Below are 125,535 nucleotides of genomic sequence, written 5' to 3'. Positions count from 1 at the left end.
GCCGAAGGGCCTTGAGCACTTTCTGATCTGGGCGCGGGGTCGGCAAGCCCCCCCTCCCCCCGTGTCCCCAGGTGTGAGGAACCGGCCCGCGTGCTCCTGAGTCAGACTGCGGGGGTTGTTCGGGGCCTGTCTGTCTGTCCGCTCCCAGGTTTGCCCACCTCTGGGCTTCCGGCGCCCTGAGTCCCAGCTGCAGGGCACCCGTGGGACGAGGGGACATGCGCCAGGGACGGAAGGCGCTCCCCTTCCGGTCCTCCTCCCCGCCGCCGGCCGGCGTGTGTTCTTCACGGCCCTCGTCCGGCTGCCCCGAGGACTCGGGGCTTGATCCCCCCGTTCAGCTGGGGTGGGGGGGGGCACGCCTGCTCCATCTGCCCCGGAACCGGAGCCCGACGCCCCCTGCCCACGGCACCCCCCAAGGGCCGCCTGCTGGTTTCCAGAGGGGCTTCCCCTGGGGGAGGGCAAGGAGCATCGGGGCCCCTCCCCCTCACCTGCTTGTCTGTCTCCCCGCAGTGAGGGGTCACAGACCCTCCATTCTCGGAGGGATTAGGCCTGACCGCCACGCCGAGGGGTCACCCCCATGTGGACAAGGCCAGCAGAGCGGCGCCCTGCACTGCCAGGAGCGTGGGGAGCCAGTCACCAAGAGCAGAGTGGGCGTGTCCGTGGGCTGGGTGTTCCCTGAAGGGTCTGTACCCGGCCCTGCCCTGGCCCCCACACTCCCTCTGCCCTCGCTGACCCCGCTCCCCGGGCCCCTGCTCCGCCTGGGGGATGGCGGGCTGCTCTGTCCCTGCCATCATTGCCTGTGCGGGCCTCCCGGGGGGACCCAGGCCAGTGATCCAGGGCCACCTGCCCCCTTCTCCTGGGACAGGGGTGGTGGGCTGTGATGGCCAGGACCTCCCGGGACACAGCATCTCATTTCCCCAAACTCCTTGCGGCTGGCACAGCCCTGACCTCGTCCAGGAGACACAGGGCACCAGGCAGCCCTTTCGTGTGCCAAACCGCCCCACATCCACGGCGCCTCCTGCTTCGCAGAGTTCCTCACAGCTGGATCGGATGGGGCCCTTGACTCAGAGCCTGTTCAAACAGAAGGAATTGGCAGCTCCATAAATTCCTGGCAGGGCCTGCTTCAGGTCCAGGTGGATCCAGGCGGTCACTTGATGCTGCAAACGCCCCACCTTACTCTCCAGCTCCTACCTGTGGTGCAGAAACTGGTGGCCCCAGGCCTCCAAGGCCAGAGGCAGAAAAGTCTGGAGGTGGACTGGTCAGGGCGAGCACAGGGAAGGGGGCCCGTGCAGGAGCGGGTCCCCGAGGAGGGGCTCAGCCTGGAGGCAGGCTCAGGCGGAGGTCCGCCTGCTGGGAGTGTGTGGGGCATGCGGACGGGGCAGCTCCTGCCGGGGGTTAGGGGCCAGACGGCGGGGCTGCATCGTCCCAGCAGCCTCAGCGGCCCCACGGGAGCTGGGGTGGCCCTGCAGGGCCGGCCCAGCCTGGGGCAAGGGGTTCCAGCACATGTCTCCCAGTCCCGGCTGTGGACTGCCCCTCGGGTGGGGGGTGCTCTCCCCAGGGCCGGTCCCACGGGTGGAGCCAGCGGGGAGCAGGGCGCCGAGGCCGGGAGGGGAATCTGGGGATCCCGTGGGAGCTACTGCAAGTGCCACTGGGGGGGGGGGGGGGGGCGCAGGTGTGGCGACCAAGCACCCAGGTGGCTCCCAGGTGAGGAGGCGGCTCCGGGACGGCTGCAGCGCCTCCTGCAGGCCACGGCGTGAGCGCCGGTAGGGAGGTGCGGGGAGGCGGTGGGATCCTGAGGAGGACGGGGCTGGGGGGGCACATGCACAGGGTCCCTGGCCTCCGCCCAGCCCCGCCTCAGCAGCTCACGAAGCACTCCCAGGAGCCCTGGGACGTGGGGGGGACCCAGACTGTGGGGCGCTTGGTGGGGAACGTTCAGGTACGGACCAGTCCCCGGGCAGACCTTGAGCGGGGGCCTGCTGGGGTTTCCGGAGACGTAGCAGCTGGGAATGCAGGCTGAAGCTGACCCTGGTCCCAGGCTGGGCCCTGACCCCGGTCACACACTGAGCCTGGACCTCCCCGGACATCCCCCTGGCAAGGCTTTGGCTGCAGGGAAGCCTGGGAAGGAGACGCAGAGGGCGGTGGGGGGGAACCCCACTCCTGGATCCGAGAGGGAGGGCAGAGCGCCCACACTGCGAAGCACTCACTGACTCACGCGGCTCCTCCTCACTTTATTTTTATCCCCATCAAGCCCTGTAAATACAGCGCCGATCACCAAATACAGTCACCGTGCCCGATGCCTCCTGCCCCTGGCGCCTCCTGCCCCCGGCGCCGGCTCACTGTCACCAGGAGAGGCCGGTGAGCAGCACACCCACACGGCGGGGTACCCAGGGCACTCGGGCAGGGCAGCCGATCCCCAGCCCAGACCCCGGGGACGGACCCCACGCCCCTCCCGACTGAGTCAGCCGGCACCCCCTACCTTGTTCTCGCGTATGGTGCAAATTCAACAGTGCTCCTCCCACACTGGAGCCCTGGGCTTGTTTTCCGCCGGAGGAGCGGCTGAGGGCCGGGCGGTGGCTCAGTGCGGTCCGTCTCCCCACCCTGAGGCCTGCGGCGGGACGGGGCAGGGTCTTGCTGGCTCTGCCACTGCTGCCCCAGTGCTTGGGTCAAGATAACCTGGGGGTGGGTGGGCGGGCGACGTGAGGTGATGGCTGGAAAGCGGGCAACAGCGGCGGGGCGGGTGACGCCACAGTACTTTATCATCATGCTTCTGTCACCAACGAGGAGCTGAAGCCCCGAGAGGCGGGGTGGCCTGCTCAGGGTCACACAGCAAGGACTCAGGGTCACACAGCAAGGAGGAGGGAGAGCTGGATTGGACCAGCACAAATGCCCCAAGGTTCCTGGGAGACCTTGCCAACATCTCAGAATGATGAACTGTACCCCCATGACCCAGCATGTTGCCTGACATTGGAAGAAGGGATTGTTGAATGAATACGTGATGGCGAACAGGGTGAGATTAGGTTTGGCAAGACAGGGGAAGGGGCCCGCTGCTAGGCAGTAAGCTCCAGGGTGGGTGTGAGCCCGACAGACTGTGGTCCTTGGGGCGAGCAGCTGCTCTGCCTCCTTTGGGGACAAGGACGAGCAGGCTCTGCCACTTCCCAGGCCGGCGGCACACCCCTTCGCGGGGGACGTGCTGAGCAAAGACAGACAGCCCTGCGCGCTCCTGCCGAGGGCTCCTGTTACTTTTTTTTTCACTCCCGCTTGGCGTTAAACACCTCGGGAGGCTGTTACAAGTCTCATGCCGCACGTATTTTCCAAGAGCCTGGTGCTGTGACGGTTGGTCTCCAATGGTTGGGGGCCAGGCGCCTGCCTGGGTGGGACCCCGCGGTGTGCTGGCCCGGAGCCAGCCCCGACGCAGCACGCATCCCCCCCCCCGTGACGTCACCCCGGCGTGCTGACCAGGCAACGGGCGCCGCCCTCCCGCGCAGCCCTCACCACGCTCGGGCTCGGGCAGTCTCGGTGGACGCCCCCGTGAACGCCTTGGAGAACACGCCCAGAAGAGCGTGTCACTGGTCCGCGTCACACAGCCGAATGGGCAGGTTTGCTGTGGGAACACAGACGCAGTTCCATGGGGAAACCACGTGAAAAATAAGCCCACGCGTGCAGCTCACCCGCTCATGCACTCCCCCCTCCCCCGCTCCTGAGCCACACGGCGTGCAGGCACCCCACAGATGCCAGGGAGTGAACGCGCGCTGCCAGGGACCCACACGTCACGGCCATGGTGCGGGGACGTGCACCGGGGCTCGGATTCACGGGGAACGGAGGGGCCTGTCTCCCCTGGGATGAGGAGTCTGGGGTGCAGTTGGCCCCAGCGGCAGGGAGGCCGGCGGGCTCAGCCTCTCCACGGACGTGGTTTGGTGGGTGGTGACAATGCCACTCTGTCCTCTGGGCCTGCCCCTCGGGGAGCTCAGCAGGCCTCTGCCCAGAGTAGCCCCAGTTAGGAGAAGGCCAACTTCGCGCTGGCGCGGGAGGGTGAGAAAGGGTATGGAAGGGATGAAGGGGACCCATGTCATGCGTGGGCCCCCCTCCTGCCCAGGTGTGGCTCTTGGTTCACCTGCGGGGACACAGGCTCAAAGAGATGACCTTGCGGGGTGTGGGCCCGAGGGCACACACGCACTGGCCTCGGGATCCTTCCTGGGTTCCCAGGTCCCCTCGGACGGTGTGTCGCCAGGAGGGCCAAGCGCGCAGTCGTTCGGGAGGAGGGTGGCCCTGGGCTAGCAGCCCGGTGCCCGCAGGCAGGACGGCCCCGGAGGGTGCAGGGTGCGGCTGCGCGGGGAAGGGGCCGCTAGAGGTGCGACTTGGGCACCTCCGGCTCGGACCCTCCGGGGCCGGGATCGGGCCGGGCAGGAGCCCGTTCCTGGGGAGCCTGTGAGGCCTGGCCCTGCGCGCTCCTTGTTTAACTTCCCCTTCACCGTCACCCCGTCTACTGATGGGGAGAGACCGGGGTTCCAGTGCGAGAGTGAGGAGCAGCCTTCCAGGGCCGGGGAAGACGCGCGAGCGCTGGTGGGAGGGGCCTCTGTGGCCCTTTTGGCCCCAGTCCCAGGCCGCTTCCGGCCGCCCGCGCGGGACACTCTGGGACTTGTAGTCCGGGGAGCACACCGCCCACGGCGCGGCCGCAGCTCGGGCAGCCCATTGGCTGACGCCTGGCGTGGGGACCGAGGGTGCCGGGCTACACGGCGCTCAGCCGGCATGGGAGGGGCCCTCGCGTGATGCTCGGGTGCCGGCTCCGCCCCTCGCACCGCCCCTCGGGCTGAGAGCGCAGGGAGCACGCCTGCGAGAGACCCAGGCCCAGGTGAGGCCCGGCGGAGGGCGGCGACGTCGGCGGGCCGGGGCAGGTCAGCGAAGACCAGGCAGGCAGGCCCGGAGGGCGCGAGGCCCGAGGCCGGGGAGGCCCGGGGTGGATCGGAGGGGGCCCAAGGGGTCCGCGGGGTGGGGCGAGCCAGCAGGGGCGGGGCCTCCGTGGGAGGGGGCGGGGCCGCCCGGTCCCGCCTCCCCCAGGGCAACGCTGCGGGGACCCGGCCGTGGGAATTTTCGATCTCCGCGGTTGTGAGCACTCGCGGTACCCAGGCGGTGGGCGTGCGCTCTCTCTGAGGCCCCGGTGTCCACCTGTTGGGCGCGAGGGTCGGTTCCCAGCTCCCAGCGGCTGGGAGCCCGCCTTACAGGGAGAGCCGGACCCTGTGCGCTTCCCTCTGTGCTTTACTGTTTTTTTTTCCAAGTTTGGCTTGCATGGTGTCTCCGGGTACTGGGGGTTGGGGCCTCGCGGCCGAGGATCTTCCAGGTGGCTGTGATTTGTGCCTCCTCCCCGACGCCCGCCAGGGTCTCCTGTTGGTAGACCCGTGTCACACTCGGAGTGGTGGCCACTGCCTGCCCTGGGGTGGGTCCCCCCATGTACGCCCCCGGCCACAGCCCCGCGTGCTGGCCTCGCCTTTCCGCGCTGCGCCGGTGCAGTCCGTGTCTGCCCCCCACCAGGCTGGGTGCGGGGGCGGCCCTCTCGGTTGCCCTTGTGTCTGGGCCCCCAGCCCGGCGTCTGGAGCCTGGTGGGCATCCAGCAGGTCCTCACAAGAGGACTGGACACAAGAGCTGGCAAAGAGGACGTGGTGACACCCACGCCCATGGCGAGGGGCCTCTTCGGCACGTGGGAAGCATGAGGCTGGGTGACGGGACCTCCCCTCTATTTGCAGAGAGGAGACTCAGACCGGTGAGAGTCCGCTGAGCCATTGGCGATGGGGACCAGGGGCGCGCTGCAGGGTCCCGGGGACGGCTTTCCCCGGGCGTGGGATCTGAGCCCGGCTGGGCAGCAGGGCAGTGTGGTCTGCCGCAGAGAGGGGGTGCACACTCTGGGGGCAATGGTGCTGGCAGACCTGCACGCTCACACAGCTGTCTGGGTGCCAGGCCCTGTCCTGAGCAATTAGGGTCAGTAACTCTGGCCACTCAGACCGTGGCCCCGGGGGAGGGCCTGTCAGCACCGTATCGCAGCAGGAGCTGAGGCTGGGGGAGTGAGCCCGCCCGGGTCCCCTAACCGGGAAGCTCTGAGATGCCGTCTGCTCCACCCCCGACACTCCGGGGCGTCGCAGGAGGCCGGGCTGTTGCCACACTGGCTGGTGTCGAGACACCTGACCAGGCGGCCAGGGCTTGTTCTGTCTCTCGTCCTGCGCACAGGCCTGCCTGGGGCTGCAGGGTTCTCTCTGATTGTGTTATTTGCTTCCGGTGGCATTTCCCGTGGGGCTCAGTCCTCGGTCATTCATCACGTTGTTCTCTCGGGGCTGCTCCGCGTTACCCGGAGGACGGCCTCACGGGTGCTCTGAAGTGTCGAGCGTCTGTTCCCACCCCACACCGCCCAGCGCTGCCCGGCTCCCGAGTGTGTGCTGGGCCTGTGCGGGGGGCTAGTGAGGAGGCCAGAGGGGAGGGAGTGAGCAGAACTGAGGGGGCACGGGGGCGCTGCCTGCGGCCCTCACCATGGAGTCTTGCGGGCGTGTCTGCGCTCTGCCCGGAATGTCCTTGTCCCGTTTGGGTGTGCGGAGGCCGGCCAGGGGCTGCTAAGGCGCTGGTCCCACTGCTCAGGCGAGGAGGGGCTTTGGGGCCTGGAGACGGCTCCCCCCTGAGCCCCAGGCTGGGGCTCCAGGGCACTGCCGCAGCTGCCCCTGCCCTGTCTGCCCCCCGCCCGCTCGGGGCTGCGTCACGCCCAGCTGTGGCCGGGCCCAAATGGTGAGTGTCCATTGCCTGTTCGTCGAAGCCAGGGGGCTGTGACAGGGCTGGCCCAAAGCGGTGTTCCTGCCGTCACGCTTCCTGTTAGCCTTGCCCCTGCAGCCGGTGGAACTTTCCGTAGGCAGGGTGTCGCCTGGGCCTGAGTCCTGGAGGACATGACTGGACAGTCCTTGGTCCAGGTCGGGAAGTGTGACGATCGTCACTGAGACGGGAGGGCGGCCCTGGTGAGGCCGGACGACAGGTGGGTAGAAGGAGCCGCCTGGGGCCGTGCCGGCTCTCCCCGACCTGGGCGATGCGTCTGGTCTCTCTGGAGGACAGGGTGGCCCGGAGAGGCCGTGACCTGCCTGGGCCTCGCCACCGCCAGTCCGCTGCTCCCCACTCCCCAGGTCTTGTTCAGGGAGCCAGCGTGGCGGGCGCCAGGCAGGTGGGGCGCGGGGGTGCTGCAGGGAACCTGGTGGGAATTCCGGTTCTTTTCTATCTTTGCCGGCCACAGAGTGAAGAGCTTTATTCCTGCACCGTTCGGTAGAGGGGCTGCCCCTCTTCTGCCGGCCCAGCCCCCTCTTTCCCAGGGAGGAGCACCTCGGGCAGGCCCACTGCAGGGCAGCCTTGGCCGCCCGAGGCAGATGCCCACGGTGGGCCCCCCCGAGCTCTGCAGGGTGTTCGAAGCACCCAGAATGAGCCTATGGCCCCTCGGGGCTGGGGGGCAGGGGCTCATGGTGTTTTGGGGACTTGCCGCGGGCCAGGTGCCCCAGGCCCCGTCCCTGTCTGGTACGGGGTGGTCCAGCTGCAGCAGCCTGACGGGGTGAGCTGCCGGGACTCCCCGGGGCACAACCGAGAGGACAGGGTGCCGGCAGCCGTGGGCTGGGCCTCGCTCCTGTGTCCAGCCTTCCTGGGACTCAATGACCTTCATCCTGGGTTTCCAAGGTGCCGCCCCCAAGGTCACTTTCCTGTGGCTGAAGCATTTTGGTGGCCACAGGGGTGGCTGACAGCAGAGGGAACTCGGGGTCCCCACGGCCTCTGTCCAGCTGGAGGGATTCTGAGCGGCCGACTCCCTGTGTTGTGCCCCTGGGGGGTGGGCGGGCCTGAGCCTCACTGTGGTCCCCTCCCCCCTCCCCTCCCTCCCTGGAGCAGCACTGCCCAGGGCCTCCTGCCCCCCTGCAGCCTCCCCTCACCATGGCGCCCTGTGGCCTGGCCGCAGGGGCCTGGCCGCCGGAGGGGGTGAGCTCAGCCGAGTCAGTGCCCCAGTCCCTGAGGGTGGGGGCCTGGGGCCGGAGCCTGCCCCCCCCCACCCCGGGCCCTGTCCAGCCCCAACACGGGGCCTGGAGCCGAGGCCACTGCGTCCTGCCTGGCTGGTCCGTTGCTCCCCGTCCTGGGGCCTCGTCCCGGGGGAGGGCTTCCCTGGCACCGGCACTTCCTCCGCGGCCCCAGACCGGACCCGGGCAGAGCAGCACAGACGCTCCCTCGGGCCGAGGGGGTGGCGCCCTGGCAAGAGCCAGGCGCCAGCCTGGGGCGGGAGGCCGGAGGAGGCGGGCGGCCCGGCGGGCGGCCTCGGAAGCGGCTCAGTGGGGGGTTTCCTTGGGAGCGGACGCTGTTCCTGTGGCCGCAGCCCGGCAGCCCGGGGCCGTGTGGGGCTGTTCCGGGCGCCACCGCCCCTCAGCATCCGCCCAGCCCTCTGGCCTGGCTGCCAGCGCTCCTGCAGCCTTTGTCCGGCCACCCCTCCCTCTTCCTCGCCGGCTCCTTGGTGGCCCCAGCCCGCCCTGGGGGGGGGACCTTGTGGGTGAGAAGTGAGGGCACAGCCGGGCTGCAGGCGGATGTGCTGGAGCAGCGGGGTGGAGGCGGGGGCACAGCCCGGGGGTCACAGGGCCCGGGGAGCCCGGGGTCTGGTTGGCAGCTGAGTGCCCCCGGGGGTCTCCTGGTGGCTGGGGACGGGCGGGGGACTCCAGCGTGGCTGGCCAGGAGGGGCACCGGGCAGCAGGAGGGGGCTCATGCTGGCGTTTCCCGTCCCCGCAGCGCCCTCCGCTGGGCTGTGCAGGCCAGGGGCAGGCCCCCGCGCTCCAGGCACAGAGAGGCGGGATGGCAGGTCAGAGGGTGGCGTGCTGGGACCCTGCACTCCGCCTGCACTCCGGCCGTGGCTGTGCCCGCTCTGCCTTTGCCCCTGCGCCTCCCAGCTGCCCCGCCTACGGCCAGGCGCACTGCGGGCTTCTCGGGCCAAGGGGTCCCTGGTTTTGCCCACCTAGCTGCTGCCACTCCCTGCAGCTGGCCCCGGCCCCTCCTTCGCCCCTGCTGCCCCTCCCGTCTTCCTGGGGCTGCCGCGGCCCTCTGCCCCCAGACCCGGCCCGCTGCCTCCCCTTGCTGCTGCCCGGGTCCCTCGGCTTCCTCCGGGGCTCCCGCCACACCCGCAGGCCTCTGCAAGCACGCCCCGGTCGGAGCCCTTGTCCCGCGTCCCCCGGCTGACTCCGGACAACGTGCGGGTCCCCTCAGCCAGGGCCGGGCCCACCTGGTCCACACTGGCCACAGCCCGGCGCACAGTGGGTGTGCGGGCCATGTCTGTGGGATTGGGCCCCGTCTGCCCGGGCTCCTTCCCCTGCCGGGGGTCCCCCTGACCCCTGGAGGATGCTGGCGGCCCTCCAGGCCTTCTGGAGAGTCGAGGGTGCTGCCGGGCCCCCACAGGGAGATGTCGCCTGCGTGAGGACACGCTGGCCACGGCCACTTGGCTTCCACCCGGACCTTTCCAGATGGCGGCTTCCCTGGAGTTTACAAATGACCTCCCACCATTTAAAGTTACAGGTGTAGCGCGTTCAGAAAGAGAGCAAATGAGTTCCACGTGACTAATCAAGAAGAAGCGGTCATTCTTGCTGCCCTGCATCAGAACACACCTCACACGCACACGCACGCAGACACACACGTCACGTACAGGCACACGTGTGCTCATGCCCACGGGCACCCCGCACAGGCGGTGGCACGCTGGGGGGCGTGGCTTCCCGTCACAGCCCCGCACCTTGCTGGGGGCGGGGCCGGGAGCTGCGTTCTTTCCCGTGCGCCACGCTTCCCGTGTGCCGTGTTTCCCGTGCGCCGCCCTTCACGGGAGCCCCAGCAGTGCCGCCCGCAGCCCTTCGCTGGCACCGTCTTACCTCCTTCACATCGAGGGCCTGTCGTGTCACCTTCCTCAGCAGGCGTCTCTAGAACCTTCTGCCGGCCCCGCTCTGCTGCTTGTCCTCCTGGCCTGGGCGGAGCCTCTGCCCCGGTCCTTCGCCTGCCCCCTGCCTCGGGAGGTCTTGTCTGCCGCGCCCTAGGTGGGCCCCTCGGGGGGCGTGTCCTGAGCGCGCTCCTGGGAGGGGTGCTGAGGGACCATTCTGTGTGGCGCTGCCCTGCCCTGCCCTGCCCAGCGCAGCGGTGTCCTCGGGCGCTGTCCGCATCCTGGGGTCCTGAAGTTGTGTTGGCTCTAGACCCGGCCATGCCCGCCGCCCACCCGCGGCCGTGAGTTCCCCGGCTCCCGTTGAGCTCGGGGTGTCCAGTGCTGGGTGTTCCCCGCGAATCCCGTCGCTGGATGCAGGAGCCTGGCCGAACCTGGGTATCCCCGCTGTTCCCTCTCCGTCTGCTTCCTGGGGCGCCTCTCACACCTACCCTCCGCCGTAGCCCTGGGCTCCGCCCCCCGCCCCGAGGGTGAGTTCCTCCGCCCTCTTCCCTGTTCTCCCAGAGGCCCTTCCTGGAGACCCCATCAGCTTCTCCACGCGCATGCGCTCTGAGGACCCCCGGGGTCCCCGAGCCCTGACTGGGCCAGCTCCCCGCGGTGGGGGCCTGTCTCCCCCGAGGCTCTGCCCCAGACCTGCGCGTGGGAGGCAGGGTGGAGAAGGCAGTCCGTCTGCGCGGCTGGCCTGGAGACTGACCAGCCGGGAAACGCTGGCTGTCCCCGCTGCGTGGCTGGCGTGCGGAAATGGAGGTCTGCTTTGTGGAGAGGCGTTACCCGTGTTAACAGGTGGTGGGCGCACACGGTTATTTTTTAAATGGTTGAGCGTTCTTTACAAACTTCGTTTTGATTGCTGGCGCAGCAGGCAGTAGTGGCCATGATCTGCCCAAGCTGCAGCTCTCTGGGCTCCTTGGTATGTCCTAGCCAGGGACTTGGACGTCGAGGTCCTGGCCTGGGGGACCAGGCGGCCCGGGGGCTGAGCGGTGGCTGCCGAGTGCTGGGAGCCTAGCCCAGCCTGTGCCCAGCCCTGCCAGCCCCGACGAGGTCGCCAGCACGTGGCAGATTGGACTGGTGCCTGGAAGGCCTCCGTGCACAAGGTCATGGGCCCGGGGTCCCTGGGGCGTGGTCACAGGCACACCAAGAATGCTGGTGACCCGGGAGGGCCCCAGCCCCTCCACTGGCCTCCTGGCCCCTCACGGACAGAGGGGCCGAGGCCCAGAGAGGGCCAGGGCTGGTCCAGGCTGCACAGGTCGTGCCCCTCCCTCGCCCACCTGCTGTCCCGGGTGGCACTGGAGGCTGGAGCTGGAGATGGAGGGTCGGCAGGTGGCGTGAGCCCGTGGTTCCCAGCCTGGTGTGGTGCTCAGCTCCGGCAGCGCTGTGGGGGCCGGCGTGGATGGGGGCCCCAGGGGTCCCAGGAGCCTGGTGGGCGGGTGGGCTTGCTCAGGGGAGAGCAGGGGGCTGGGGCTGCGTCTGGGACCACCGTGGCCTTTGCCAGAGGGCTGTTCCCAGGGTCTCCACACAGGACGTTGGACAGGGAGACCACATGGCCGGGGCTCGCTGGGCTGAGGCTTGGCCCGGGCCTCGGGGGCGAGGGGGCGGCAGAGGTGGGCTGGGCCCTGCGCACTGACCGCTGCCCCGTTTCTGTGTCCCTGCAGCTCCGCAGGACGGCGGCCCCGCCCTCCGAGAGAAGATGTCCTACGGGTCCATCGCCGGCAGTGGCAGGCTGGGGAGCCGAGGCCCTTTTGGGGGACCCTCCAGACAAGGCTACCAGCCACTGGGTAAGGACAGCGGCCGGCATGTGGGTGTGGGTGGGGGCAGGGCGGCAGCGGGCGGGTCTCTGCTGTGTCGTGTTGCGTCGGTGGCTTTTGTCCCTTCTAACGCTGCTGCCCGTGACCGGGGTGGCACTGTCCCGGCTGGGGTGGGTGGGGACGTGCGCCCAGCACCCGCCCTCCGCTCCTGCCCATGTCAGTGCCGTGGCGTGGCAGCGTGGGCGTGGGCATGGGGGACGTTTGCCCCGGTTAAAGCTCTGGCAGCTGATGAGACGGACCGGTGTCTGCTGTTTGTGGGGTGCGTGGGCCCCTCCCCGTGTCAGCTCTGTGGTTCCCCGAGTCCCTCCGGTTCTCGGTGACTTGCCCGGTGTCCCGAGCGTCTGGCGGTGAGGGCTGCGTCCGACGGCCCTAAATGTCTCCCTGGGTCCTCGGAGCCGCTCAGGCGTCGCCGCTGCCTCTGGTCGTCTGTGTGCTGCCGGTTGCACGCAGCCCCAGGGGGCTGATCTGTGTCCCCGCCGCTCTCCCCGACCAGTCCGCCTGTGAGCCTGTCCATTCTATCGATTGTGTCAAAAACCCACATTTGATTTCATTACTTTCGTCCTGTCTCCTGTCGATGTGATTGATTTCTGCTCATCTGACGAGACTCACTCGCGGCGCCCCCTCGGGGTGAACCTGCTCTCGCCAGAGCGCCGACCGCGGCCCTGCTCCCGGCGCGCCTGTGGCTGCAGACTCCTCCGCGCCCGCTCGGCCCGCGCAGGCGCGCACGCGCGCGGTGTCTTCGCCCGGTTGAACCCGTGTGCAGCTTTGCTGTTTCCTCTGCTGCTTGCGGTTGTTCGGAAATACGTTGTTTGAGTTGCAAATAACTGTACTTTCCAGAGAAGTAGCTTTCTCTCCCTGATGGCTGGGTCCAGCCCGTCGTGGTCCGAGGGGGTCTTCTGTGTGTCTTCCGCTGTCACGTGGACGGGGGAGCAGGCTTTAGGTCCGAGCCCCCCTCACCCCCATGGCTGCGGTCCTCGTGCCCTGGGAGGGGCGTGCTCCTGCTGGTGGGCGGGGTGTCCTATGGACCCCGGTTGGCGAGCCAGCGGGCGCTGCTGTCAGCCGCACACCCTCACCGACGGCCCACCTGCTCCACCGATGACCGCGAGACGACAGCCGGGGACTGGGGGTCTGTCCGCTTTCCTCTCGGCTCTGTCCTGCTTCTCGCTTTCACTCTGAGGTCTGAGGGGTGTGCGCGTTCAGGGGCGTTTGGTCGCCCTGACCCGGCCACCCCGTTAGCGCAGTGACGGCGCCCCCTCCCCCCGCCGTCCCGGGCGTGGTTCGCGTTCTCGCTCTGACGCCGGCGTGGCCGCCCCGCTGCCTCCTGTTCCGGTGCCGTGATGCGTTTCCCGGACCTTCACTGATGGGTGCTGTCTGGTTTCATACGCGAAGTGGGCTTCCCGTGTTCCCCGTGTGATGGGGTTTGCTTCTGGTCACACCTGACCTTCTCTGCTCTGGGTCTGAAAGGTCACGGTCGCCTGCCCGCCGGGACTCGGGGACGGTGGAGACGGTCTGCAGCCTGCGCCCGGCGCTGGTGCCCCTGGCTGCCTGTGGATGGTGTTGGGCGACTCGCTCTTAGCTCGTCGACCCTGAGGGTGAAGGCCCCTGTCTCCAGGTTCCAGCCTCCTGCCCCGACGTTTGCTCTCCGAGCTTCCCTGCGCTCCCCTCCCGCTCCTGGCGTCCCTGCGTGCTGTTCGCTCCCCCTCGCCTCTGCTGTGTGTGGCGTCCCCAGCCCTCCCCAGCCTGCCCGCGGACGGGTCGTGACGGCTCCGGTTGCCCACACGCTCAGCTGACCCTCGGGTCCCTGGGTCGGTCGGGAAGGAGACAGAGGTCACTGCTGTGACCACGGCGCAGGGTCCCGGCCCAGTGTCTGGCTCTCTCGCCGCGCTTTACGGAGGCGGCGCCACGCCGCCGTCGCTCGGAGGGGCTCTGACGTCGCTCTGACGTCACTCTGCGGGGAAGTGTGCTGTCCCCTGGGCCCCTCACAGTTCCTTTGTGTCCCAGGTTCTGCAGGTCCGACCCAAACGTGCCCCTGGCGCTTTCCTTCCAGCGTGGGTGCGCCGGGTCCTACTGGAATTCTGGGAACGCTCGGCGTGTGGTCACGTGACACCCGGGTGCTCGGCCCCGCCTCGGCGGCGCCCAGCCCGTGCGACTGGGCTGCCGGGTGCCCGGGGCCCGCGGCGCTGCCGCCCCTGCCCTCTCGCCCTCTGTTTCCCTCCGTCTGGCGCCTGGGCCCGTCCTTCGGTCCTCCGCGCTTCCCGCTCGGAGCCCAGGCTGCCTGCCGCCCACCCCGCACCCTCGGGCCCCCTGCCCGCGCCCTCCTCGCCGTCCCAGCTGCTCTGCGGGCTGGCGCCCCGCGACCTCGCTGGGCGGGCGAGTCCCTCTCTGCGTGCTGTGGCCTCGGCTCCGTGACCTCCGCAAACGCCCCCGCTCCCCGCGGGCTCCGTCCTCTCTCCGTCCTTGCCGGGCCGGGTTTCCTGTCGATCGATTTTTCTCGTGGTTGTGGTTAGGGGTCACTTTCCCTGCTTCTTCATGTGCTCGGTGCGTTGTAAATGTGAGTTTTGTAGTGTTCGTGCCTGGTTTGGTTGCTTGCCCTTGCAGAGAATTGGACTTTGTTCCAGAGGCAGTTGAGGTCCTTGCGGGGGACCTCTGACCTTCTCGACTCGAGGATTGAAGACTCCTTAGGGCACCTCCACAGGAGCCTCGGCCCCGGGCTCCGATGTGGCCGCGAAGGGGTGGCCCTCCGTGGCCACGCCTGAGGCCCTGGGTGCTTGGTGGTCTGCAGGCTGCGTCCAGGGCCCTGCCCCGGAGGCTCCGCCGGTGCCTGCTGGCCGGGGACAGCCCGACGTCGCCTCCCCAGAGGGGCGCCCCTGCAGCCCCTGACGGCACCGCTGCTCGGGGTCTGGGCCGATGCATTTCTGAGGCTCCGTCGCGCCGTCAGTGCTGGCTCCTCGGTGGCACGCACCTCGGCGTCGCTGAGGGCGGGGGCCGTCTCCACTTTGGGACGGGTGGGCGCTCCTGGCCGGCGACCTGGGCGCTCGTGTCTCTCGAGCAGCCCTGCGTGTGCTTGCCCGGGTGCCCAGCCCCCGCCGCCGGGCCTCCTGAGGGGCCGCCCTCCTCTCTGCTCCCCGAGGTGTCCGAGGGCTGTGCGTGCAGGGGCCGTCCCCCCCGTGACGCTCTGCCCCCCCAGGGACCAGCTGGGGAGGGGCGGCTGTGGCCTCCCAGCTTGGGGACCGCCCCACGGACACGCGGCGACCGTGGCCGCCCCTCCCTGTCTCCCTGCAGCCACCCAGGTGGACCCGAGGGACCTGCAGGAGCTGTTCCAGGAGACGTCGGCCAACGTGTTCCACATCAACTCCAGCGGTGAGTCCGAGCCTGAGCCCCGCCCCACCCTGACCCGGCTGCCCCCGGTCACCGAGGTGCCGGTCGGGGTCGACGTGACTCGGTGGTGGTGGTGCCCGTGGCCTCCCCCACCGACCACACTGCCCGGAGGCCCAGGCTCAGGCGTCTCAGGCCGGGAGCGGCAGGTCAGCGAGTCGGGGGCTGCCCCACCCAAGTGCTGCCCCAGCTCCTGCAGCACTGGCTTCCCTGGGCTCCGCCCCCTCGGCTCTGCCCCTCACCCCGCCTCCATCCGGCTGGTGTGGGCTGGATGAGGCCCCCCTGGGAGGGAGAGGGTCAGGGCCTTTCTCGGGCTGGCAGGGCCGGCAGCTCATTGGTCACTGAGGCTGGGACCAGGGTGAGCGTCCCAGTCCCCCAGGTCAGCTCCTGCAGACGTGGGACGTGTGGGCAAGGGGCGCTGACCGCGCCCCGTGGGTGAGGGCGCGTGTTTGCCCCAGAGCCCCGAGGTCGGTCGGGGCAGTGAGAGTGCTGGCCGGAAGACGGGGAGGGAGGCGAAGGTCCCCCAGGTGGGGTGCAGGGCCGCGGGGGCGGGAGCCCCTGGGCCCCGTGTGGCGGAGCGAGCATGGGGCCGTGCTGTGCCCTGAGGACCACGCAGACGGGCCCCGGCCTGCCCCTGCTGGGCGCGGGCACGCACCCTGCGTCTGGGCACCGCCGGGCAGAGGGGCCGCCGCTCCTGATGCCTGCTCCCTTCTCTCCGCAGTGGCCTCCTTGGAGCAGGGCCTCCGGTCCCTGGGGACGTCGAGTGACACCCAGGAGCTGCGGGACGGCCTGTGAGTGCACGCCCGTGTGCAGTGCTCGAGGCGGCGTGCACGAGCCCTCCGCCCGCCTGCGCGCCGCCTGCCCACCCCCATCTGGCAGCCACCGCGACTGCGCGCCCCCGACGCAGGAGCCGGCGGTGTCTGCCGTGCCCACCTAGATGCCCCCTTGCCGGCGTAAGCTCACGTGGCCAGCCATGTGTCCACACGCACACTCTTTCCCCACCAGCTGTCCCCACGAACTGCCCCCAGCGTGTGCACCCCGCACCAGCACCTCTGGCGGGGTCCGCGCCCTCTCGAGCAGGCCTGGGGGTGCGCGGTGGGAGCCATGTGTCCCCTTCGCTCGGCAGGAGAGGCTGGGTGGGGCGGGGCTTTGGGGCTGACTCCGCCCCTCCCTGGGGGCCTGCCCCTGGGCGTTCCCTTAGAGCTCCCCAGAGGCCGCCCTGGGTCGAGCCGGGGAGGCCGTGGGTCAGAGGGTTGGCCGCCGGCAGAGAGGCGCCCGAGTCCCGGGCGGAGAAGGGGGACCTCTGCAGGGAGCCCTGCTCCCTGGCTGGCGAGGGGCAGGGACAGCGCCGTGTTCTGGCCGCCCTGGGCCTGAGACAGGGCCTGAGGCTGCATCTAGGCCCCGTCCCCTCGGCCACCTCCTAGCCAGGGGGGGTCCTGGCTGCCCATGTTGCTTCTCAGAGGGGGATATGTGTGGGAGGTGGGGGTTGGGGGACCAGGCGCGCTCTGAAGGGCTGGGGCAGTGGCCAGGACCCGTGCGTCCCGTCCTGGTGCCAACGTCTGTTAGGGAGGCCGAGGCCACTCTCCCAGGCAGCCCCTGTCCCAGGCCTGACCAGCCTGGGGGAGGCTCTGTGCCACTGGGTTCTGGGCAGGGTGGGTGAGCTCGGGCTGAGCTGGGCCCGGTGCGCGGTGCGGGGTTGCCGTGAGCGGGATGCCTGGACCCCAGGCCCTTGCCCATCTCCTCCACTGTCGCCCAGCCTCGCCTCCCCCCCACCCCCCAGGTGTCCCTGGGGGGAGGAGGCCCTGCAGCACGTGGCAAAGGGGTCTGCCAGGCCCACCCCAACCCCCCCTGCCCCGGCCTTTGCTGTGGGAAACGGAGCTGTTGGTGGCCCCCGGCCCCCCTGTGGGTAACAAGCATCTGACGGCCCCCCCACCCCGTTGCGGAAAAGTAACTCACACACAGGGAGATGGTGAAAACACGACTCTTTATTCCGCACGCGGGCTCAGAGGAGAGGGCCTCCAAATTCTGAGCCCGGAACTCTGAACTCCCGGGGTTTAAACAGCCCCGGACTTCCTGCCCACGCGGCGCAGCGAGGTGACAGAAACGAAACTCGGAAGTTAGGGCTGGCCGCCTTGTGTGGGAGACAGAGGAGCAAAGCACAGGGGCTCCACAGGGCGGTTGCCGCCACGTTCCCCCCTTCGATGCCATAAGGTGCTTCTACCCCTTCAGCATCGCTGTACACCTGGCTACAAGGCTGAGGTGCTGGGGCGGGTTGCAACTGCTGATACTGGCGTTGGTACCGCTGGGGCTAGCACTGGGGCGGCTGCCCTACAAGTCACTGTGGCCCCAGGTGCTGGACCAAGGTCCGGAGGATGCAGGGTCCCATATGCCTGACACCTCCGGGTCTGGTATCCTGTGGTCCTGGATGTCACTCCAGTCCGGTGTACCTTCCCTCCCCAAGTGCAGAGGGATTGCTGTGACTGAACGCAACCCGATGGCATGTCAGTGCAGGAGCTGAAAGCTGACCCTGGGAGATAGTAAGAGACCACTCTACCGCTGAGCTTAATCCTGTGCCTGGGGGTGTTACATTTGCAGGCTGGGGCTGGGACAGGGGCCGCATTTGTTCAGCGAAGCATGCAATAAACCCACATGCAGAGACCAGACAGAGATAAACTATTCCTAACATGATCCGCTCTGCGGGATTCCATTCCTCAGGGGTCACAGTCACTAGTCCAACTCCCAATGCCCCTGCGAAGGTGCCAGTCAAAGTCAGGTGCCCTGCGGAACAATGGTCCATCCCTCGGTGTCTTCTTTACTGGCTGGCGTCCTCCGGAGCCTCAGCGGGGGTATTCTAGGTGCAGGCCTAGTCCTTGGGTCCTCGGGATCTGCTGCTGTCCTGGCCCCGCTGTAGTGGATCCAAGGGGTGACTCCTGCAACCTAGGCCATGCTAGCGGCAGCAAGTCTGTCCAGGGCAGCCCAGTTTCCTGGTAGAATTTAGCTAAGGTTCCATTTTCCGTCCGCGTCTGATCACACCGTGAGCACTAACAACAAGCGTGGCTGCTGAGCGCTGCTCCTGGCGACACTGCCGGAGCCCCCCCGAGGGAGCCTGCAGGCCACTGGGGCAGACGAACCCCACGGAGCACCGTGAAGGGCCATGACAGAGGACCACGCGGACGGCTGTGGGGGCACTTCAGACGCACAGCGCGTGCCCTCTGCAGCTCGACGTGAAGAGCAGGCGTGTGTTCAGGATGGGCCTCTGGTGTGCTTCCTTAATCCAGCCAGGCGCTTCCGCAGCCTGTGCGTTCCCTCCCGGCACCGTTCCTGGGAGGGGCCGCCAGGAGGAGGTCGTCTGTTTACTGCGGAATCGTCAGGTCCGACCACCCCCCCCTTAGCGAGGGGCTTCAGGTCTCCTGCTAGGGCTTCCCCAAATAGGGTTGGGGAGTTCTTAAACCCCTGGGGCAGTCTAGTCCAGGTCAACTGAGTCTTGACCGCTGTGTGCAGATCTTTTTCATTCAAAGGCAAAAAGGGGTTGGCTGGAGGGTGCCACAGGGATGCAGGAGGAGGTATCCTTCAGATCAAGGCAGGTGAACCACGTTGCTGTTGGGGGAAGCTGGCTCGGGAGGGTGTACGGGTTCGGGACGCCTGGTGGAGGGTGACGGCTGCTTTGTTGATGGCCCACAGATCCTGGACAGGCCAGTACCTGCTCCCGTCCGGCTGCCATCAGGGGTCTGGGCAGGTGTGGCCCCATGTTATGGAGCCAATCTTCGCCAAGCTCCCACGCAGGCGCTGTAACTCGGGGGACCTGCCTCCCAGTCACATCTTGGGCGGGGGAGTTTTTCTTTATCTCCCTGCACCAGAGCATGGCCACAGCTACTCAGCATATCTAAGTGACCAGCCGAAGGCTATAGGTATGTCAAATGACTATGCCATGGATTAGCTGTAAAGCTGTTGCTGTACAAAGCGGCCCTGCATGTTCTTGCTCTGTGTGTCCCTCCCCCAACTCACACCTGTGGGGGAAGGAGTGAAGACATCTTAAAATCTCCTGGATGCCTTGAGTCCTGGACCCCATTTCAAATGCCCATTTGGGGTCCCCTCTTTGGGCATACACTGTAATAATTTCTCATTTTAGATTTACACCCACTTTAAATTCTTTTAACGGACAATGGACGAAGGTCTCATCTTCTTGTAACTGCTTCCAGCTGGAAATGGACGTTGTTTTACCCACCCGTGGGTCAGGGGTGCCCTGAAGGGGGAGGTGCAGCATGGACGGAGTCCTTCCTGTAAGGGGAAGGACCTTACAGAATCCTGGTCAGTTGGCTGTCACCAGGAAGTTGCAGGCTTGGTGTCCAAAGGCTGGCATTACTGGACTGTTGGTATCCTGGTCATATTCTGGAGGTGACAGATTTGGAGAGTGGTTAAATCATAACCACTAAATGACAAAGGCAGGGGCTTAGGTAAAGAATGGCTTATCTGGAGGAAGGTGTACAAGGCACGCTACACCTATCCAAAACCCCTGTGGCCCACTCTACTTCACTCGGGCCGAGGGGAATATGTATTAGGATTCTCCTCCTTCCAGACATCTGAACCCTTCCTGTCCAAGCCATCAAGACAGAAAAGGGAAAATCAGTTCTAAAGTGAAGCCCACAGATCGCCCAAACCCTTCACCAACACAACCACTCAGTTCAGCCAAACCATTGAGCTCCAGGGGCCGATGATGAAAAATGGGCTCCTTAAGTGAGGCCTACATTGCAACCAAGCACTCAGGTAATGAGGTCATAGGCATACGCCCTAAGAAAACAGAAGAACACACAGGTTAATTCACACAACAATCCCCAAACCAGTCTCTGTGCCTGTGAGACTGTCTTTTGGGAAGGCATTCAGTTGCGAGGTCTTTCCTGCAATGACATTTAACAATGGTAATTTGACAGGTCCTTTATACCTGTAAATTGTATATCTTTGATGATATTACAAAACCAGTTTCAACTTACAAATGAAAACTAACTTTCAAAACAGTTAGCTGCGCCATTCTGATGTCCAATACTGAGCACTGTGATTTTCCTTGAACCACAATTTTTCTCCTTAAGATCACCCTCATTGTTATTAAAGGGACTACTTTGAGTTCTGTTTTTATTTTGACTGTTCATTTGCATAAACACACCAAGAGCAGCCTGGATTACTTATGATCCTTGATTCCACTTTGCTGGAACTCACACAGGGAGCCTTTAGATTGACTTCTCTGTCTGCCCCCACCTTGGGGCACAGAATTAGAGCCACACACCTGCCATCTGGCTTCGCCTGTACCAGTTGTTTCACTCACATCCTGGAGGCTTCCATTGTGCCTACAGGTTCCTTTTGGCCATCTTTCAGGAAAGCAACCTTCGTTCCTTCCCTGGAAAGACTGCCACGAACCACACAACCAACCAAAGTGCCAGGCTTTCTTCGTGGGCTTACGATAGCTTTGCAAGTCAATCCCAGTTCCTCAGGGCTTTCTGGTGACGACCAGAACCCACACATGCCTCCTTCAGGCGTGACATTCCAGTCAAAGTCTTGGTTAACAAAACCACTATTAATGACTGGTCTTACTGGTTTTATACAAAGAAACCTTATGTCTTCACTCATCCCTTCAGAATGCCAAATTCTGGAGGGATCAGGTAGGGAGAAAAATACAAAGCGTGAAGGGAAACCCTTTCCCTTCTGATATCCACCAGGCTTCCCTTTCCATGCCTTATACCTTCAAGTACTAACACCACATAATTCCTTTCTAAAACTTTCACTTTTCCATTTATCTTTACAGTTTCCCATTTATTTTCCTAGAGTGTGAAGTTTCAACCTTCCCTGGAATCCTCAATTTCCTTTTCAGAGCAGATACAGAGCAAATCCAAAACGCAGAGTTCCAGAACAATACACAGGTAGGGGCATTCTCTTGCACCAATGCGTCCACTGGTGCCTCACAGAGACATGCTCCTTCAGGTCCGGTCTCTTGGCAGAGGCATGCCCCCTTTGCCTCTGGCTGAAGCACTCGTCAGCACCGAGTGACCCTTCCTGGGTCCCGAGCGGCAAAAGCATCCTCCCCAACCGGTTACAGGCGACCTTTCCTAGGTCTTACAATACAGAAGGTTTCTGATCAGAGACAAAACCAATGTGTGAAATTTGCTTTTTTCCCACGAAACCAGAAAACAAGGAGTTCAGGTTTCTTCTACTCCAGGTTTAAAACTTTCACATCCTTTACACATAATTTTACTCATCCAGATTTAACCATCAATCTCTTTTAACCCTGCTCCTTTCCCACTCTGGGAAGGACTGTACTCAAACTCAGCACTTAAACTCAGCACGTGGCAGCTGAAAGGTCCCCAGCACTACAGGTCCCTTCCACTAAAAGTCCCCAAATTCGCAGGGACATCCTGCAGCTTTCTGAAGCTCCAACCTTGCAAACACCCTATAGGTCAGATGGTCTCCCTTGGACCTCAGTTCATGACCTTCAGAACCAGAGTCGTCCCTATCAGAACCAGTTACACAGAGAACCTGACTGGTGCAGTGCCCACATGGCAGCAGCACGCAGCCCATAATGTGAAGAGAGCCCTTAGCCACCACCTGGTCCAGTTCCAAGATGGCGGCGCCCACGCATGCTGAATCATCCAAGATGGCGGTGCCCATGCACGCTGAATCACCCAAGATGGTGGCGCCCATGCACGCTGAATCATCCAAGATGGTGGCGCCCATGCACCCTCAGTCCTCCATGGCGGGAGCACTCCCGTGGCTCATCCTCCATTTTACCCAAAATGGCGGCGCACCCACGCGGCTAGCTGTCCGAGCCCCAACACACATGCAACACAGCACTGTGCCAGAACCCCGCCACCCCATGTGAATTCTCCCGCCGGTGCAGACAGACACAGGAAAAGGGGACCTTCCGCTCGCACGCCCGCCTGGCCCGCCCCCCACGGGGTCGTGAGCCGCTCTTAGCTCGAGGCTGCCCGGGCAGTCGCCCCGGTGGACCCCAGCCGCCGCCGGCCGTGCGACCTGGCGCAGGAGCCGCAGGTCGGGGCCCAGGCAGACTCCGTGGGCCCGGGGACCCGGGCAGCTGCGAAGACACTCACACTCACGCTCACAGTCGCACCGAGGTCGTTGCGCTTTCCTCCCCTGAGCAGGAGTCCGAGGGTCCGGGCTCCCGCCCAGGCTCCCGAGTTTTCCGGTGGGGGGGGGGGGGCGATCAGCCTCTCTCTGCTCTCGGGTCCCGTCCCCGGGGCACTCACCGATTCCGACTGGCGCCTCCGACAGTTCGCGGTCCGTCTCCCCCTCCGCCCGGGTCTTAGAGCGGTCGGGGGCGCGGCACGGGGGCCTCCGCCCCGGGGAGCCCGGCACAACCGGGGCACGTGCCCCTCCCCCTGCTCAGGGCTCCCCCGCCGACCCCCCCCACCCCCCCCCCCCCCCGGTCGCCTTCACCGCGGCAACATGCCTGCTCGCGGGAGTCGTTTCCCGGCCAGGGGACCAAGATGTTGCGGAAAAGTCGCTCACACGCGGGGAGATGGCGGAAACACGACTCTTTGTTTATTCCGCGCGCGGGCTCAGAGGAGAGGGCCTCCCAATTCTGAGCCCGGAACTCTGAAGAACTCCCGGGGTTTAAACAGCCCCGGGCTTCCCGCCCACGCGGCGCAGCGAGGCGACCGAGGCTGAACGCGGAAGTTAGGGCTGGCCGCCTTGTGTGGGAGACAGAGGAGCAAAGCACAGGGGCTCCGCAGGGCGGTTGCCCGTGACACCCCCACGGGCGGGAGCCCCCAGGGGACCAGCGCTGGCCCACGTGGGTCTGCGCCCGGCCCCTCGTCCCGCCAGGTCTCAGCAGACGCCTGACTGCCGTGGCCCCCGACCGGCCCTGTGTCCACGCCGGCGCCTGGCTGGACCCCCAGCAGGAGCCTTGTGGTCTGGGCAGTGCCGGGAGCCCTGCTGCACTGACCCTGGGCCGGGCGTTCCTGGGCCTGTGTCTCCCCCGGTGATCCCTCGGGCTCTGGAGGCTGAGGTTCCAGCAGCGTCCTGCCCCCGGCTTCCCTGTTGGGGCCCCGCCCCGCCCTCAGCCCCGCCCTCAGCCCCTCTGGTCCTGCCAGGGACCTGGAGGGGGCAGGTAGTATCATTCCCTTCAAGGTGCAAACGCTGAGGCTCCAAGAGTCGTTGGGTGTGTGGCTAAGGCTACAGCTCTGTGCACGGACAGGCTGACCCATCCTCCCACCCACCCACTCATCCACCCACCCACTCATCCATCTACCCACCTACCCACCCACCCATCCACATACCCTTCCACTCATCCACCCACCCACCCACCTACCCATCCATCCACCCCTGTGTCCACCCACCCATCTCCCCACCGTCCCACGACCCTCCCTCCCCGCCCCCCCCCCAGGCTGGCTGGGACCAGTGCTGCCGAGTCTGGGGGCAGAGTTTGGGGCAGCAGGGGGCCTTTTGCAGGTTCCGTGTGCAGTTTCGTTTTTCATTTTTGCTTCCTTCTCTCGAAGCGCATGTTGTTTTCTGGCTGTGAAAGCAGCGCGCTCGTCACGACGGCGTTGGGACGCACAGGTGTCCAGGTGTCCGGGTGTCCCGGCAGCCTCTCCTCCACGCCCCGTGCGCTTTGCAGACTGGGGCTTAAGTGGGTGCCGTGCCGGCCCCTCAGCACGCGCGGGAGTTGCGGCCCCGGAGGTGGGGGTGCGGGTGGGGCTGCCCGACCCCGGGCCGAGGGCAGGTGGGGTTCTCCGAGCCGGTGCTGAGCACGGAGCCCCTGGGGCCGCTGCCCGTGTCTGGGCCAGGCCGGGGGAGCCGAGTCCCGGGGGTCAGGCAGGCGACATGGTCAGGCCCTGGCCCTCGCGGGTCCCCTGGGCCGCTTTGTCTGGCTGGCGGAAGGATGGCGTCACCGACTCGGGTCTGGGCAGCAGATCTGGCCCCTGGGTGGCCCCCGGCATGGGCTCGGCCTGCAGGGACCCAGTGTCCCCAAGGCAGCACCCCCCCAGCCCCACTCCCACCTGCCTCAACCTGCAGGTCCAGAGACTCCCCCGGAAGCGCCTTCCTGCGCCCCATCTGTGCCCCGCCCCCGAGGGGCGGCCCCTGGCCCGTGCGCCGTGGCTCCCAGTGCCGCTGCCCTTCCCTGGGCTGCCACTTCCTCCTCGGGGCAGGGAGGGGCGGCCCGGCCCCAGGTGAGGACCGGGGCCTTTCCAGGTGGAGCCTTCGGTCCTCCTCCTCCTCCTCCTCGTGCGGCAGCTGGTGGGCTGGGTTAGCCCCGTCAACGCTGCCCGGGGACCGGCCTGGCCCCCTGCACAGGCACCCAGCCTGGCCCAGGTTGCTGGGTTGGCAGTCTCTCCCCAGCCGGGCCCCGTGGCAGCTGTTGGACTGCGTGTCTGGGTCCTGGGGTGCTGGCCACATGCTGCCGGGGGTCAGGAGCCCAGGAGCCCCTGTGGGCGGTCACCTGTGGGCTGGGCCCCGTGTCCTCAGTGCTGCTGTGGTGCTGCCAGCAGCCCTGCTCAGGGGTCTGCGGGGCCCCACCCCCGGGCACAGCAGCGGTGCTGGGTCCCGGCGGCGGCTGGGCCTTGGGCTCCCGTCAGGCAGCCCTGGTGGCGGGCAGGGCTGACTGAGAGGGCGCCCTGCGCTGGCCCGCGGGTGCCCAGCCCCTGTGCTTGGAGCGGCCCCGGCCCTTCCAGCAGGTGTCCCGGGCCCCACCGTGCCCCTCAGCACCCGGGAGCCCCTGGGACCGTCAGACCGCCACGGCACCCAGAGCGTGGCTGACGTGGAGGGGCTGGCAGGGACCTGGCCGCAGCGTCCGTCCAGGCCGAGGTCTGTGCCACCTGGGCCTCTGTGGACCCCGCTCCCTGCACGTTTCTCTGCTGGTGGGGACCCCACCTGCCTCCTCGGCTGTGGGGGTCTTCGTTGCCAGGGAATTGGCGTCAGAGCTGAGCGTGGTACTTCCTGGTACCCCAAAGGGCAGCTACCCCAGCGGGGGGTGGGGGCTGTGTGCATCTCCCAGCCCTGCACCCTCCCACGGTGTGCCCTCTGCCTGGGCTTCGCCCTGCACCGTCCCTCCCTTCTTTCCCCCACCCTTGCCTCACCCTGTCTCCCCGCCCCCCGTTGCCCCCCATGCCGCTATGTCTCACCCACGCCGCCCCTCACGGAGGAGGGGCCTCAGGTCCTCTTAGCCGCGCTGCCCCAGGGGCTCCCGGGAGCCGAGTGGTTGATGGGCCTGGCCTCGCCCGCCTCCGTCTCAGGCCAGCTCGGGCCCCCTGCCCCCTTGCCTCCCTGCCTGTGTCCCCCCACGGCGAGCCCCCCCGTGTGCCCTGCTCATGTGCCTGGACTTGGGTGTGGTGGCCCTGAGGGGCGCCAGCCTCACCGGCCGCGTGCTCCGAGTGGGGGTGCGGAGTGGGGTGCCGGGCTGCAGCCGGTGGGGTCAGGGAGGCTCTCTGGCGTCTGCCGGTGCTTTTCCCTTGCCCGGTGCGCCAGCAGGAGGCCTGAGGGCAGGGCTGGACCCTGGCACGGCTCCGTCTAAGGGGTCGCGGTCAGCCGCAGGCGGGCGAGGGGCTGGCCCCCCCAGACCCCTTCAGGTCCCGAGGAGTCCTGCACCGAGTGTCTGGGAGCGAGGCCCCGCCTCACCCACCGCTCTGCCGCCGCAGGCACACGGCGCAGCAGGAGACCAACCGCACCGTGGCCGCCAGCACCGGCGCCGTGAAGCAGATGTCGGAGCTGCTGCGGGGCTGCTCCCGGGTACGTCGTCCCCCGGGCCGCGTGGGGGCGGGGCGGGGGGGTGGAGACCGGCGATGGCGGGGGGGGGGGGGGGGGGAGTTTTGGGGCCTGATGCGCCTGAGCTTGGTGCTCCGACGGGCCTGGGCCGCACGTGGTATCGAGGACGAGGTCTCGCCCGGGCTCTGAGCCTGGCTACCCACGCGCAGCCGCAGCGGGACCGACCGGCTGGGCCAGGTTGTAGTGGCGCTGGCTGGGTCCGCGGTCGGTCAGGGTGGGGGACGTGTGTGGGTGGGGTGGCGGCGGTGGCAGGTGGGGGGTGAGCCTGATTCTGACAGTGGTGGCGGGAGGCGGGACGGGCCTGGCGCAGGCGCTGCCGCGGGGGGGGGGGCACGGGGGTGGGGGCCGGGGCCCTGGGGGTGGGGCGCAGCAGCGCAGGCGCGGCCCGGCCGGTTCCAGCTGCCCCCCCCCCCCCCCCCCCCCCCCGCAGCAGGAGCGCCTGCAGCTGGACCGCCTGAGGACCCAGCTCTCCGAGGCCGTCCAGCGCTACGGGGCCGTGCAGAAGGTGAGGCCCCGCGGGGGGGCGGGGGGGCGGGCTCCCTCGGGCACCCACTCTGGTGCCTCCCCCTGGGTCGGGCCGGCGCTGCCCCATCCCCCACAGCTGAGGGAGGGCCGGCCTCGTGGGTGCAGGACGGCGCCTGCGGCTGGCGTGACCACAGGGAGTGTGCGGGGGAGGGTAGTGGCCTCTGGCGCCACCCAGAGGACGCTGGCAGGTCAGCCGCAGAGGAGGGGGGAGCCGGGGTCACGCCCTCTGATCACTCGGGGTCACGCGGGGAGACAGACCCAGGGACGTCGGCGCCGGGACGGGACTGCCCCGCGGAGGGTCAGCAGGGCCCAGCTGGGCGCCCGATGTTCCCGGGGCCCCGGGTGCTGCGCTCCCCAGGGGCGGGAGGGGGGGGGCGTGGGTGAGCGCCGATTTCCTTTCGAGTGACCGTCCCTCCTCCGCCTCCTGCCGCTCTGTGCCGGTGCCGACAGAAACTCGCGGAAAGGTCCCGAGCCCTGCTTCCCGTGGCGCAGCGGGGCGGCAGACCGCAGGTGCGTATGGGGGCTCCCCGTGGGTGGTGCATGGGGTGGGGGGGCAGCCCAGAGTCCCCCGCCCCCCCGGCGGCCCCAGGGACCAGCAGGAGGGGCTGCAGCAGGGCCTTGGGCGGGACGTCGGCTTAGACGGGGGGCCTTTCAAAGAGGGGGCACCGGCCCTGGGCCTCTGGAGGTGGCGCCGGGTGGCTGCCGAGCACCAGGCTGGCCCCTGCGAGCACAACTCCCCACGAGCGGAGGCTGGTGGACCGCCCAGAGGAGAGTCCGGCTGCAGCCCTGGGGGGGACGAGGGTCGGGGGTCGGCCGGAAGCCACTGGAGGCGGCGGTGGCTGAGAGTCCCCAACACCGGCCCCGGCCTCGAGGCCCGAGGGAAGGACCTTTGTGACCGGTAGGGAGGGCGCACTCACCCCGTCTCCTAAAACCGCCTCCACTCACATCATCACGGCGTTTCGGGTGAGAAGGGCGGAGATGAAATCCTCAGAGCTGCCTGAAGCCGGAGGAGAACCTCACGTGATCCCAGAAGGAGCAGTGAGGCGCGATCTGACGTCCCCCGAGACCCCGGGCCGCGGCGGGCGGCAGGCGGGCGCCCGTGACGCCGCAGAGAAGGTGGCAGCCGCCCGCACGTGCGCGGTGCGCCAGCGCTGCCGCCCGCGTGCGCGAGAGCGTCCCGGCCGCGGAGCAGGGCTGGGGAGCCGACTCTGCGCCCCCCGCCGGCGCCCCCCGAGGGGGTGGGGAGCGGCCCGCGGAGCAGGGCTGGGGAGCCGACTCTGCGCCCCCCGCCGGCGCCCCCCGAGGGGGTGGGGAGCGGCCCGCGGAGCAGGCGCAGACAAGGGGTCGCCCAGCACGCGCCTCGGAAGGACCTGGGGCCGCCGTGCATGCGCGGGCGTCTCTCACAAACCGAGAAGAAAGAGGCCGACGGCGGAACTCGAAGCCTGTGAAGGGCGAACGCCGGGGTCGGCGGGAGGGGCCGCTCGGTGGCTTGCGGCACATAGGCACGCCCCCCGCTCTGCCGTCCGGAGACGGCGCTGCGGACCTCCGCACACCCCTCGCAGCCACCGAGGCGCGGAGCGTGGGAAAGCCCCGTGTGGATGCGGGAGGGGCGCGCCGCCGGGGAGCCGGAGCGACCGCCGCCCGGGGCTAACGTGGCACCGGGCCTCCCCATGGCTTGCAGTCCCGCCCAAGCGCAGCCCCAGGGGAGGCCCTCAGTTCTTTACGGCCGCGCCCCACCCCCGGACCCGCACGTCAGCGCGGCGCCCCCTGGACCGCGGAGGCTGTGTGTGCGGAGGACGCACTACTTTTTAAAGAAGACGGCGGTGGGCAGCACCTGGGAGAAACCACGGAAGGTCGGATGGTCCCAAAGGGTCACGCAGGCTGTGAACAACCTCGGGGCTACCGCCCCGTTCCGAGTAGGGGCCGCGGCTGCGCTGAGACCCCACCCGAGGCTGCCGTCTGCGGGGTGGGGTCCTGGCGGGAGCAGCAGCCCCTGCCCCTGTCCTCTGAGCCCGTGCTGGGTGGCCGGGAGCCACCCGCCTGTCTGGAGTGGGCCGTCTTGGCCGTGGTGGGTGCAGCCTTGGCTGGGTCCTTGTGCGCCTGGGCTGGCTGCTGTCCAGTGCTCGGGTGCCGGGGTGAAGAGGCACCTCATCCTGGGGCGCAGGGGTGAAGAGGCATTTGGGCAGCTGGAAGTTTCCTGCCTCCCCGCCCCTGCCCCCCACTCGGGAGAGCTGCCCCTCGCTCCTGCGCCCAGCTCCTCTCCCTTACGGGGGCGGGGCACGGCCGCGGCCACGGCCATGCCAGTTCTGGCTGCCTGGGCTCTGACGCAGCTCCAGAGACTCCCATCAGATGGCAGGCGGAGTCACGGCTGCTGGGAGAAGCGGGGGACCAGCCTCGGCTGCTCAACAGAGGCTGTTTCTCCAGTGCGTGGCTGGCCCGTGCCCTGACCCCTGCCCTCCGCCCTCCGCCCCGGGGTCGTGGGTGCTCCCCGGGGGAAGCCCGGGGTTGGAGCGCTGGGGGACGTGGCCTGCTTCCTGGAGCCCCTGCTCCCCGCCGCCCTGGGGTGGGGGTGTCGTCCCAGGCTCCGGGGGTGACCCCCGGGTCACCGTCTTTCTCACGGGAAAGCGGTCCCCGCCGGCCCCTCTGCCGAGTCACGCTGGGCCGCGGGCTTCTCCCCTGCGTGTCGGGATGGGGCCGCGCACCCGGCCCGGAGGGAGGAGAAAGCGCCTTTGTGGGCCCCTGGTCGGAGCTGGAAAGGCTTCACAGGCGGCCCCTCCGCCGGCCCCAGCGCGGTGCCAGCAGACCGCCGGGGGCAGACCCAGACTGGGCCTTTGTGAGCGGGATAAAGGGGCGCTGTCTGGCGCTCCGGGAGGAAGGGCTGCGGCCCGGCCGGGCGGCCCAGCCGCCTCCTCCTGCCCCGTCCCTCGTCCGGGGCCGTCAAGGAGGGCGGCCCGGCGGTACCTGCTCGGGGCAGGTGCGAGGGGCCCCGTCATCCCGCGTCTGCACCACGGCTGCAGCCTCGGCCTTGGGGGACGGGTCACGGACCCCGGCCTACAGGTGAGGACGCCGAGGCCTGGGGGTTGGGCCCGGAGCCGCCGGTGGGCCGGGCTGCAGCTCTGGAGGGCCTGGGAGCTGCCGCCCCTCCAGCACCCACCCACGGGGCCCTCAGCGCACTTCCGCCCGCCCACGCCGGGGGGTGCTGATCGCCGCTCCTGCCGAGGCGAGCTCGTCAAGGGGTGTGGCGGATCTTTCGTTTCACACGCGTCTATTTACGGCCTTGTTTATTTAAAGGCCCCGCGGGCGGGGGAGGCGGCTGCTCCCACGGTGGGCGCCGTGTGCGCGGGGAGGAGGGTCCAGGCCAGTGCGGCTTCTCCGTCCTCACCCGCCCCCGGGCCCGTCAGCCACCGTCGCTGGCCGTGGGCGGCGTGACCACCCGTGTAGCCGTGGGCATGGTCACGGAAGGCGCTGCCTGCGTCACGCCTTGTCACCGCCCCGGTGCTGGGCTGCCGTTGCCGCCGCGGCCTCCTGCAGGGGCTGCTGGGACGTGCCGGTGTTCTCCCGAGGGCCCCCAAGTGCCCACCTGCGGGTTCCTTGTCTCTGTGCCCAGCTCAGTGCGTCCCCGCTCTTTCCCCACCCCCGGCACAGGGCAGGCCGTCATGGCCCCCACACACGTGCTGGGGAGGACTCCAGCCTTTAAACTGTGTTCTCATGGGGGGGGGCCTGTGGCCGTGGCCCTGGCTATGGCCTGACCCACAGGGGTGGGGCCTGCCAGAGCACAGGTGTGGCCCCGGGACTGCCACTCACCAGACACGTGCTCGCGGGCTCTGTGGGGCCCCGGAGTCCCCTGGAGTTACCTCCCTGGAGGGCTGGGGACGTGGACCTGTGGGGCCTCCCATGCGGCCCTGGCTGCAGCTGGGCTGTGGATCCCGCCGCGCCCCCCACAGCCAGGCCTGGGGGAACTCCCCTGGCCTCCCGCCCCGAACCCTGCCCACCGTCCCCGGCGGAGAGGTCCCCTGAGCCGCAGGCCCGCCACCCCCGTGGCTGCAGAGCCCCAGCTGGGCCTGCTCTCCCCTGGCCAGGGGGCGGGCGGGGTGGGGGTGGGGAGCACACACAGACACTGGGGGCTGCTGGCACCTTGAGCTGACGCCGGCCTCCAGGTGGGGCCGCGGGCCGCTGGACTGGGCAGGAGACGCGGCCAGGCCCGGGGGCCGTGCGGCGCAGCGGGGCAGCCGCCTGTCTGTCGTCAGCAGAGCCCTGGGGCCCCTCTGGCGGAGCTGGCGAACGAGGAGAACCCCTGCCCCGGGGACGGCGGCGCGTGGCAGGGCCAGGAGCAGGCGCTGCACCCCGAGGTCACCGAGGAGGACTGGGAGGCCATGCGGCTGCACGAGGAGGCCATCCTGCAGATCGAGGTGAGCGCCCGGCGTGCACGCGTGTGTGTGCGTGTGCACGCATGTGTGCGTGTGCTCCCAGCCCCCCTGGTGTGGCGACCCAGCCCTCCAGGGCCAGCTGGGCCAGCGCTGTGCTGGGGACGCCCGCCCTGCGGCCAGCAGATGAGGCCGCCTCCTGCTGAGCCTGGCTGGTGCTGACGGCCTGCGCGGGGCCCTCTGGGGGATCCGGAGCCCCAGGAGCCCCCCAGCACGCGCCCTGCGTCTCCCCGGGTTTCCCCAGCAGGGCACAGCCCTCCAGCCGGGGCGGGGGCCGCCCTGGGGAGCTGCGGCCCAGTCCCTGGGGCCCTCCCTCCCTTTCAGCCTTTCCGCGGGCTGCACCTGCAATTCCAGGGTGCTGCCAGCAGGTGGCAGTGTGAGCGGGGGGCTGTCCTTTGGCTGCTGCAGCTCAGCCCCGTGGACGTGGTTTGCCCACGTGCCTGTGGCCACGGATCACCTGCAGCCCCCGCCCAGGGCCCGGGGTCCCTGATGAGTGTGCCAGAGGGAGGGCCCCGTCTCTCCGTGCTGGAAGTGCAGGTGGAGCGCAGCTCTGGGGCGCCCCTGTGTGTGGCGCCGGCCTGGGCGCGGCCCCCCACTCTGCGCCTCCGTCCCCTTCTCCGCGGCGGGAGGGGCCGGAGCACCTGCTCTCTGAGGGCCTGCTCCCTGGCAGGCGCCCCACTCAGTACCTGGTGCCCTGTCTGCCAGGAACGGGGCCTACACTCTGGCGGGGGTCTGGCCTGGTGCTGCGCCGGCCCGCCTCCGGCCACGCCCCGTGAGCTCCACCCCTCAAGCCCCGCCCCCACACCCCATTCTGCCCAGGCGGGAGACAGGCCGCCCCTCCTGCTGGCGGAGCTGACGCTGGGAGTGGGTGCAGGACACGAGGGACCGATGGGGCGCGAGGAGGTGTCTGGCCCCCCCCCATGAAGTCATGTCCAGGGGCTGCTCACACGGCCCACCGCGGGCCAGTGGGCGGCCGGGCAGCGGCAGCTCCGTCCTCCGGCCTCTGTGCTGCCCCTGAGCGGGGAGGAGTGCCGCCACGGCAGCCGGGCTGGAGCCGGGCCCTCCCCTGCCTGGGGCCTGGCCTGCAGGTGGCGTTCCCAGAGTCTGTCCCGGTGGCTGTGTGTCCTCCGTCCTGTGTCCTCTGCAGCCGAGCACGCGGGGCCGGGAGAGGCCCGGGGCCACGCAGCAGGCATTCGGCCCTTCAGAAGCCCGTGGAGACAGGGTTCGCCTGTCACGGCTGTGTTCCCGGCACCTGAGGCTCTGTCCTGCGTGGGCTCGGCTGTGCCCAGGGCCAGGCTGCCTGATGCTCCGGCAGGGCTGGCCTGGCGGCAGTGCTCCGACGCCTGCCCCTCGGCCGGCCTCTGTCCCGGCTGGTGAGGGTGTAGGAGGTCACTGAGGTCACCACGCGGCGGTGGCAGAGCCAGCTCTGTCCTCACGGCGCTGTCTTCACCTGGCTGAGGGTGAGGCGGCTCTCACGATGGGCAGGGCAGGCCGGGGGGCCCGTCTCCCTGGGGCAGGAGAGGGCGGCCACGTCGCCAGCTTGCCGGCCACCGGTCTGGCCCGTGGAGCTGGGCCCAGAGTCAGCTGTCCACCCCGAGCTGGGTCTGCACTCAGCTGCTCCCGCCCGTCTCACCTGACCTCCACTCCAGGTGCAGAGCTCAGAGCACCGGCTGCTGTTGCCATGGCGACCTGGCAGGCCTTGGAGGGAGGACGCTGGGGCTGACCTCTCCTGTAGGCGGTGGTGGGCAGCCCCTGTGCCCGACGGTGGGTCTGGCTCGTGTCTCCCTGTGGACACGGAGTCAACCGACACACCAGTGTGGCTGTGCGGGGACCGGAACCAATGCCTCGGCGGGTGGGTGGGTGGCTGCGAGATCCTGGGATGAGGAGCAGCTTCACGGCAGGGGAAACGGTGGTATTTTCAGACCCCCTCCTTTGTCACGTCCCTTGAGAGGCCGGCCTTCCTCGGTGCCCAAGAAGGAAGGCCGAGCAGGTACTGGGGGGCTCTCGGCGAGCCCCGGTGTCGCAGGCCGGCAGGAGAGCGACCGTGTGGTTCTGGCGGCGTGCGCTGAGGGGAGGTGCCTCTCGGTCTCGCCCCCGCCCTCCCTCCCCTCGCCCTGGGCCCACGCCCGGCACGTGGCTCCCGGGCAGCCTGGGTTCCCACCCTAGTCCCGGCGGGATCCAGACCTCTGCCGCCCCCCCAGGAGGCCCCACCTGCCCTCGGTGGCCTCCGTCAGGAGCCGAGGCCCGGCCCCCAGGCGCCCGGAGGTGACCCGAGGGACACTTGTCCAGGCTGACACCTGGGCCCAGATGCTCCCACTTTGTGCAGCCCCTGACAGTGACCCAGCCAGGCTGTGCCCCTTCCTGGGGCCCCCCTTCTGCCGGCCTGCCCCTCGCTGCTTGTCCCAGACCCGTCCTGCTGGGGGGCCGGGGGCTGGGGGCCAGGGGCTGGGGGGTGGGGAACCGGGTGCTGCCACCAGCGAGTCTGCAGCTGTTTGGAAGGTCACCTTGGCCCCTGAGGGGGCCTCTCCTGAGGACCAGGACAGGAGCCAGGCTGAGGCCCTGAGCTGCGTCCAGGGGCCCCCGGTCACTGGGTCAGCGCTGCGCTGGACAGCAGACCCCCAGGGCGCTGGCTGAGTGTTGGTGCTGAGGCCCGGCCTCTGGGCAGGCTGCAGTGCCCTAGGTGGGCCGGACCCTGCCTGGGCCCTGCCACGTGCCCTCCCAGGAGCGGCCCCCGCAGGTGACCCGGAGGGGCAGGCTCTGGCGGCCATGATCTGAGTCAGGTGTGTCAGCCTCGGGTGTGAGCGCTGCGTGTCCTCAGGAGAGCCCCTCGGCTGTCTGCCTGGGCGCCCCATCTGCGCACCCCACCTGTGGGCTGCGGTGCCGGCCGGCGTGCTCGCCCACGGTGAGGGCAAGCAGAGGCCGCCCGGCAGGCTGTGCACTCCCTCCCTCACCCACCTGCTGCAGCCCCAGGGCCTGCGCCCGGGGCCCCACCCTGGCCACCGCCCTCCCGGCTGCGGTCCCCCCAGAGCGGAGCCCAGTAATTGAATTACAATTGATAGCGTGTGTCAGTGTAAGATCACGCTAATTGCTTCATTTCCCAGAACACTCCTAAAAAGAAAATGAATTTCCCCGTAACACTTCGAGTGGGGTGAAGTGACCCTTGTGGAAATGAGTCCAGACTGCGGAGTGAGCCGCCGAGCCGGCGAGGGGGCCGGGGCCGGGCTGGCCGGCGGGAGGGACACGGCCGAGTTTCTCGCGGGCATTGGTGCCGCTCTGCCGGCAGATGGGGGGAGACGCCAGGGGCCAGCGCGGCAGGCGGGGTGGGGGTGCCCCAGAACCCCCTGCTCCAGGCTCACTCCTTACGCTTCACCAGCTGATCCACGGGGCCACCCGGTGTCGGGACAGCAGTGGGGCTACTGCCCGGCACCCATCCACCCACCCACCCACCCGTCCACTCACCCTCTCTGCCCCCAGGACTTCCTGGGCGGCACCTGGCGGTGGCCTGTGCGTGGGGCTGGGGAAATGGGGGGGGAGGGCTAGGACTCCCCGTCAGGGGGCTGCAGTTGAGGACGGGCAGGGGGCATCTTTGGGGCAAGACTGTGACCCTCCGGGGGTCGACCCCGGGTCCTCCGTACCCAGGGGGAAGCTCGCGGCCCCAGGGTCCGTGGAGAGTTTGGGGTTGGGTTGGGGTCAGGAGACAGGATGCAGATCCCAGCCCTGTCTCTGACTCGCGGGGTGACCCTGGGCACGACCGCAGACTATCCCGGAGGTTGGCTCTGGGCACCCCTGATGGCCACGCCCTTGGCCCAGCCCCCACAGCCCCCACACCCCAGGCACCTGAGGGCCGCCGTCTTTTCCCTGCAGAGCGACGTGCTGGACGTGAACCAGATCGTCAAGGACTTGGCCTCCGTGGTGTCGGAGCAAGGAGAGGTCGTCGGTGGGTACCCACACCCCTGCGCCCCTGCTCCCCGCCCTCTGGCCCTCTCCCTGGGGGAGGGCAGGACCCAGGGCAGGTTCCAGGAGCTGGAAGGCAAGGTTGCAGGGAGGAAACTTTGGGGATGGAGCCGGAAGCGGGACCAGCTCCCCCTGGAGGGCTGCGGAGGGGCAGCAGAGCTCGGCCTCACGGGGGCTCGCAGGCGCTGCGCACGCCTCTGGCAGGGACGCAGAGCTTCGGGTGGGCGGGCCGGCACAGAGCGCCCGGAGCAGTGGCGGGGTGCTTGTGCACCATGGGCGTCGGTGATGGGGCGGGACCCTCTGTGGGCGGAGCCAGAGCCAGCGTTGGGGTGCTGCAGGGTGGGGTGGCATCCTGGGGGCCCAGGAGGGGCTGGCACTGGCCTGTGCCCAGACTGGGCTGCATGGGGGGGTCCATGTCCCGCAGAGCTGCCCCGGCCGACCTGGGGCCCTGTAGAGGCCCGAGGGCAGTGGCCTGGGGCTGGTGAGGCACCAGTTACGGGCCCCGCCGGCGCTGCACCTGCCTACCTGGCAGCCCCTCGGGCTCGGGAGCAGGGAGCCGGGAGCTGGCCTGCAGGGCGGGGCTCTGTCTGTCTGGGGAGGGGGCACTGTGCGGGCTGAGACCTCCCAGGGTGCAGCACCTGACCGGCGGCCAGGGCACTCACCCCCACTCGGCGCCTGGACGCCCCCACTCGGTGCCTGGATGCCCTGGGTCCGTGTGGAGCGTGTTCCAGACCAGCTGTGGTGGCCCCATCGAGACACTCAGGACGGGGCTGCCCCGTTTCAGGGGCCAAGGCCCGGCCAGCAGAACCCTAACTGCTGGTCCTCCACCCTTTCCTGAGTGGGCCACCCTGCCCCGGGGGCCACCACCGGGCCCTCGTCCTGGCGGCTGGAACCCCCTGGCCCGTCTCTGCAGCCTCGGACTCTTGGGGGGCAGGACTCCTCACCTGGACCTCAGTGGCTTGGAAGGGGGGGACGCCGGCCACTCGCCCCCTGCAGCCCGTCCTCAGCTGCACCCAGTAACCGCTCTTGTCATCTCGGTTTGCAGACAGCATCGAAGCCAGTCTCGAGGCTGCGTCCTCCCACACGGAGGCTGCCAGCGAGCTCCTGGCTGGGGCCGGCCGGCACCAAGTAAGTAAGTTGGTGACAGGGGTGGGCGAGGGCAGCCTGTGGCCCCTGGCCCCCCTTGTGCCCTGTCCCCAGAAGGTCCAGGCCCTGGTCTCTCCCGAGAGGGGCACACCCCAGGGCCCGTTCTCAGCCCGGAAGGTCTGGTGTGGGGGAGCGGGAGGAAGAGGCGGCTGGGTCTTCGCCTCCAGGGTGGTCGCTCCGCCTCCTCCGAGTGCACCTGCCCGGCGAGCCCCCCGCCCAGCTGGCCCGGCGGGCGCTGCAGGGAGAGGGGTGCACAGCCTGCAGAGCGGCCTCCGCCTGGGGGCAGGTCTCCCTGTGGGGTGCCAGCAGGGCCAGGCTGGGCCCCCACAGGGAGTCTGCCTCTTCCCACGGCCGAGCGGTGTCCCGCCGCACGCGCGCACGGCTCTGTTCTGCCCGCTGGTCTGGCGACGGGCGCTTCGGCTGCTTCTGCGTCTGGGCCCCGCGCTCCACGCTGCGGTGGGCGGGGGCGCGCGCCTTTCGGAATGAGCGTTCGGGGTTTCTCCGGAGGGACGGACACCCGGGCGGGGACTGCTGGGCTCTTTGTCCCCTTATCGCTTTCAAGTCCGTCTTTGTCTGGTGTTGGTATCAGCGCGGCAGCTCTGTAAAACTCCGCATTTTCACGGGACATTCTTTCCCGTCTGCTCGCGTGCAGGCTCCGCGGCCCCGTGGGAAGCGAGCCGCGCCCCCGTCTCGGGGCCGGCCTGTGTAAAGGGCTGGTGTCCTTGCCCGTCCGGCCGCTGAATATCCCCTGATTGGGTCCTTTGTTCCAGTGACACTTCGAGTAATTGTCGATAGGGGTGCAGTCATTGCCATTCTATTATTTGTATTTGTTATTTCTTCTTGTTCTTCAAGTGGCCCCTTTAACAGTCTTTTGTGACGCTGGTTTGGTGGTGGCGGACTCCTTCAGCCGTTTCTTGTCTGGGAAGGGTATTTACAAAGTTTGATTGCGACTCGGGTCGTCACGCCAGTGTCACGGGCGTTCAGAGCTTCAGAGAATGGGGGACGCAGGGAACAATGTGGGTAGAAAAATGTGGCCACGAGACACCAGCAGCAGAAAAGTAAAAAGCGCCTCGCACGTCTGGGAACTCAAGCCCAGCCCCAGAGAGTTCAGAGGTCACGGAAGGGGGTGTTGCCGGCGTGAACAGGACCGAGGGGAAGCACAGTGAAGACTCCACCCTCCCATCCGTGGGTCCTGGGGAGGAAATCACAGTCTCGCGCCGCCGTGCGAGAAGGGAGAGAGCCTGGAAGTGAGTGCCTTGAGATGGTACAGAGACGACAGTAAGGCGCCGTAGAGTCAGCCCGGGGGAAGCAGCCAGAAGACCCGGGAGACGGAGCAGAACTCGGCGGCTGTGACGGCCTCCGCGAAGCCGACAGCTGCTGCTCCGGGACGACCCTGCACACGGACCGCCGCCCGGGGTCTGACCCAGGAGGAAACGAGCAGAAAGCCCAGAAGTGACGCGAGTTCCAGGGACAGTTTTATGCCAGCGGAGTGGGACACTGGGGGACGAGGCAGATGGGCTCCTGGGAAAGTGCAGCCCCCGGGCGGGGACGCGGAACCTTCGTGAGGGTCGGTGGTCCCCGGTGTCAGAGAGGTGGCGTCCGCGGGGAGCGCTCTGTCCGGCGGGCGTGGGAGCCCGAGGGAGACCCCAGGGTCCTGGGGTGCGGCCTGCCCGCTGGCGGGCAGAGGGCCGGTCTGGCTCCAGCTTCTCTAGAGAGCAGGAGGAGGGGGGGTGCCCACGTGTGTGATCCGGGGTGCAATGGGAGGTGCCGCTGGTCTCACCCCGAATAAAACGCTAGTGAGCTGTCGGGTCACATGACCGGCCTCTTCGGAGCTTGTGGTTTAGCAGGGAGACCAGACGGTACCCGCCCCCGCGCCCCCTGTCCCCCGGCCGGGCACCAGACGGACTGGGACGGTGTTGGCTGTGGTCCGGGCCCTGTCCGCATACGGACAGGCGTGGGCGCCTGCACACGACTCAGGGGAGACTCGTGGTTGTGTGTGCGTGCACCCAGTTGTGCAGCACGTCCCGTGCAGGTGTGTTTATTGTGTGTGCGCATCGCGTGCACTCGCGTGTTTGCAGGTCAGGAGCTGGGTGCTCGCTCACCTGCCGGCAGTGTTGGGGGCACAGCCAGGGGTGGGGGGCAGCCAAGAGCATAAGAGGGCTTTTCAGGGCTGAAAATGAGCCCTAAGGGGGTGGCTGGGCTGCAGGAAGTGAGAGGGGCTGAGAGGAGAGTGGGGGCTGGGTGTGGGGGCAGGGGGAAGCAGCAGCACCCCAGACCAGGCCTCCGGCCCTGAGCTGAGCCTGGCAGCCGGGAGGAAGGGGTGTCGGGACACCCCCCCAGTCACTGCCCAGACAGGCCCCTCCTCCTGGGTGTCTTCGGAGGCCCAGACCCTGCCCGCAGGTGCCCGTGGGTTCTCTCTCACCTGGCGGGGGCAGGCTCTGGGCTCCTGCTGGGCTGCAGCCTCCGTCCCAGACGGGGCGTCTGAGCTCTGTGCCTGCAGGGGGCCTGTCCAGCGCCCCTGAGCCTGGACACAGGGTGCCTGTGGGGTGCGGGGCAGGGGTCCCGCAGGGGCTCAGCTGGTGGGCAGCCATGGAGCAGCGCCTGTGTGTGGGCCTGGCCCAGGTGCTGAGCCTGGCCAGGCCGGCTGTGCAAGGGCCCCGGCTCCCGGTGAGCGCCCGCCCAGCGTGCGCCCTGCTCCCTGCTCTGCTGCCCGTGACCCTGGCCGCTCGCTGCAGAGGCGGCGTGGGGGCTGGGCTGGGCTGGGAGGGGGGTTGCCTCCTCCGGGGAGAGGTGACGAGGGGACACCGCCCACGGCAGGGTGATCCGGGGATGGGTGTGTGCGTGGGAAGGTCGCTTTCAGGCGGAAACAATGCCGCTTCAAAGCAGAGGGGAGCCGGGCTCATTTTCAGCAGCTGTATGCAAATCGCATGCAAATGAGGCTGTTTTCCTCTGAGTTCAGAGAGACAGTGTTCGCCAGCCGGCGCCTCGTCCGCCGTCCCCGGCGTGCCCTCCCCTCCGCTCAGCGCAGGACCCCGCCCTGAGGCAGAGGGCCTGGGTCCGGCCCCGCCCCGCTGGGGACCCCGGACCCCTCACCCCTCGGGGCGACTCTGAGGTCCTCGTTTCCTCGCCAGGGCCCCGTCCAGCAGGCTCCGACGAGGGGGCTGCCCCCCAAAGTCATGATGAGGCTGGGGGCAGGCAGTGCCCGCCTGATCTGTGGGTGGGGAGGGAGTGGGGGCCCCCTCCCGCCTGAGCACTGACCGCCAGCCCCCCCCAGCCCCCAGTCCCCGTCTGTGAGGAGGAGGAGAGGCCCAGAGAGGCGCAGCGACCTGCCTGGGTCGCACAGCCAGTGGGGGCAGAGCCTCCCCGCCCCCGGCGGCCCGTGACTTAGTCGTCCGGCCGCCTCGGGAGACAGAACGGCGTGTCTGTTCACCTCCTGACCGCAGGGCAGGAGAACAGCAAAACTAAACGCAACAGAGCGCCCGGGGGTCGGACGGGCTCGCTCTTGAAGCCTGTGCTCCGCAGACCGACCGAAGGGCGCGGTGGCCGGCCAGTGGCGGCGCCCACTCCTCTGAGGGGCCGCTGGCCCTTCTCCTGGGCCGGGCTCTCTCGGGGGCTGCTGTGTGCTGCTGGAAGGCGGGGTGTGGGGCGGCGCTGCCTGGGATGGACAGGTTCGCACGCCCTGATCGGGGATCTACGGCCCCTGGAGCGGCCCGCACCTGTTTGCAGGTGCGCGGGATGCAGGCGGGAGGGCGTGGGCGGGAGGAGCCACCCTCAGCCGCTTCCCAGCCTCCCTGTCCCTCAGAGTCCCTTTCTGTCCCTTCCTGACTGCGGTTTTGGGGGACTTGGTTTCTCCTTCGGAGCCCTGGCCACAGGGCACGCCCAGCTGTCTCAGAGTCGCGGGCGGGTGCCCTTGTGCGAGGCCTCTGGGACAGGCTCGGCCTGTGAACGGCAGCAGGCTGACCGTGGACGGGGGTGGGGAGTCTGGACGCCATTCCAGTCAGCCACCTGGGCGTGCCTGTCGCTCCCCTCCCGGTGGCCCTGGCCTCAGCCGGCCACCAGGGCACCCCGGTCCCCGCACAGTCCGGGCTTGAGCTTCAGCACCAGGGACAGCCCCCAGCCAGCTGGGTCCAGGCCGAGGCCCCCGGAGCTCTGGGCCACCCTGGTCTCCCTGCAGGGGTGTGGGAAGAGGGGGCGGTCCCTGAGGGTGGTCTCTGGGGGGCCTGTCCACTCGGCTCCCACCAAAGCCCCCTGAGGTGCCTGCCCACTGAGGAGGCGGGAGCAGTGACCGGCCTGTGGCCGTGCGGCGTGGCTTTGCCCCCCTGACCCACGTGCAGGTTCCCGGCCCCTGGTACTCAGCCACTGCGGCGGGGACAGCCCGAGAGGGCTCGCCCGGCGCTGTCGGCAGGAGTGATGGGGGTTCTGCAGGAAAGCACAGCGAAGGGGACGTGCGTGACCTGGGAGTGTGACTAAACCGCCCCAGACGCCGTCACCACGGAGCCAGGCTCCCGCCGTGCCCACCAGGCCTGGGACGTCAGTGGCTGTTCCCCTGTGCCGTGGGCCAGCTGAGTGGGCCCGGGGGCCGTGCTGGCCGCCCGGGGTGCAGCTCAGGGCCGGCAGAAGTGCTTGGGGAGGGGCGTGTCGGGCCCCCGGAAGGTGGGGGGACTGTGTGCTTTTGATTCGGAATTGACCAGCTTCTGCCATGTGCAGATGCCGTCCCACCCAATCCTGGGCGAGCCCCAGGCACGGCCCAGTGCCGCCTGGGACCCAGTCTCCTTGACCCTGGCGGAGGGCCGGGCTGCCTGTCTCCTCAGAGGATGAGCGAAGGGCCAGAGGGGCCGGGGGAGCTCGGGGGGTGAGAGGTCACCAGGGAGGTGACGGTCCCGGCTTGGAAGGGGGCTCTCGGCTCTAGCTCGGGGGGCTGACGTAGCTGGAGTGGGTGCCTGGACTGTGAAGCTTGTGGGGGCCCGTGTGGGAGCCCGGCCCTGTAGTCTTGGGAGGGGTCACGTCATGGGGGGGGTGGTGAGCTGTGTGTGGTCGAGGCACGGCTCGTCCTCGGTGGCCGGCAAGCATGGTCCCCGGGCGGCCCTGACTGGCGAGTGGGCGGGGGACGGGAACCTGGGGGTGAGGCATGTCTGAATCTTACCCTGGACCTGGTCACGCGGCTCATCGTGGGGGGCTGGTGGGGGGACCGGGAAGCATTTGGCGTCGGCGGGCCACACCTCAGAGCAGGGCAGCGCTCGGGCTGCGCCGCGTGGGGTAAAGGACTCGTGTCCACAGAGCCCTCGCCAGCCCCAAACCGGCGTTTCTGGGCTTGTTTCCTGGCCCAGCGTCTGATTCTGGCACAGGCCCCGCAGGCCGACCCCGTGCCCCAGGAAGTGTGACGAGGGGACCTCCGTCACGTCAGCCTCCTCCGGGCCCGGCAGGACCACCGGCGTTCTCGGCGCCGACCCCGTGGGACTCGCCTGGGGGCGCTCCTCCCCGAAGGTCGCGTCTGTGGTCGCCGCCTGCCTGTCAGGACGCTCAGAGCAGCCGGTGCCGCTCCGTCCGAGCCCGAGGGCAGAGCGTGTGGGTTGTCAGTGTGGTGTGGGGTTGTGCTCGTGTCAGCGCCCTGCACGGGGCCTCGCTGTGTGCGCTCTTCCGGGACTCGCCCCTCCTCCTCCCGAGACCCCCCGAGTGCTCGTGCAGAGCCGTGGCTCCCGCCTTCCACGGGCCCACAGGTCCACTCTCCTCTCACGGGACAGAGTGTTCCCAACTCGTCGGTGCCAGAACTCACTGCCGTGGGTGCTGTCCTCTGTGGGTGCTGTCCTCTGTGGGCGCTGTCTGCCTCAGAGCAGGGGGAGGGTCCTCCTCTGTGAGCTGCATTTAGCACCCGGGCCGCTGGGTCGGGCGTGTGGACGGTCCCCTCCCTCAGCTGGCCCTGGGTGACCCCAAAGTGGCTGAGTCGTCGCGTCCGCACCGTCAGCACCTGAGTGCTGCTTCCCAGAAGTTCTGCCGGCAGAGCCCGTAATTTTCGCCAACTGGTGGGTGTAAAGTAGTACCTCACTGTGGTCTTCTTTGCGTTGCCCTGGTTACGATTGCAGCGGAATCTTTCCTGCGTTTGCACGGGTTTTCTTTGCTGTGAGAAGTCTGTTCGGGCCTTGTGCCCGCTCTTATAGTCAGCCTGTCTGTTCCCTCCTGTGGCCCGGAGGACACACATGCTCGCACACACGTGGGCGTGTCCTCTGGGTGCCGACGCCCGGTTGGGGTAGGGGGTTGCAGACCTCACCCTGCCCGTGCGTTCCCTGGGCCTCCCTCGGGGGGCCTCGGGGGGGCCGAGGGGGGTTTGTGTGAACAAACCGTGAGCCCCCACACCCCTGGTCTGAAGGACTCCGGCTCCCCTTTCCGTTCCCGGCGGGGCGGTCGGTGCCCTGCACGGCTGGGGAGCCGCTGCCCCATTCCAGTGCCGCCGGCCCTGTCCGAGCTCGGCCCCCACACGCAGCTCTCCGGCCGGCCTCTGCCCCTTGCCACGTGGGTCCCTCACTGTCCCCGCCACCTGGCTTTGCGCTAGGTGACCCCATCTGGTGGGTGGACTCCGTCACCCCCCTTTCCGAGTTGCCTGGACGGTGGCTGGCCCTTTTGCCTGCCTGTGGGCCCCCACGTCACACACCGAGTTGGCATTTTTTTTCCTGTGCGATTGGCACATGCCCTCCTGTGCCAGCAGGCGTGGGGCCCCTGACCTGTGTGGGGCCGGTGTGGGTGCTGCCAGGAAGGGGCGAGGCTGACGAGGCAGGAGCCCTGGTGCCGGAGAGAGACCACGGGGCTCCCATCCCCCTCCCCGGGAAGAGGTGGTGGGGGCGGGGGAGCCTGTGCCATGAAGGAGATGTTGTCAGGTCCTCATGTCCTGGGGCGGGATGCATGGGCTTCCGCTGGCAGGGAGGGGCCGGGCCCTGCCACTCTTGGTGAGACGGGGAGGGGGGGCCAGGCAGAGGACACGACCGGAGAGGGGGACGAGAGGGCAGGTGACCGTCTCAGGGAGACCAGCCCTCCGCCCAGCTCTGACGCTCGCCCCGAGGGAGGCCCTGGCGCTGCCGCCGGAGAGGGGTGTCTGCGGAAGCCCGTCCGGGCGCAGCGCCCTCTCCTGTCCCCGCCCGGGAGGGACCCCCTCTGCGTGCGCCCTCCCCCCCACCCAGTGTGGACGTCCCCGGGGACCCCAGGGACCCCGGGCGTCCCCCCCTGACTCCGAGAGACCCGACCATCAGCGTGACTCGTGTGGGAGGACGCCCAGGCGCGGGGACTGGCCACCAGCTGGTGCTCGGGGGGCGCCCGTGTGTCCGTCCTCCGGGCCACGCAGACGGGGCGGCTGCAGCCACACCCGTGACCCTCCCCACGTGCTGGTGCCGGCTCATGGCGCCCCCAGAAGGCCCCCTTGTCCTGACCAAAGAGGGCGGGTCCTGTCCCTTCGGGCGGGACCTGGCTGGGGGAAGATGGCGCGGGAGCATTCAGGCAGCCCCTGGGGCGCAGGCCCCGGGTTTTTCGCCAGACGCTGGGGCCCAGCCAGGCCGTCAGGGACCCGGGGTCACCCCACAGAGTGCTCCGCCGCCCGGTGCCCTGTCCCCAGGGCCCAGGGTCCCTAAGCCAGCCCGGCACTGTGAGCCCTGTCCCCGGGACCCGGAGTCAGCCCTAAGCCAGCCCGGCACTGGGACTTCCGGCAGCAGGGCGTCTGCCCCGACAACCCCGGCCTTGGTGAGCCGCTCCGAAAACACGGAGTTTCTGAGGCAAACGCTTAAGAAACAATCTTTTTTTCCACGCCCAGCTGCCCAAATGCTCCGATTTGAATAATTCTTTTGAAACGGAGTCTAAATATATACAAATAGATATTTCTGAAATGCCATGTATTCTGAATACATTTGCATGAGAAGCAGGTTCGGAGGAAGGGGGTGGGGCCGGAGGCTTCTGAGGGGTGGCAAGGGCCCCCCCAGTGGGGCGGAGGGGCGGGTCCCGCACCCATGAGCCCACCCCGCCCCACCCCCTGGGAGGCCCGGGTGGGGGTCACTGACCTTCTCTGAGCTGCTGGGACCTGGCCTGGGTGCTGGGGGGCGGCCCTGCGGATGGTGGGGCGGGAGCCTCACTGCACCTCCCTGGCAGCCTGCGCCCCGTCCCCTCTCTCTGCTCCCCATCCCGATTCTCCCTCGGAGCCCCTGCTGCTGGGGACAGGCCCCGGGGTTGCCGTGTGTCCATTTCCCGGCCTCAGTGAGACGGCGCCTGAGCCCCCCACGGCGGTGCTCACGGTTTGGGCCGGGGCCGGGGCCGAAGGGCCGGCAGGAGAGTGTGCTCTGGTCCCCGGCCGCGAGGCAGGTGGGCCTGGGGTTGCTGCCCCACCACGACTCTCGGTGACGCCTCTGGGACCACAGCCTCGGTCCCCAGGGGAGGGAGGCACCGCCCCCCGGGGCTGTGCCCGGCACCCTGCACCCTCATCTCAGTAGAAGGGGTCCAGGTGGAGGGGCCCCAGTGAGAGAGGGTGTCTCTCTCCCATGGCCCGATCCAGAGTGTCACTCTGGTTGCACACGGAGCTGTGTGTTCTGTCCACGAGGCCCTGACAACGGGCCCAGGGCTGGCTGCGTGAGTAACGGCCACGACGGCACGCAGGAGGAACACGAGGAGTATCTGGTGACGATGGCACCTTTGGGATTTGCTGGGCCCCAGACTGTGCACGCCCCACACACACCACTTTAGTTAAGGATCCCAGAGGCCCCTCTGCCATCTGTGGAATCACCCTGTGCCCACAGAGCACCCACGGCACTGGGAAGGGCTGTGATAAGACCCCCAGCCTGACCTGACTGAGAACCACAGCGGCTGGCTGCCTCTGGAGCCGGGCCAGCCCCTCCCTGCGGCCTGGCCCAGGGCTGTGCTCCGGCAAGCGTGTGCGCCAGCCCAGGGTGGGCCCAGTCGCCCGCGAGCCATAGTCCCCGGCAGGCACGAGCCGAGTAGGCCCCCAGGATGGGAGGCTGGGGCTGAGACACGACAACAGCCCCCTTCTCTCTTCCAGCTCCAGAGACGCAAGGTCAAGTGCTACTTCCTGTCCGCCGGGGTCACCGTTCTGCTGGTCATCGTCCTCATCATTGCCACCTCTGTCCGAAAGTGACGCTGCCATGGTGAGGGCCCACCTGCCCCCACATCGCCCAGCCCTCTGTCACTGACTCATCCGTCTTCCCACCCATCCTCGTTTCATCCCTGCACCCACCCCTCCTTGATGTGTCACCCACCCTTCCATCCATCCACCCATTCTCCGTCCATCCACGCATCATCCACCCATCATCCATCATCCACCCATCCATCCTCCATCCATCCTCCATCCATCATCCACCCATCATCCATCCATCATCCATCCTCCATCCATCCATCCTCCATCCATCCATCATCCATCATCCACCCATCATCCACCCATCATCCATCCATCCACCCATCCTCCATCCATCCATCCATCCATCCTCCATCCATCCATCATCCATCATCCACCCATCATCCACCCATCATCCATCCATCCACCCATCCTCCATCCATCCATCCATCCTCCATCCATCATCCATCCATCATCCATCATCCACCCATCATCCATCCATCATCCATCCTCCATCCATCCATCCTCCATCCATCCATCATCCATCATCCACCCATCATCCACCCATCATCCATCCATCCACCCATCCTCCATCCATTCTCCATCCATCCACCATCCACCCATCATCCATCCTCCATCCATCATCCATCCATCCCCCATCCATCCATCCTCCATCCATCCACCATCCACCCATCATCCACCCATCATCCACCCATCCATCATCCATCCCTCATCCATCCATCATCCATCATCCATCCTCCATCATCCATCCACCCATCATCCACCCATCATCCACCCATCCATCATCCATCCATCATCCATCTTCCATCCATCCATCATCCATCCATCCATCCATCCACCCATCCATCCACCCATCCTCCATCCATCATCCATCCATCATGCATCCATCATCCATTATCCACCCATCATCCACCCACCCATCCATCATTCATCCATCATCCATCATCCATCCATTCATCCATCCATCTATCCCTCATCCACCATCCACCCTCCATCCATCCATCCATCCATCCACCGACCCTTCCTCCTCTATGTCAGGTGACTCAGCAGTGACCAGGGTCAGGGCCCAATGTGTGACCGGGGCTGGGGCTCAGAGTGCCTGGGGTCTAGACTGAGCCTGTGTCAGCCCCCTTGGTCCTGGTGGCATCTGGGACAATACAGGACAAGCCAGCCGCCCCTGGTCTCCATGCTGGGCCCCCCTTCCCCACTCAGGGAAGGCCAGCTGTTTCCAGAAGCACCTCAGGCCACTCGCATGGTGGGGAGGTTGCAGGTGGAGGTCTCAGGTCAGGCTCAGCACTCGGGACAGGGAGAGGAGTCCCGTGATTCTGCGTCCCCCCCGCACTACCCACGCCTCCTGTGGGTCCGGGGAAGGACAGAGCCCCACCCCGTCTGCATGGCCCCGAGCCTCAGGGTGGAATCCGGCCTCGTGTCCCTGGCCAGGGCGGCCGGCTCCCAGCCGCGGGCTGTGTGGACCGGGCAGGCAGGCGGGCTGCAGCACCAGCGCCCGGGTGAGTCCCGGCTCTTTTGGGAAGGAGGTGGCGGCACCTTGCAGAAGGAGGGAGTGCTTGGGATGCGGGGCCCCCACCCCACCGTCCCGGGCGCACGGCTGCGGCGTCCGTGCCCTCACGACCTCTCTCCACATTGGACATGGTGGCCTTGGACCTGTCTGCGGGCCCTGCGGGACGTGGGCTCCCGGTGGTCACTGAGCACAGCACAGGGCGCGGGGAGTGAGCGGGAGCCGGCCCGGGACCCTGCTCCCTGCCGGCGTCACAGGCTGGGCCTCTGGGGAGAGGTGAACAGGGTCCCGGTGGGGGTCAGGGGCGCTTTTCCTGCACACAGAGATGTGAGGGGCCCGTGTCTCCTGAGAGCCGGGGGGCGTCGGCCTCTGGGTCTCCGGGCCCCCGGCCTCCCTCTGGGGAGCCTCCTCCCTGCATGTCTGCCCGTGCGTGTCTGTGTGTGCACATGTCTGCGTGTCTACACGTGTGTGTACATCCACACGTGTGCCTGCAGCTGCACGTGTGTCCATGTCCATGTGACTGCACGGGCATGCACACAGGGGCGGGAGGGACAGAGCCTCGGTTACGGCCCCTCCCCCTGGAACAGGACGAAGGGCCGGGGGCAGCTGTGGTCCACGGGTGTGTCTTCCGTCCACCGAGCGCTCGGTGGAGGCTTTTCACGTGGGGGCCGCCTCGCTCAGCCGCCCCGCCGCCCCCAGGGAGGTGCGGCTGAGGGCCGGCGGGCGGATGGTGCAGGCGCTGGCTCGGAGGAGGGCTGCGTGGGCGGTCGTCCTTCCGCAGTTGGGGCGGTCAGGGCAACGCTGCCCTGCCCTCAGGGCCCGCCTGAGATGCAGGGGCCTGGCCCCACCTGGGGCGCGGACACGGAGGGGGCAGACACGGAGGGGCTCGGACACGGAGTGGGGGGGCGCGTCCCCCGCCGGTCCTGGCAGAGAGAAGGGGTTTGCTGGGAAGCAGGGGGTGGGGCGGAGCCCCCGAGGCAGAGCCCGCCCCACAGGCATCTGAGAATCGGGGCGCACTCGGCCAGAGCCCCGCCGGTGCTCTCCCCACCCAGAGCAAGCAGTTTGGCTTCCGGGTGCTTCTCGGTAATTGCGATAACAAATTGAATAATTAAGCTAAGTCCACAGAAGAGAATTAAATATTAATTTCCAATAAGCTATGTAGAGCGTGTCGCCCCGCGAACGCCAGCAGAACGTGTGTGCCCTGGGCGCTCCCCCGTCCGGCCCCCGGAGCCGCCCGGGACCCTCCCCGCTGGACTGACCTGCTTGCAGCCCCGTCTGGGGCGCGGCGGTCCCGGAGTCCGCTGGGGTCTCCCCAGCCGCTGAGCTTCCCGTCGGGGGAGGGCCCCCGCGCCACTTGGCAGAGTGAAGGGAGGAGGGGAAAGTGACAGTGTGAGGGACACTGACGGCAATGGGAGGGGTGGGCGATGCCCCCCCAGGGCCCGGGTGGGTCAGGCCGAGGCAGGACTGTGGGGCGGGGGCGGGCTGGGCGGGGCCGGGGAGCAGGGCGGGGGCCGGGGGCAGCGAGGCCTGGCGGGAACTGACCAGGGCCGGGAGAGCCCACGCGGGCACCGTTGGCCACAGGACCTGCCCTGTGCTCTGTGACGGGGCCCACCCCCCCCCCCAGGGCCCACCCCAAGTTGGCCCGCGGGAAGGGCAGCAAGGGTGGGCCTGCTGCCTTCTGGCCCCAGCCTTGCCCCCCGCCACGGGAGAGCAGGGGCCGCTCTGGCGCCCCGCCCCTGCCTCCCGGGAAGGCTCTCGGCTGTCGGCTCCGGCGCAGGGCGGCAGGCGGAAAAGGGTCAGGTCCCTGCGGGCCCGAGGCCCCCTCCTCAGCAGAGCGGCCGGACTGATGGGGCCCTTGTTTTGCAGGTCGACGCTGCCGCCGGGCCCGCGCAGACCCGGGAGAGCCCTGCGCCTGCCGTCCCCGCCCCGGCCCGCCGCCTCCGCAACGGCCCCCGGCTGAGCCGCCCTAATAAACTGCCTCCGCGTGACTGTGTCCGTCCGTGGCTGGGAGGCCTCTCTCGGGCTCTGGGGGGCGGGGGCGGGGTGTGTGTGAGTGTGAGTGTGGGTGCGTGTGCGCTGGGTGAGGTGGGACTCGGGTGTGAACTGGAGGTGGGGACGGTAGGGGCCGTAACCTGCTGCGGGGCCGGCCCGCATGGGGCCCCGCCCCCCACCCCCTCCAGGGAGACCCAGCCCCTCCCCTGGAGACCTGGGCGGGGCAACTCCGAGGCCCCTGCAGCCTCTGAGGTCCCGTGTTCTCTGCCTCCTGCTGCCCAGCCGGGGTGCGCCAGGAGTAAGGGGGTCCTGGCAGAGGGAGCCCCTGGCCTGGGCTGCCCCAGGCTCCCGGTCCTGCAGCGGTGAAGGGGTCATCGAGGAGACACCCCTAAACAGGAGAAAGGCGGGGGAGCCCCTGTGGGCCTACCGGGCAGGAGGAAGCCTCTCTCGGTGGGGGAGGGGCTGCTCAGCAGGCAGACTGGGGTTCCCACGAGTGTGGCGCTGGGGGGGGGGGGTCACCATCTTTCATCTCAGGTCCCCCAGAGCTCCGGGCCTCACTGGGGGAGGGAGGTGAGTCCACCTGGGGCCCGAGTTCCAGAAGCATCTGCGGGGTGCTGCTTCCTGCTCAGCGGTGGGCGGGAGCAGACGGCCCCTCCCCCCCGCAGCCGCCCGGACCCCCAGCCCTCCGCGGGGGAGGGCATGTGCAGTGTTCGGACCAGGCTGTTTTGTCCCCAGGACTGCTTCAGGGTTTCAGAGATTCTGCGAAGCTCTTCTTCCCCAGGGGCTGCCGAGGTGTGGGCAGCGCAGCCTCGGGGGGAGGGGTGTGGGGGTGGCTCCCCCCACTGTTGCCGCTGCACTGGCTGCCGGGCCAGGGCCGTCTGGAGCAGGTGCCGGGAGCAAATTGGATTCCGCACCTCCGCGGCAGGTGTGAGGGGCGGCGAGGAGCCGTGGCTGCTGCTGCTGCTGCTGGTGTCTGAGCCCAGGGGCCGGCTCCGAGGGGGGGGCTGTGCAGAGGCAGGGCTGGCCCTGGACTCGGGGGTAGGACCGGTCCTCTCCCCTCGCTGGGAGGCCCACGCGGGGCGGTGGAGGCGCCGGGCTGGGGTCCCGGTGAGGCCCGCGAACGGGGGCCGCAGCCCCCACTTCCTGGAGGAGGAGGAGGCAGAGCCCAGGGAGAAGGGGCTGCCGGCGGGGACGCTGCCCAGCAGGACTCGGGCCGGCACTGCCCCTTCCTCCCGCAGCCGTGTGACCTTGGAGAGGGTGGGGGGCTGGCCAGCCCCCTGCCGTGGCACGTGGGGCTCCGAGCGCCCCGCAGGCCCGCCTGTCAGCGCTTCCCAGAGGCCCGGGCCAGAGCAGCTGTCCGGGTGAGGAGTTCAGGCTGGCGGCCGAGGGCAGCGTGGGGCCAGCAGGTGGGCGCTCGGGACGGAGCTGATGTCAGCGGCAGCTGCCACTGCCGGGCGGCCTCGGCCTCCCCACCCCAGAGCGAGGTGTCCGGGCGACCTTCAGAGCCACTGTGTGGCCGGCAGCAAGGCCGAGAGCCACGTGGAGCAGAGGCCTGCCCGGCGGGGCCACCAGTGCGGGCACAAGACAGGACAGGTTGACAGGACCAGCTGTAACCGAGCGTCCCCTCCGGGCAGGAGCACGAGCAGGGCTGGCGGAAGGACCCCCACCCCTCCCTCTCCTGGGAAGGCCCAGGAGACACCAGCAGGCTCCGTCCCTGAGCCTCACCCCCACCCTCAGGCCTCGGGCCTCTATAGTCGGGCCCAGCACCCAGCTCCTGACTCCACACCCCCTTGCCTGTCAGCTCAGTGGCCCAGACAGATGGCTGTCGCAGCCCTCGCTGCCGCAGAGCCGGGACTGACCGCCAGGGGCAATGCCCCTGCCTTGGGAGGCCCCGGGGGCAAGATGGTGACTTGGGGGAGGACCCAGCTTTGGGGGGCCCCACCCCCGCCGCTCACCCTGGGCGACACAGCGGCGAGGTTCGCAGGAACAGAGGCGGCGTGGAGCGGGCGGCCACGTGCCCCGGCCGGCGTCCAGGCGGCCTCCGAGCTGTGGGCAGGGCAGGGATGGGCGGCCTCCTTCCGGCCCAGAACCCCGGGCAGCCCTGCGGTGCCGGAGGGCGCCAGCCCGCATGTGGCTGGAAGTGCCCGGGGCTCCCTCAGCCCAAGCCCGCTCCCTGCCCCTGGCGGGTCCCCAGTTCAAACACCCACGTTGTTTACGGGCTGAGATCGTGCGACAAGGGACCATCTTGTGTTTGTGATTCAATTGACTATGATGCACGGTATTACAATTACAGCTCGAATGGATTTCTTTTTAATTTATTTTTCTCTTAACGCTCTCCTCCGTGGTAATTCCGAGACTAATTGTTCTCGCGATCACCCTTGGCGGCGAGAAGGATCATGAATTGCCGCGTTTCACAGAGGCCTCGGCCGCCGCTGCTGGGCCTCCGGGGCTCTGCCCCACCTCCCCTCGCCCTCCCCCCCTCCAGCCCCCCACTCCCTGTGATCTGAAGTCCCCACAGAACGCACCCCCAAGGGGCTCCTCCCTGTGCCCTCGGTTCCCACGGGCAGGGCCTGTGCCTCCGTGCTGGGTTCTTGAACGCACCTCTCTCCACGCTGGGCCTCAGTCTCCCCATCTGTGAGGTGGGCCTGAGGGTCTCAGGGCCCCTGCAGCTGTGACCTCTGTGAGTCTGTGTACAGTTCGGGGTGGCGTCTGTGTCCTTCCTGCCAGGCCCCATCTCGAGGCTGGGCTGTGGCTTCCTGGGGCCTCTGTCCCCTCCCCGTCCTGCCTTCGGTGTCATGCCCGGGAGCCCTTCCTGTCCTGAGCCACAGCCGCCCCGTGATGTGCGTCTGCTGGTCCCCACCCCACCTTCGCCTCCAGCGGGGTCTGCTGGGGGCCACCTGGGTGTGCAGGAGCTGTGTCCTCACCAGCCCCCTTTCCGGGCGGGACACCGAGGTGGTGAGGTGCCAGGGCTGTAGCCCTGCCCAGTGCTGGGCCGTGCTAGAGCCGGGCTGGGTCCCCGAGCTGGCGGCTGTGCGGGCTTGGCCCCACCGCCACCGAGCACCTGGAGAGCGCCTGCTTCCGAGTCCCTGGGGCCTGCTGGTGGCCTGGCGGGGGGTTGGGGGGGCAGGGAGAGACTTCCAGAGCCCCTCGCCCCAGCTCGTGGGTCTGGCTTGGCCTGAACAGCCCACCCAGACAGCTGCCTGTGACCCCTGCAGGCGGGGCCGTCAGAGCAGAGGGGCTGTGACCCACAGTGACCCCTCCCGTGTGCAAGTGTGCACACGTGTGTGTGTGTGTGTGTGTGAGACGAGGTCCGTTCTCAGGGCTGCGGCCGCCCCACACCCAGCAGGCCGGGGGCAGTTCACGTCCGGGTCCGGCCTCGGTTTCTAACGTGCGGTGTGGGGGTGGACGAGGGACAGCAGTGTGGCTTTTACCGGGGACCAGACACCTGACCCTAAGACAAGCGTGGGGCGGGGGGTCACTCACCATCTGTGGCAGACAGGGAAACTGCGGGTCGGGACCCGGTCACCCTGGCCCGGACCCAGGGTCCGTGCCCCGGTGCTGCCTGGCCCCTCCCGTCCTGGGCTCCGGGGGCGAGTGGCCTCCCGGGGCCTCCGAGCGGGTTTGTCCGGCGTCCCCGGACGGGATGCATCCGCGCGCCGGGCGCCTGCGCACACGCAGCCCGCAGCCGCCTCCTGCCCTCCCCCCGCCTGCACAGCTCTGGCACCGCGGGGGCTGCCCTGCTGTGTGCGGACGCCGACCCTCCAGGAAGCCGGGCTGCTGTTCCATCACCGGCCGCGCCGGCGGAAGAAAGAGGAACCGGTAGTGGATGTGCCAGAGAGGGGTGTGGCCGAGCGAGGGGAGCCCCGAGCCGCTCCCGGCCCTGCGAGGTCAGCCCGCGGGCTTCCAGAAAGGTCCAGCCTGGGGGGAAATGTCCAGCCTGCCGCCCCTGGCCTCACGGCAGCTGCCACAGGTGAGGCCGGCTGGGCCATTGGGGCCCCGGGGCTGGGAAACACGCTGACCCCAAGGGCAGAGGAGGCCAGAGCCCCGTGAGGGCGTGGTCACAGCGGGCTGGGGGCGGGGCCTGTCCAAGGACTTGGTGTCCCTCCGCCACCTGCCCTGCTGGCCACAGGGAGATAGCACAGGTTGCATGACCTCGCAGTCTGGCTTTGCTGATGTCCACCTGGGCCCTCGGCCTGCTGACCACCCGTGGCAGATGGTCAGGGGCTGCCCGGTGCGGGCCCGCGCGCTGCATGCTGCAGCCAGGACACACCTTCTTTGCGCCTCTGCTCCCGGGTGGGGCCGTGAGCCAGGAGATGCCGGGGAGCCGGGATTCGATGACGCACCAGGTGTTATGTGTGGGGCATGCCGGGAACCATCGATCCCTCGGGGAGACAGATCGGCTGAGAATCCGGTCATAGACCGGCTTGTAAATGAGATATATTGGATCGTGCGGGCAGCCTGGCTGGGCGTCGGCGTGAGGGGATGGGGCAGGTGTACGAGCGGGAAAGACTTCTTTCAGGCGGGGTGGAGGGGCAGGCATCCAGCACCTGGGCCCCGGGGGAAGCCGGGGAACCCTGCTTCAGGGGGGCTGGGTGTTCCAGGGACTGGCCGCAGCCTTAGCTGGGTCCCCTCACAGCCAGGAGACTGATGACCAGGGTTGGGGCTCAGAGCACAGCCCTGACAATCACACAGTGACGATGCCCCGGACCCCGTGTGATCCCGTTCCTCATCTCCTTGGCCCTTTGCTCCGTTTCGTAGCCGAACACTTGACGAAGAATCCCGCCAGTGCACAGGAACCCTGGACCCACCCAGGCCCCCGGGAGACGAGAGCTGTCGGGCCCGCCTGTGCCCGCCCAGGGTCTCTGTCCCCGGGGGAGGCCCCTGGGCACCACCGATGAGCCCCTTCGGTGGGCACCCACCGTGTCTGCCCCGGCTCCCCTTCCGCCGCGTCCCGGGGCTCGGTGACGGGATATTCGGTCAGAATGATGAGCTCAGTGGCTGTTAGCGTTCTGTGCTGCAGTCCCCGCATGAAATATTTTTGACGTTCAGCATAAAACTCCCTGTCGCTGCCGGCAATGCAGCCACCAGGACCTTGCCGGGAGCCTCGCCGGCCCATGGTTACGATTCAGTGCCCCCAGATGAGCCACGGTGGCCACCCCCGCGGTGGCCGGGACACACCACAGCTGGGCAGCTGCCATGGAGATGGACGTCAGGAAGGCCCGCAGAGGGACGGGCCCACCACGGGTCCCAAGGGCCTGCTGCTGGGGCGTCCCCAAGCACGTGGGGAGTGACACCCTCTGCGTGAGAAACGCCTGGGGCTGCCTTCCCCCTGGGCTGGCGGGAGGCCCCGGGCTCCCTGCCGTGGGCTGGGGGCACTGCCCTTTCCCTGTGCCCGGTACCCAGCCCCGTCCTGTCACCCCTGCAGCCCCGGAGTGACCCCGGGATGGACATCAGGAACCGTACCTCCTCATCCAGGCCTGGGCAGGCTCTGGCCCCCACCTGACACCCCCACACGCCACACCCTGTCACCCCGGAACTCTCCTGCAGCCCCTCCTCTCCTGCTCCTGGCCTTGCATGCTCACTGTCCCTTTGGTGTGCAATTCCCTCGCCCCCTTCCCATGGACAAACCTTTGTTCATGCTCCAAGATGTAGGTCTGGTGTCCCCTCTTCCAGGAAGACCTCTCTGATTTCACCTGCCCTCTGCAGCTCCTGTTACCCACTGCGTGCTCCCTGGGAGCTACAGCCCTTGCCCATGACTGTCCCCCTGCCCAGGGCAGCTGCCTGGCCTTTCCCTAGGCGGGGGGGGGTGGGGGGGGGGAGCTTCCCGGCACAATGTGGGGTTGCAGGCCCACAGCCTCCTGCTTGCTCGGCCCCATTACCCCGAGTGTCACTGGTGCTTCCCCTCGCTCTCCCAATCTTCTTGGAACAACTGCAGGGTTTGCAGAACCTGGGAAGAAAGGGGAGAGCGCACCCTGCACCCGGCACAGACCTGTGGTTCTGGCGGTTTGTTAAATAATGGGGTGGTTTGGTCATGTCGTGCAACAAGGCTCCAGGGGGAGGCAGGGGCTGGGCTGGAGCCGCAGGAGGAGCCCGGCCCTTCCAGGGTCGCCCCTGGGGGCTCCTTGAAGCCGAGGGAGCGGTGGGCTCACACCCACGCCTCCCACCCTGTGGCGGGATGCCGTGAACGATGGCTGAAGGGCTGGTGTCTCCCTCGCTCCCTTCCCGAGCTGCACGGGCAGCCGAGCTCGTGGCCTGGAGTCGCTGAGGGTGCTGGGAAGCCCGGGGGAAACAGAGCCTGCCTCGGGGAAGGGGCCGGGGGAGCAGAGGGGGAGGAGAGGCCGAGGGGAGAGCGAGGGGGGGGGACGAACGGAGTTTTACGGAGCAGAGCTGGGCTGCCCGAGGGCCCAGCGGGACAGGGCTGCCCCGGCTCCTCAGCAGGGAGCCTGGCTGCGTCCAGATGGGGCGGGCCCGCCACGGGGGATGCTGGCGCCGGGGCGACCACGGCGAGCCAGGAGCGCAGGGTGGGCAGCCCACGACGCCCCTGTGCCCTGGGGGGTGAGGTCCCAGCCAGCCCACGGGGTCTGTGGGTGGTGCACGCCGCAGTCCACTGAATCACAGCCAGAAACAGAGCGGAGCCAGGGTCCAAGAAACGTGATCCGCCCGTGGCTCTGACCACGGCCGTCCTCAGCGTCCGGGGGGCGGGCTGTGTGCGGTGCCGGTTGGGCCAGTGCAGGGAGTCGGCCTCCGGGGCCACGTGCCATCTGCCTCCTCCAGGCCCAGCTCTGACTGGCGTGCTCACCGCCCCCGCCCCCGGCAGCCGGGGGGAAGGCGCACTCTGCGCTTGAGGTTGCAGCGGGCTGGCAGCTGACCCCTGACCCCTGACGTGCTGGAGCACCCGGGACACACAGGCTGTGCAGAGCCCGGGCCCGTGCAGCAGAGACCCCTGGAGAAGGCCGCCCCCCGCGCTGCTCCCTCCCCCAGGCTTTCCTCTCTAAATAGACCGAAAACTCAGCGACGTTGCGAACGAGCCAGGCCATGCATTATGCATGTCTGCGTCCCTAAGCCGACAAAGTGACTTTGAGTCTATAAATGGCGCCACAAACACGCATTCCATTAATTGTGCCCCCGGATGGCCCTCTCGTCCGCCGTCGCCTCTGGACGGCCCCGGCTGGGCCCGGCCTTCACCTCGGCCGGGGACGGGCCCACCCATCACCCCATCCCGGGGCGGGGGCCAGAGGGTCCGGGAGAGGCGGGGCCAGCCCCGACTCCGGCCTTCCCCAGGCCCACGGACGGACGCCCCTCTGATGTGTGCGCGCCGGTGTGCCCGGACCCGCAGAGGTCTGGCCCCCTCCCACCCCGACTCTCTTGCTGACCCCTCTCCCCTCCCCCAGATATTCTGCACCCCGGTGTCTTACTCAGAACGCTCTCACTCATCCTCCGATCTGCTGGTGGACTCCTACACAGCCTTCAAAACCCAGCGCAGATGCCCCTTGTCTGGGAAAACTCCCGTCAGTGTACTGACGAGCGCCCACGTTAGCCAGACCTCCCCTCCCCCTCAAAGCCAGAAGACAGCTTGGACTGCTCGACTGGCAGCAGCTCAGAGCTGGCAGGACACAAGGGGGGCTGGGAGGGATCGGGGTCTGCTGAGGAGGGTCCGCATGAGGCGATGTGGCAGGAGAGACTGCGGCCTGGGGGGAGGGGCCGCCGTGTTGAGGTGTACACGTGTGTGTGCACGTGTGAGTGAGCCTGGGTGTTGTGAGAGCATGTGGTTGCCCGTGCCCGGCACCCTCACTGCCTGGGGCAGCACCCCTGCCCCCTGTGTTGGGGTCCCAGTGAGCGTCCAGCTTCCTTTACAGCCGCCTCTACCCACAGCGATTGCTCAGGGGGGTGGGGGGCCCTGTGACCCGGCGAGGGGCAGTCGGCACTCACAGGGTGGGGGGACGGGAGCCTCATGCGGCCCGAGCACCTGCTGGCCCTGCTCTGGGCCCCCGAGGGAGGTGGGGGCGTGTCTCAAAGCTGGCCAGACGGCTCGGGGGCCACCGAGAGCCCAGGAGCCGCTCTGCTCCCCGCCTGCAGGGCCCGGCCACCAGGCCGGGCGGCACCTGCCTCACACCCGCCTCGCGCCCCTGTTTCCTCCTGAGGTGGCTCTCACTCACACAGACCCTTGTGGGTCCTGGCCACTCCCCCAGGTCCAGCGGACGGAAGCTCTACTCTGGGAGGGGTCCCCGGGTCCCCAGCCCTGCTGGACCCTTCCTTCCTCTCCTCTGCCGGGCACGGCCGGGTCCCTGAGGGGACAGCGTGTCTTCTCCAGGTGGCTTGTCCACCCCCCACCCCCGCCTGTGTCACAAAGGCCCAGGGTGCGGACACTTTCTGGGGGGCACTGGGCCTGGCTGCCTTTCTGGGGGGCACCGGGCCTGGCTATCTGTGGCCCCTGGGTCTCCGTGCCCACTGCAATGGTTTTCCTCTATCAGTGACATTATTTCCTTGCTAAAAACGGTCCTCCTCCCCCACCCCCACCCCGCTGCGGGAGGCTCTGGTAAACCAGCCGCCCACACCTCCCAACAAAAGGCGGAGGCCCAGCGGCCGGGCTCAGCAGTGGGCCTGAGCCGGTCCCCAGGGAGCCTTCCGCAGCCGGAAAGGGAGGCATACACGGAGGCCGGGGCCAGGCAGGGGCTGCGAGCCTGGGCCCAGCCGGCAGGAGGACCCAGGCTGTGTGAGCTCAGCAGCGGCCTTGGGTGGACCCCAGGGGAGGGCAGGGCTGTGGAGGAGGCTGCAGTCCTGCTCCAGGGCCCAGCCCAGTGGAGTGAGCTCCCATGGAGAAGGGGAGCGCCAGGAGCAGGCTGCCCGCTGAGCCAGTGCCGTGGCGCCACCACGCACGCCGAAGCCCCTCAAGGACTCTGCTGTCCAGGGAGGACAGGGCCGCAGGGGCACCCTGCCCTGGCCGGTGGTCCCCTGAGCGTAACAGCCTCGCGGTCCTCGGATGCAGCCCCTGCCCCGTTCCCGGGACACAGGGGAGCCTGGCTCCACCCCCAGCAGACCCTGCCCTCTGGCCGCTCGCCCCTCTCCAGTGCCCCGTGCCCACGGTGGCGTGCCGGTCTGGCTCAGCCGGGGACCCTGCCCCTGCGGCAGCCGCCTCGCCTGGTGCCCGCTCCCCGGCAGCTGGGCCCTGAGCTGTCTCGGGTCCTGGGGTCGGAGGCACTGGGGCGTCTGAGCAGTTCCGAGTCTCCCGGGACACACGGCTTGTGGGCGGTGGGCGGCGAGCAGGGGGTCACAGCCCGGGGCCCAGGGCGCCCCAGAAGCTCCTCACCCTGCACCCCAGGCACGATGGCCCGCCCCTGCCTCTGGGAGGCGTCTCTGACCAGGATGGGCTCACCCTGGCCGAAGGGTGGGGACGTGACAGTGTGTGGGTGGCCCCAGGCTCTGCCGACACTTGGTCCCTGCTCCTTCCCCTCCAGGCAGGAAAGGGTTGGGGGGCTGAGCCTCCAGCCTCACTTGTCCATTCACTCGGCCATCCATGCAGGCTGTGGGGGCGGGCTCACTCGGACCCCTGGACTGATGGTGGTGATGGTGGTCGTGATGGTGGTAGTGATGGTGGTGATGACGGTGATGATGGTGGTGGTGAGGGGGATGGTGGTGATGATGGTGATGATGAAACGCCGTGCGTTTCATTCTGTGGCTGGTGGTGGTGATGGTGATGAGGTTGGTGGTGGTGAGGGGGATGATGGTGGTGGTGGTGGTGGTGAGGATGGTGGTGGTGGTGGTGAGGATGGTGGTGGTGGTGGTGGTGGTGGTGAGGATGGTGGTGGTGAGGGGATGGTGAAAGCTCACATTCACTGATCTTACATAAACGGTGGCCTTAACACCTTCCACCCACAAAGTCGGCGAACCCTCACGGTGAGACGGAGGCCGGAACCCACAAGGTAGCGGGTAGCGGGTGCAGAGCCCGGGGTCCGGACGGCGCCTGCACGGCGTCCCGCGGCTGCTGGAGCTGCAGTCAGAGTCCGGACTCCGCGTGTCTGACCTCCCGGCAATGCCTGCTTTCCGCCAGAGCTGGCGGAACACCGCTGGCCCCTTCGGCTGCCGGTCGGCTGTCCCAGTGCCCGCATGGCCCGCAGCCGCCGGTGCCACCCGGATCCTCCCTGCCAACGGCGGGGTCCAGCTTTGTGAGGCCCGCCCTTCCCCCCAAAACCACCCCACTCCGCCCCGACGTTCCCCGGCCCCCCAGGCTCCTGTGGTGGGGCAAGGAGTGGGAGCACCGGGGACACCGGCCAGGTTTCCGAGCAAATTAGCGCCAAGTGCTAAGTGGGGGGTTTACAGGTTGCTCACTCCCTGCAGCCTGTGAACTGCTTCACGAAAAGTCTGAACTGAAATAACTGCAGTGTCAGGAAGGGAAAAAAAGGGTAAGAAACCCAGTGAATCGTTGTCTTTTCCTCCGCAGGATCCTGGCTTCGGTCTCCAGTGCTGCTCTGGGCCGGGGGGGCGGGGGAGGACGGGGTGGGGGGAGTCTCAGCCTCACCGCTGGGACCCTCCGTCCATGGGTGGGGCCTCTGGCCTCGTTCCGGAACCGGGACCCCTCCCCGGAGGGGCCCACACGCCCTGTGTGTGGCCTCCTGAACTGGGTGCCGCGAAGAGGACCCGTGCGTTCCATCCTGTGGCTGGTGACTCAGGAGAGAGACCCGCGGTGCCCGCCAGCTCTGAGCGTCCAGGAGCCTCAGAACTTAGGTTTGGCCCAGAGAAGCCGAGTGACTTCCCCGGGGCCACACAGCAAGGCCGGCACTGGAGCCCCGCGGGTGGGGCGTGCGGGCCGGGCTCCTTCTGGACGCAGCTCTGGGACGGTTGCCGCGGCGGGATGGGGGGGGATGGGGGGTCAGCCGCGGTGACGGGGAGACCGGAGACCGGCCCTGACTCCCAGGTTACGGAGCGCGTGCATGGGTGCCTGCCTGCCGGGAGCTTCCGAGGGTTAGCTCCGCAGCCCACGGGGCTGGATAGTAACGCAGCGAAGGAATGGGAAGTGGCGTCACAGCCAGGAATGGTGTCTGGCCGGGAGCCCGGGCCCGTGCACAGCCTGGCCGGCGGGCCGGGTGGCCTGAGGGGCAGCCGCGCCTGGGCCAAGCAGGTCTGGCCTGAGGCGTCCCCCGGGGAGCCGGCGGCCTGGCAGGTTGCTGGGGGAGACGGCTGGCAGCAGGCGGGATCGGCCGACTCGGGCGGTGCCCCCGAATGCCCCGGTTTTCCCAGCCAGGGCCCGACGTCGGTCCACCGGGGAGGGCCGGGGGACGGAGGGGTGGACAGCAGTGGTGGGCGGGCATCACGTTCTGCGGCCCTGTCGGGGGCCTTTCCCTCGGCGGCGTGCTCAGAGCCCCCGAGGGTGGGCAGGACCAGACCGCACTTCCCCACCTGGCAGCACCAAAGGGACCTGCATTTGAACCTGGACCGCCAGCCACACTTCGCGAAGGAAGACAGGGAGCTTCTGAGAGGTGCAGGCACTTGGCCAGGTGAGGCCTGACCCCCTCGCCGGCCGGGCTCTGGGGCCGAGGCCCCGCCTGGGAGAGTCCCACTCTAGCCAGCTCAGCACGACCGACAAAGCTGGGGCTGCCCACCGTCCCCAGCCCTCGGGGAGAGCGGAGCCGGGCTGCAGGAGAGGCTCAGCGTGAATGTAATTAATCACTTTTCAATTAGCATTCAGGTGCTTTGTTGAGGACGTGAAGCAGGTTGGTTCCAGGTTGCCGCGCCAGGGCCTTCGGACGCGTTTTTGCAAACGCCGTGAGCCGAAGTAGGCCGCGGGCAGACGGCTTGAAGGGCGGGGGCGGGGCCTGACGGGAATGGGCGTGGCCCCTGCGAGGAGGCGGGGCGCCTGGCGGGTCCCCCTGGCTCCGAAGTGCTCCCGGCCCCGGGGACGTTCCGGGCAGGGACAGGGCTTCCTCCGCGGTAATCGGGGCGGCCGGGACTTCTGAACGGCTGTTCCCGGAGGCAGCTGGCTGCGCTGGCCGGGCCGGCCGGGACCGCTGCCAGGCGCTGTGTGTGCGCCGCGTCTCTGAGGCTTCACGCCAGCCCAGGGAGGGGCCTGGGGCTCCGTGTTACGGGGGACGTGGCAATCGGAGCCAGGGCCCCTCCGGGGAGGGTGTCCGCTCCTCAGCAGGCAGGGGCAGAGGGAAGCGCCGGGCAGACCCCCGTCCCGGCTCGCTTGTGACCTTGGGCACATCCCACAGTGCCTGTTTATGAAGAGGGGTGAGGCCCCCGGTGGATGGAGAGCAACCCGGGGGGCCTCCCGCGGGCGCCAGGCCCAGAGCGGGCTCCTGACGTGCGTCACGCCGCTCCCCGCAGCGGAGGGCCCCGTCTGGGGTCCTCACTGTGCTGCAGGGCCAGACCACCGCTCCGCGGGCAGCTTGTGCCCGGCCACATCCAGGATCCTCTTTGCCCTGCGGGCCTCCCCCCAACCCCCGGACTTGGGGTTGGGTGTGGGCCTGCTCGCCTGGCAGCCGCATCCCCACGGGAGCAGAGGGCATGCGGCACCTGGAGACCCAGTCCGGCCCAGCACAGCCCGGCAGCCTCCCTGCACCTGAGCCGGCCGGCCGGGGGCCTCTGTAACTGGGACCACTGGGGGCCTCTGCCCGTGGGTGGGCTGTGGACTGAATTGCATCCCTTTCCAAAACCCAGATGTTGGGCTCTTAGCGCCCAGGACCTCGGAGCGTGACTGCGTTCGGAAGAGGGGCCGTGGCAGGCAGGGTGAGGTTAGGTGAGCCCCGTGGGAGTGGGTGGCCCCACCCAGGGTGCCCGGGGCCCTGGGAGAAGGGAAGTGTGGACCCAGGCACGCTCGCAGGGAGCGCGCCCTGTGAACGAGGAGATCTGGATCTGGGCGGTGGTCCTGCCTGACGAGGGTGCCAGAGGCCGCCAGAGCTGGGGGTGGGGCGGGGCAGACCCTGCTGAGGCCTCCCCGCCACCCCCCCGCCCCCCGTCAGCCTCAGTGGGACCGGACCTTGCCTACACCTGGGTGTGGGGCTCTGGCCTCCGGGGCTGCGGGGCAATCCATGTTTGCTCAAGTCGCCCAGTGGGGGAGTTCCGTCCCGGCCACCCCAGGAGACTGTGGGTGTGGGCGTGGGTGAGTCGACCCGTGGGAACTGGGGTCGGGGAGAAACCAGGGGGTCCAGTGCAGAATTCCTGGACTGGGGCCAGACGGAGCTCCGGCCTGTCCAAGGCCTGGCCAGCAGAGGTAAACTGAGGCTGTGCCACTGGGAGCAGGGGCTGCCATGGGGGGGGGGGCGAGAGCGGCCCCCGGAACCCAGCCGCCTTTGGGGGAGGCCCTCCTGTCTTTAGGACGGCGTTTGACCTTCCGGTCCCATAACTCCCTTCATCCGAGCCTTCCAGAACCACTGAGGGGCTCCAGCTCTGAGCTGCCCTGCCTTCCCCAGCTCAGGCTGACAACACTTCCTGCCAGTTTCCTCCTCGCCAGGAAGCAGTTTGTAAACAGCCCAGGAAACTTCAAGGTCTTTGTCTTCTTAAGAGGACTCATTATTCCCCACAGAGATTCTGCCCGGGGGCCCGGGCCTCGTCCCCAAGGAGTGCTCCTCTGCCGGCACCCTCCCGTTTTGATTATTAATTCCTTTATAAATAACTCAGTCCTCATCACGGCGGCGCACGCCTTGTGATAACTGTTCCATTATTTAGATGTCAGCGGCTCCGCGCTAATTGCCAGCGCGGGCGGGGCCGTGGGCTCGGGGAGCGCTGGACTCTGCGTCTGGTTCAAGGTGAGCGCGGCTGCCTGTCCTTCCTCGTCCCCCCCTGCTCCTGGCTCTCGGGGGGGGCCCCCCCTGGCAGCAGGCAGCACCCGGCGGGGCTGGGCAGGGCTGGCCGGGGGCTCAGCGACTCTGCCGGCCTCAGACAGGAGGAGACCTTCCCACTCAGCTCTGCAGAGACCGGGCGTCCTCTGGTTACAAGGACGGCCTCCTGCATGCGGAGTCTCGGCATGCAGGTCTGGCGGGGGGGGCTTCGTCACAGGCCTCCAGTGGGGTGCAGGGCCACCTGCCCTTGTCTCAGGCAGGTCCTAACTGGTCCCTGGCTCCATCCCCCCGTCCCCACTCCGGCCTCTCCAAACGGTCACTGGAGGGGCCCGACTGAAAGAGCCCTGTCCAGGGCGCCAGCCATGAGCCGCACGTGTCTACTTAGACTGAAATGAATTCGTTTTGCAGTGGAATTAGAACAGGGAGGGAGGCCAGTGAGGCCTGTCTCCAGCTCCAAGCTCCCGTCTCGGGGCCGCACGGCCGGCAGCTCCTCCTCTGTCATTTTCCCTGTCACATGGGCCCTGCCAGCCCTGTGCTTCGGGGTCTGGGGCTGCTGCACCCCGGGGTGGGGTGGGGGTGGCGGCTGAAATAGCCCTCACCTCTGTGTCCCCGTGTGGAGGCTGGGGTCTCAGACCCAGGGGAGGGGGGGGGCCGGTCCCTCCTGTGGCCTGGCTCCTGGGCATGTGGATGCCACCTCCCCGCTGTGTCCTTGCATGGGGCCTGGGTCCTGACCTCCTCTTAGGGACCCCGTTGTAGGGGTCCAGGGCCCGCCTCGTGCCCTCACTCATCCTGAGCACCGATTTGAAGACCCTCGCTGCAAGTTCAGTCACGCTTGGAGGCCTTGGCGGCAGCCCCACCACCCCCTGGCCGGAAAGGGCAGTCTCAGCAGGACGGCAGAGCAGAGCTGGCGGGGTTGGGAGGAAGGACTGGGCGTGTCTGCCTCCCCGGCACGTCCCTGCACGGCCCCGAGCCTCAGTTTCCCCACCTGCACCAGGGACACGTCGCCGGCTGTCCCGGCTTGTTCTGGAGATTGAATAAACAATGTGAGCTTGCGGGGTGTTCGCCGGAGGGCCAGTGGGCGGACCTCCTCTCCTCCCGGGGGCCAGGAGAAGTGCTGGCTGCATCCCAGGGTCAGGCCGGGGCAAGGCCGGCAGGTCCTGCCCTCCAGGGCTTTCCAACCCGTAAATAATGGCAGCGGTGGGGGGTGGACGGCGTTCCGGCCATCCTGTCTTCACAGGCGGTCACTCAGTGGCGGGCCTACGGCTGGGTCCCAGGCAGGAACGGAAGAGTGCGCCCCAAGGAGAGGGTGAACCAGCCACTCCCTGTCCCCTCTGGTCCCCTGTGTGACCCCTGTGTCCAGGCCCTGCTGGCCTCCCTCTCCTGCACAGCTGCTCAAGCCTCCGTCCCTCCCCCCCCAAGTCATCTACATACATTTGCATGCGCCTTTTCCCAGGCACCTGCTTGTTTCAGGAGCCAGACACTTTGAATCCTAAATGTGTGCGCCTTCCCCGGGCTGTTACTGAGGACAATCCATGAACGCCCCACCTGACGTCTCCCCGACAGCTCCGTCCTGACCCTCCACCTGCCCCTCCTGTCATTTAACTCCTCTTTGTCACATGGCCAGGGAGGGCGGGGCTTCTGCTGCATTATCTTACTTCTCATTGAGCAGCCTCCCTCTGGGCGAGCCCTGCTGGTGTTCCGGCCTCCCCTGGCCCCCTGGGGGAAGGGACAGGGACTTGACTGTGGATGGTGCCACCTTCATGTCCCCTGGGGTGGCCGGCGTCTGTCCAGGGAGAGCAGGGCTGAGGGCTCCCCCCAGGGTGTGGGCCGCTCTGCTGCCCACGATGAACCCCAAAGCTCGGAGAAGCTGCGGAGAGGGGACACGGGGCCACCCCAACCCTGGAAACAAGGGGCTGTGGTGGGCTACAGGGGGCCAGAGTGTCCGTGGGACGTGCCCACGGGGCTGCGGCCACCAGGAGGGTCTTTGGAAGAGGCTGCTGGGCGGCCCCCCAGCTCCAGCGCCCGCCTGGGGCCCTGTGGCTGACAGAGCGGCCTGCTCCGTGCCCGAGTCCGAGGCCTTTGCCACGGGCTCCTTCTTGCCCCCTGGGGCCCAGCACACCTGCTCCTTGCGCCTGGCTGTCCCTCCTCCGGCCCCTTGAATTCTCCCCTGGACTCGTGGGGGTGGGTCTGTTGCCCCATTTCACAGAGATGGAAACTGAGGCTCCACGAAGCACAGGCTGGGAGGGCGCCTGGAGGGCCGGCCAGAGGTGGTGGGGACCCTGGGCTGCTGGCCCAGCACAGACCCCGCCCACCGGGCGCTCAGTTCCCTCTCACACACATTGCTGCATGTGCTAGTGTCGGCGGGTTCGAGGCCCGGGCGGGCCAGTGCCGATCTCGGGCTGTGGTCCAGGCCCTGCTCTGCTTGGCCCGGAGACCCCACGCCGGCCTGGCTGCGGGGACGTCTCCTTTCCCCTTTCCTTCCTCTGTCCCTCCCCCCACAAGCACCCGCTGGGCCTCTGCCCCAGGGACACACCGAGCAGGGAGGAAGGGGGGCCGGGACCAGGCTCTGCCCTGGCAGGGGTGGCAGGCCCGGGCCCGGACAGCTGTCACCTCCACGTCAGGGGACAGGGCGGCAAGCAGGGCGCTGGGACGGGGGAAGCACATATTGGGTGGCGGACTCCCGGAGCTGATGCGCGGCCCTACCAAGTGCCTCCCCGACGGAGGCCAGGGCCAGACCTGACTCTTGTCCCCTGAGTCCGGCCGTATTTGCGCAAGATGGCCCGTCAGCTGGGGAAGAACCAACTGCACAGGGACAGGGGCTCCAGGGGTGTCTCTCCTCCTGTGGGGGTGCGGGGGTGCGATCACCTGGAAGCTGGGGGTGGCGGGAGGGAGTGAGGGCGGCTGGGGTTGGGGACTCAACAGCAAGCAGGGCCCCTGGAGGGGGAAGGGCCTGCAGAGGCCTCCCGGTCCCCGGTTCACGGTCCCCGGTTCACGGCCCACTCACAGCCCTCACCACTTCCCAAAAATGCGTCTGCCCCCGGTCCTCACCTGCCGCCCAGGTGGGGCCTGCTGGAGGCGGGGCCAGGGCGGACCTGCTCCTATCTCTCTCCCGCTCTGAGACGCAGCCCGGGCCAGGCCGCTCCTCCTGCCTCAGAGCGTTGCCGCCAAGGGGTGGGTGGCGGGAGCCCAGCCGGGCACCGGCGTGTCTCCCCTGCACCCTGCAAACCCAGCGGGTGCTGCCTGCGGGTCCGTGGACACTGAGGGGTGACACGGTGATGTCCCCAGAACCTCCGGCAGCCACCCCCACAAACAATGTGGCCACGTGATAAAGCAGGAGGCCCCACGGCCGCTGTTGACCCGAGGGTTCCGGGCTGCACTCGGCAGAAGAAAATCAATGTTCCTCTTCAGTTCGGCTCGACAAACATTTTATTGAGCGCCTGCTGCGAGCCAGGCCCGGGCTGGGTGTGGAGGCTGTGTGGCCGAGGCCCCGCATCACAGCATACCCACTGTCCGCCGGGCCAGGGCAGCAGGGGCCGGCGTCCTGAGCTCTCGTCTCCCCGAGTCTGCTCCTCGCGCTGGGGACCGGGCAGCCCCGAGACAGCGTCCGGCGTAGGGAGGGCAGTGTGCTGGGTGGGCTCCGCAGGGGGCGCCGCGGGTGGAAACCGTGAGGGGCGCAGCGGCTTGACTGGCCTCTGTTCCGTCCTGAGGACCCGCGGGTGTTCGTGACGCGGCCGGGTCTGTGCCGACTCACGCAGCCTGTTCTGACCCACTTGCCTGTTGAATGACTTCGTGTCCAGCTTCACCGGATCCTCCGCTATTCTCAAGGCCCGGCAAGGCAGGCCTGGGCTCCGAGCACCGGCCCAGCGTGGCGGGGGGTGAGCGGTGCTCCGGGACCTGCGTCCGGCGGCTGCAGGGGGCGGGGTGGGGGTCAGAGCCAGTGTGGACGCCGAAGGCTTCCCGGCCCACGGAGGGCACAGAGCGGTCTGTCCCTCCAGGGCTGGCCCCCAAACCCCTTCTGGGCGGCGGTGGATGGAGGAGGCAGAGGCCCCCGTCTGAGCCACCCCAGCCACCTGCCACACAGAGGGTGACAACGCCACCCAAAAATGAGCAAATAAGGGAAACAGCGGTTGCTCCCGATATCACGGCAGCCGGGACGTGGTGCCTCACCACACGAGGGGCCAGGACTGTTCCTGGCCGTGGGGAAGCGAGTCGGCCACAGGCAATGCCCCGCGGACAGCAGACCGGGTCAGCTGATTCAAGGGTCAGCTGATTCGAGGGGCCGGCGTGGCTCTGGCCAGTGAACAGGTGCCTCTTCGTCCCCTCCTGAGCACGGAGGCCTGTGGTTGCTAAGGGGTCTCATCCTTCCCGCCACCCAGAGCTCCCCGGGACGTGGCTCAGGCTGCGCCAGGCGCGGGGACAAGTCTGTGCTATGCCGGGTGCCTGCTCGCAGCTCCCCACGCCCCGGAGCCCGGGCAGGGTGGGCGAGCCGAGGAAGACAGGGCCTCTGTTCCTGCAAACGGTGACAGTTCCCGGTGCAGCTCATCGTCCTGGACGGACAAGCCCACACGTGTGAGGAGGAACACTCTCACGGGCAAGCCACACTTGGGGAGCCGTTTTCGGGGTCCCCCCTAGGATCCCACTCTCATCTTCTCTCCGGCCGCTCCTCCCGTTCCAGCCACAGCCCCTCCCCCGGCAGCGCGAGTGACCTGACTTCCCTCCTGAAGGGCAAACGTGAGGCCATGCTCCCCAGGCCCTGGCGAGCATTTACAGGCGTGCTCCTCAACATCATCATCATCATCAGTCACCCACATGAATCAGCGATGGCCTCTCTGGCCCACCCCCAGGCCCCCAGAGGCCCCCTGGGCCCCTCCTCCCAGCTGGCGGGCCTGGGCAGCAGGCTTGCACTCAGCTCGACCCGCTGTGGCCGAGCTCAGCCCTGGCACAGCCGGCCCCTGTCCCTGGGGCCGGGGCCGGGCTACAGGCACGCTGACTCGGTGTGGGCGGCTGCCCACGGAGGAGGTCCTGGCCGGTCCTGGGGCGGAGAGGAGCACAGAGGGCTAGGCCTGGCCTTGGGGGCTGCGGCCGCGGGGAGACCTGGCCGCGGGGAGGCGGGGCCTCGGCAGGCCGCACGCAGAACACCTGCTCTCCGTCGCCACAGGCCCACAGGCTCGCCGCCTCGCCGCCATGCCCAGGGCTCCGGCTGCGGGAGGGAGGCCAGCAGGGGGGCCCAGAGCTCCGGCCTTGACCTCTGTCCCGGAGTGCTCTGTCCCTCTCCGACCCTGGCCGAGCTGCAGGCGGCAGCAGTCTCAGGGGAGCCGGGGCCAGGACCCCTTTTCTGCTGCCAGCTCGGGTCGCTGCCCTGAGGACCAATTAGACCGAAAGGGGCCCTCACCTCCGGGGAGTTAAGTGCCACTAAGAGGCGGTCGCTTGGAATGTGTAATTGCTGCTGCGGAGTGCTCGCCGCCGGCTCCTGCCCTGAGCGGAACACAGCGATTTCCATTTGAAAGGGGGGCCTGCCTTCCCGGAGCTCAGACACCTGCGGCCCTGGTCTCTGACCGGGCCAAGTGCGCCCCCCGATGCCCGGCCCCTGCGCTGCGGCCGCCCCAGGCTCTCTCCCTTGGAGAGACTGCCCCCCTCTTCCTGGGCACCGGGAGCCGGGACCACCCACGCCCACGCAACCCTGCTGGCTCACTGACCTCCCCGCCACCGTGTTCGAGCGGCACACACAGTGGAGCCTGTCTTCCCGGCACTGGGGACACGGGAGGGGTGAGGTGCCCAGTCCCTGACGGCTCGGTCTGGTCCCGCATCACGGCCATCCCGTGTGAAGGCCCTGAGGGGCTGCTGCAGGGACGGGTGGGGGTCTGCTGAGGCTCCCACAGCCCCCAGACTCCCCGCCGCTGTGACGCCACCCTCATCTCCGCCAGAGCCCCCGAGGGCAGGAGGGGGCTCCACAGACGTGGGCGTCCAGGGCTGGGTGGGCTTCAGCGTGCGGGGGCCCCGTGGAGCAGATCTGAGCAAACGGACTGGAGCCCATCTGTGTGCATGATCTCGAATAACATCGGCAGCTGGTTGTGGTAACAAGGCTTGCGAGGGGAGGCCTTCCTGGAGGAGGAGGCTCCCGGCTGACCCGGGGAGTGTTGCAAGAGGGAGAAATGGGCTCGCCCAGAGCTGGACTGGCGGGCCCTGCCCTCTCCCGGGGCCCGGGACAGCGTGCTCAGCTCCTCACGGTCCACCTCTGCGGCCACGGCTCCCCCCCCCCCCCGCCCCCGGCCGCTCGCTCCAGCGGTGACGTGAGGGACGGCGCCGCCCCTGGTCTCTGCAGCCGGGACCTCGCCCGGACCTCACCTTCACCCTCGTTTCCCCCATCAGCAGCAGCAGCTCCTGGGGGCTCCACTAGCTCCTCAGACTCAGTGCTTCCCAAACAGCCCTGAGTCGCGCCAGCTCTGGCCCGGCCGCTCTGCCCGCTCAGGTGACGGGTGGGCCTTCAGGTGACCGCTCTTCCCCTCCAGACCGCATCCGGCCCTCCCGCCAATCCCCTGGGCTGGGTCCTGAGCCCCGAGCCCCGCCCCCACCCTGGGCAGAGCCGGCGGGTTTCTGCTGGGGTCTCTGGTGGACCCTGTGTGCGCCTCGTCCCGGAGAGCTGTTCTCCCAGGGCCCAACCCCCACTCGGGGCCCCCCAGGGCGCCCCACACTCGGGGGACAGCGTGTGCTCTCCGGGCCGGTCCCACCGGGCCACGGGTGCCTCCTGCCCTGCCCTCCCCCCTGCTCCCTCACAGCGGTGGGGGGAGGCCTGCTGGGGCCGTGGGGAGTCCCCACTGTCCCCGACTGCCTGTGTGTGACAGTAAACACTGTTTGGATCCAGAGCAAATTGGCTCTAATTAGCCAGCCACCAGATTACAGCTTGGAGTTGCCAGGGGAAGGGACGGTCCCCCCCCACCCCCCAGCTGAGGGAGGGGTGGGGACCTAATTAGCCCGGCCGCCAGGCCCTTCTTCCCCAGGCTCCCGCGCCGGCCTCCTCTCCCAGTCCCCCTGCAGGAGAGCCCCCGGGGGCCGTTGCTCAGACTGGAGACCCGTCTCCATGAACCGACAGGCTCTGCGGGGACCAGGACCGGGGTGTGTTTGGGGGGTGGAAGGAGACAGCGTCTCCATGATGAGACAAGCCATCGTTGTCCCCTTGACGGCTGCCACGTGCCATCAACCCCGGGGGCATCTTTACTGCTGCTGTCCCCCCCATCACCATGGTTACCACCACCACCTCCACCCTCACCATAGCTATCACCACCTCCACCATAACCATGGTTACCACCCTTCACCATCACCACCCATGGTTGCTGTCAACACGAACATCACCATGGTAACCGCCATCACTATCACCATGGTTACCACCACCTCCACCATAACCATGGTTACCACTCTCCACCATCGCCGTGGTGTCCACCACCATCGCCATGGTTACCACCACCACCACCTCCACCGTCACCATGGGAACCACCGCCACCTTCCCAGGTTGGCTATTCTCCACCTGGCCCTCCAGGTCCACCGCCCCGTGGTCCCGGCCTTGGGAGGCTGGTCCTTAGGGAACGCGTCAGCGGGCTGCTTCCATCTCGTCCCCCGGCGGGGGGATCTGCCAGCAGGAGCGGGGGAGGGGGGAGGCGAGGAGGAGGGGAGAAGCCCTCCAGGAGCAGTGGGAGTGGAAGGCACCTGCGTGTGAAGGTGGAAGGCGGAGCCGGAGGGTGCGGATTCCGGCTGGAAGCCGGGGATAATTGCGGGTTCACATGAACGTGCAGGAGACGGCGCGGAGCGATCCCGCCCGCCCGGCGCCGCCTCCCGCGGGTAGCACCGCACAGAAGGCGTCATGCAGCCGCCGGGCAGGCCGCCCGCCCGCGCGGTGGCGTCCAGTGAGGGCGTCTCCCTGCTGCGGCCTGAGGGGCGGTGGGGGGGGCCCTCCCCGCTCCCTGCCCACTCCCCGCCTCCTGGAGGGTAGGGCCCCGCCCGTCCGGGAGGTCAGGGGGCAGATGACACCTCTGAGCCCGGCCCCACCAGGGCCCTCCTCCCTGTAACTCGGCGTCTCGGCCTCGGTGGACGGACTCTGCTCAGGGGGCTGCGTCGGGCCGCGGCGAGGCCTCCGCCGCCGCTCTCGGACTCAGTCGGAGCGAGACGGGGCCCGGAGGCCTCAGCACTTCTTCCGTGTCCGTGGCCCCCAGGGCTGGCGGCCCCCCCTCCATCGGCCCTCCGGGAGCCCACTCACAGGCCCGCGCCCCGGGGGTAGCGGGGCCGCTGGTTTCGCTCCAGCCGCACCATGCGCCCGCCGCGTAGCGGTGAATCTGCTAACCCCTCCCTGGCGATGCTCGAGCGAGTCCCCGCGAAGCGGAGAGTAAACAGGGCGGGGGGACGGGGGGCTGCCCGCTGAGTGCGGCGCGGGAGACTGGGAATCACCTTCGCTGCAGCGGCTGCCCCTCCTCCTGCCTGCGTGTGTGTGTGTGTGGGGGGGCCCTGGGCGGGCCTGGGGGGTTCTGCAGGGGCTGCTCCCTGCCGAGGCAGATGGGGGCAGGGGGCGGGGGAGGGGGCCTCAGCGCAGGGCCAGCCCCCACCAACCCTTCCTGCTACGTTTGCTGTCTCTCCGCTCGCCCCCCTGCGTCTCCGCCGGAAGGACAAAGCCACAGGGTTGTCCTGGGGGCGAGGGGTTCCTGCGTTGTCCAGGGGTCCTGTGCCTGCGGGCCTGTGGGTGGCTGTTGTCCCGTGCTGTCTCGGGCCCGTCTCTCCCCCTGTGGCCTGGCTCGCGTCCCTTCAGGTCGGGTCACGGTCTGGACCTGGGGCTCTGTCCTGGGGGTCCTGAGACCCCTCGCCCCGGCCATGCCGCAGCCCGCAGGGAAGGCCTGTGCCTGCCCCTTTAAGAAGCAGCCGGGTGGCTCTCGGGGGACACCTGCGGCAGGACCCTGCCACAGGCGGGCTCGGGCAGGGCCAGGAGAGGAGGCGAGGATCGGGGGTCAGCGAGGGCACAAGCTTCTCAGACCGGAGTCTCCTGGTGGGGCCTCGGGGTCCAAGGTCATCCTGCCCACCCCGAGAGGAGGCCGGCCCACAGCTCGTCTCCGGGCGGGCGTCCCACCCCTACCAGAGTGTTTATTTCTGAAAGGTGATGACACTGAGGGGCCCGGGCCGCCTGGGGTGCCACGCCGCCCCGTCCTGGGCCACCGGCTCCGGTGCCCAGAGGGTCCCTGGGCACCCCTCGGACCAGGGTGTCCTCCTGTACCTGGGGCATTGAGCAGCAGTGGCCCTGGCAGGGCCTGGAGGGAGGTGGACACGGACCCAGGACAGCTGTCCGCTCAGTGTGGGGAAGGGGTGGCTGCAGGGGGAGCAGAGGGCGGGGAGGGGCAGGTGACCGGGCCAGTCTGTGGGCTTGTGTTGGTGGCCTTGGGAGCGAGCCGCCGCCCTCTGGGCTGGCCGACTCGCCCGCGGCAGCACCCTGGTGGTGGCCCCATGCCCCCACCTCCCAGGCCCCAACGCCAACCAGTGGCTGGGTCCTGCCGGCCTTTCTGGGTCCTGCCCATGGGGCCGCCGGTTCTGGTTCCTTCCGGATGCAGCATGAAGGCTGGGCCCCTGCTCAGCGTCCTGGGGTGGGGGGAGGGGCGTTTGGAGTTTTGGGGGCAGATAGTGGCCCATGGCAAGCTTCGCCTCCATGAGCCACCACAGGAAGGGAGGGGCTTTTGGGGTGAGCCACCTGCAGGGAGTGACCGTTCGTCCCCTCACTTGTTCAAGGTCAAGTCCTTCGCTGATCCTGGTGGTGGGGACTCCGGGCGGAGTGGCCGGCGAGCGAGCAGGAGAAAGACGGTGACGCCCGGGCACCGTAGGGCTGTGCACGGGCCCCGTGTGTGCACGTGTGTGGGCGCTGCTATTTTTGGAACTCTGAGGTCCACTCGGCCTGCGAAGTTCAAGCTCTAATTACCAGAGACGCTTAATTATGCAGGACCGTCAGCGGGTTTCCCCGCGGAGCCAGACGGGCCCAGAGCTGCGGGCCAGCCTGAGCCCCGCCATGCCGTGGCCGGGGCCCCGCGGGCCTCGCTCCTCCTCCCCCCTGCCCCCGAGGGTCCAGCGAGCTCCCGGGGGTGGGGGAACGCCGCTCCCGCTGGGCGAGCAGGGGCCACAAGCGCGGCCACGTGGGGCCTCTGGGCCCCTACCGGTGCTTGGCCGCGGGCTCCGCGCTTCTGCTCCCTCGGCCAGCACGCTCTGCCCTCAGGGTCCCTGCTGCCCTCTCAGGGTGTCTGGTGACCTGTGGGCGTGACATGGCGCCCACCCTGCTCCTTCGTGCCCCTGCCCGGCCCTACGGCCACCGGAGGAACTGCTTGACTCCCCGCCCGCCTCCCGCCCGGACCAGAACCCAGGCGTCGAGGGGGCCGGGTTTTGTCCGTTCCGCGCAGGGCACGCGGCGGCTGAGCAGTGAAACATGTTGAATTAGGCGGCCGACCGCGCCCTGCTTGGTGATGGGGCTCAACGGCATCATCGTTTGGGCCGTTTGGTGCGTACGAGTGGCTGCCCGCCTGTCTGAGCCCCACCGCGGCCTGGGCCCTGCGCAGGCGGGGGGGAGAGGGTGCACTGGGCACGGCGTGGGGGCCCTCTGCGGGGAGGCTCAGAGCTGAGCAGCCTGGGTCCTTGTCCCCATGTGGCAGAGGGAGGCCCCGGTGTTCTGGAAGATTCTGGCATGGGGGTGCGGCCCTATACCCACTGCTCATAGCGCCGTGTGGGGTGCAGGGGCCCTGACGAGGCTGCACTGCCCTTAGCCTCCGGCACGGGGTTAACTGCACGGCCGTGTCCGGTATCGGTCTGCAGGAGCTGACGCCACCTTTGCGCCACCTGCTGTCAGCAGAGGCTTGAACCCGGGCCTTTCCCGCGGGGTGCTGGGACGAGGGGCTGCAGCGCTGGGCGGGGGAACGTTGGGGGCTCGGGCTCCATCCTCAGGAAGGGGAAGGCCCCTCGGTGCCTCCCGGTCTGCTGCAAGAGACGCCGGCGTGGTCCCCGGCCAGAAGCTGGCCTCAAGGCAGAGACCGATGTCCTGATGGACCCTCAGGGCTTTGGGGAGAGACGCAGTCCTCCGTGGGGGCCCCCAGGCCTGGAGGGGCTACTCCTGCTCCCTGCGTGGGTCACAGCCGTGCGCCTGCAGGTGGGACGGGGAGGCTCAGAGGGGCTGGGGTGGAGCGCTGGGAGCCGGGCTTCCCCCAGGGCACAGCGTCGGGGCGCCCTCCCCGCCGAGGGAGCCACCCGGGGCCTGTGACAGCGGCCAAGCTCCCGACCTGCCCGAGAACCTTCCATGGCCCCTGTGGACCCACAGAGGACGTCCAGAACCTTCTCCTGGGTGCTCACTCCAGGCCTCAGTCCCCCAACCCTGCCTACGGCCCCCTCTCCCCGATCCCCCACCAGCTGCATGCTCCTCACACCCCCAGTGCCGGGCCCGCCAGGCTGGCTGCGCCCTCCACGGTGCAGCCGGTGGAGACACCTTCTCGGACACTGCCCGTCGGTCCTCGGCCGCCCCGTCCCTCTGCTCTTTCCACGGCTCGGCCCCAGCCTCGGCTGCAGGGGGCACATCCCCGGGCCTGCTGTCTGTGGGGCTGGCCCCGCGGCGCAGAGGCCCGAGGGTGCTCAGCTGCGGGCCGGAGGCGCCCGGCTCTGGCGCCCGAACCGTGGGTGGGCTCCACAGACACCGAGCTCCACGCGGGCCGTGCGGCTTTCCAAGCCCCCCAGCTGGGGGACAGCGTCTCCCCGACACGGCCCGAGGGACGTGTGCGTGCACACGCCGCCGCGGAGACCAGAGAGACAGCAGCCGCGCCGCGCTGACTAGCCCTCTCGGGTGAGGCGACGATCACTAATGTGCGCGGGATCTCATTAATTAACTCCCTGACTTTAATTAACTTCTTGCCCGATTCACCTGACATGATGTATCACCACACATGTCAGCTGGGCAGGATGCATCCCTCCCGAAACAAGACAAGACGGGCCGCACGAGGGCTGCGTGTGTGACGCCGTGCAGGGCGGGGGCGGGCGTGCCGCTGGCGGGACACGGGGCGTCGGGGCGGGATCCCTGCTTCCTAAGCATCCACGAAGGATTCGTCATCGACATCAAGTTTGTCTCGAGTCCCACTTCTGTGACTTCTTTCTGTCCTCCACCCTCACAGCCAAGGACAAACACCACGGCAGCACGACCCCTGAAGACACAGCGATGTCCTTTTGGGGGAAGCTCACTTTATTCCCCCACGGTGGCTCCTGCGGGGCGCCACTGGGGCCTTCCAGGCCGGTGAGAAACGGGTGGAAGCCAGTGACAGGGGCTTCTGGTAGCTTCTGATGTGTGGGCAACAGATGCCCTGTTGTCGGTGGAGCCCAGAGAGAAACGTGGAGGACCGGCCTGTGGTGCTGAGAACTCAGAGCCTCCTCCTTTCCTCTCAAAGCACCGTGTCACTGGTGGAACCACCGCCACCATCATCACCACCACCATCACCACCGTCACCACCACCACCACCACCGTCACCACCATCACCACCACCACTATAGCGAACAGCGGCCCGGCCCAGCAGCTGGAGCGCTGGGGAGCAGCCCAGAAGTCGGCGGCGAGTCCGGCTCACCACACGGCTCGGCAGGCTCTCTGACCGGGCGCCGGCTCTCAGCGGGCCCTCTTGCTGCACCGGCCCGGTCCCCCAGTCACCTCTGCAGGGGGCTTCTGACGGCTCAGCTGCAGATTTGCCCTGGCCCCTTCTCTCTGCACCACACACCACACGTTCCACACACAGGCACGCATGAACTCACACATGTGCATGCATAGCCACACACCACGCACATGCACACGTGAACTCGCACGTGCACACTGAAGCACATGCAGAACGCATGCACACATGGGCATGCACACGAACACACGGGAGCTCACTCGGGCACAGCAGTGCCTGCAAGTTCTCAGGACTGAGGCGGGAAGGGCCCTGGTGCAGGTTGTGCATGGTGGGGCAGGGGCGGGCCGGGTCGGGTGGGGTTGGGCAGGGCCGGGTCGGGCGCGGTCAGGCAGGACGTACAGGGGGGCCGTGGGAGCCAGAAGAGCGGGCCTGCATGTGCCTTTGAGTGAACGTCCTCTTCCTGGGCTTGTCTCCCTCCGCCCACCCCCCCACAAGGGTCGTAGGAAGTGTGCTCTGTGTCTGGGGCGTTGGGGGCGGCAGGGGAGCACCCCCGCGGCACGAGGTCACCAGCCCCACTCCCTCTGCCCTCACCTGTGGGCCTGCGGCGTGGCCCTGGTGGTCCCCGACTGGGCGGGATGGGGGGGCAGCTGGGTGTTGGAAGCGGGGCTCCACACCCACTGGTGGAACAGGGTGTGAGCGGCCACACAGGTCTTGTGCTGTGACATGTGGCACCGCGGTCCCGGGGTCCCAGGCTCCTGAGTCCAGGGGACTGTTGGGCCCGGCCAGGGAGGCCGCTCAGCTCAGAGGACCATCCTGCTGGAGCTGGTGCCGGAGCGAGCTGGCTGTGTGGTTACCGGGACTCCCCGGTGGGCGTCTCGTCCGGACACTCTCCCCCCACCCATGTGCGGATCGCAGTCCCTGTGAGCCTGAGCGCGGTGCCCCTCCTCGCCCACGGGTGCTCCTGGTGAGCCCCTGCGCCCCCCCCCCCCAGGCCACATGGACGACAGGCGCTCCCCACCCTGGAGCCTCGAGGCTGAGCCGGGGCTCGCGCCCGTCTGGGCTCCTGCTGGCGCCTCTCTCTGATCGCAGGACCCAAGGGCAGGAGGGGCTGGACGGGGACACGCAGGGCTCTCGCTGACGCCCCCAGCCCGGCGGACACGGTCATGGGGGCCAGAGGCTGCGTCCGGCCTGGGGAGGGGCTGCCCCACGAACCAGAGGGGTCAGCGAGGCGGGAGCCATGCGGACCGTCCTGTGGGTGTGGCTGCCTCTGCCTGGCTGTCCCTTGTGGACAGCTGCTGCCAACACCGCCCCCACCCTGGTCGGCCCTCTCGGCCGCAGGCGATGGCGCCGGGAGCGGGCAGGCTGGCGCTCGGGCCAGCATCTGGACGGCGTCCAGCGTGGACAGGCCTCAGAGACGGCAGCCGGCTCCGTGCCTGTCACCACCTTGGTGGACAGTTGGGTTCCAGGGACCGTCACCCTGTCATCGCCTCTGAAGTCCTCCTGTGGCGTGCAGGCCGCCGAGCCGGGGACACAGTGGCCCTTCCTTCCCGGGCTCCACGTCTGGGCCAGCGCGGCCTGAGTGCTGGGGACGCCGTGAGCTGGTACCGAGGACTGCGGGGCGGACAGCGAGTCCTGGCTGCTGCTGTCCCCGAGGGCCATCGTGAGCTGGCCGGCCGTGGGGTCCTGGTCCTGCAGGTGAGTAACACCTGGGACTGTCCTGCTGGGCTCGGGGACCGGGGGGGCAGGCGTGGGTGCTGTTGTTACCCACAGACTCCGGTCGGGCGTCCCCCTCGAGCTGACGGGGACGGGCAGTGGGGAGGGGGTCGGGGTGAGGCGTCCTGAGCAAAGCAGCTGCTCGGGCAGAGGCGGGAGGGCGGGAGGTCCGTGCTCTGAGGCCAGGGACCAGCTCGGGTCTCAGGAACCCCACCCGTGAGTGAGCAGGGCGGCTGGGACCCCCACCTCAGAGGCCGGCTCCTACCGCCCAGCTGTGTCCTCTGGAGCACGGACTCCTTCCTGCATAGCTGGTCCCTGAGCGCTAGGGATCGGTCCACAGTCAGGGCTCTGAACACAACACTTTGTTGTATTCACCGAAATGCTGCCAGGAGCCTCACTTCAGGCTCGTGTGTGTTGGAGAGAAGGGAGAGAGGAGGGAGACAGAGGGATGGACACACGGAGATGGAGACGGAGGGAGACACCAAAGTGGGAGAGACATCGATCGGTGGCCTCCCGCACTCGCCCCGACTGGGGATCGAACCCACAACCTGCTGGTGTACAGGACGATGCTCCAGCCACCTGAGCTACCCGGCCAGGGTGAGCTGCTGTTGCTTGAAGCTGCCTGTGTGTGGCGCTCTATTCCGGCAGCCCCGGGAGACCCCAGCTCTGCCCCACGGGGCCACTTGCTGTCCTGGCCTCCCTAGTCCTGGTCACTTGGGCCAGCAGGACCACCGCCGTTGCCGCAGCCCTCTCCGACCACCGCTGCCACTGCGCCTCTCGGGCTTGGGGACCGAGCCGGGGCATCTTGAACCTCGGGGGGGCCCCACGGCGGCGTCTGAGAACGGGATGGTGGCTGCTTGTCCTGCCGTCATCCGGCTGCCCGGAGGCACCCCTGGGCTCCGTCCGAGGGTCATGCAGAAGTGCCTGGGCCCTCCTGCCCCCAGCCTGCCTCTGCCCTGGCCTGGAGTCGCCCGTGTGTGCGGGTGCTGGGTGCCGGCTGCCGTGGGGAGACGCCTCTACGCACGGCATGGAGCCGGAGCCCCGTGTTGGCAGGAGACACGCGCCCAGATGTGACCGCGCAGCGACCCGTCGGGGGCAGCCCCCTCGCATCCCCGGACAGGCTGTCTCCCGGCGCTCGCTGTCTGGCTGCGTTTCGCCACCCTTGCCGGGGGGACCCGGTGGGGACGGCCCGTGACAGCTGCTGTACTGATGTTCCCGGGCCTGGGGCGGAGGACAGACACGGGGTGAGAGTGTCGTCTAGTGACGAGCTGTCCTGCAGCGGGCCGCGAGGCCGTGGCCGTCGGCAGTGCCCGCTGCTCCTGGCTGCCGGGGCGGAAGCCGGCGTCTCAGCGTGGGCACCGTGCTCAGGGCGCGCAGGGGCGGGGTCCTCTGCGCACGGCCCGGGGACCGGCCTGGGGCTGGTGGCGACTGTGGGGCCCCTGGCCGAGGGCTTGGACGGTGCCCAGCTCCGGGAGGGCAGACGGAAATTGCTCTGGAGACATTTATCTGTTTATCCCGTGACGGGTTCCAGGAAGGATTGAAGCAGGCTTAGGAATTGCTTTCTGTAAGAAGCTCCCGGTAATCCGCGCGGCTTCTGCCCGGGCGGGTGCGCGTCGGTGGGGGCTGCGCCAGGGCCGCACCCGCGGCCGTTCTGTCGACGGCGAGGGACCTGGGGAGTGTCCGTCACTCGCTCACTCACTCACTCACTCACTGGGCCCCGCAGCTTCTGAGAAGCCTGTGCGTCAGGAGAGAGGAGAAGGGGGTGTGAGCTGGGGGGCGGCCGCAGCAAACTCGCCCAATCAGAGTCCACGTCGGGGGCAGGGCAGGCAGCCCCCCCACAGCACTGACGCCCCACAGGACGGGGTGGGGGGGGAGGGGGGCCTGGAGCCTCGGCCTCCCAGGAGGGAGACACAGGGAGAGACGCCCTGTCCCCACCGTCGGGAAGGCCGCGCAGCGTCACGGAGGATGTGGTGGCGTCGGTTTTGTCCGCAGAGAAGACCGGTTGGAAGTGACGACTGCCTTGCTGGGGGGGCGGGGGGGGGGGGCCGGGGGGTGGGGACAGGAGACTGGAGCCTTCTGCAGGCGGCCGGCCGCCCAGCTGGGTGCTGCTGGGCTCCCGAGCCCTGGTTGCAGTTTACAAGCTGCAGGCCGAGTGAGCTCCACCCCCCGAGGGGCCACGCGGTCAGTCCTCCCCAGAAGCCGTCTCTTCCAGCGCTGGGGGCCGCCGGTCGGGAGTTGGGTGTGGCATCCTGGCGGGGGGCCCCTCCTGGGTCTTCCGGCCTCTGGGGGTTCCCAGTTTCCCCGCTGAGTGGTGTCACCCCAGCCTGGCTCAGTCACCACAGGCCCCCCCAGTCCCTCCCGCCAGTGTCCTGTGTCCTGTTCTGTGTCCTGTCATCAGGACAGTGGCCCCTGCAGGTAGGGCCCACCCTGCATTTGGGTGCAGCCAAAGGTTGAGACCCTTAACCTAGGTCTGCGAAGACCCTTTTTCTGAACAAGGTCCGGTCCGCAGTTTCCAGGCGTGGGCATGGCTTGCGGGGCCCCATTTGGCCCACTCCAGGGAGGGGGCGGGAACATGGGGGTGGGCGGGGCATGGGCGGGGCAAACACAGGTCCCATATCGGCGTGAGATCCGACTGGGTCTTTTAAACGAGAACCACCACGTGGTGTGGCTGTTTACCGGTCAGAGGGGGCGGGGCCTGCGAGGGGCGTGTGTAAGAGGGGGACAACCTTCCCCTTTGGGGCGCCCACCAAGTCTCCCAGCACGAGACGGCCCCCAGCCCGGGGTGGGGCTGAGACCGGAAGGCAGGTCTGCGGGACCCCAGACCTCACGGCTTCCGTGCTTGGCCTGGGGACACCCTCTTCAGTGGGATGTGCCTGTGCACATGTGTGTACCACACGTACATGTTCCCGTGCATGTGCACATGTGTGTGGGTGTGCGCGTGGGGGTCGGGGTGCCCTGAAGGAGGTCCCAGCTGGAGCCCGAGGCACCCAGACTGCATTTCCAGGAGGCCGAGGCTCGGGCGGGGGAGCGCGGCCCCGGCCCTGGGCAGACTCCCTGGGCAGCCCGCCGCTCTGCATTTATGTGTCCTCGCTGCACGGCATGTACCTTCCTGAGCTGCCTTAAATCCCGCCTGAACAAGGCAGGGCGTAAACAGATACATAAACAAAACCCCAGGCTGCAAACTCTGAAACCTCTTCCCCAGGGCCCACTCGCTCCTGGAGAGCCCATCCATAACCCTGGACGCCCGCTCTGCAGGCACTCCGGGCTCCAGGCAACCCGGCTCAGGGGCCAGGCTCCTCCTGCTAGCACCCTCGGGGCGTCTTCCAGGGCCCCTCCCCATGCCGCCGTGGCGGGTGCCAGGTCCCTGAGCACTGCCCCACCCCCTGCGGGGCCCAGGACCCAGCTCGGGCCCCGCCTGCTCCGACTGTGTGCAAGCTCAGGGCTCGCACGCCCAATGGAGATTCCGGGCACACACTGCCCACCCCCAGCAAGCAACCAGCGTTTATGGATAACCTACTGTGCGCCCCGTCCTGGGGCGGGTGCGCTGCAAAGACCATACCACTGACCAGATGTTTGGTTGTGCCCTGCCTTCAGGCAGGCGGCCACCGTCAGCCCCACCCCCAATGCTGGGATCGTGAGAACGGAGACCCGGTGTCACGTGCTGGCGGCCGGCCGGGCTCCGGGGCGGGCAGGCACCAACCAGTGAGTGCCCGCTGGACAGCTGACCAACCGGCGGACTGAGAAGCCCAGAAGGTCACACCAACGAGTAGGGGCTGGGGCCTAAGGCGCGCGGGTCCGCTTCCTCATCACACTGATGGGTGCCTGCACCCACGTGCATTGTGTGAGTGTGCCCGTGTGCGTGCACACGGTGTGCACGTGTGCCCACACGTCTGTGTGTGTCTATGCATGTGCACGCACCTGTGTGTGCACATGTGCGCTGTGTGTGCACGTGCACAGGCATGAGTGCTCCCGTGTGCACGTGTGCAGGCGTGTGCTCGTGCGCACACGGGTGTGTCTGGGCAGCACAGTGCAGTCTGGGACGGAGGCCTGGGCCGGGCCGTTTTCCCCGACCTTGAAGCTGCCTGTGGCCCAGACGTAAACGGACAGCCAGCTCCTGCCGCTGTGAGAACAGGGCGTGTGCATGCGTGTGCGTGCGTCAGGCGGCGTGTGTGACAGCATGTCAGCACCCCCAGGATTACAGACGACCCGTCTGCTCCTCTCCCCGAGGCCCCCCGGCTGACAGACCCGTGCCAGAGGCCGGAGGGCTGCGGTGCTGCCAGTGCCCGGGGCCCTGTGCCGGGACGGATGGCCCCTCCGCTGTGGGCTCCCGCCCCTCCCTTCCCCGTGCTCTGAGTTCCCGGCTCAGTGTCAGATGAGGATGTTCCGGCCTCGGGTGGGCGATGGGGGAGATACCACCCAGGGTGCATGGGGGCTGTCACACTTCACGGCAGCTACACAGTCTACTCCAAGGGCACGCATTTTAGCTGAACTAAAATGTTTCATGGGCCGGAGCCACGGCTGTCGGCCAGGTCAGGCCGGAGCCTCAGGCGGCTGGGCCTGGCGGAAGGTGCCGGGGCAGAAGAGCCGGGTGTGGCCGGAGCAGGTGCTCCATCAAGGCCGGCTGGTGGAGTAATGGAGGAGATGGATGTGTGGGTCGTGGACAGACACGGGTTTGGGTGCACCGGGCTGCCCGTGGACTTGACCTTGGCCGGGGGACGCACGGTGCTGCGGGGAGAACGGGGGCTGTGGGCCGGGCCCAGGGCTCTGCTCGCGGGACCCCCAGCCCGGCTCTGTGCCTTCTCTGCCCCGCGGTTCCCTCTCCGGGGGGGTGGGGCTGCGGCCGCGACCGCTGCCGTGCCCACTCACAGCCTCAAGGCCCGTCCAGCACAGGGTGCTGCGGGGACTTAGGGGGTTCCGGGGGTCAGTCTCTCCAGAGACACTTGTGACCTCTCCTCACGTGGCACGAGGAGCTACCGACGCCGATGGGAAGGCCCGGGTGCGTTCCCCCATCAGGCGGGAGAGGGACGGACGGATGGAGCAGAAGCAGCGGCCGGTGGGGGTGGGGCCGACGCCCGTGCTGGGTGCCGGGGAGCTCAGTGGCTCCGGTCCACCCGCCTTGCTTGGACCAGGGGTTCAGGCCCCCGCCGTTTCCAGGCCCCCGCCCGCCCCCTCACCTGGACACACGAGGGAACAGAGCTGCCCGGTGGGGCGAAGGGGGACCATCAGTGTGCGGGTGGGGGTGGGGGTGGGGGGCGCTCGCTCAGCACCCAGAACTCGAGGGGAGTCGCGCTGCAGTCACAGCTTCTCGCCCTTTCTCGCCAGCGAGGACGCGGCTGACAGACACACGGTGGGAGGCCTGGAGCCCTGGGCTCAGCCCCGCACCGCGCCCCACACCCGGCTCCGGCCGCCTACCGCGCACCTGCCCTTCCTGCCCCCGCTGCGTGAGGACCCTGGGGCTCTGCTGGGCACCCCCCACCCCCCACGTCATTGCTGAGGGTCCTCCCCGCCGTCCCAGGTTTCAGCCGAGCCCCCTCGTCTCCGCCCACGAGACGCCAGCAGCGTCCTCCCTCCCAGGCGACGCCCAAGGTGTCTCCGGACCTTGTCGGCCGCAGGCGGAGGAGCTCGGACGGAGACCAGCGGCTGAGCGACGGCCACGCTGACGGTTGGAGCGGGTCTCACGTGGGCACCGACACGTGTCCTGCCAGAGTGACGGCGGCTGCCACAGACACGCCCAGGCCGCCTCCCCGGACGTGGAGGGTGCGGCCACCCCGGCCGGAGGGCCTCTGCTGACCGGGAAGCAGCAGCCGGGCTCGGGCCGTGGGGAAGCCACGTCTCAGATGCCCCCGGGAGGCGGGGCGGCTCCCCAGCCCCCACGACGGGCTCCCGCCTGAGTCCCCATGTGTCCCTCCTGCCTTCCTCCTGCACTGCCCACTTCAGATTTCCAGTCCCCGCACTGTGTCCAGGAGAAGGCCGCCTCTCAGCGCCCGACCTTGCTGCCCACTGGGGCCCTGGGACAGCGGGCCTGTGGGGCCTCGGATCAGCGTGGAAGCCCAGGGTCTTGCGTGGGCCTCGCCACCTGGTTCCTCAAGTGACGGCGGGAGAGGCGGGCAGGGGCCCGGCCTCTGGGCAGCGCCGGCCCAAACACGGGGCCCAGGCCCTCGTCGTCCGGCAGAGCCTGTGGGGCCCTGGCCGTCCCTCCCAGGAAGGGCCTGGAGGAACAGCTGGAAGTTTCCTTCTGGAGACAGGCACCAAGATGGCAGGCCAGGGCGTGGGGACGCTGCCCCCGGGGGGACACGCCTGTTTCCTCGGCCCCCGAGGCCGGCAACGCTGGCTCCCTGGGCTCAGGTTAAATTACCGCATTAATTATTCACGGGGCTTTAATGCGCTCCCACCCGAACCCGCGCACCGGATCCCAGGGAACTGGAAACGAAATCGATGGGCCCCAAGGCCTCGGCGGCCGGTGAACACCGACGCCTCCCCGCCCCCTTGGGGTTCCAACCGGGAAGAGGGAATGGTGCCCGAGACAGGCAGACAAGAAGGGACAGATGGACAGATGGCGGAGGGAGGACAGGCTGGGTGATGGTCAGACAGACGTGAGGCCAGCGGGATGTGGACCCCAGAGGGAGACCGAGTGACAGTGGGGGGGGGGAATCGGGGCCGAGTCCAGCTGTGTCCGTCTGTCCCAGGACCCGGCTCAGCTGCAGCCGCCCCGTGTCAGGGTCACGGCGCTAATCCGGTCGGCGTGTCCGCAATGTCACGCGTCTTCCTCGTGACCCTGGGGGCTCGGCGGGGCCCCGCAGGCACCGGGACGGGTTTTATGCCATCTATTTATATCCAAATCAATTCCGAGGCGGCTCAGGACTCCGCCTAATCGAATCTGCCGTCCTTCACAGGCCGAGGAGAGACACCCGACCCCTGTCCCCCCAGGGGGAGGGGTGACCGGGCCCTGTCCTTGAGCCCCAGGAGCTGCCGGCGCAGCGCACGGTGTGGGGTGTGCAGCTGGGGCGGGGGGCTTCTCCCGGCACCCTCTCCTGTCCCGCAGCTGACACACTGATTAGTGGACAATAGTGCCAGGGGCCCTGGCCAGCCAGGTGCCAGAGGGGAGACCCCAGGATACCCCACCAGCATGTGACATCCTGCTGGTCACGGACCCCCTTGGAGGGGCCTGGGTGCCCTGCGTGGAGAGGGGGTCCCAACCCCAGGGCTGTCCTTGGTGCTGGCCGGCCTCTGGCTCACGGTGGCCGCTCCGGGAGCCTCTCGGGACACCGGTCCCAGGGTCTGCGGGCCCCAGGAGGCCCACCTGCAGCCCAGCCAAACTGACCCGGTGGAGTGGGTCAGGGAGTGTCTTGTGGAAAGGGACACCCTGGTCTGAAGGGGGCAGGGACACCCTGAGTCTGAAGGGGGCAGGGACACCCTGAGTCTGAGGGGGGCAGGGACACCCTGGTCGGGTGGGAGCTCAGTCAGGGAGGCCGCCTTTCCGACCCCGGGCCACAGGGGCGCCTCCGGCGGAGCGGGGGCCTGCGGGGTCCGCCCGTCCTCCACGGGTGTTCCGTGTTGTCCCCACTCTGAGAGGACAGTGTTCACACCCACCGTCCTTGTCCCTGGCCCGGCGCTCCAGGTGACGCGTTCCTTTGAGGGGTGCCCCGGGGGCCGGCTGAGGGGGAGTCCCTTCAGAACAGCCGTGGCCGGTGGCTGCGGTGTGTCCTGCCCTCCGGCCCATGGACTGTCCACCCCCGGGTGCTGAGCTCTGACCCCTCCCAGGGCGCCGGGTGCACACGGTGAAGTCCGTGCTGCCTCCCGCTGACCCTCGCAGGCTCTGGGTCTCCCCGGGGCCCCTGGACGCCCTGCCTCTCTCAGGGGCCGCCCCACGGGGCTGTGGCCGGGGCCCCAGGGGCCTCGTCTGTGAAGCACAGAGCACAGCAGGCGACACAGAGCGGCCCTCCAGCTGGCCACCCACCCCTCATGCCCCCCCCCCCCCCCGGGTGAGGCTCCAGGGCTGCGTGTCCTGCCGAGCTGCAGCCGCCGCCCAGTGACATGGGTGACTGCACCCTCGAGGCCCCCGGCAGTGACGGACGAGCCGGGGCCCGTGTCCTCTCAGGATTAATACTGTGATGTCTCTGTACAGGGCGGGGGGGGGGGGGGATGAGGAAACAGAACACGCCCTTTGACCTTCCCTCCAACCTGTGGAGGCCGGACGTGCGGGGCCTGAGGGGAAAAGGCTGCGTCAGGGCCGAGGGGCTGGTGTCCAGTGCCATGCGCCCCCAGCGTGCCCCCCGGGCTCCTGGTCCCTGGTGCTCCTGCTAGAGGGCGGGGGGAGGTGTGAGCAGGGCCAGCACGCCGCTGTGGGGGTGCAGGGCCGGCGCCGGGGGGCCCTGTGAGCCCCGGCCCGGGGGGGGGGGCCTGCTCTGCCGGGAAGGGAGGCCGCAGAAGCGACGAGGCTTCAGGCATCTCACCTGGCCACTGCCTGCGAGGGGCGACCCCGCGGCCCTGAGAGGCGGAGCCGTGTGCCCCAGGCCAGCGTCCTTCTCCAGAGCAGCTGCTCCGAGCCCCCCTCCCGCCGCCCAGGGGACGAGGGAGGGGCAGCTCAGCCCTGGGCGAGGCGGGAGGAGCTCTGCCCGTGGGGTGCAGGGGAGCGTGCGGGTGGGGGAACAGGGACACAGCAGGCCAGGCCCCCCCACGGCGCGCCCGCCCGGTGGCTCCGAGAGGGCGGCCGCTGTCTCCTGCCGGGGCAGCACTGACCGTCTCTTCTTTTCTCAGGGCCCCTCCGGGGGGTGGGCTCTCGCGCCACACGGGACGAGGACAAAGGACCTGGTTTCCTGGTCGGTCGTGTGCAGTGGCGTCTTCTTTAAGAAGGGCACGTCGCTGTTGCCTCCCGTTGGCCTGGGGGCACGGGTCCCCCCTCTGTGCCCCCTTTGTCCCCACTTTGTCCTGATCGACCCTCCGAGGTCAGGGGTCCTGTGCTCTCCTGGCCGGGACGGTCACCAGAGGCCCGGCCTGTCCCCGCAGCCCCACCCACCTGCCGGTCAAGGGCTTGCCCGGTGTCACTGTCCCCGGCGGGGCCTGGGCTCCATCAGGGACAGGCGTGGGCGCGGTGCCCGCCGTGGAGAAGGTAGTGCCGGCCTGACAAGGGCATGACCCCTCATATTCCCAGCCCAGGGGGGCGACGGCTCCTGGTCTGTCCGGTGTGGGAACCCTAGCCCCGAGGTGGCAGTCACGGCTCCAGACGGCCGGCCTGGGCCGGGGCCCAGGGGTGGGGCTTGGTCCCAGGGGCCCGGGCAGGAGCTGAGAGGCCCTCAGCCAGCTGGTGGGAAGGGGCCCGGGGGGCACCATGGAGACAAGGGAAGCTGGGATGGGGGTTGGGGTGGAGCTTGTGGGGAGACTGGTCTTATGGCTCTGATGAGATTTGGGGCCCCACCTGCGTGGGCTTGCTTGGGGCACCCAGAACCAGGACCTCCAACCAGCACCCCCAGAAGACCCTCTCCAGGCACTGACGTGTCTCGGCTCCAAACCACAACACCCCCAGGGTCCGGGGGTCTGGGACATGGACAGGCTGGTGGGACAGGCTCCCGGGTCCGCCTCCTCAGGGCCTCTGTGGTGCTGGACGGCCCAGCGCGGGGGAGGCCGGAGAACTGGAGCAAAGGACAAAGGGCAAAGGGCTGTCGCTCCCAAAGGCCAACTGTGGGGTTCTCCATGGTGCTGAACCCAGCTGGCCGCACCCTGGACGCTGGGTTCCCGCGCTGGAACCTTCCTCCGGTCCCTGGGCAGCGTGGGCCCGGGCGGTGGTGCCCCGTGGGTGCCGGGCAGCCAGCTCGTGGGACCTCCCGCTAGGAAGCACCTTCCCCACGGCCCTGCCGTCCCACGCCCACCGGAATGCAAGGTCACGGGTCAGAGAGGCCAGGCCTTCCCCCCGGGCCCAGGGGGCCGCATCCGTGTTTCTGGGCGAGTGAGCAGGGCTTCTCCAGGCCCCACCTGGGCCTCGGGCTCAGTCACTGCCCGCCCAGTGTGTGTGGGGGGTGGGGGGAGCCTCCATGTGACACACACGAGACCAGACCCGCAGAGAGCCGTCCACAGTCTAATCTCCCATCTGGAACCCACCGTCCTCTCTCGCCAGGCCCTTCCAGCCTCGCCTGCGTGGCTCTCGGAGCCCCGGCCCTCCCAGGCTGGGCTCGGAGTGGAGGTCGAGTGAGCCGCCGGTGGCAGCGGTCGGCCAGCCTCGGGGTCTGAGTGTGGCCCCTGCGTGCTGGCCCAGACCCACACCCAGTGAGCCCGCAGCATGCAGCCACCCCCCCCCCCCCCGCCCCCCGTCGGCTGGGCCCACATCGACCCGCCTCGTCCGGAGCTTCCGCAGCGTCTCGGGTTCCGCAGCTCGGGGGCGGGCGCTCGCTCTGTCCTCCAGTTCCCCCGAGTGCCCCCCCTCCCGTCTGCAGGGCCGATGTCTGGCTCACTGTCACGTCCTTTATCACCTGGCACACGGCTGCGACCTTTCAGGAGGTCACTGACTGAGCGAGCGAAGCCCGTGGCCTCCGTCCCCGACCACACTGCAGCGGTCGGGCCGTGGGGCTCCGCTCCGAGTCCCCTGCAGCAGTCAGCCCCCCCCCCCCGCCCCCCGTCTGTCCTCCAGACGATGCTCGGAGGTCAAGGGGACACGACTCTCCTTCCACGTGTGGAGCTCAGAGACGTTCGGGGACCTGCCCGCGGTCACACAGCCCGGGCAGCTCGGCCCCAGAGGGGCGGGCAGCGGGCGGAGAACGGCAGGCCTGCTGTCCCGAGGGCCGGAGCCCCTCACGGAGGTGTAAGGCGCGAGAGCGGGGGGCTCGACAGAGCGGCTTCACGTGATGAAGAAGCCGTCAGGCGTCTCTTGGGGGCGGTGTGAGCGTCTGCTCTGGATTTGGCAGATCAGGCCCTGGGCCTCACCCGCCGCCCGGGGGCCCACGGGGCCGTGGCTCACAGCTGTGTCTTGAGAACCAGAAGGACCCGAACCTGCGCCCTGTGGTGCTCGAGTCCGTACAACAGGGGCCGCTGCAGCGGTGGGCTACACTGGCAGAACACGGCCGGACCTGCCCAGTTCAGTGGAAGAAGGTGACTGGCAGGCGTGTGCGTCGGGCTGAGCCCCTTTGCACATGAAGGAGAACTGGATTGGGTTGCCTTTGGCACAGCCCCCGGGCAGCTGCGGGCCAGGGGGCAGCTGTGGAGCCGAGGCCGGCCCCCCCTGCAGGCGGTGTCCTCAGGTGCGGCCCCTGCCCAGCTCCGGCAGCTTGGCGCAGGTACCCTCCCGGCCGCCCGACATCTGTCCGACCTCGGAGTGCTGCGGCGTCTCCACAGGCAGGAGGGGGGTGCGTGGGGGGGCGGGGGCTGGGGCATCGCTGGAAGGGCGGGAGCCGTTCCCACTGAACCTGGGAGGGACCGTCGCCCTCTCCTCTCTGTGGAGTCGGCAGTGTCGGGGTTTGACTTACCTGCCCCACAAGGCGCCGGTTCACGGGGCAGCGTGAAGAGGTTCGTCAAACACGTAACATAACTGCTAGCACGATGGGGACGTAGAGCATGCCGCCACCTGCCACCTGCCCAGGTCGCCCGGGGGTGGGCGGTGCGAGCTGCCGGTTTGTCCGCCCTCCTGAGGGTGAGCATCTAGGAAGACCCCGTGTTGACCGTGCTCCGCCGCGGGGAGGCTGAGACGTGGACCGGAGGCCCAGGCCGGGAGGGAGTGACCGGTGACGCAGGCAGAAGAGGGCAGGCTGGGTACCCACTAGTCCACCCAGGGTCCTGGGGCTCCACAGCGCAGCCCCGGAGTGGACACCTGGCCAGCTCCCGTTTCCTGCAAGGATATGGGGGGGGAGGAGCTGGAGCACACAGTGGGTGGGTTTCTGGGTGGGCAAAGTCCTCGGTGCATCTCTACCCCAGAGGGTGGTCCTTAGACCCCCCCGCAATGCAGAGAGACGGGGGGGCATGCCTGTGCCCCGAGTGAAGGAGGCCCGTGTGGTTTTGAGTGTCTCCGTCCACAGATGCCGGGCAGGAGGAGAGACGCCCCAGGCCAAGGTCGGCCAAGGTCAGCTGCGACAGCTTCGGCCCCGCTCCCCCGGGCGCCGTGGTCGCAGAGATGGCCACGGCGAGCCCCAGCAGTCGCCGCCGGGTGGGAGGCCCGCGGCCCTTCCCGGAGCGCGGACTGTGCCGGCGGGAAAGGGTTAAGCTCGCCCGTGATTATCTGCCCGTTTGGCTAATTAGATTTTTATAAACTGCTTCACAGTGCGGCCTGCAGTGCTGGAGAGGCATTTACACGGGGGAAGCTGGGCTGGCGGGGGAGGCCGACCTGACCCGGGAGTGGGGCAGGGCCACCCCGTCCCTCCGCTGCCCCGCCACCCCGGCCCGGCGCCCTGGTCACACCCATCCCCCTCCAACAGCTCTGGGCCTGTGGTGGGGGACCCTGCCCTCTCGGCACACAGTTCACCAGTGGGGGGAGTCACCGGTGACAAGGCCACAGGCCCCGCTGGGGGTCCCTGCACGGGGGCCAGGAGTGACCACCCCCAACACCGTCTGCCCCCTCCCTCGGAAGGGCGGGGTGAGGTCCTGCTCCTCCCTGCTCCTCGGGGACCCCCATCCAGGTCTCCTTCTCCCCGCAGAAGGACAGGGGCAGGCGGGTGGCTGGGGGGCCTTGGGTGGCCGACTCCCCAGGTGTCGTGTGACATTCCTGTTGGAATGTGGCTCAGACCCTGCCCCTGCTCTGTGAGCAGAGGACACAGCCTCTCGGAGCCTCAGGCTCCCCGTCTGCAGGCGGGGGCTCCCCGGACCCAGCGAGGAAGCGCAGACCCCGGGGTCCAGACCCCGGAACGCAGCAGAGGTGCTGCGACTGCGAGCCTTCCCCAGGGCCTGCCCCAGGCCCGCCCTCCCTGCGAGTGTGTGGGGTGGTGGCCCCTCCTGGCCGCAGCCGGGCAGACGCTGTAACCAGGGCCCAGACCCCTCCCCCGCTCCTCACTCTGCCTGGGGGTGACAGCCTCTGGGTCTCAGCCACCCCCCCCCATCAGCCCTTCTGGACTCTGTGGCACGAACCCCTTTCCTGTGTGTGCCTGCTCTGCACCTGCTCCGGCCTTGCACACGGGGCACCTCCGTTAGCACTGAACGCCGAGGGGGAACCACCGCACAGGTAAGTGATTCGAGAGCCGGCGTCGGTCCTGGCTTCACAGCCCCGGTTCCCGGCCCCAGGTCGCCAGGCCCAGAGGGCCCCCCCCCCGGCCCCTCCCAGAGCCCTGGCCCCCAGATTAAACCCCCCAGTTCCCCCTGGAACAGCGCTAACATGCGTGGACTCTTTCGTGGGCTGTGAGGAGCCTCACTTCACCTGCAGCTCACCAGCAGGACCCGGCCGTCACCGTGGCTGGGAAGATGTGACCCTGGAGGGGGCCGCCCCGCCCCGGGCGCACAGACCCCGCGCAGGCCGGCGGCCGCCTCTGTCCTGGGAGCAGTGTGGGGTGCATCAGCTGCACCTGAGACTCTGGGTCCGTCCAGGACGAGACTCGGGGCCGGTGACGTCCCGGGGAGATGCCCCCCCAGAGACCAGGGCTCCTCTGGCCACGTGGACTCTGAGGGGCTCACGCCACCTGGGGCCCGCCTCTCCTGTCGCGCCCCCCACACGCTCCACCCCTGTCACCTGCAGCCCCGCACGGTCTGCGGCGCTGTCACTGGGCTCCTGGGTCCGACTGGCGGCCCTGCCCCCTCCCTGCTCGGCACGCCCCCGGGCTCCCAGGACGGTCCGCGGGGGCTGGCCGTCGACTCCCGGCCCCCGCAGGGCAGACCCGCTGGCTTCGGTTTCTGGGTGAATTCCGCGGGGATCTGAGAACCCATTCCGTGGGGTTTCTACGCTTTTACATTCATCAAGCATGGTTTATGGCCCAGAATTCGGCCGGTCTGGCGGAATGTCCCGTGGGCGCCGGGGGGGGGGGGGGGGGGGCGGTGCGTGTGTGCTCCACCGCCGCTGATTGGGCGGCCCGTCCGCATCCGCCGGGCCGGGCCGGTGGGGGCGGTTCCGGCGCTCGCATCCACCCTCCCTGAAGTCCCGGCTCCCGGGCGCGTCCATCACGGTGCGTCGATGGCCACGGCCTCCTCGGGGATCTTCCTCTCCGCCTCTCCGTGTCCCCTCCTGCCCGGGGAAGCGCTCTCCTCCGCGTGGGCAGTCAGAGGGGGGGACCGAGGCGCTGTGGGCGCCCCCCCCCCGCCCCGTTCTGCGCGGTGGGCGAGCCGGAGGCTGCCTGAGCGGCGTCCGCGTCTGTGGGCTCCCACGGTGCCTGTCCCGTCCTTCCTCCCGGGAAGCTCTGTGTCTTCACGTGTGAGCCCGGTCTCGTGCAGACAGGACACGGGGGGCTTCTGCTTCCCAGAAAACCCAGCCGGACGGTCTCGGTCTTCCAGCGGGCGAGTTTGGGCTACTCACGTTTAGAGTGGTTATTGAGGCCGAGTGACCTCTTCCCGATCGCTAGCCCTTTCCTGTCGGTTCTGCGTATCCTCCGCTTCTTTCTCCCGCCTCTTCCGGATTCCACCGAACACAGTTTACGGGTCCACTGTATCCCCCTGTCGGCTCACTCTTTGTATCTCTTTAAAACAGGCCAGTGGTCGGCCCTGGCTGGCGTGGCTCCGTGGGTCGCAGCCTCGCTCCATACATGGAAAGGTCGCAGGTTCGATCCTCGCTCAGGGCACAGGCCTAGGTTGCAGGTTCAATTCCCGGCCAGGCACAGACGGGAGGCACCCAATCAATGTTTCTCTCTCCTGTCAATACGAAAGATACTCGTGGTTCCCCAGGATTCCCAGTGCACGCTTCCAGGCGACCCGAGTTCCCTCCCAATGCTGCCGCCGCACGTCCTGTGCAGTGGGAGGACCGGGAGACACGGCGTCCCCAGTACCACCCCCCCCCCCCCGGCCTCTCTTCCAGAGTCGCTGTGCGTCTGTATTGGCGTTGCCCATAAACACACAGCACAGTGCTTCTGTTTTGTGTGTGTGTGGGGGGGGCAGTCATGTTTCAGAACAAGGGCCCGCAAAAGAATCATGTCTTTGCATGTTGTGCACCTTTTCCCTGGGAACATAAACCCAGGGATCACAGTCGTTTCCGTCCCCCCGGGGGGAGTTGTGAGCTCCGAGCCGCAGCTGAGCTGGTTCCAGGGACCGCGGCGCGTCCCGGGAGCCCGTCCCCCCGCCCTCTGGAAGCCTCGCAGCAGCTTCCGCTGGGAGCTGGAGGTGTCGTTGGGACGCAGGACGCGGAGGCAGATGCGCCTGGCGCCGGGAGGTGGCCAGCCTTCATGTGGGCTGGGCCTCTCGTGGGGGGTCGGTGTCGACCGGGCAGGAACCGGCTGTGGTCCTGGGAGCACCGCGGCCTGCAGCTTTGGGGGCGCAGGAGGGGGCGTGGGGTGGGGGCTGCAGCATGGCCTTGGCTGGAGCACCTGCCTGCCTGTCCTCCCACTGAAGTTCAGGCCGCAGTCCCTGCTCCAGCACCCCCCTCGGGGCCGGAGAGTCTGATTTTCTATTTTCTCCTTTCTCTCGGCTGGTAATGGCTTCTGTCCCTGCCCTCGGTGACAAATTCCTTGGCTCTTCCTCCTACGCACGGAGGCCTTTTCCTCCTCTTTCTGCGGGGAGGCGGGGGCGGCCAATGGAGCAGGTTTCCAGTGCCGGCTGGCCCTCCGGCCCCGACCAGACCGCGGGGCAGACGGTCCCAGGCAGCGCCCGGACCTCCCCCGGGAGCATGTGGCCCAGTTTAGGGAAGACAGTTACACAAGCAGGTCCCCCCCGCCGGCCCCCGTGGGCACCGGGGGCTCCCAGGGCTCCTCCGAGCCTCCCTGCAGCCCACGCGCCCCCCGGGGGCGCTCGGCCCTCTCCCCGCCCACACGGGCCGCCCCCCCTGCACACCTTCCCCGGTGCCGCTTCCCTCTGCAGCCGCTTCCGGACGCCAGGTTACTGGGTGGTCTGCTGACGGCCGTTCCTGGTGGTTCAATAAAAGCCAACGATTTGAAGTTTTCTGGCTTTTTTTGTGTTTGTTTGTTTGTTTGTAAGAACAGGCACGAAGCTCTCTGCCCTGTGGGGCGGAAACCGGGAGTCCTGGAGTGTCCATCGACGGTGGAAGGGTCCGGAAAATGAAGAAACCAGGGTGAAACGAGAGGACGTGGGGTAGCGGCGGCCCCACCATCTCCGGGCCGCGTCTGGTGAGCCTGGGGGGGCACTCTGTCCTCGTCCCCCGTGGCTCTGGGCTTCTCTGCTCACGGGGAGTCTCCGGGGGGCCCGGGTGGTCTGGGCAGCGGTCGCTAAGGAGCAATGGGCCCTGCGGGAGGGAGGGCAGCATCGAGGGGTGGCTCCCCTCCGAGCCCTGCGGGCCCGCCCGGCGGGGAGTCAGGCTGGCCCCCTGGAGTCGAGTGCCCTGAGAGACGGCGCCCCGTCGTCCACCAGGGGCCGTCGCCCGGGGCCGTCCTGTAGCTGGCGGAGTGCGGACAGGTAGCTCTGCAGCCTCGGTGCCCCACGTCAGGAGGCAGAACGGGGTTCGGCGAGCGTGGACACGCCTGTGGGGTGTCAGCTGTGCTACACGGAAGAGCGGTTCTGCGGCCGGTCGAGTCCCAGTGCCGCCGAGACGAAGGTGAGCGGGATTCCCGATGGGGCTCTGCCCCCGGCGGCCCCAGAGGGACCCCCAGCCCGCTGTGGGTGCGCACGCCTGTTTAGCCTGGAATTCACCTTTAGGGGTGCTCCCTGGGGCTGCGGACCCACCGGAGACGCATCTGAGCGAGCCGGGGAAGGGAGATTGTGTCTGGGGGCCCGAGTCCCCGCTGCCCGCTACAGGAAGGGTGTGGCGAGCCTTTTGTGATGGCTGCAGGGGTTCAGGGCCGTCGAAAGTGAGGAGTCGGGTGGGGGAGGCCAGGCCTGCCCCTGGGCCCCCTGCCTCCCGGGCCAGGGGGACGTGGGGCAGGGACCCACGGAGGACAACGCCTCCACGGCTGCCTGTTGGTGACCCCTCGGGCCGGCGGGGAGGGGCCGAGTCTGCGGCCGCAGGCTGGCCGCTGTCCTGAGCCCCGGGTTTGCACGGGCCATAGACTCCTGGTCCTGGCCTGCCCTGCTGGGCGCTCCCGTCCAGAGGGGGGGGGCACGGAGTCCGTGTGGAGGAGCCGACAGCCCCCGGATTCCGGCCCTGTCTCCGTGCCAGGCAGGCCCCCATGGGCCCCGCCGGGCTGCTCTCCGTGTTTAATGAGCAGTGGGGTCCGGGGGCCCGGCCTGCCAGTCACGGCTGCCTTGCCGTGTGCCCTCGGTTCCTACGGCATGGAGGCCATCTGCTCAGGAGCCCGGCCAGGCGGCCGGGGACTCAGGACGGTGCGGGGGGGGGGGGGGGGGGGGCGGGAGCGGTCAGGACTCGGAGGCTGCAGGCCGGGGCCGCGGGCCGGCTGCCCCTGGAGGGTCAAGTGCTGCATGGTGGGCACGGGGGGGACAGGGGGGGCACGGGGGGGGGGGGACGAGCAGTCCTGCAGGGCGGGCTCGAGGGCTGACACTGCAACACCCTCCGGCTCTCTGAGTCCCCTGGAGAGGCATCGCCTCCTCTGATGGAGAGGAAGCTTCTGGAAGGTCTTATAACCCCTTACCCAAGACCCGGCCGCAAGAGCAGCGAGCTCAGGAACCGCCCTTCCCTTCGGCCCCACGCTGCTCCCCGCCCGCCCAGGGGTCCCGGGGACGGGCAGCCCTGCGTCCCCTCCTGTCCTCACCGAGGGGGGCACAGTGCCGGTGGTGGGGTTCCAGGACACCACGTGGGGCTGGGGGTCAGGCGGGGGGCACAGGGGCAAGGGGCAGCTGGGATGGTCAGCCAGCCACCTCCTGGCAGCTCACCAGCGCCCCCTGGTGCCCCCAGCCGGGCGAGGGCTCATCTCCCGGGTGAGGAGACCCAAGACGCCGCCTCGGGCGTGAATACGGCAACGTGCTCTCCCCGGGTTCCTCTGACACCCCAAAGCCCCGACTTGGAGTGTGGGGTCAAGGTCTCTGATAAGGAGACAACGTGGGCGTTCTTGGCACGCGGCACCCTGCCAACATGACGCCTCCCGAAGAGGGCGCTACCGGCGCAGAGCAGGCAGGGCTGGGGTCCGCGGGGCCCGGACCAGGCACAGCCCGGGGTCCCCTGGTGCCCGCACGTCGGCCCTGGGCCAAGTCTCCCGCTGAAAGGCCATGTGGGGCGTATTTCAGGCCCCGCAGGCCGCGGGCCTGTGGGGAGGTGGTCAGCGCCGGCGCTGTCGCCTGCGGACTCCCACGGAGGACACGCGGACACGCGGATGAGCTCTGCTCCACGAGACTGCCCGCCCGCACACTGGCAGGCCCTCCCGTGCGGACCTCCGCCCCGACGCTGACCTCCGACATCTGGCTGTCGAACCCGCAGCATCGCCCGGGGAGAAACAGTGTTACCGGAGCGACGCGGACCCCAGCCGGAGCTGGGCGGTTCCTGCAGGAACGTGCGCGCCCTCCGCGCTCGGCGCTTCCGCGGCCGCTCTCCTCGCGCCCTCCGCCCGCCTCTCGGAGCTCCGGTGTCTCCGAGGTCCCGCCGCCGCCTCTGCGGGGAGCGCTGTCCACCGAGCTGCGGGTGGACGACGCATCACAGCCTTTGCGGACACGTGTGAAAATGACCGCGCTAAGTTAGCAAATACTCCGGGGGAGACGCGACCAGGCAAGCATCCTCCTGCCTCGCCGCCGTTGCCTCCCAACTCCAGCGCCCAGCAGCGCGGCGTGCCCCGGCACTCGCGACCGCGGCGCCGCGGCGGCTTCCTGTCCTCCCTGCCCTCCCGCGTCTGTCATCTGAGACGCTGCCCTGAGACAGACGCGTCCCTTCTCGTCACTGAACTGCGGTGCGGATTCTGCCATTTGTGTCGACCAGCTCGGACTCCTGGAAAGGCCGCGCACACTTGGGGTGTTAACCCGGTACCTGGCTGGGTTTTTTGTGCTGACATCCTTCCGGCCTCGGCGGCTGGGAGCGACTTCAGGCTGGTCACCTAGTGTCTGCGTGTCGTGGCTCAGGTTTCTGTGGTTGCTGCTGACCACTTACGGTCCGGCACCACACGCGCCCCAGGGGCACCGAGCATTTCCGCTGCTGCCGCTCTGGTGCCAGCCTCGTGCGGCTGTTCCCGGGGGGGTTAGAAACCAAGCCCTGGGCCCTGGGTGGGCTCACGGAGGCTGGGGTGTCTGCCCCCACGGCCGGAGCGCGAGGGGTTACGACGCATCTGCATTTCGACCCACCCGCAAGTGCGTCTGCACACCCGTCCTAGTGGGGCCTCTCCGTGAGCGAGAGAAGGTAAACCGTGGCCGCCCTGCTCTCGCCGGCTCTGCCCTGACGTCACCCACAGGCTCCTGCGCCTTCCTGTCTGGCCCGTGGGTGACTTTCACCGCTGACCGCGGGGCACCCGGCTTCTGGCGCTACACCGATGGATTTGCTTATTTGCCTCTCGTTCGTGTGCAGTCTCAGGGTTGGCACCTGCGTGCCTGCGAGAAGCAGGGTGCCCACGAGGGCCCGGAGAGTACCCACGGCTACTTGTCTGTAGTCCTCCCGCATCTGCTTTCCAACACACGCGCTCCAGCTCCCTGGGACCCGCCTGCTCCCTGAGGCCACACTGCAACACTTCGGGGTCCCCGGGGCCTGCTGCAGCCCCCCTCCCTGGGGGCCCTCGCCTCCTCGTTCATTTTTAATTGGGATACAGTGTCCTTCACGCTCTGCGATACTCGTCACGACCACGGGGTTTGCCGACCGTGGTCACCGCACCACCGGAGCGACGCCATCACACACCCGGACGTCGCCGTGGGGGGCTCCTGTGTCATCCACCTGCCTTCTCCCCGCAGACGCGGTCAGCCACGTCATCCCTTTAGTTCTGTCTTTTCAGACTGTCTTGGAAGTGGAACCACAAGACAGGTCAGCCCGGGGGTCTGGCTTCCCGACGAGGCGCGTGTGAGTGAGAGGCACTGGCCCGTCTGCACAAACCCCAGTCAGCTCCTTCCCCGGCGGCCGCCCGGGTCCCGCAGTGGGACCCCCGCCGTTTGCTGAGGCAGTCGGTGCTGGAGGGCACCGTGCTCGACTCCAGTTTGGGGCGGCGGTGAACAAGGCTTCCGGGAAGATTCATTGTTGTGGGGACACGTGTTAATTCACAGCGGTAGACGCCTGGCGTTAGGGTGGGACCACAGGGTCTCACTGGGAACGCCCGCTCAGCTGCATGAGAAGGGGCCAGCCCCCCCCCAACCGCATGTCCCCCCACCTCCCGCAGCCCCCCACCCCACGCCCCGGGCCGGACCGGTGTCGCCGCTGCTCCCTGTCCTCGCCGGCGCTCACTGCTGCTTCCGGGCATGCGGTTTGTCCGTCAGTGCCAGACCCTCACTCCCTCCCAGACCGAAGCTCAGGCATCTCTCTGTCTGTCCGTCCATTGGTCCGTCCATCTGTCCGTCCAATAGCTGCCAGGGCCACGTGTTGGGGAATGAACGCCCAGCCCTCAGTGGCCGACAGTGCCAGCCCGTTTCCTGCTCACAGCCCGAGGGGCGTCGGTGCCCCGGGGGCTGGGCTGGCGCCCTGCAGGCTCGGCTCCGGCTGCACAGGGGGGCCTTGGGTCTGCCCCACGCCCCGCACTGTAGGAACAGCAGCCCCCGGCCGTCCTCTCCCGGGGCCCGTGGCAGCAGGGCCCGAGGCCAGACTGAGCTACACGCCCTGCCCGCTCCACCCCACTGACCCCTGACCCAACGGCCAGCCCAACGTCGGCCTGTGGGGACGGGCACCCCCAGCCCTCAGCGCCGGGCACCATGGGTCCAAGGCAGAGGGAGGGCGAGAGCCACGGGGCAACGTCCAGTCTGCCCCATGCCCCGAAGCCTCCCTGAATCTGCCCCCCTGACCCTCAGGAGATTTCCCCTCTCCCTGGGGGCAGTCTTCCCTCCTGGGTCCCTCGGAGGCCCTGCCTTCCAGCCTGTCCATTTTTAAAAGGATTTTATTTATTGTTAGACAGAGGGGGAAGGGAGAGAGAAAGAGAGGGAGAGAAACATCAATGTGTGGTTGCCTCTCGAGCGCCCCCTACTGGGGACCTGGCCCGCAACCCAGGCATGTGCCCTGACTGGGAATCGAACCAGTGACCCTTTCCTTCACAGGCCAGCACTCAGTCCACTGAGCCACACCAGCCAGGGCTCTGTTTTTCTTTTTTGCTGATCATTTGTCCCGTGTGTCACTGTGTGCTTCCGGGTGCCTGTCCCCAGGGACTGAGCCTGAGGTGGACACACCCAGTGTGAGCGTGGTCAGATCTCAGCCACAGCCGGCCACGGCAGTCACGCCGGCCCGCCCTCTGACTGGCGGGCGCATCTCCTCACCAGCTGCTGGCAGCCCACCACGGCGGATGCTGCTGCTCCATGTAGGGCATTAAAGCGTGAGCCCCTCTTGCTCTGAGACACCCCCCCCCACCCCGCCCCACCACTCAACAGTGCGGCCGGGCAGTCCAAACCACGTGTCCCGGCCACTCCCGCCCGCCCCTGCCGTGGGAGCCGGCGGGCTGTGCCCCTCCTCCTTTCTCCCGCCCCGGGGCCGCTGGGCTCCCTCGCATCGATCAGGAGCCCAGCCCACCTTCTCCTCGCTAATCCTGCGTCAGCTCTGCGCATGCCCCACACGGGCCTTTTCTCGCCTCTTTCCTCTGTGCGGTCTTTGTTGTAAAAGACGTTCTAATTTTAATCGAGTCAAATGACTCTTCGTCGAAGGTCACGGGCTTTTTCTGTCTCGTTTAATTAATCCTTTGCTATCCCGAGTCTATGGAGATACAATCGAATGTTTTCTCCTTAAAGTTTCGCTCTTCGCATCAGGGATTTATCAGCGCACCTGGGGTTTCTTGCTGTGGGCGGCGAGGAGTGAAAAAAACTGGTTTTGTTTCCGCACAGGGAACCTTTTGTTTCGGGGGATTGGGCACGTGGCGGCCGCGTCCCACCCGAACCCGCCCCCATGACAATTATCAGCGTCCCCCCAGCCCCGCCCTGCAGACGGACCTGCCCCCTGGATCCAGGGACGCGGACTCAGCCATGGTCGCCCCCTGCACCTAACCTCCGAACACGACACCGCGACCTTCCCATTCGGGCTGCCGCAGACCCTGTGTTCTTCTTTGTAACTTCCCGACGCAGCGCCCTGTCGGAATCTGATCGGAAAGTGGCAACTGTAAAGGCCGTTTGGGGGAAATTCACGCCGTAACGGCATCGAGTCTTCCCCACCGTGGACATGTGGTCATCTCCATAGGCCCGATGGCCCCCCCCGGCCCTGGGGGAGGTGGGCCCCAAGACGCCCTCTGGGTGGGAGCAGCAAGGACGGGTGGCTCTCCCAGGGCCCAGCGTGTCAGCACGGTCCTCACGGGCAGGCGCCGGGGCCCAGGCCGGCAGGAGGTGCCGGCTGGGCGGCATGGGCCCTCCCTGGGGGTGGGGTCAGTGCCAGGGACAGGCCGGTGGCGTGCCAGCGCCGGAGGCCACGGCTTGAGAAAACCAGGGTTAAACGTCCAGCGAGTTTGCAAGCTGGTTTGAGTTCATGCCCTTCTCCTAAAACCCATGGGGGTGGGAGTATTCCCACCTCTGAAATGCACGGGCGATCGATCACGCCCCCCTCGCTCCCAAAGAGCAGGGCCTTTAATTTTACAGGAACACGTCGTGGGGCTCTGCAGAGCCGCCGGTTCAACACGCACCAGCACACCTCGGGCCGCACGGCCACTGGTGGAGCCCCCGGGAGAGAGGCTGGGCGTCCGTGTAGGGCTGCGTGGCCATTCCCCCCGAAACACCCCACGTGTCCCTCCACTCGGACCTCCCACGACCGCGTGTGACATTCTGCATCTCTTCCACCAGAGACCGGCGCATGTGCTCTCCGAGGTTTTCCCATGCCCCTCAGGCTGTGGCTGCCACCGCAGACGGTCGGAACTCAGTTTCCCCGCTGGTCACCGCCGACACAGAGGCGCGCCTCTGCCCCCGGCGAGCTGCGGGCCTGGCCGCCGGCCGGCGTCGCGGGCAGGGCCTCTGGGCGGGCCCGCGTTCTCTGTGGGGAACGACCACGTTGCCACGGACAGGGACGAGGTTTGTGGCTCCTTCCCAGGCGTCCTTTCCTTCCGAACTCCCTCCCCTCCCCTCGCCGCACCGGCGAGCCCCCACACAGCCGTGCAGGCGCGGGGAGCTGCCCCGGTTGGTCCTGAGCTGCAGGGGCCCGGTCACCCTGGAGTCCGATGTTCGCCGTGAGGCTGTGATTGGTGCTCACATGGCCAGGAGGGCGGGCTGGGGGGGCCTGCCGGCGCCCCACCCCACGGAGAGTCAGACCCCCAGACACGGTGCCCCCGGATTCAGTCCGAGGAAACTCGTCCAAACCAGACGTTCGCGCTCACGGGACTATTCGGATGAACAGGACCCCTGCCGTTTCGACACTGAGGAAGCCGTGGCAGGCTGAAAAACTACAGCGCGTTCTGGCTCGGACCCTCTTTTGTGAGAAAAATCACCTCTCCCCATCTTCGTGAACCCCCCGGGGCCGCCCTGCCCCCCCCCCAGGGCAGGGACTCGGCCCGGATGGGAGCCCAGGGGCCTGGGAGCTGCGTCCCCCTGGCCTGCGTTCTCCGGTTCCGTGTAAGAGGCCCCGACAGTGTCCATGACGAGGGACGGGCGCTGCAGCAGCCAGAGGATCCACCAAACAGTGTCATCGCCTCGTCGTTAGCCCCCCGAGCCACTGAAGCGTTTTCGCGGCTCCCCACCCGCGCTGGGGAGAGCGGGACCGCAGCCGGGACAAACACCCAGGGGCCCACGGAGGGTGGCGGGGAAATCCGCCCGCTGAGCGCTGGGGCGCGTGCGGTGGCTTCGTTGGAGACCGCGGCGCCCGATCGCGCCTGGCGGAGCCCGACACCCCCTCCACCGGCAGATTCTCCTTTCTGACCAGACGGCCTCGGGCACGTTATTACAGCGATTGACTTGCTTTGGGGCCAAACTGTCTTTGGCCACTTGTGCTCCACCAGATCGGTGTCGGCCCGGTTCAGTCCCCGCGAGGCTCCCCGGTCACAGGAAGGTGATAATTGTCCATCGCTCTGGAGGGCTCTGGAGGGCTCTGGAGGGTCGACGGGGGAGAGAGGCGTCCAGGCGCCTCCTCTGGGTCTGGCCCCCGGCTGCGGTGGCCCGGTCTCCCTCCCCCTGGGGAGGCCCAGCTCCGGCCTCGCGTGTGATCATGGGCGGGCGGGCACAGACGGAGGCGACCGCCCCTGCCTCCTCGTGGCGCCAGGCCCACGGGCGCCGAGACTCCTGGGGGCCAGCACGGGAGGTGTGCGAATTTGGAGGGGACATTATTCAACCCATGCCACCCCTCCCACCCGCCTCTGGGGGTCCCTGATCCTCCCCTTCGGGGAGCCCCTGCCCACCAGAGGCGGGGCGCCTGAGGAGCCCCTCCCCTGCCGGACGGCTCATCGCCTCGCAGGGTGCTCCCCCAGGGCAGCTGCGGTCGGGTGCCCGTGGGAGCACATACACCCCGCAGCCGAGCACCCCCGGCGCCCACAAAACACGAGGCCCGGGGAGAAGTGTGGTTTAGACACCGGAGAAGGGACGTCTTGTTAATGAAAATAAAAGCCCTCACAAACCCCATCGGGACTCTCCTCCGCATCCTCGATGCGCGGCGGCTGGGAAGGCGGTTGGGGGAGGGGCGTGTCCCAGGGACGCTGGGGGGGGGCAGGCAGCGGGGGCTGGGCGCGTGCCCTCGTGGGCGGGAGGGTGTGCGTCCTGGGCTGTGTGTGTGTGTGTGTGTGTGGGGGGGGGGGGGGGAGGCGCTAGAATCGCGACACCCCTGTCTCACCTGAGAGTCACATCTCACTCGCACCCCGCGGTTCCTGGGCTCCTCCCACAGCGGCCACGCCCTCCTCGGCCCTGGGCGCGCGGAGCTCGCCTGCCGCCTGCCGTAGGTGGTCCGCGCCTGCAGGGGGCGCAGGCAGAGCTCCTGGGCCCGCGGGGGCTCCTCCTGGGGGTCGGGCGCCGAGCGGGAGGTGTGGCGGCCGCGGCCCCGTCCTCCCCATCCGCTTCGTCGGCGCCGTCTGCCGTCTGCACCGCCTGCCTTCCCCCGCTGCCCCTGCTGGACTGATGCATGGCTGGCCCCGAGGGGCAGGGACGGGAGCCTTGGCGGCTGTGACCCCGTGGGCTCCTCCAGGCCGTGGCTCCTGGACGCTGACCCGCTCCTGTCTGCCGCCTTCCCTCCGCTGCAGCCCTGGAGCCAGAAATAGTGTGCCCATTGCCCTGACGGGCAAGGAGAGTCTGCCCCGGTCGTAGAGCGAGTGGCGGCAGGCCTTGAAGGTGGGTGCCAGCCCGGGCCCCGGGCCCTGCTTCCCGCATTGTCCCAGTCCCGCGGTTCAGGGGGCCCCATCTGCCCTGGTGCAGAGACCCACCCCCTACTCCTGCAGGGCGAGGCTGGACACCCCTGGGTGGGGTCGCCGGCTCCCGTGGGGCCCTTCGCAGGGGTCTGCCGCCCCAGGGGCTTGGAGGAGGATGGGGGCCGCCTCTCTGGTGCTCAGCCAGGGTGGGCTGTGGGTGCTGAGGGGCCGGGCTGGGGGTGGGCTCTTTGGGGAGCATCTGTCCATCGGATGCTCTGCTGGCCCCGGGCCCCGCCTGCACGCTGCATGGGGGGCCGCTAAGCCACCCCAGCCACCTGCCCCCCACCCGGCCGGGCTGGATCCCTGAGCAGAAAAGCTTGTTCCCGAGACTCGCAGGGACGTTTCGTGTTTGGCAAAGCAACACTTTGACAGGACACGTTTCGGCCGAATGCGGTGACATTCCACGGACTCATGCCTCCCGTCTGGTGGCAGCTCGCTCCGTGTTCCGGGCTGCCTCTGTAATTGCCTGTGTTTCTCCCCGGCTCTGCCGCCCCCGCCGAGTCCCGCGTGGCTGTTGACAGACCCCTGGCCGCGGTGACCATTTAAGGGCTGTGAGTGCCGTGTTCCCAGACACACCAGGGAGAGTCTGGGGGGCCCCCCAAAGGCCCGGAGCTGGACCCCCGTCGGCTGGGCAGTAATGGGCTGTGGCCTGGGGCTGGGCTCCCGGAATCTGGGGTCTCACGGCCGAGGCACAGGCAGGCGCCGTGCGGGAGGACCCGGGGGAAGCCATGTGTGGGAATGAGGGTGCCGACCACCCAGCAAAGTGTGGGCCCTCCCCCTCCCCCGGGCCAACCGCCCATCTGGGGGACAACGCCTCCCCCCCCAGTCCTCACCCCAAACCTCCGCGTCTCTCTCTGGACTGAAGTCTGGTCTCTTTCTCCGTTCGCACGGCGTTCTCCTGGGTTGTCTGCTCCCCGTGAGCGGCTTTTCCTAACCCTTCGACAGGAGAGGGAGGCTCTGGTCCAGTCGGACCGCCCCCCCCCCCCGCCGTGCTGCTACATGCCTTGACGGCTGGCCCTGGCGGTCACCGTGTGAGGGCACAGGCGTGGCTGCGGGAAGTTGAACGGTGACACAGCAGAAAGGGCCTTTCCAGCTGAGCCCTGCATTGCAGGCAGTGGCCCTGGGCTGTGGCCTGAGCTCTCTGAGCCTGTCTGTCCTCGTCCCTGGTGCTGGGGGACAGCCTTGCCCCCCCCGAGGGGCGAGGCTCAGGTCAGCCCCCGCACACGAGCCAGGGCGCCGTCCGCACACTCGGCTCCTGGTCCTTTACCAGCAGAGCCGGTGCAAGGGGACGAGGCCCCCGGGCAGACGTGGTGGGTGGCCACAGTGCCGCGGGGACAGCTCCCAGGCCATCGGCGGCCCCGGGGCCCCGGCACTCCCAGCAGCGTCCTCCCGCCTCCCGGGCGACTGAAGACACAGAGCACCCCCACGGCTGGGCGTCCTCCCGGCCACCTCAGACCCTGCCCCGGCTCCCCCGGGGCTGCCCTCAGCCCACTGTCCATCCTGTCCCCTCGAGCCCGTACTCAGCTTCCTCTTCCATCCGCGCCTGCAGACCGGCAGCCCCGCCCCTGCTCTGGTCCTCGCTGGTCTGGAGCCCCAGCCCCGCCCTGCTGGTCTGCAGGGCCCCTGGGCCCCATCGCTCACCAAGCGTCACGATGACCGATGGCACCCGCCGCCGCCGTCCCTCAGACCCCGGCCAAGCCCGGGGAGCACCCGCTGCTCCCTCTGTGCCCGCTCCTCTCGCCCTCGGGACAGAGTCTCGGACCCCGATCCCACACGCAGGCGAGGAAACCGAGGCTCAGGGGGTCTCAGAGAGTGAAAGGCGGGCAGTGGACGTGGGGCCGGCCGGGCCCGTATCTGGAATCCCGCGCCCCTCGTGGTGTCCGGCTAACCACCGTCCAGTCTCTGTCGTGGCCGCGGACGGTTCACCGCCACCTGCCGGCTGGAGCAGACGGTGCCTGCCGGAGACAGGCGGCCGGAGACAGGCGGCCGGGCGGGCGGGCTGGCGCGGCTTCCGAGAGCCGGCGGGGGGCCGAGGGCCCCAGCCTTGCTCCTGCCGCCTCTCCGAGCTGGCAGCCCTGCGGCCACGGGGCCTCCGTTCCTGTCACTCCCGTCAGCGCCAGCTCTGCCCCCAGCCCAGCTGCGGCCCGGACAGAGGTCTCTGGAGACCGCGCAGGGAGGGGATAATTGTCATGTCACACCCGGGCCTCTGACAGCCGACAGCAGTCACACCCAGAGGGGCCGCTCTCGGACACCGGCCCTCATTTCCTTGCAGTGACCCGGAGCACAAGGACGGCGGGGCCGGCAGCTCGGGCGGCTGTGGGCCGCCGCGGGCGGACACGCAGGACCTGGCAGAAGCCCGTCGCCAGCAGGTGGCGCTCTCTGCAGGAGCCCTCGACCCCCCAGCAGACCCCGCTGCCCCTGCCGGCCAGGCAGCCCTCTCCTCGGTGCCTTTGGGGAGCCTCCAAGGTCATTTTCCGCTGCAGGAGGCCGTGGGGGGCCTGGTGGTGATGGGTGGTGACACAGGGCCTGGGATTCTGGCGACGGCTTTCCCACTGCCAGAGGCGTGGGCTGCCGCCACAGCCAGGCAGCGTGGAGAGTGAGCCGTGGGGGGCCCGGTCACATCAGTGGTCGGGGCCTGGGGGACCAGACCCACCTGCACGGGGTCCTCGGGGGTGCTGTGCTGTGCGGCGAAGGTCAGGGTCTGCTGAGCCGGCGGGCAGGTGACGTCTGGGCACACTCCCTCGGGGGCAGGGGGCAGACACCCTCCGGTCCCTGTCCGTCTCTCTGTCCCGCCCGCACAGGGCCCTTCCTGCCTGGCCCCTCCCCCCAGGGGGCGTCTTTCCCACCTGGGCCTTGGCCAGGGCTGCCTCTCACCCCAACCTGCGGCTCCAGCATTGCTGGGGAGGGGCCTCCTTCCTGACTCCCTGACTCCCGTCCCCAGGGCGCTCTGCTCCGAGCCTCCCTGTCCCCTGTCCCTCGGCCTCAGAGCCCAGTCTGGCGAGAAGCCCCCCTCTGGAGCCCGGGCACTGGGCGGGGCCCGGTCTCGTTCCACGGCGCTCGCGCCCAGGTCCTGCCGCTCCGCCGGAGCCTGCACCGGCCTGTGCCCTCGTGCACACACATGCACACACGGTGCACACACGTGTACTCACATGTGATTGCAAGAAGGGGAGGGGCCAGTGAGGGCCTGCTGAGCGAGCCCCGGGCCCGGAAGCGAGGGGCTGCCTTGCCTGGGGCTGCGCCTGCCATCCCGGGGGGCTCACGTGTCTCTACTCGTGCAGGGCACGGGGCTGGGTGTGGGCACAGGCTATGGGGACCGCGGAGCCCGACCCCGTGAGGCCCACCAGGGAGGGGGGCCTGCCTGGGCCACCGTCACCGATCTCGGAGTTGGGCTAGCCCGCGCCAGGCCTGTGGGCTGTCCCCTGGGTGCTCAGACAGGCTGGGAGGAGGGTGCCCGGGCGCCCGGAAGGCGCGGGCTGGCACAGGGCTTCAGGTCTGCTTCCCCATCGCCAGCTCCTGCAGGGCCCCGGCTGGCGGGATGTGAGCCTGGGCGAGCATATGGCCGCCCAGTGTGCAGCAGCTGTCAGCTGTCCAGAGAGCTGGCACAGCCGTGCCTGGGCGCACGGGAGCCTCAGCCAGTCGCCACTTAGGCTTGGTAATCGCAGGTGTGCTCCCTGCCAAGGCCCTGACGTGTGGGAGGCAGCGGGGGGAGCACTGGGCGTGGGGACGCTGCCCGCGGCCGAGGGGGGCCCTTCCCGTCCGAGTGGGAACAGGCGCGGCCCTGAGGGCGGGGCTCAGAGGTGGAAGGTGGCGTCTCAGGGAGGTGGGGTGTCGGCGGGCGGCTAAGGAGGGGCAGCAGATGCCAGGGGTAGGGACGTGTGCCGGGCGGCCCGTCCAGAGCCAGTGGCCCTTCCCCCGGCTGGCCGTCCCCTCTTCCCTCCGGGGCACCTGCTGCTCCTCTCAGACCAGAGGTCCTGAGGGTTGCACAGCAAGTGGCTTGGTCCTGGGGCCAGACGCACAGCCCTCTGACCCTGACCCACATCTGCTCGGGAGCGGGGAGAGGCCAGGCCCTGCCCTGCAGGCGGTGAGCTCCCCCGTGGCCCCAGGCATGGTCGGAAGAGCGTCCTGGTGACGGGAGGGGAGGGGGGAGCCGGATTTTGGAGGCAGAGACTCTCGGCCCGGACAGGAGCTCTGCCCCATGAGCTCGTTAGGGGCGTGTGCACGTTGGGGCGCTCGGTGTCCCCACCCGGAGACAGAACCGAAGCGTCCTTCCCTCCTGCAGGTGACCGTAGGACGTCCAGGATTCACGTCGCCCCTGCTCTGGAGACGGGTGTCTTGTCTCCGGGGGCCGTCCGTGGGGGAGGGGAGGGACCTCAGGGGGGCCCGGCCAAGACCTCCCCGCTGCTGCTCTGAAAAGACCCACAAAGCTGCGGCTGAGGCCAGGGATGCGCCGCGCCCACAATGAGCCTCGCGGCTTCAGCCTCCTGGCCCCCACAGACAGCATGGGGGGGGGCGGGGGTTCCTCCGGAGGCCGGCACCAGCCCAAGCCAGGAAGTGGGTGGGAGGGGCCTGGTCGGGCAGCAAGGCCACGCCTCCCGAAGCTCCAAGCCCACACCCAGCCCTGGGCCTGCCCCAGCTGGCCGCCGCGCTCACTTGCAGCTGGTGAACCGAAGGCTTAAAATGTCCCGAGTTGGGGGCCTGGGGCCCAGGGGACTGTCCTGCAGGAGCCCGGGGGGTGTACATCAGGCCATGGCTGGGCACCGACCGCGGGCCCCTAGGCCAGGGCCCCTGCTCGGAGCACCCCCCCCGTGAGTGGGGAGCCCAGGGACAGCCCCCCTCGGTGAGGTCAGCCTCCGGGGACGACAGCCGCCTTCCCCGGGGGCAGCCCGGGGCATCCGATGCCAGTGCTCACCCCCAGCTGGCCAGAGGGGAGGGTCGAGCGTCACGGTCGGAGGGCGTCCAGGGAGGAATCGGGCCGGAGAGGGCGGCCCGTGGCGGGTGGGGCGGTGGGGACAGGGTGCAGGCCACGGTGACACGGTCGGGGGGGAGGGCCTGGGACTGACGTGGTGGACAGACGGGGGGCCGAGCCCGCGGGGGCCTTTGCTATGGCTGGGGTCCCGGTGCCTCTGAGGGCAGCGGGAGGGGTGGTGGGGTGCGGGCTTGTGGGAGAAGGTGATGAACTCATTCATCCCTGGGACCAGCTGGGACGGCGGCGATTAATCCTCCGGGGCGGGAGGGTGCCCGCTCCGCTCCGCCCCGCCGGCTGGGTGCCACCCGCCTCCCACGCGTGGCCGCTAATCCGCTTAGCAGCTTAGCAAATCCGGGCGTGTGGCCCCGGTGAAATCCCCCGGCCAAGATGGGCTTTCAAACCTCATTAGGCCCAGGGCCAAAGGGGTCTCCACAGGAGGAGGCGAGCCGGCTGGAGGCCAGGCTGCCCTGGACCGGAGGGATGCGCAGGGGCCGCCGTGCGGGGTGCAGGGCCCGGCCCAGGCTGAGGCTGCGCCTGACTGTGGCCCCCACGGGCCCCTGCCCCTGGCCTGGGCGCTCCGGGGCCCTCTGGTTCTGCGACGGGCCCTGCCACCGCGTACAGGAACGAGTCTGGGTGGCCACGGCTGCCGCCACCACGCGGAGCCCTCCTGCTGTCCGGTGGTGTGTCCTCCCGGCTGGAACGCGAGCGGCAGGTGGGCTGCACGCCCCCCCTCCGCTCACAGGGCCCCCCGAGGGGTTGGCGCGGGGCCGCAGTTCAACCCAGGCTTGTGGACGGACGAGTGGGTGAAGCGACCAACCTCGGACCCCGGCTCTTCTGAGGGAGGGACCGTGTTGTCAGGTGGCAGGCGACTCGGACACCCTCTCCGGGCCAGAGATACAGACGGGACCCCGTGCGGGGTCCGCGGGGACGCCCAGGGGAGAGCTGCCGGCAAGGGGGCTGCCCGACCCACCGCCAGCGGGGGTAGTCCTGGTGCAGGCACGTGTGTGCGTGCATGTGTGTGCACACATGTTGGGGCTCCCGGTGCATGTGTCCAGTGCGCACACACACACACACATGTGAGTCTGGAGGAATCCCTGCCCGCGGCGGTGAGAGCCAGGGTCGGGGTCAGGGCCTCGTCTGAAGTCGCGCTCAGTCGATGAGGAGACCCGGAGCTGGTCACACAGTTCTGGGCCACGGGGGCTCTGGACGAGCCCACTGAGGCCGGACCGCCAGGGGGTCCGGGGCTGGAGAAGGGAGGGCAGGGCGGGGCGGGGCGGGAGGTGGGGTCTGGGGGTACAGGAGGCGTCTGCCGGTTCCGTTTGTCCCCCCCCCAACGCGGTGACCGCGGTGCTCCCCAGCCGTGTCTGCACCACAGGGAGCCCCAGACCACGAGGAGCTACGCCGAGTCCTGTCCCCCCAGGGCGACGGGCCTGGGCCCTGGGGAGACTCTTCGGACTGGGAGGGGACCTCGGGCTCCACAGGCTTTTGTCGCCGTTGGTGTTTCCCGGCTGGTGGCGCAGGGGCTGAGTCGGCAGGGCGTGGCCGGTGCCCGCCGCACGGCAGGGGCTCAGGAGACCCCGTGCCCCCTCTCTCCCCATCTCCGCGAGGCTTCGGGAGTGGATGGCGCGGTGGACAGAAGTGGGGCAGCCGGGTAACCCCCTCGCACGTTCCGATCTCTCGGGCAGCCGCGACATGTCATCACCTGGGTCATCACACCCTTCAGTCAACCCCGGAGATGGCGGCGGCCCTGCAGGCGCCAGCCTGGAGCCCGGCCACACGCGGACGGTGACGGGCTTTGGCCACGAGCCCACTGGGGACGTGGCCACTCGAGGGATGAGCAGCCCGGGGCACGTGCCGACTTCCCGTTGCCACGGCCACTCGGCTTCCCGGGTTGCTATGAGCCCTTAGGGGGGATGGCGGGGGCCGCCTGGTTCCTGTGCTGAGCTCCCATCACGGGCGTGCGCATGTGCACACGTGTGTGTGACACACACACACACACACACACACAGAATGTTTTAGCTGCTCTAAATAACTATAAGCTTGTGATGAAGGGACACAGAAGCCAGAGGCTCTGGTATATAATTCTTAAACCTCACTCCCATCTGCCCGGGACTTCCTCTACGGCGACCCACACCCACGCGGCGTGCGGGTGAGGGTGAGCCGTTGTCCCCCGGGTCCCCCAAGTTCCCCTCCCGCAGGTGCAGCCGCCGGCAGAGCCCGGCCTTTCTGTCGGGAGTGCTGCCGAGCTCCCGCAGTGGCCGGTGGTGGCCGGGCGGTGGCCCAGTTAGCCGCCGGCCCAGCGTGGACATGCAGGCCGCTCCACACCCACGCCCGGCGCGAGGAAGAGCACGCCGTGGGACCTGGGCCGTCGACGGGCGCCCGTGCTGCCTGCCGGAGGAGGACCCCAGGGAGGACTCGGGTCTGGGGGGGGGTGACGCTGTTCTTTCATTTCAGTGTAAAACGAATCAGGCACCGAACCTCTCAGTAAAAATGTTCAAACTCGACGTGGGTCTTGTCCCCGCCCCCAGATGCAGGACAGTGAACTCGGGGCGCACGGCCCCACGCCGGGGTCCGGTTCAGCCAGCAGCACGCCCCACCTGCTGTGCTGGGGTCCCTGGGAGGGGAGGGCCGGGGGAGTGGACGCATGGAGGACGGACGGAGGACAGACGGGTGGTGGACACGTGGATGGATTAGTGGGTGGATGGGGGGTGAACAACTGATGGGCAGACAGGTTTATTGATCGCTTAACCTGCACTGGATTAGCTAATTTATGAACTGATTGAGTCCCCACGCCTCCCCTACACTATGGGGGCCCCCGATTGACAGGTAAGGGAGTTCAGCTCCAGACGCCCGACTGCTGTTTCCGGGGCCACACAGCTGGCGTTGGAGGTGGGACGCAGGCCCCAGGGGGCCCGGCCACTCGCTCGCTAACCCTGGGGGACAGACCACCCCGGGGGCGGGGCGAAGGGCTCCTCCAGGACACTGTCCTGTTGCACACACCCCCGCGCTCCCTTCCCTCCTGCGGCCCCGGCGGCCCCGCGGTGGCCTCCTCGGGCTGCCCTGGTAGACGAGGCCGGCCCGCCAGGAGCCCTGTGGGTGGCGCTCCCCACGGTGTGGGGGGAACAGCGATCTCGGGGCTCCCACGGGGCTCACGGTGCGCCGCCGCCGTCCCGCTGCCTCCGCTCCTCCTGCCCAGTCAGGGTCTCCGTGTGGGCGAAGCACTTTTCTTCCGGCTCCGTTCTTTTGATACAAAAAAAAATATATATCATAAGAAGCCCCAAAGCCACAGCAATTCATCTCCAGCTCGTTTCGGAGTTTAATTATCTAAATTATTGCTTTGCCCTGGCACAAAAGCTGAGGGCTCTATTTTTAAAGTCGCGGGAGCTGAGTGCGGGGTTGCGTCCGGCGTCAGCAATGCACGCTCATCTGGACTGGGCGCTCCTCACACTTAAGCGGCACAACCCTGGCTGCGGCCGGGGTCCCGGCGAGCGTGTTTTCAGCCTCAAAATCACCAGGGAGGGGCCGGGGGTACTTCACAAGGCGGCCCAGGCTGCTGAACGGCTCCTCCAGCAGGCCCACAGAGACAGCGACTGGCTCCGGGGGAGCAGGAGGTCCCAGGTGAGCGCCACGAGGCCAGCGAGGACACCCCGCCTGGACCGGGGCCGGGGCACCCAGCACGACTCTTCTGTTCGCCCTCCAGCCGACGCCCCCGAGTCCCGTGGGGCAGGAGCAGGCGTGAGCGAGGGCACCTGTCACCCGGGGCCGCGGTGTCGGCTGTGATGGTGGGCATGTGCCCAGGGGGCGAGGTCCCTGCGGGGGAGAGACGCAGAGGAGGGTGCTGCGGGCCGGCAGGACAGCCGCAGGGGGGAGTGCGGCCCGGGAGGGGCGGGAAGAGCAGGCAGACGGGGGCCGGGGGTGGGGGGTGCAGGGGGAGAGCAGGCAGGTCTGGAGAACTCTCCAGCCCCGGCTCCGTCCTGCCTCCTGGGTTGGGGTCTCAGGGACCCGTGAGCACACACCACGTCCCTGGGGCGGTGGGGACAGCCCACCCCCCTTTCCTGAAAGCCCTTCACTCCCTCCTAAGGGACCCCTCCCCCTCCCCCCCCTCTCTTAGGACGGTACTTAACTTGGATTCTAAAACCATTCATTTTCCCTGGGTGTTGCCCATGAACACAAGGACTGTAGGTGAGAATAAACTTGTGTTTGTTGCTGTTGTTCTGTGTTTCTGTTAGAGGGTCACAGCTGAGAACTCAGGAGGGCAGAGAGAAAATTCTTCTTCCTCCCCTCCAACGGTCAATATGGAGTATGGACAGTTAGTGTGGACTGTGAATGGTGAATATGGGCTACAGATGATCCATATGGACTATGGAGGATCAATATGAACTATTGACTATCAGTATGGACTGTGAATGATCAATATGAACTATCGATGATCTATACGGACTGTGGATGGACTATTGATGATCAATATGGACTGTGGATGGACTATTGATGATCAATATGGACTGTGGATGATCAATATGGACTGTGGATGATCAATATGGACTGCAAATGATCAGTATGGACTGTGACAGTCAATACAAGGAAGGGAGTCTCAGGGGACATGGTCACTGTCTTCAAACCCTGGGAAGTCACTACGCTGCCCGGGGAAGGAAATGAGTCTTACGGCAAAGCCAGCACCCGAGGGTGGGGGCCCAGTCAGCAGGCATGGCCACGACGTGTGGGGCGCCATCCACACGGAGCCAGGTGGAGTAGTAGGGGCAGCCCCGAAGGCAGCGAACCCCCTGTCCCGGAGGCTCAGGCAGAAGCCACGAAAGCATGAGCCTGCACCCCCTCTTCCGCTCGCAGTGCCCGCAGTGGGGGGGGGGGTGCACACGTTTCCTCGGGCTTCTCTGCAGGGTGCAACCCCACACCCATCCCTCTGGTGCCTCTAGGTCCTGTCCTTCGTCCTGTACCCCCCTCCCTCCTCCTCCCCTCCCCTCTCTCTTTCTTCCTCCCCTCTCCTCCCCTCCCTCCCTCCCCTCCCCTCCTCCTCCCTCTCCTCCCCTCCCCTCCTCTCCTCCTCCTCTCCTCTCCTCTCCCTCCCCAAGTCTCTCTGCTCCTCACTTCTCCTTCTGGTCCAGGAGCTCCACCGGATGTAAGGATCCCTACCTGCGCCCGCAGCATTAGCTGGCGAGGGCGTCACGTGCGCAGTGCCACCTATGGCCCCAAGACCTCACCCAGACGGGGGTTCCAGGAGGGGCTGATGCCGGGTAAGAAATGTGCCGGAGAAGGGGTTCAGGCCTGCGGTGGGAGGCAGGCTCCCGCCAGTCCCGAGGGCTGGGTGTGGCAGGCTCCCTCAGTAGCTGCACACCCAGGGGGGCCGTTTGGCTCCACCTTGAGCTGTGACCTTGGACGAGTCACGGGGCTCTCGTGGCCCCTGGTCCCTAGGCCATTTGCCACAGGTGCCGTCCCAGATGCCCTGTGGAGGGCCTCACCACAGCCCCAGGTAGGGAGGACACGCGACCCCCTGCACTGAGCAGGGGTCCCGGCCAAGCCCCTCGGCTTTTCCACTGTCACCCGCGCTTCAGGGGGACAGTCGGGCAGCTCGGCAGGACGACTTGGCCTCGACCTTCACCCACGCCCTCGGCCTCATCTCAGAGCTGCATGGGGCCTGGGTCTGTCACACAGACCGGAAGTCCTGCCCGAGGTCCCGCTGCGGGGGTGCCGTCATACTGTCACCTGGGGGAGGGGGGGACGCAGTCCTGAAATCGCTGTGAGAGGTCGCCAGCCCGCTCGGCCGCCACGGCGGGCTCTGCGGCTCCGGGGGAGGGACAGTAATGGCCGAGGGAGCCTGCAGCCCAGCGAAGAATAAACATGGGACCGGCTGCTCCCAGATTCAGTCTCCCTCGGCAGTCGACAGGGACAAACCCGGGCTGACAGTGGCGCGGAGGGAGCAGGGAGTGGAAGCCCGCGTCTCCTTGCCCTTGGCCCCGCCTTGCCGCACCATCTGCTCCAGTGCCCGTGCCTCCCAAGTTGCTGAGGACACGGGAAGGCTGGCCCCGGGGGGGGGAGGGGCTGAAGCAGCACCTTCCTTCTCACCGGGGAGACCCTGGTTTGACCCGGTGAGCGGCTCTGGGCTGGGTGCCCCACCCTGTCTTTGTGGCCCAAGGGCCTGCAGCTCGAGGGCCAGGCTGTGACTCGGTGGTGCACCCTCTCTGACTTTAGACGGCACGGCCCTTCCCCCCGTTGTGGGCAGCCGTGAGTGACAGCACGGATGGCCAGCTGCCCACCCAGGCTGCCTTTCCTCTGGTCTAAGACACTGCAGGGTTTAGGATGCATCGTGTGTGTGTGTGTTGGGGGGGGGGTTGCATTACCAAAAGGAAAGAAAGACCGCCAGTGACATCTGTGACACCGTCGGAGTGAGACACACCCCGGTCCCGTGCTGTCCCAGCGTGAACCTCCGTGCTTCCCGAGTGATAAAATGAGGGGATCCCAGGACAATCAGCATTTTCGACTCCGAAGCAGCGTTCAGGTTTCCAGGAGGGTTTGATGGGCAGGTGGGGCAAAGGAGCCTGGGGTGGTCGCCAAAGCCGGACGCGAGGCTGGTGGGGCAGGGGGGTCACAGGCCAGCGGGCCTGTCAGTGCAGGGGACACGCCGGGCAGTAGGAGACCTTTCACAGTGAGTGGCCACCCCGTGAGGGAGGGAGTGCCCCACACCCTGGGCATGTTTGTTCAATCCAGGCTCAGCAGCATCCAGAGAACTCGAGAGCTGGACAGAGGCCGCCGTCAATGCCCCTCAACGCCCTCCCCCTTCCGAGGCCCAGCTCTGCAGAGCTGTGCCCGAGCGGAGGGAGGCGGGTAGACCAGATGGCCCTGTGAGTGCCTCTCAGCTGTGAGTTTCCAGAGCGAAGTTTCCTGTGTTGTCCTTTGTCTTGCTGTCGGCTGTTTTGTTCCGTTTTGTTTCTCTAACCCAGTGAATGGGCGGCTAATGAAGGAGAGACGAGGGGACTTCCTGGGAAGGGCCGAGGCAGCTGTCTGCCCGAGGAAGACAGCTGCTAATTGCCGGTTGCGGCTGGCGGCCCACAAGGGACCACCCTGAAGGCGGCCAGATGGCGAGACGACAGGCCCGGGAGGGGAGCGGCCCCCACAGGCCCTGGCTCCGAGGGGGCCGAGTGACGGGCAGGGGAGGCCAGGCCCCGCTTCCTGCTGTCCGGCCCTTGGGCGAGCCAGGCCGAGGCCGTAGCAGGGCAGCTGGGCGTATCTGGCCCCCCAGCCGGGCTCCCTCCTCGCCCTGCAGCCAGCCTCAGAGTCACACCGGACCAGCCACGCCCGCCCCCAGCGCCGGGCTCCTGGCCGGCCTGGCCGACTGCCCGGCTCCCGTCTGATGCCTGTCAATCTGGTAGGGCCCCAGCTCTGTCTGGCTCTTGTTACCATCTCCTGGGACTGGCAGGCAACTGCCATCATTCCGTCCCAGGGCCCCCGCCCTGGGCCAAGTCCCACGCAAGGTCCCCACGCACACCTGAAGTCAGCCTTCCTGGCATCACGGGGAAGGGGCTGTGACAGTCTCAACGGGCCAGCTAGGCAGCTGGGACTCAGGGCTCGACAGCAGGGCCCGTGTCACACCTGTGAAAGCTCTCAGCTCTGCGGGGGACCCCTTCTGCCCGGAAGCCTGGCCAGGTGCTCCCGGTGCCTGACTTGGTGCCTCCAGGTGCCTCTGGGAGCCACGGCTCCTGTGACGACCCTGTTCTGACCCCTGACCCCGCTTGTGCTTTATCTTCTGTCTGAGTCCAGAGCACGAGGAGCCTGCTGCCCTGTCCCCCGGTCTGAGGCCCAGCCCAACTGACCCAGCAGTGGTCACTCCCGCAGCAGCCTCAGTGCGTGCGGGAGCCCCCCCCCCCGCCGTCTCCCCTCGGGCCCCGGCAGGAGCGTCACCTGCCGAAATTGCTGCTGTCCCCCGCATCCCCCGCCTGGCTCCGCCTGACTGCCAGGCCAGACCTGTAGGCCTGGTCCTGTGGTGCCACATTCCCCCTGCCCCTGCCCAGCAGGGGCGCCCACTTCCCGTCTCCACCTGCCCTCGGAGGGTCAAACCCCGGCTCGCCTGCTTGTCCCTCCCGCTGCCTCCCACTCACCCCGCTGCACAGACCCCCGAGTACCACGGGAGGGGCATAGGTCACCAGCTCGGTGCGGGCGGCAGGTGTGGGGCCAGTGCATTTCCTCTGGACCCCAAACCTTTCCTCTGCCTGCAGGTGTCGGAAACCTTCACCTGAGGTCGGAGGCAGGAGAGAGGGAACAGCCCCAGCTCTAGCCCATTCCTCCTGTGTCAGCTCCCCTCACTGCCAGGGCAGAGCCACAGCCCCGGATGCAGACGCCGCCAGGAACCCGGTCCTGGCAGAGAAAAGCCCTGCGCACGGGGCTGGGGGACTTGCACGGCCGCCCCGTACCCCCTCTATGCCTGTGACACGGCTGTCGCCTAGCGGGAACTCCGAGGTGCCACCGCCTGTCCCCAGGCCCCCACCCCACACGGCCCCCCGCCCGGCAGGGTAAAGGAAGGTGGAGCGGACCGGGCCGATTCCTGCAGAGCCCCGTCACGTGTCTGCGGGCCACCCCCCACGTGGGGGAGCCCCCACGTTAGCATGAGACGGTCCCTGAGCCCCAGAGCGTCTTCACCCGTGGGCACGGCCACGGGCCCCGCGCCGCCTTGGTCACGGACCACACATGTTTCCCTTCCACCTCAGAGAAGCTGAGGAGCGAGGAGAGGGAGCCGGGCGCCACAGGGAAGCCGCGTGTTTTTCTGGGTAATTACCCGGACCTCGTCCGGTCCAAGCAGCCAGCCGGGGGCCCGGACGGACGGCGCGTTTGGGGGGGTTAGTGCATGTTCCCCCGCAGTTTTCCCACGTGGAGGAGCCAGCCGATTACGGGCTGGGGACGGGGGTGGGGCGTGTGTGCGCCTTGTTACCGTGTCTCTCTGCGGGGGGCCTGGGAGGAGGGCGGCTGGGGGCCGGATCTGCGGCTCCACCAGCCACCCCTCCCCCCCCCCCCCCCACCCCGGCAGAGCTCAGAGGGACAGGGCTGGGCAGGGACCACACGGGGCCTCACCCACGTGCGTTGAAAGCCCCAGACATGTAAAACGTGGGTGTGCACACACATGAGCTCACCCACGAACGAGGCGGCTGGTGTGGGAGGGACGCCACCGGAGAGGGTGCCCCCCACCCTCCTTCCTGTCCCACGTCCTGAACAACGCTGAACAGGAGCTGTGGTGAGGTCTCAGGGTGACCAGGGCACCGGTGCCCCCAACGTTCCTGCCCTGACAGGGAGCCACGGGCCCCTTCTCAGGAATGGCGCCCTCGAGGGGCGACAGGCAGCACGGGGTGTAGAAAGCTCTCAAGCCCTGACCCCCCCCCCCCAAAGACAAAGCCAAGCCCGTCAGGCTGGCTACTCCTCTCCCTTTTCTTCTCAGAGCCTCAGTTTCCCCTCCTGGAGGCCACTTCCAGTGCACTGCGGGAATGAATGTGAGTGAGAGCTAATCTGGCCACGACGCCAGGGCGGCCTGCTCTGGCCAGCCGGGCCGGGCTCCCCGAGTCTCCCCAGGCCGCGCCCTGAGTAACTGACGGCAGGGGCAGGGGATCCCTCCCCCTCCTGGCCCTGACCAGCCTGCCTCTCAGGCCAGGGAAGCCTGGTTCTTCCCCAGTCTCTAGCTCCACTCTCACTGGCTGCTTCTGTCCCTCCTGGCTGGCTGAGGAAAGGAGGGAGATTTGCATAGTAATGAAAAGGTAATTAAGTCACCAACACAGGGAAAGCCTCCCATCCCCCCCCCCCCCCAGGAAAGGCGCAGGGAGGGGTGGGGCGGCACAACCGTTAGCAGCCTTCCCCTGTCCACGGTCAGCCCCCGGCCCCGCAAATACAAATATTAATCGCTGCCAGGCCAGGCTGTTAGCAGCCGGCCAAACTCATAAACACCCCGCTCACGCGCAGGGCACGGGGGCGTATCCATGGTGAAGACGCGGGCCCGCGGCCCGGGCCTCCCATCGCTCACTCCAGACGCCGGCAATTTCCGATATCTGATCGCGGCTCGCGGGCTGAATGGCGGCGTGTCAGCGCGTCGGCTTAGTCATTGTTTACGGCCACTTAGACGGGATGCGCGCGGGTGCGCGTGTGTGCGTGCGCCCGTGTATGCGCACAGCGATAAGACTAATACCCGCGTCAAGCTCTTGTTCGGTCGGTGATTAATTTAGCGGCCCGCAGGCACCCGGCCCGGCAGGAATCCCCGCGGCGGTTCCCACCGTGACCTCACAGGGCGGGATCGGCGCTCCGCGCTCAGACCCCGCCCCCTGTGCTTGGTGCTCTCCAAAGTGCGAGGGAGGGGTGTCACGCACACCCTCCACGACCCCGCCCTGGAGAACACAGAGGGGGTGCTTTGGCATCAGCCCAGACCACATTGGATCCACACCCTCCCCCCACGCCGCGCGGAAGGACGCTGCCCGTGAAAGGCTAGAACTCAGACCCATCTTCCTTCCTCCCTCCTCCAGGGCCCCCGCCTGTCACCTATGGCCAACTGTGACTCCCAGCCTCAGGGAGCCTCTGGCGGGGGGGGGGGTCAGGGTCCACGAGACATGTGTGTCTTCTGCTGGAGCTGGACCCGGACCCCTCCGGTTCTCTGCGCTGGGCTGGGCTCCTGACCTTCTGCATGACCTTGGGGGCGTCCTAAGCTACACTCTCGCCCCATCCAGGCCCCCCCCCCCCGTGATGCCTTTGTCCATTCATTATTCAACCTTCAATAACCTGCTCACTCAGCAATCAGTTCCTGAGGGCATACTGTGTGCACCACGGAACACAGGTCCTGAGAGGACCCATTTAAAAATACATCCAAAGTTGGACATTTTGGATATGTTTTAAAAGTAGACCTAAAAGCATTTTCTTCTGAATGAAATATAATCACGATAAGAAGGGAGGAACCAACTCTATCTTTAAAGGTTTTTTTTTTTTTGCTTTTTTTAATAATTTCTTTTTTAAGATTTTATTTATTTATTTTTTAGAGAGGGAAGGGAGGGAGAGAGAGAGAGAGAGAGACATCAATGTGTGGTTGCTGGGGGTCATGGCCTGCAACCCAGGCATGTGCCCTGACTGGGAATTGAACCTGTGACACTTTGGTTCGCAGCCCACGCTCAATCCACTGAGCTATGCCAGCCAGGGTGTTCTTTGAAGGTTTTAACAGGAGGCAATGTTGGCAAGGACCGTCCTTCCCTAAGGGGGCGGGAGGCAGGAGCCAGGGCAGCAGATCCTTGGGAGGGCGGGGGGAGCAAGGTCAGGCTGGGGCCCTGTGAAGCCTGGTGTCTTTCAGGCCCAAACTGTGTCTTTCAGGCGCCCGAGGACACAACTTGGCTCGACATTTGCCCGCATGAATCTGGAGTTTAGGGAGCCGTCCTGGCAGGAAGGGAGTTCAGGGAAAGGAGCTGGTGTGACTGGTCCCAGGAGAGCTCACCTCTGGATGAAGGGAAAACAGGCAAAGGCCCCGAGAAAGAGCGACCCAGGCGGCAGGGGGACTCGGAGACTGCGGTGTCCCAGGAGCCACGTGCACAAGGTGCGCAGGGAGCTGGGCAGGGCCCTGGCCAGGTGACAGACAGGTGAGAAAGGCCCCGGGGACCTGGCAGATGCAGTGTGGGTCAAATGGGGGAGGGGGGATAAACTGACCGGGGCGATTGCAGGGGAAAGCGGAGGGGGGGGCAGTGGACACAGGTAAGGATGCCCGGCTGAGGGCACGCGCTGTAAATGGAGGGTAGAAAGGATGTCCACATGCTCGCACATACATGAGAGATTTGCGTGTACTTCATGTACGCAGCTGCACATCCACGACAGGCGTGTGCGGGAGACTGTTGTGGCTCAGGAGAGCAGGTCGGCTCTCTGATGCGGGGGATGGGAGCCAGGCAGTGCCGAGTGACTCCCGCAAACAGGGACGTCCTGTGCGTGGGGACAGTTCCCCCCGCCCCCGCTCCCCTGGGACGTGCAGCCCCGCAGCCCCGCAGCCCCGCAGCCCCGCAGCCCCGCAGCGGCGCCGGTGCGCTGTCCGTGGTGCTGAAGGGGTTCCGCGCTCCGCTGGGGCGCGCCCAGGCGCCCACGGTTGGTGGCTTGGCCTTGGACTGCATCGGCCTGTACACCGAATCGCTACTTCACCACCCATGACTCACGAACCCCAGGCGGTTTATTATATCACGTCTGCCCTGGGGAGGACGGGACGCGGAGGAAAGGAGAAGGGAGACAGCGACAGGGGGGTCAGCTCTAACCAGGCAGAGCCCACGGCGTGCCCGGCATGATGAGAGGCAGTTTTTACGGGTCACCCGGTACGATTCCCAGCGCCACCCTGGAGGTGAGTGGCAGGGGCGCCATTTTTTTCTAGTGGCCCAGGGAGGGCCGTGGGTCTGGGGTGAGCGGCGGGGGCGGGGGCGGGCCATCTCATCCTCTCCCTGGGGGTCTTCCTGAGGCCGGTGGGGACGAGAGGGAGGCAGAGGCAGAGGCAGAGGCAGAGGCAGCCGGCCGGGCTGCGAGGGTGTGGCCCGTGCCGGCCGCGGGCACGAGGGAGGAGGTCTCTGCAGCCCCCCGAGTCCACTCCAGAAGGACGAGTTCTGACAAAGCACGAAGGTGCCCAGGCCCGTCCGGCACGGGGAGCCCCAGACAGCCTGGCCCGGCGCGTCCCCTTCTTCAGGGTGGTAGCTCCCCTCCGGTGACAAGCGGCCGGACTCCTTCGGGCTAGATGCGGTGGCGGCCATAACATACGCGGTCCCACCTCCCGCTGCAGGGGCCCCGCTGACCGAGGGGCTTACCACTGTGTTTGCTCCGGGGCGTGCAGGCCGCCCCGCCCCCTCCCTCCGCACAGGTGTCGCATCTACGTACGTAAGAGCTGAAGCTCCGCCCACCCTTGCCTCCTCACGCCTCCACAGGTGCCTCTCCCCACGAAGGTCGGCACAGGGAGTCCCACCCGGGCCTCTGGATGCAGATGCACAACCTCGGACAGGCACGGCTGACCTCCCGCGCCCGGGTCCCTCTCAGTGGCTCCTCCCTCTCTCTTTCCCCCTCTGTCTCTCCCTCCCTCCAACAATCTTCATATCAACACCACTTCACGTGTATCGTCAGCGGCAGTTGACATGCGCTAGTGTCTTAGTTTCAGGTGTCCAGCATGGCGACCCGGCACGCGCGCCCTTCGGAGCGACGCCCCTGGTAAGCCCGGGCCCGTGGGACCCCAGACGTGGCTACTGCAGGTATTATCATGGACCGCGTGCCAATCAGTCGGGAAGCCTCGCTCCGGGCCGAGTTTCCTGCAGCATCTGGGCTGCAATCATGTGACCGCCAAAACCGCCCCGCCCGACGTCACGCTTCCACACGGGGTGGTCCTGAGGGGAGGACCTCTCAGCCTCCCCCCCCGTTCCACCCTCTTCGTCACCCCCTCTTTTCCACAGAACGCCCCTCCTAGGCCCCCACGGTCAGAGGCGGGTCCGAGGTGTGTTAGGCAGCCCCTCACCTGACCGCCTGCCTCCCTTTCCGAGCGTGTCTGCCCCAGGCGGCTGGGCAGGGAGGGCCGGGACCCCAAACCGCAGACAGAGAAGGAGCCTGGCCTCGGCGCTTGGCCCCGGGCGATGTCCTGCACCCGCCTTTCCCCAGAGGACTGAGGCCGGGTCTCGGTTCATCATGCGGTAGCGCTGTGTGTCCGTGTACACATTAGGTTGAATTCCATGAAATTGCCATCGTTTGTGGGTCAAGACCAGTTGAATGTCAGTGATTTTACATGGTCCGCGGTGGCGTCTTCCTTGAGAATCTTGTTGATAGAGTGAACTGAGGATGAGGTTGCCGTGGCGACAGGCAGACACCCTGGGTCCCTAATACCAGCAAATATCACTCAAGCCAACCTCTTGCCAACCACGTTTGCATAAACCCCGCTCACCTATGGAGGCAGAGACCCTGCACGAACCATGTGACTAAATTCCGATCACGTGGAGGACCAGATGTCTTCTAGAGTAAACTGACACGTAGGAGGCAGACCCCTGAGGCCTGTCTTGCCTGCACCGGAAGACAGAGCCCGAGGGGACAGAATAAAGCCTAGATGCAGAGGAGCAAAGGGAGGGATGGGGCCAAGGGGAAGGGCTGGTGCATTCCCACCTGAATTCCAGTCCATGTTTCCCCCCAGACCCTCCCCAACACTCACTGATGAGACTGGGCTCTCCCCTGTACCCACTCCGCTGACCCACCCAGACACCGGAGTGGGGGAGCCCTCCCTCTCCCCATCCCAGGTCAGCCCCTCACTGCATCCCACCATGCCCACCTCTGCACTAGTCATGGAATCTGCCTGCTTGTCCCTACCTGCCGCCTCGCCCTGGGCAAGGCCACCACCTCCCCTCCCCCCACCAGGTGACATTGACCCTCGCCCACCCCCACCTCGATTTTACTCCCTGTGGGTTTACTCCCCACACCCCGCAGCAGAACACCACGTTACTCACACACGACCCCACGAAGGTTCATCCGTGCTTCCCACGGCCGCTGCACAGATGACGGTTTCCTGTCCTTTGGCCATTACAGTCGGACCCGCCACGGGCCTCCGTGTGCGCAACTCGGACAGTGCGCACAGCCTTGCGGGCGGGCGGGCGGGCACCGGGGGAGTGGGGTTTCCGGACGGCAGAGGAGGCTCCACCTGGGGACACGTGGGCCCGTGGTCTCCTGTGCGGTTGCACCCACGACCCGCCCACGGGCTGCGCAGTTTTAGCGACTCGGCATCTTTGTTACATTCGGTGTTTTCAGCTCAGACTTTTAGCTGCGCTGTGCAGTGGTGCTGGTTTGTGGCCCCAACACACCGTTTTTGGTGACTGACGAGGGAGAACACACGCAGCTCTCCTTCACTTGCACATTGTCCTTGTGAAGTGCCCGTCCAATCTAGCTGCCACCTTTTCTAATTGGGTTATTCGTGTTTCTTCTTCTTGACTTGTACAAGTTCTCCTTTCAGTATAATCCGGATACGAGTCGTCTGATGACTGTGAATCCTTAATTCTAGTAAAACACAATGGACCGGTCTATCCGGAACTGGTGATGTGGTTGGTATGCGAGGTGCGGGGGGCGGGGCATGTGTAAGAGTGTCAACAGTTCCACAAAGACTCGGTGAGACGCTGTGAGGTGAGGGCCAGCCTTTATTTTTCACATCTCGTGTCCAGGTGACCTGCGTCATTTATGGAGACCATCTCTCCCCACCAGACGCTGGTTACACTTCATCAAAAGTTAGGAGTTCTCTTTGTGGGGAAGCTTTCAGCCACAAATTAATTTTCTTTAAATAGATAAAGGGTTATGCCATGTAGTTATTTCCTCCTCAGAGAATTTTGGTCATTTATGTACTTAAAGCATTTGTGTATTTTATCTAAGTTGTCAAATTTATGGAAATAAAGCTCATAATATTTTCCTCTTTATCCTTTTAATAAACCCATCATCTGTAGTAGCGCCTTCTTTCTCATTATCGATCTTTATAGCCCAAGTCTTCTCTCCTTTATCTTGATCAGTCTTTATCAAGACTGATCAAGGCTTGAGCCTCTATCAAGGGTAGAGGCTTTACTAATTTTAATGATCTTCTGAAAAAAAAAATCAGCATCTGGCTTCATCGGTCTTCTCTCTCGTCTCCCTGTTCTCCATGTCACTGGTTCCCTCCCTTATCTGGATCCCTTCCTCACTTCTGCTTAGTTTCTGTTTCATTTGCTCCTGTCTTACCAGCCCCATAAGCTGAAACCAGAGAGCTTTGATTGGAAACCTTTCTTCTCTATTCATTTTGGCCTTTCACGCTGTAAAGTCCCTCCGCCTGTGGTTTTAGTGACATTTTATAAATTCCAATATGCTCTGTTTTAATTTTCGTTCAGTTCAAAATACTTCCTACTCTCCCTGTGGGTCCCTTCCTCGATGCCTGGGTATTTGCAAGAGTGTTATTTAGTTTCCAGCTATTTGGGGACTTTACAGAAATCTTTTTACTATCGATTTCTTTCTTTTTTGTCATCATCTCTCTTCAGGACAATATGAGTTCTCATCATTGACACTATTGATTTCTGACTCGAGTTCACGGTGGTCACAGAATGCACTTCAGACAACCTGAATCTTCTTTAATGCCCTGACATCTTGTTTTAATGGCCCGGAATACGATCCGTCTTAATAAGTGTTCCGTGTGCACTCGAAAAGAACGGGCTTTATGATGCCGGGCGGACGGAGCTGGTTAATAACACTGCTCGAGTCCTCAGGTCCTTAGGACGCGTGGTGCCTGTCCCGTCCATCACCGCGAAGAGGCAGGTGTTCAAACCTTCTGTTCGTGTGCAGTTGTCTCCTCTCCCTGCGAGCCCGTCAGCTTTTGCTTAGAGCGTCGTGACCTCTTCCACGAGGCACAGACAGTTTGGGATGGTTCTGTCCCCGTGAGCTGTTGACCTCTACCTTCGAAATACACTCTTTATAATCCCTGGTCACATTGTGTGCTCTGCAAGCTACTTTGATATTATTGTAGCTATGGTACCGTTTTTTTTTAAAGATTTTATTTATTTATTTTTAGAGAGAGGGGGAAGGGAGGGAGAAAGAAGGAGACATCAATGTGTGGTTGCCTCTTGTGCGCCCCCTACTGGGGACCTGGCTCACAACCCAGGCCTGTGCCCTGACTGGGAATTGAACCACTGAGCCACACCCACCAGGGCTCTTTTTTTTCTTTTGATGAGGATAGCATGGTATACCATTTTCATAGTTTTACTTTTATCCTGTTTGTGTCTTTATATTTAGAATAGGCTTTTTTTTGTAGGCAGCATAGAGTTGGGTCTTTATTTCTTTACCCCATCTGAAAATCTCTGTCTTCTCATAGGGGTGTTGAGGACATTTGAAGTAATTACCAACAGTATTTGATTTAGTGCTACCTTCTGATGTTTGTTTTCTAACTGTCCTGTCTCTTTATTATTGTTATCTGTATTTCCTGTGTTTTTTTTTTCTGTCTTCATTTCTCAGAGGAGCGTACATCTCTAGAGGTCTAGTGTGGGTCCTTCTGTGCATTACTTAACACGATCAACCTCTGTGCTACCTTTCGGAACACAGGGAAAGTGGCCGTGAGTGCCGTCTTGGCGTCCTGGCTCATTCGGGCTGCAGTCTGCGTGAGTTCGATGTCGCTGTCTGTAGACTGGCTTCTCATCAGCGCGGGTCACGCCCTCCTGCCTCTCCGCATGCCTGCTGTGTTTCGATCGGATGGCAAATACTGCGAATTTTATCTTGTTGAGTGCTGGGTCTTTCTGCATTTCTACAGACACTTCTGAGATTTGCTCTGGGAGCCAGTCAAGCTACGTGGAAACCGTTTCATCCTATCCGTCTTCTACTGGCTTGTGTTAGGCTGGATCCCAGCTTCATCTAATCTGAAGATAATTAGTCCCTGCCCCCGAGGCCAGCCGTTCTGAACACCTGTGCATGCCCCGAATCACGGATCTCGCCGTCTGACTGTTAGAACAATACATGTGCCCATCACTCCCTGCCCGCGGGAGTCTCCGACTCCTTCTCGGTTCTGGGGACCCGTCCCCCCTCAGCCGTGACCAGCTCAGGTGCTCTCTGCCCGCAGACAGGCACGGTCCTTTGACTTCACGTTTTAAGCTCCACACCACATTGCTAGCATTTTTGCTCTACTGTGTCGCTTTACTTTCTTACGAATATTTTTATTATAAAATAAAACATGGATACAGAAAATCACATCCAACGCACGTGCGGTTCCCACTCTATCCTTGGGCGCACTCCCTGGGGACGCCGCCAGGTCAGCCACAGAAAGGGCTCAGTCGCCTGCCCTGCCCACCAGCGCCGGCGGCGCCCTTAAACCCTATCCGCACCCCTCCACACCCCCCGCATGACTGCCAGCCTGCTGTTCATCGTAATTGCATCTTTAACAAAGTTTTGTCATGCAAAGGCGGACCCCTGGACTTCACAGCTCCGTCTTGCCCGATGTTTTAAATTGGACGCGTCCTTTCAGCCTCTTTCATCCCGCGAGGGCGCCCGTCTGAGCCTCCCCCCCACCTCCCGCCATCTGGGGGAAGCCTGGCGCCTCTGACTCCGGGCTTCCCGCGGGCTGGGCTCTGCCGATAGCATTGTCCCCGGGCCTGCCGGTCCCCTCGGCGCCCTGCATGTGGGCCGTCGGGTGGGGAGCCCGTGCCAGCCTCGGGCTCCCCCCCCACTTCCGGAGACGCTGCCCAGGGCCCAGCCAGACAGGGGGAGGCACGCACCACCTGGTGGCCCCACCTCTGCTGCCATGCGACCAGCCGCGGGTTTTAATGCCGGGATCTGCCCGCTCCTCCAGGGCCTCCGAGGGCGATGTGCTAATTCTGTCATCTCAGTGGCTTCGGTTTTCATCTGCTGACTTTTCAAGGATTTAAGGGGAAAGGCATGGAGTGGACCCCCGTACTCACCAGTCCCGGTGCTGCCCCCTCTGCCGGGGGACCCCACCCTTCATCCCAGGGTCAGGGCACTGGGAACGGACGCTCTGTTTTCATTTACGTGGAAGCATTTTTATTTCACA

General features: G+C 67.6%; 1 protein-coding gene across 3 annotated transcripts; it reads left to right on the top strand.

The window, feature by feature from the left end:
* Positions 1 to 4,728: 4,728 nt before the first annotated feature.
* Positions 4,729 to 48,497, top strand: TSNARE1 (t-SNARE domain containing 1). Of its 3 annotated transcripts, none has more exons than XM_036031467.1 (12): positions 4,729 to 4,846; positions 11,602 to 11,724; positions 15,037 to 15,114; positions 15,851 to 15,920; positions 25,767 to 25,857; positions 26,327 to 26,398; positions 26,869 to 26,928; positions 30,669 to 30,827; positions 34,707 to 34,779; positions 35,842 to 35,924; positions 44,968 to 45,073; positions 48,443 to 48,497. In XM_036031467.1, the coding sequence occupies exons 2-11, from the start codon at positions 11,637 to 11,639 to the stop codon at positions 45,061 to 45,063; spliced, it is 870 nt and encodes a 289-aa protein (XP_035887360.1). In that variant the 5' UTR covers positions 4,729 to 4,846; positions 11,602 to 11,636; the 3' UTR covers positions 45,064 to 45,073; positions 48,443 to 48,497. The 3 variants fall into 3 exon arrangements, with proteins under 3 accessions (XP_035887360.1, XP_035887357.1, XP_035887359.1); XM_036031464.1 differs by having other exon boundaries at positions 26,324 to 26,398; XM_036031466.1 differs by lacking the exon at positions 4,729 to 4,846 and adding an exon at positions 4,867 to 4,889 and having other exon boundaries at positions 26,324 to 26,398.
* The last annotated feature ends 77,038 nt before the right edge of the window (positions 48,498 to 125,535 follow it).

Source organism: Phyllostomus discolor, chromosome 7, assembly GCF_004126475.2.
Source record: "Phyllostomus discolor isolate MPI-MPIP mPhyDis1 chromosome 7, mPhyDis1.pri.v3, whole genome shotgun sequence".
Taxonomy (NCBI): Eukaryota; Metazoa; Chordata; class Mammalia; order Chiroptera; family Phyllostomidae; genus Phyllostomus; species Phyllostomus discolor.
Note: the sequence above shows the minus strand (reverse complement) of the source record. Positions and strands in the feature narration are given on the sequence as shown.

Coding starts and splice junctions, on each gene's coding strand:
- TSNARE1 (XM_036031464.1), top strand. CDS start 11,637: ATGTCCTACGGGTCCATCGCCGGCAGTGGCAGGCTGGGGAGCCGAGGC. Junction 15,115..15,850: donor GTTCCACATCAACTCCAGCG/GTGAGTCCGAGC, acceptor TTCTCTCCGCAG/TGGCCTCCTTGGAGCAGGGC. Junction 34,780..35,841: donor GGAGCAAGGAGAGGTCGTCG/GTGGGTACCCAC, acceptor CTCGGTTTGCAG/ACAGCATCGAAGCCAGTCTC.